A 144,179-nucleotide genomic window follows, 5' to 3' on the forward strand; every position below is an offset into this window, starting at 1 on the left:
AGAGGACAGAGGAAATTAATAAACAACATGACAAAGATATAAGCAGTGAATATAATATGCATTTCTTAAATCCTTTAAGACCACTAAATAGCAGTTTATTCACCAAATAATGACTTGAGGAAAAATAAATAAAATCAGGATGACCTGTTAAAGATTAAAGAGCTTAAGAGGCATAAACCAAATGAAGAGCAAGGGTGTGGCTAAATGGTGATTTGAAGCAACCAATTGTAGAAAACTATTCTTAAATCAATTAAAGGAAATTGAACACAGATTGGGTATTAGATGATACTAACAAAACATCTGTTAAGTTTCTTTAGTCGATAATGACATTGTAGTTCTTAAACAAAAGTCATATCTCTGAAAGAAACAGACTGATTTACTTATGTGTAAAATGTTATGAAGTCTTAGATTTGTTTTAGGAATTCTTCCTCCCTGCAAAAATAAAAGTGTGTGCACACTGGAGTAGGTGCTATTAGAAGGGCAAAATACAGATAGTTGTTAAAATCGGGTAGTGTATACTTTGGAGGATTATCATATTTTTCTCTACATTTGAGTATGTTTAAATTGCTCCATAACAAAAAAATTTTTAAACGCATTTTTTGTATCCAAGATACTTTCTGACAGGATCCACAGTTAAGGCCTTGACCTACAGATGGTTTCTAAAACTCAATAATCTTGCCATTTACTTATAGTCATATTTGGGCTCCCCATGCCTCTAATACTCAAATTAGGGCTGCTTATATGAAACTACTAAAGCAATAATCTCAGGGGGGCAGATCATATCTTTAAGTGAATCTTTTCAGAAGTTTCCCCAGCTTTTACGGTGGGAAAAAAATCTTAATTACTTTTATGGCTGCCATTGCATGGTCACTAGTTATAACTGCTTTAAGTACAGAAGGATTGGCTTTCTCAATTCTACAAGATTCCAAATTATGGGACTCAGAGTCAACCCAGATTGTAAGCCACAGATTGAGAGGAGTTCTCTTAATAATGTTCTGTTTCCTTCCACTCCTTCTTGTGGACTGTTTAACTTTAGTCAGAGTTCATCTCTCACAAGACTTTGTGAAATAACCAATAAGGAGCAAGTAAGCACTAATATTGTAAATATCTCATTCTAATTTTCTTAATGCTGTAACTTCAGTCAGCAGGTTATCTGACTTGTAAGAATCAACAGGTAAGAGTTTAACTAATTTTGACCGCCAAATTGAAAGTGTTACCAGGTTTTCAGCCTGCTAATTCTGGGTTTTCAATACACATGTATCCGTCACCTTCACCGGACCAAACCACCTTTAACATTCTGTTACTTTTGGAACCCAACTTCCTTGTCCCCAGTTTGGTGCCAGTTAGGAATTTCATTCTGCTTTCAGGAAGTGTAAACTTACAAAGGCTTAAGCATAATAGACTTTTACTTCCTTTCTACAAAAATTAATTCTTGATGTACTTTATTCTGGGTTATATAATCTGCAGCTAAAGTAACCAAATTCTTTCTAAAGAAGGAAGGAAAACATATGGGTAGGCAATTAGAAAAGACTACCACACCCAAGTGCCCATCCAGTGAGGAATGGATAAAGAAGATGTGGTATATATATATACAATGGAATACTACTCAGCCATAAAAAATACAAAACCATCTCATTTGCAACAACATGGATGGACCTTGAGAGTATTATGTTAAGCAAAACAAGCCAGATGGAGAAAGACAAACATCATATGACTTCACTCATACACGGAAGATAAACAAACACATGAATAGTGAGAACAATTTAGTGGTTACCAGAGGGGAAGGAGTTGAGGAGTGGGTGAAAGGGGTAAGATGGTACATACATATGGTGATGAATAAAAACTAGACTACCAGTGGTGAGCATGATGCAGTCTACACTGAAATTGATAAATAAAAATGTACGCCTGAAATTACACAACGTTATAAACCAATATGACCTCAATAAAGTCATTTAAAAGAATAAAAAAAGTAAAATTGCATAGTCTGGACATTTCATATAAATCGGGGAAAAAAAGAAATGACTGCCACAATGTGTTACTATGATTTGATGCAGTTTTCCTAAATATTCTTCTTTATTTTTCTATATATAATAGAATAGATAATAGACACTTCCCTCTGCTTTGCTTAACAATTATTAAGGAAACAGCAAACTAAATAATCCTTTACTTTGGGACTTGTATATGTCATAAAAGCAGAGAGAACTCCTTGAAGGTAAGGATGATCTAGGAAATTTTCATTTTAAAATTTCGCTTGTTTCCATTTATTCATTTTCTTTATGAAATGCATATATTTTTGTATTTTCCCCATATAAATGTATAATTACGTATATAGAGTCAATCCTAGAGGAAATATTCTAATATTTAAAGGTTAATCCTGTAGTATGTCTTTAAAACTTTTACATGTTAATTCCAAGCATATTCTCTAGGGTAATTTAAAGAAAGATTCTTTATATTGAATACATACCTTTTTATTTTGAGGAAGATTAGCCCTAAGCTAACATCTGCTGCCAATCCTCCTCTTTTTGCTGAAGAAGACTGGCCCTGAGCTAATATGCATGCCCATCTTCCTTTAGTTTATATGTGGGATGCCACATATTAAAAAAAAGCATGCCACAGCATGGCTTGGCAAGCAGTGTGTAGGTCCACACCAGGGATCCAAACCGGTGAACCCTGGGCTGCTTACGCGGAAACTGCGAACTTAACCACTGTGCCACCAGGCCAGCCCCTGGACACGTATCTTCTTTTCAGGCACCTGTTGAACACAGAAAATGTAATACTTAATATTATCCTTTTACTATTCAAAAATGGGGGGATATTTTGAGACCAAACATATTAGTATGGATTTTGGAGGGGATGTCAAGATTCTTTAGGGGAGAAAAATGCCGACTAGAGGACACAACAGGACATATCAACTTTGCAGCCTCCTGCTCTCTTTTGCTCACAGGATAGACCTGTGGTTTGGATTTTTCTCCCATTTATGATGTATTATTAAAAACCCATTGTTTTCTTCTATAATAAAGATAGAAGGCTATTTAATAAGTGCTTTTAGTTACAAAAGGAGTAGATTTCATATATCGGTTTCAAGAAGGAATTTTATAAGGATATAAATACAGAACCCTTAGAGAATTATGCAGCCCTCTCCAAATTAAATTAAATATATGACAAAGAAAAACATGACTATAAGGCTACAAACTACACCATTTTCATTAATGGTCAAGTTTAACAGAGCTCAAGTAATGTTCATTGTTCTGCTTCTAAATGGAAAATTCCTTTTATCTATACTTCATTCAGGTTACTTTCATGAAAGAGAGAAGAAAACAAGATCAGATTAGATCAGGCAATAAAAATTGCAATTGCTTATACAAAGTTTGGCTGCATTTTAGATTTTGACCACCTTGGTCAAGTTCCAATCTTAAGCCAAAATAAGGACAACCCTGCCCAGTTAGCAGCTCAGTGAAGCTCCTCTTAGGAGGAGATATTGAAAGAAACTGTGTTGTAGCCCACAAAATTAAATGTAAAATGTCATTTTGTTTATAACGATAAATCATAATAGTATAATATTATAATTTTACCAGTTTCTGGGTGTTGTAAAATATAATAGGTGATTATTGAAACATAGAACACATACTTTTTATTTAGAAAGATTTAAAGGACTTTTGAATTTGAAGGTTTTTTGAATTTATTTGAAATCTACAACCAGTTATTTTTCTACTTATATCATGATTTTCTCTGTGGTATAAGAATTCATTGATTACAAATATTAAAGATTTCCCTAAGCTTGTGAATATGAATTGCTCTTCTTTTTAATTAAAATTGGACAATGCAAGTCTTATAAATTTTCTCCCTTAATTAAGTGGGAAGTACACAAGAAAATCCTACTGAAAATATTTTCTTTAATTTTTATTTCACACTTCTTTGAGATTTTATAACTGAAACCAGAGACTTGCAAAATCTATAAGTAACATTTAGATGTAGACCCATTTATTTAGCAAGATACAGTTAAACTTTAACCCTCAGGTCACCCAGATGGATATTATTACATGACTTCTAGCTTTGCTAAGCAGAAAATAAATTTAGTTGACAAAAATTGCTGCCATGTTTCCCTGTCAGCATAATTGACAGTACTGGAGAAAGCCAAGCAAATTGTTCTTACCCTGTGGCTTTAGTTGAGTGACAGTCAGTGTATTCTAATTGTACTTCTTTTGTTAGCAACGTAATGTTGCAGTTTTAGTTAATGGTCATTCTGAAGAATGCTCTCTGAAGACGTTATAAGAGACTTAGTTTAGAAAGAACTTCCAGTAAAACTTCCATAATGCAGACGGCATTATTCAGCATGCCTGGCAAGCATCCTTCCTATATGACTACCCAAGAATTTTTAAGAGGGTAAAGTTCTATGTATTGTGAACATTTAAAAGGACACACACACATATATATATATGAAACATTTATTTATTAACACAGTAGTAAAGCAATAATATTAATAATATCAATTAATAATTACATTGTACCAATTATTGACAACCAGTAAATTATTAATATTCATTGATATCTATAATATAGTAATGTTATTACTTTATAATTATATTGTATATTCCTATATAATTATACTATATACAATATATCATAATAATATATATTTATAATATAACTACCTATAATTATAGTAATTAAAAAATCAATAAATATAGTGAATAATTTATACTTATTATAAACAAATTAATTTTTGTTTAATTAATTTGTTTATAATAAATATGTACAATTATGGGCATAAATTTAAAATCTGAATCATCATTAGCATATTGATTGTGTTACTGTACAAAGGGCACAATCTGCTTGTCATGAGACAAAAGCCAATTGTCGAGAGGCAAGATGGTGGCAGAGAAACAGCATTTTATTACAGCTTTCTAGCAAGGGGGAGATGGCTGACTAATGTCCAAAAGACCCACTTAAAGGGGCAGAGAATCTTGAAGCAGTTATATAGGCCAGTGGGTTATAGGGGAGGGGTTAGGAATGTTGACCCAGGACTCACCACACTAGATCTTTCAGTTTTCATTGATGGTGGCGATCAGCATAGACTCTCTGTTCAGGGGTCATCACATTCCAAAGGAACTCAAAAGAACAAAGTTATCATCTTATCACAGCTGGGAGGTATGTGCACAAGCAGGGGTCATAAAATCTACAGAGCAGGTGGATCTCCTGGAGGGTTTATAGCCAGCTAGGTTAATTAGTCAGAGGTCATTCAAAGTTATAATATGATTTCTTTTCTACAATATGGCTTCCCTTATGTCAACCTTGTGTTGAGCTGGTATCAATTGGCATTTAGATTGTTTCAGGAATTTGTGTTTACAAACAGTGCTGTTATACACTTGTATGTATTAGTAAAACTATGTAATCATAAAGGAGAAGGTTACACACCAGCTCCCAAAGAGTGATCCTCTCGGGGAAAGTGGAAGGAATGGAAGTGGAAGGGGATAAAAAAGGTTGGAGTTTCCTTAGCTTAGTCAACAAAATGTGTCTATTTTATAAAACCACTTATATCAAATGTGACAAAATTTCAACATTAACAATTCTCTGTGGCAGGTACATAGCACTCAAATTATTCTCTCATATTTTAAATATATCTGAATTTAAACAGAAGAGATAAACAAAGAATATAGACTACTGTACAAAATGAGTATTTTAAATTTGACTAGTTTACAGCTAGTTTCCCCAATCATATTAGTTATACATATTTTAATTATAGTTCTTTAACTTATAGCAAAATGTCCTATTATTAAACTGTAACCAGGAATTGGGAATAGCACATGACTGTCTTTAAAGGGGTGTGTTAGCAGAATCCACATGTAGTGGAAGTCATTCTGGATGCTTTCATGTTAGTGAGGAAGTTGGCAAGTAGTGAAGCTGGCATTAATGAAGCATCTGGTTTAAGTGTATCTTGAGATTCAGACCATTTGCCTCCTGAAATAAGAGCTTTAGGAGACTTGGTTGAATATTGAAGGATAATGAAGTGTGGTAGTTGTCACTGTGGTCATCACAAATATCCTTCAATAAACCTTGTTCTACTATGAAGCAGAGGAAGCAAAAAACAGAGCCTAGCAATCAATAAAAATATTATATGTGGTTTATGTGTGTGTGTGTATATTGTCAGAAATCATCAAATGGCTCAACATAAAATATTTTCTGTTTGGACTGCAAAAGCTAATTAATTTTTGTCAAGCTAAAGTTAGTGTTAGCGATGACAGTGAGCCTGGCCAGGGTGGGGAGTAAGTGGGAAATAAGCTTAGCCCTTTTGTTGTGCATTCATTCCCCACACCAAAAACAAACAAATTAAAATAGCTTACAAACTATGTTTTAAAGATCCATCCGTAGCCGGGTAGCCCAACAGCAAAGAGAAGATTACTCTAGACTTGTTTATCCAGACTGCATTTTTTTCAGCTGTAGTGTTTAAGAAGAAATTGTTAATCTGAAGATTGGGACTGAACAGAGCAATGGACATATTACTAAGGATTCAAAACCACTGAACTGATGTCCAGATTCAAGGAATATATCTTGACAGGATTTCATGACCTAGCTACCAGTTCATTGATTTCAGATATTATAAATGTATAAACTGTTGACTTCTTTTTTAAATTAGTTTTGCCCCTTGCAGCCTGGCAAAATGTCCCCTGATCTCACCTTGATCAAGAGTGTTCTAGGATAGTGGTGAGTTTCAGGATGGAATTTATTTTCAACTGTTATTTTATTTGTCGTCAATGTAGACCATAGGCATCTGCTCACAGATTGGAAAACCAAAACTGCCAGATTTATGAATCAAGCAAAAGCATCCACCCATGCCAGGAAGACCTTGTTACTCTTGTCCAATAGTATACGTGATATGATATATGTTTCCCTTGGTTACTTTACTAATGGAAGATTTTGCACTGATTTTCTGGTTATTTTACTGGTTATTTCAAAGCCAAAGATTCATCTGTTGCATGTATAGGGAGAAATAAAGAGAGAGAGGGATTACATATCTACATGACTACACTTTATTCTTTGGCTGTACATCATCCATAGAAAACCTTTTTTACAAAACACACTAAATTTGGTCCTTCTTTTAAGCATGTATGTGATAAAAGGGAAAGATTTCCAGCCATGCCGGCAACGTTAACTTATTAGAAAAAATACACAGAATTTAAATATGAAATTCATAAAACAGCATTTCTTCTTAAACAGTACTCATATAGCAGAAATTCAGCCAACTCTTTTTTATGGATTATCATGTTTAATGCCATGAAGGTCATTTGAAAAAGGAGCTATTATTGTTCACATTTTCCAAATGAAGAAACCTAAGCTTCAAAAGGGTTAGCAAATTGATCAAAGTCACAGACATTTAGGAAGTGTTAGAATCAGCATTTGAGCCCTGGTGGGAGGACTCCTAAAAGGAAGAAGAGTCCCCTAACTGAGCATCACCATATATCTCTAAGGCAGTAGCATTCAAGAACGTGATCTTGGAGTTTGGACACATGGCTTGAAATCCCAAGGAAACCACTTGCCAACTGCTAACCTTGGGCATAGTATCTCTGTAAATTCACATGCCAACATCCCCTTATCAGCAATTCCAAAATTCAAAAGCTCTGACCACTAAAATACTGTGTAGGTTTTGTGCAAACTTAGTTGATGGTAAAATTTAATCTAATTACCATGAAGACACTTAGGATATCTATTAGCTCCATTTAGTGCACATATCCAAATGTTTTACTGCAGATATTTTATTATTATGTTCCGTTAGACATACTGCTGTAGATAATTCTGGAGTTATGACAAAAATACGGCAGATGGATCACATCACCTCTCTAAAATATTTTGGATACCAAAGCTTATCTGGTCCAAGACTTCTGCATGAGAAAGTGTAGATCTCTTATCCCAGCTGTAAAATTGGGGGGAAATAGTATGTATCAAATGAAATTTTCATAGTAATGAAAATAATGTAGAATAGTTACTGAGTTCAATGTCTGCCTCTTAATAATCACTCCATCCATATTAGCTATCATTAATATGTCCCCAAGATAAAAGCCATGACCGACTTGTGAAGAAAGTGGTATGAGATATCCTAGGAAATTTGAAATTTCTAGCTGTCCCAGATCATTGCACCCCTTCTACTTCGTTAGTACATAAGTGGCCTATGTCTATAAAGAAAATCATCTACAATGGAAATGAGGGTAAGCTGAGAACAGCATTTTCTCAGCATCAAACTCATAAAAAAACGCTTTGATATCTTTAGAGTTCTAATGGAAGGAAAGTAGAAGCCAATAATTCTATACCTGGGTAATAGTTGTTTGGGTAAAAGCAATGGATAAACATCTCAAAATAGGCAAAGAGTCCAGAACTGTAAGACCTATGATCCTTTTTTGGAGGAGGAGGGGGCAAAATATCAATCATAAGGCACAATCTCTAAAATATAAAACTTAAATCACAAGCTTCAGAATAGGAGAATCTATTCAATGGTGGAAAATTGGAGCAAATACAAGATGAACCAAAATAAATAATGCAAAGTTGTTGGCTCTGTGGATCCGAAAGATCAAGCTCTGATCACTGAATCCCTTTGTGATACACAACCTGTAAGGGACCCTCCAATGGTCCCTGCCTCCTGTTTTTCCTTCCCTTGTGTATTTCTCTTCCCTTGAGCATGGGCTGGATTTAGTAACTTCCTCCTACGGAATAGGATATGGCAGAAATCAGCTCCAAGATTGGATGGTAAAAAGACAGTGGCTTTCATCTTGGGTCGTCTCTCTCCTTCACTTGCTCTGAAGTAAGCAGCTGCTGTGCCGTGAGCTGCACTAAGGAGATGCCTACGTGGAAAGGAGCTGAGTCCATCAGAACCTGAGGGCCTCAGTCCAACAACCTGTGAGGAACTGAATCCTGCTCAAACATCTCTCAATAAAGCTTTGATGAGATGAGATACACCTACGAACAGCTTGAATGCAACCTCATGAGAGACCATAAACCAGAGGCAGGATGCACTCAGCTAAGCAACACTTGGAATTCTGGCCCACAGAAACTGAGAGATGGCAAATGTTTGCTGTTTTAAGTAACTGAGTTTTGGAATAATTTTTTATACAGTAATATAAATAATAAACCATTTAACTATAGAGAGAATGCTAAATAGCTTCCCTTAGAGAACAGAACACAACTTTTATAAACATATGTAAAGTTAAAATGGATAGTGGAGATGGAGGTAATAACAAGAAATAATACAGAATGAATGAATTGCAGGTCGAGGAAGTAGTTATCCTAATGTTTTTATGGCTGTTAGAGCAGAGTAAAAATGCTAACTAGATTTCAAAAATCATAAAATGCAAATGTAAGAACATAATCTAAGTTAGTAGGGTGCACTAAACAAAATAAAATATGCAATAATGCATAATAAAACATGGATATTATTAAGAATAATAAAGAGGAACATAGGGAGAAATAGCTAACATATGCTGAGCAATTATATTTCTGTCCCTCTTCTTAGCCCTTTATATCCATTAACTCATGTAATCCTTACAGCAATCCTAGAAGATGCATGCTATCATCTTTAATTTATAGGAGAGAAAATAATTTTTAAAAATCTCTATGCAATAAAACTCATGTGACATAGTTTAGTCAGTGCTTACAAAAAGGTAATATCCTCAAATGTTTGTTATTAGCCAGGGGTAAAATAAGTAACATGTCTTCAAATCAATATAAAAAAATAACAAAGAAACCAAAGCATTAGAAACGAAGGAAGATAAAATAACTTATTCATTTCTCCATGCTAAAGAAAAACTCCATCTCATGTGTAACAGAAATCCTTTCCCACTTAGGACCTTTTCCCCAGCTCTTTCTCTGCCCGGAATTCTCTTCCCAGCAACCTGAGTCTTCATGGCATCTGAGTCACATGCCATCATGTGCCCTTAACCTTTTATTGTCTCACTTGTCACCTCTACACAAAACGCTTGAATACCGAAACTAAAATGTCCTGCATGCAGTCTTTCTCTTTTTAGATTTTTGGTAACTCAGGTACTTTCAATTAAGTTAATCATATCTCTCATATATTAGTCATCATGCTTCATAAGTTGATAATTGTCCTCCTTTAGTGGTCTATGCATAGGTGCAGTTAGTTATTTTAGCTTATATCACTTCATTATTTTTCTCCCTCATTCTATCATCAATCACATTTATTTCTCTAAAGTCACCGCATATAATAATCTTGAAAAAAAAAGTAATGAATTATTTTTATCTAGCAATTGTAACTATAGGTAACATAATAATTATATTCTCAGAAAAATATTTGGTTACATTTTAAAATGTAATTCTAAACAAATACAAATGTACACTAAATGTTAAACTCTGGATAAAGTAGCTATAATCAGCTTATTCATTATGAACACCACTGCTTGTAGGAAGAACTGAGTGGATGTGCGTAAAAATAGATATTTAATCTGTCATTTCTTTGATGATGATAAAAATTCTGTTGTCATAAAGTCTGAGTCATAAATACATCAAGTTTAGCACATAATTATTTAAGGAAAAGTTTAGCACATAACCATGAAATCAGGAGAATAGGCAGTTCCCAAATACAAACATTTCAGACAAATATAATGCAAAATGAGACAATTTAGATGTTTCCCTGTAAAAATTATTGTTTATTAAAGGCAATTCTTGTGAAAAAGTGTTTTTTCAGTAGTAAAAGCATTATCCACATGGGAAATATCACGACCATTTGGATTATAAGTGACAGCATTCTGAGTAAAATTTAGGGAATGAGGAGAAAAATTGCTATATTCCATTTTTGAGTTTCTCTATTTTTCTTCTATCCCTCGGATATACCCAGAGTTGACAAAACGCAAGGCTCACTTTGACAAGTTGAGTAAAGAACTGCAGACAGATAAGATCTACAGAGGTAATAACAAAGGAAGTGCTAATAGCAAGTAATAGCAACACTTTGGGAAATTCCATGGTGCCCCTAGAGGAAAGTTGACCTTGAGACTAGAAAATGAACAATATACACATTGAAGTTACAAAAGAAAAGGCACCAAATAATTCTGATAAATAAATAAAATTCATACATTTTTAATATGATATTTCTTTCATTCCTTGCTTATATAGCTGAAACCTCAGGGGTTTGGAGCTATATAAAACACCTATTCTTTTTTGTGTTTAATATTTCAATTAGAGAAAACCATTTAGAGTTAAAACTTTTTGTAACCCAAAGGATTTTCTTAACAGACAAATAAAATGCTTATTTTTTGTTTTACTTTTATCAAATAAAAGACTTTCTCATCCACTAGACTTACCATTAAAGTGTTTTTACCACCTAAAAAATTCAAAACAATGTAATTTCCCATGGTTCTCTGACCATGTACCACTGCTATTTTTATTTGATTTAATATTTGTAGAGATAATATCGTGAATGAAACTGACCATCCGTCCCTTTATTTATTCTTCTCTTCATTTATTCCAAAAGTGAAATTAAGAGGAAAAGAATGATCTTTGGGAGAAAGTAATAATTAAAGAAGAATTTTGCCAAGAAATTTCTTTGACACACCTGAAGTAAAGGAAAACAAAACAGAAAAGGAAGACTACACGTATGCGATCATCATTGAAAATAGAACACGTGCATTGAACTGCAAACTTTGAGGGACAAAACAGCTTGAATCCAAATTGGTAACGGAGTAAATAAATTGACTCATGTGTCCTTTTCGATCATGATAAATTTTGTAAAAGTGGGTAAATGATGAGAATTATGAAAGAAAATCATTAATAAGCTCCAATATGAGGAATAGGTATTCAGTGAACAGGTTGACCAAGAAAAAACTATCAAATACCCTGCAGGAAGCTCTTTTTCCCTCAGCCCATGGGAATAAATATCCCAGGAGCCAAAAAATGAAATGAAGCAGCTTGAAAACCTATGTTTTACAGGGAAGCCTGAGAAGAAAGTAAAAGAACATGAAAAAAATTGCAATTTTACAGAGGGCAAAATCAGGATACATTACTGAAGTCTAAAATCCAAAGCTTTAATTTTGTAGATGAGGAAGCTGAGATCCAGTGAGACTAAAAGACTAGGCCAAAAGAGTGGGCAGCAAATTCAATAAAATCCAAATTCCTGTGTCCCAGTTCATGTGGTTTTCACTAATTCAGACTGGCTTCCTTATTTCAGAGATAATAAAATTAGATAGAGAACTGAAAAAGCTTCTTTAGGGAATAGCCATTAATATGCTTTGTAGTTTATTATACACAGTGTTAGAGTGTTTCTGAGTAAGTCACGTATAAAAGAGAGTTCACAAATAAAGAAGTGAAAATTGATCTTAGAATAAAAATAATTCTTACAAAAATTTAAGAAGTAGTACAATCTTTATGAACATCCTTTTAGACAGTTGAAATAATTATCAAATGGAATAATATGTTTTGCTCTAACAAGGGAAATGTTCTACATATATTAAAATACATAAAATTATAAGTCAGTTATATTCCAATGATGCCGGCCCTGATATCAGTTCCCCTACATTAAACTCGGCCTATATGGGCTTAAAACTAAAGCACTCTTTTCCCTGCTTACTCCCTGGCTCCCTGGCTCCACAATCCACTATATGCCATAGAGACAAATGGCCAAGGTCACCCACCTGGGTTCCTTATCCTCTCCGCCTCCTCCCTGCAGACAGTGTCCTAAGGCCACATCCAGGCTGATGGGAAAGCTCTGACCAGCAAGGCGCCTGGCTCCCCCCACCTCTCTAAAAGCATCCACATTCCTCACAAACCTTTAAAACCCCTCGCCTCCCCTCTTTGTGGAGACGAAATGAAACAAGAGAAATTTAACAGCTCATTCTCATCTTCCATCTGATATCATCTGAAATAAAAACGCTTTCCTTGCCATAAGCCTGGTGTTCTAGTTTTTATTTAGCCCCTCTTGTGTGGCGGGTAAGGAACCTACGTTTGTAGGCAGTAACACCAATATTGCTTAAGAAATTTTGAAAGCAAACAAATGAGATAAATTTCACAAAATATTGATCTTTCCTGGTAAGAAGGAAAGATGTGGAAAGAAAATGTAGGGATAATGAAAGATAAAACACAGAAAAATATTATAAACATAAAGGCTTTCAAGTATGAGTTAAATGATGTACTAAACACAGTTATCTTGAAATCAACCACTCTAAAATCCCAAGTAGATAACAGACAGTTGAAATTGTGTGCACCTGTGAAATAATATAGACATAATTAATGTAATCCAAAAAACAGTGTATCCAGTCATTCTATGAAGTAAATAAATATTTTAATTTTTAAAAATTGTATTTGATGTAGACCATGATGAAATTCCTTTATTTTTTCTACTTAAAATGTTTTCTTCATTCAGTTATTCCACACCAATTTTTTTATTGTGACATGCAGTTTTGGATATTCTTGGCCCTCAGAAGTGAACCAAACAAAGGAAAATAAGCAACCACACAAAAAACTGTTTTCAAGGATCTTGGATCTCAGGATCCAACTTAGGGAGTAGACAGTCACCAAGATAGTTAAGCTAAAAATGTAGTACGGTAGGTAGTGATGAATATTAAGGAAAAACTTCAACAGGGAATGAAGATAGAGATTCTCAGTGGAGGATGTGAATTCAGGCAGGAGATCCAAAACTACTCATTGGAAGAGTGACATTTCAGTAAAGAGAGAGGTGTTGAAATATACGAAACACTAGGAGAAGATATGAGGCAAAGGAAATAGAAAGTACAATGTAAAGAGATGTTAGAGAATCAGGTTTATTCATGGAAATGCCAAGAGACCAGTGCATCTGAAGAGATTAAGAAGCTATGAAAGGAGAAAAAGTCCTTAAGTCCTAGACCTTTGCAAGGAATTTGACTTTAACTCTTAGTAAACCACGGCAAGGTTTTGTGTACAGCAGTGGCTGTCAAAATTTAGGTGCATCAGAAACACCTGGAGGGATGGTAAAAATACAGATTGCTGAATTCTGCCCCCAGAATTTCTGATTCAGTAGGTTTGGAGTATGAACCAAGAATTTGTTCCTGGACCAATGACCATATATTGAAAATCACTGGTGTAGAGGATTGACGTGAAATGTTTTAATTCAATTAATCTAGTTTATTTCTGGACTGAAATTGGGTCAAGGGTGAAAGCAGTAGAGACAGACTTCTCTCTCTGTAGGTTGTGGTTGAATTCAGTTTTACATGGCATAATTGGATTGTATTAGAGTATGAATATGTGTGTGCACATGTGTGTGTTTATGATGATATTCAAAAGACTATAGTTGCCATTTTTGGCAGAATGCCAGTCACCAGAGGGGCCAAGTGTGCCCCTTTGATGCAGGACCCAAGCACCAGGTTTGTGTTGAGGTTTCTGTCCTGTGCTTCACTCAGCTCAAAGGCTTCCTGAGCTTGAGCTTCTTCTGAGTCATCTGATACAAGTCAGCAGTTTGTCATTGGTTGAGGTAGCATTCTCTAGATGTCTACATTGTAAAGGAATGATCATTCGCTTACTTGGACCTGTGGCTAATTTCTGGAAGAAGGAGGTCATTGAACTTAACTCTAGGTAGATGACATGTGATGGATCTGCAAGTTGTGGATCCTTATTGGTGGCAACCTCCAGAGCTGAGGGGAAGGAAACTAAGCAGGACTTTAGTGCCTGCCATCAGCATGTGAGGCTAGTGAAACCTAAAGTTAGACAGTCTTTGAGGTCTGGGTGATGTTAAATTCTTGCTGGGTCTTGAGCTCTAGAGAGGTAGGCCATGGTGAAAGGAGCATCACCTTATGTGCTATCTTTGTTCACGGCTCAGAGGAATTTGTGACAGCCCTGGCAGACCTCCAAGAGGAGTCTAGCAGCTCCATCTGTTTGCATTACTTGAAGACTCAGTGACCATCAACTGTGGGCACAGCTCTGTCACTCCTGCATAAATATGTCCTGGAAGGATCTAAATGACACATTTTTATGCCCTGTCTGTCATTTTAGTCTTCAGACAAGAACTTCAGGAGCAAACCCCAGCTTAGTAATTTGACTGAAATTGCTAAGGTATGCTCCAGATCAGAGGAAGCAAGAGGAAGAGTCAGGAAGAGAATGTTATACATAAGAAGTACAGTCAGCTTTTGATTCTTTTCTGTGAAAAGAACCTAGAGGTTTTATGTACACAGTGCAGTTTTTCCATTAAATACCAGAAGCACCACATATATCCCACTTAGAAAGCTATCCTCATAATAGGAAAATTCTAGAATGCAACATTGAGCCCTTGAAGGACAATGTGGAATGAGTTGAAAATATGATTAACTTTGCAAGCCAGAAAATCAGTGGAGCTGAAAAAAAAAGATAAAATGTAAGAAAGAAGAAATAAATTCTTAATATGAACAAGTTAGTCTGTTTCTACTGAATGAAAAAGAGGATATTCTTAGGCAAATACAAAATGAAATTTGGACATTATAACAAAACTAAATGAAAATCTTATAAAATTTTTCAATCACATCTGCACATTCAAACATCAACTGAGCAAGATAGAGGGCAAGAGTGTGCAATCTGAACTTAAATTGTTAACATCTGTTAAGAGTATCCACTACAGATATAAAAACCTAAAACACCTTGATCTCTTTTCATTCTGTTTAAAAAAAACACATAGATTCGAACTTCCTCCACAGTATTCCAGCTTGGACAAAATTACCAAGCCATTTCCAGGAGGTCTCATTCTAGATCTTGAAACAACACATCCTCAACTTATTATCTTTGAGGATAGAAAAATTATGCAATACGGAAAGACAGAACAAAACCTTTGTTATAACCCAAACAGTTTTTCTTCTACCCTGGTATTCTAGATGCTAATGGATTTAATTATGGTGGACATTACTGGGAGATAGAAGTGGAAGGCAAGCCTAAATGGAACTTAGGGGTTTACATAGACTGTCTTCTTGGGAACTGGCGGAATTAGCCATTAGCTCTGGGTGGATTCTGTGCAGTTAGGGGAGTTAAGGGCAGTTATGTTGCATTTGCTTCTAAAAGAATTAAGCTTATGCCAAAAGTAAGACCCAGTAATATTGACATTTTTCAGGCCTATGAGATGGGTGAAGTTTTCTTTTATATTAAGAATGATAGGTCTTTTTTTTTTTCTCTCTCTCTCTATTTTTTTTAGCAGTTCATTTTTTTTATTTCAGTAAAATTGCTTTATAACATTATATAAATTCCAGGTGTACATCATTTAAATTTCTATTTTTGTGTGGATTATATCATGTTCACCACCCAAAGACTAATTACAACCCATCACCACACATATGTGCCTAATCACCCCTTTTGCCCTCCTTCCTCCCCCCTTCCCTTCTGGTAACCACCAGTCCAATCTCTGTCTTTATGTGATTGTTTGTTGTTGTTTTTAATCTTCTGCTTATGAGTGAGATCATATGGTATTTGACTTTCTCCCTCTGACTTATTTCACTTAGCATAATACACTAAAGATACATCCATGTTATCACAAATGGTCAGATTTAGTCTTTTCTCATCACTGAGTAGTATTCCATTGTGTATATATACCACATCTTCTTTATCCATTCGTCCCTTGGTGGGCACCGAGGTTGCTTCCAACTCTTGGCTATTGTGAATAATGCTGCAGTGATAACCTTGCTGGGTAGCGTATTCTTGGCTGTAGGGTTTTTCCTTTTAGCACTTGAAATATGTTGTGTGACTCTCTTCTAGCCTGTCAGGTTTCTGCTGGGAAGTCATCTGACAGCCTTATGGGATTTCCTTTGTACATAACTTGTTGCCTTTCTCCTGTCACTTTTAGGATTCTCATTTTTATCTTTAATTTTTGACATTTTAATTATAATATGTCTTGATGTGGGCTTCTTTAGATTTATCTTGTTTGGCACTCTCTGTCTTTCCTGTACCTTGGAGTCTGTTTCCTTCCTTGGGTTAGGAAAGTTTTCAGCTATTATTTCTTCAAACAGATTCTCTGCCACTTTTTCTCACTCCTCTCCTTCTGGGATACCTATAATATGAATGTTAGTATCCTTGAAGTTGTCCCAGAGGTCCCTTAGACTGTTCTTGTTCTTTTTAATTCTTTTTTCTTTTCCGTTCAGCTTGGATAATTTCCTCTAGTCTTTCATCCAGCCTGCTGATCTGTTCTTCTGGATTATCTACTCTGCTATTGAGTCCCTCTAGTGAATTTTTCATTCCCAGTATTGTATTCTTCATTTCTGATTTGTTCTTTTTTATATTTTCCAGTTCTTTGTTGACTTTCTCACTGAGTTCATTCATTCTTCTCTCAAGATCAGTGAGCATCCTTATGAGTTTCTGTTTGAACTGTTTGTCAGGTAGATTGTTTATTTCTGTTTCATTTAGTTCTTTTTCTGGGGTTTTGTCCTGTTCCCTTGCTTGGAACATATTCCTTTGCCTCCTCATTTTGCTTCTTTCTCTGTGCTTATATCTATATATTAGGTGGGTCTGCTAAGTCTTCTGATCTTGGAGAGTTGGCCTTATGTAAGAGAAGCTTTATGAGGCCTAGCAGTGTGCTGCCCTCTTGTCATCAGTTCCAAATGTTCCAGGAGTGACCCCTGTGTGGGCTATGTGTATCCCTCTGTTGTGGCAGAATTACTCTTTCTGCAGGTGCCCAGGGAGGCTAGGTTGTCCCATTGACCAGCTGCTTGTAATTCTCAGCTGCATGTGGCTGTTATGGACCCTTCAGTAACTTTATCAGGTATGGGGAGCCCTATCACAGTTGGTTGCAAGGTCTAACAGCACATTGCTATTGCAGTTGTTCTGTTAAGTGCTTAGGCCTCCATCATGGCTGGTTGCTAGGATCAGGGGCTTACAACTGCTGTAGACCTTTGGTCTTCAAGGCTGTTGTCAACTCTCAGGATTGCACCTGAGTGGGGCTGACCTCAGGCCCCAGAGAATCCAATTGTTCCAGGCTTTGAAGGTAGGGTCGATCTATCATGTGGCTGTTTGAGAAGCACGTCTTCTGCAGCTAACAAGTCCCACCATCCACAGAGCCAAACACACCATCAATGCAGTCCTGCCCCATGTGTGCATCCTGACCCACTGAAGTGGACCCAGTCACTCCACTGCAGAGGCCCCACACACTACACCAATGCCCCACATACTCCATCCTCTCCTCATACACACCCTGCCCTGCAAAGGAAGACCCACTCATCTGGCTGCAGAGGATCCAGACACCCAGCCTATGCAAGCCCACAAGTTGCCCAAGGGCTTGCTGTTGTGTAGGGCCAGTCCCTAGAGTGGGCTGCCTACCTTGGCTGAGCTGGATGAAATTGGTGCTGTAGTGGGTGGGACAGACCCTGGGCTAACAAGCCAGGGGAAGAACTCTGATGGCATCTGTCACATCTGTTTCAGTATCAGGTCACCAGAATGCCTGCCACCAATGTTTCAGTCCCTGGAGAGGTCTCACTTCTCACTGAGATGCACCCAGAGCCTATCAGGTGAGTCTCTTTTCACCAAAGGACTATGCACCTTTCTGATTATTTTAGGTTGCTCTCTGAAACTAGTGAATTTGTGCATGGGCCTTTTAAGAACTGGCTTTTTTCCCCCTTATGTTTGATAGCTTTTCTGGAGTTATTCCCCATTGCTGTTAGTAGTCAGCAAAGCCAGATATTATAACACTTGTCTCGGTTGTGCTGAGTCCAAAGGATGCTTATAGCAGTAATGCTCCCCTACTCAGCTCCTCCACTTCTCCAGTGAAGGCTGTGTACTTTAGGATTTTTCCCAGCCAGCCTTGAAGTGCTATGGCTTTAGAAGGTGGCTTTTTTTCTCTCCAGAAAGGAATTTCTGCCTCTTATACCTCAATCGGGACTGCTCCTTGCTGCACGGGTTCTTTTTAGTTAGTTTTCAGTTCTCTCTCATGGGTAATTATTCCCAGAGTAGTTGTAAATTGGTTGTGTCCATGGGAGGAGGTGTGTTCAGAGTCCACCTATGCCACCATCTTGGCACCTTTCCCTTTTCTTTATATTTTAATGATTATTTTACAGAAGACCTTTGACCATATTTCTATACCGGAACAGATTCTGAAACTTTTAAAATCTTTACAGTAACTGTTTGTGAAAGATAAAGTACTTGGGAAACAACTGTTTCATTTTCCTTCTGTTTGTACCTGTTTGTACCTATAACTTAGCCTGTAAATTTGGACTCAGTAATTTGGATCTTTTAAGGTTTATGCTTCAAAAACCAGAATGATTTTTTCTCCAATATGAGAAATACTAGTTTCACAGATGTTAAGGTACAATTGTCAGGTTCTTTAAAATTCTATGATGAAATATTTGAGAATTATATTAAAACATCTGTAATGATTAATTTTATGTGTCAACTTTGCTAAGCTATGATATTCAGATATTTGGTCAAATATCAGCCTAAATGTCAATGTGAAGGTATTTTGTAGAACAGTTTAACATTTAAATCAGTAAACTCTAAGCAAAGCAGATTACCCTCCATGGTATGGGTGGGTCTTATCCAATCTGTTGAAGGCCCTAAGAGAAAAATGAATGAGATTCCCCAAGAAAGAGGAAATTCTGCCTGCAGTTTACCTTCAGACTGGAGCTGTAACATTAACTCTCCCCTGGATCTCCAGCCTGCTGGCCTACCGTGCAGATTTTGGACCTGCCAGCTTCCACAATAGTTTGAGGCATTTCCTTAAAATAAATCTCTGTTTATATACATAAATACACATTCTATTGGTCTTGTTTCTTTAGAGAACCCTAACTAATACATCCCAAGATATATATTTTTATTAAAAAAAAAAAAAGACTGTAGTGGATGTCTATAGTGTTACTTGTTCAGAATCCCTTTTTGGAATTTTTGCCTTCAGGAAAGCTTTATTGAAGAGAGAGACACACCATTCCCCAGTGGCCTGCATTGAAATGCTTTCGGTGTAATAGAACAAATAAATGACTTTGTTAAGTGAGGAAACTTTTAGATATATCAACTGATCTAAAAAAAGAAAAACACAACCATGAAACTTGATGAATCAAGGCCATCCAGTATTTTAAACCTAAAATTAGAAAGCTTGCTGGGAACTTTTGGAATCTTGTGCATTGGAATGAAGAGGAGCTTCAGGAGTGGTGACAGGCATTTCCTTCTCTAAAGTTCTTCCAGTGACTCCAGTGAGTGCTACATTCTACCCTGATAGCCCTATATCTATTTTTTTACTAGGTTCAAACAGCATTGGATTGGAAAGCGTGTAGAAGTTTGTGGCACTATTTCAAAGAATATTAGTCATACCATGTAAAAACATCTTAAAAATTTTTAAATTCATGCCCTTTGGAGCACTATTTCATGGATAGATAAGATGATGAAAATGTAATCAGAATTTCCTGCTAGAAATGAGTAACTTAGCCAGGTTTGACTAATGGTTTGAGCAATTTTGGGGATTTAAGAGAATGTTTAGGAAGATTTATGAAATGTACTTTTAATAAGTCAGTCCATAATATGAAATGGATAAAAAGCCAAGTGATGTTTAGGGGAGTTATGATTCCAACAAAACACCAAGTGTGGTGAACATGGGATTGTTAATGTTACCCTTTATGGAAAATCTTAGGTGCAGGGATCCGCAGAAATTACTCAACTAAGGCAAAATAAGCCACAACTGGGCATTCTTCCACAATATTGTATGCATTTTTTTAAAAAGGAGGAGAATCAATAAATCGGTTGTTTGTTGCTTCTTCCATTCGCATCAGAGCCCTTATCCATATAATATACTTTCTAGTATAAAAGGCCATTGTAAAGCTGCTGTTCATCTTCCAATTTGGTAAATATGAAAATTGTAAGCAATCTATCTTTAACTTACCTATTGCATATGTGGTACTTGGAGTTGGTAAAATATAGTCATTAAGACAATAGTTTGTCGAACCATTAAAATAAAAACCAAAGCAAGTGTGTATGAACTCACGCAACAGTGGCCACATCTCATTCCTCTGGTTATAATACTTGGACTTCCTTTGGACTTTTTTGCATTTTGTGTGGGATGATTGGAATGAGTTAGATAGAAGTATGTTTAAAAATGATTTATAACTACCAGAGTATATGTAATGTTAGGGTTGAGTTTTTATGTTGGTTGTCTGATGACAGATTTGCAAGGAAATATGGTGTTAAATGCCCAAAACAACTTTTTTAGGCACTGGCCTTCCCCCTTCCTTTTATTCTTATTAGTATACTTTCAGTATTTTCCTAACATCTGCCATTGTTGGGAAACTGTCCTAAGATGGAACTGAGTTCTTAATAAGAATTCTGAAACAAAGATTCAAAGCGAATTATGTGTTTTGGCTTGTGACACACAAAGCTTTGTGGAGGTCTTCTTTCTACTTACCTATGTGTGAAGTATACAAATGGAGAGTTCCAGAACCCAGTCAGGAGAAAACGGTATAAAAATAATTATAAGAGTGAAAGTGAAGAGAGAGGCAGAGGCAGGCATGGAGAGAGATACACAGACAGCAATCAAGGTCCTCTCTACATATATTGTTGATGCTTAACCACTTTTTTTAACTTGAGTTCCTTGAAGTATTCCGGCATCCTTTATTTTTATTGTATTCCTTTTCTTAAGTAATATACCAAATTTAATGTCTATCAATTGCAAATGGATGGCACTGCAGGCACTGTTTTTTCCTCTTTTCAAAGTCCAGTCAGTGGGCCATAAATGAGGAACTTTCAACAACATTTTCTCTCACATGAAGAAATGTTGAGGAACTTTTAATAATATATTCACCTACCACTTATGATACTGGGAAAAATTTGAGCCATTCACTTATTTTTTCAATGCTTGTGCAGAGAGTTTATTTATTGTCGAAATTCTAACTTTCATTTATTCGTACTTCTGTAGTGAGCTAGATTTGTATAATATATGCTATTGCTCATTCATGGTCACTTTTATAACTCTTGTTTCCTTTGCATTGGTCCTAAATTTTTAATGGAGATCAGGTACAAGTCTTTGTTTCCTCTGCCATCTTTAAGTTAACTAGGGTAAGGCTTAACCCACTTCCCTCCTTAGCCCCTTCCAACATAGGCACAGAGACGTTCTCCACTTTCTTGGTCTGTCTTTGGATAAATCAATATCTGGTGTGGTCAGAACACCTCAGTGCATTCTGCAGTGGGGCTAGTACTGGACTCCCGAATTAATGTACTAGTGTATTTTGATGACTGTCTGTGTTCTACTAGTTCTGAACAGAGAAGGGAAAAGAAATCATGTTCAACCACCATCATCAGTATCCAACATTGTTTTTGGAATATTAGCAAATACTATCAACAAAGAAATATCAACTGAGTACAAATATAACTTAGGGATTTATTGTATTTGTAGTAAGAGTATGAAGTCATTCATGTGTATGATGAACACAACATTAGAATATGGGTTATGGAGGAGGAGAATGAGATCAGAGATGTCAATCTTTAATAATGTGGTTTTTACAGAATCTAAGGAATTTATAACAGAAGTTTATTATATTGTTCTTCTAACTTTTGAATTGCGTGAAATAATGTTATAAAATATTTCAAATTAATTTTACTAAACAGTATATGCAGCATAATCTCAGGCTTATTACTTTTTACAAAATAAAGTAAAAATAACAGAAATGTAATTTTCTATACACAGAAACATTTTCCCCAAATTTAAACATTGTATATATTATTTCAATTTTACTCTTAAGTATACTTTCTATTTTTAAAGCAAATGGACATTACTTTTCAATTAAAAGGTAAATCAAAGATTATAATGACAGTGTTGATTATGAATGAAACAGATACTATCACACATAAATAGTTTTTGTGTATAATAGTAATAGTAGTCATGTTATGTAAATTATTAAAATATAATACATTTTATTAACTATAAGTTATATTTATATGTAGTATATAATACATAATATTTATTGTGTTATGTAAAATATATTAATATAAATATTAAAGACTATTATAATAGTCTGTAACCGTTTTTATATATCTAAATTTCTAAAATCTTTGGAGGGAAACAGGGATATTTCTACTAGTTAAATTTCAGTAAATTCCTTTCTCAGAATTTAAAATAAGTATAGCCAGAGATCTTGGAAAATATTTTAGTAAGATATTTAAGTATTATTAAGAGCAAATTATAATTAATGAATTTTCAAAAAATGGTATACAATAGTACATTTTAAATACATACATAGAAGAAAAAATTAAAAGAGGCAGAGAGAAAGAGACTGATAAAATAACAGAAAGCTATGTTAATATGTTAATATGTAAAATGTTAATATGCTAATATTGTTAATATGATAAAACACATAAGTATGTATTGAATAATATTGTGGTTGAATGTGTGGTACCACGATCCTGGTACTTGGTTTGACTTCATGTCTTTTATACTTAACAGCTATGTGTCCTTGAGTAAATTGCTAAATTCTCTAAGGCAGCTTCTTTTAACATAGCATAAATATGATTGTACCCGCCAAATGAGTTCTTATGAAAATTGATTGAGGAAATACAATTAAAGGACTTAGTACAAAACAGAGAAAAAAAGAAAAGTTCAATACATAATTATAATGAAAATATTTTTCTACCTCATTATGCATTATTTTTATAATTAGAGAAAAAAATCTGAGTTGGAGCCATTCTGTCATTCATCTACTATCAAGCTTCTATAAAATCAATTTTTCAGTCTGGGATTTGGAAATTATAATTGTTTTGCCTTCCTGGCAACCTGCTATTGTTATTTACTGAATGCTTATCATATGTTTGGCCAATGAGCTCCACTATATGCTCACATATCCAATTGTAATTTTATGTTGAAAAGTTTTATATAAGTGTGAATTCTTCCTACTGCTCTTGCTAAGTGAGAAAGACCATAAATAGATGAGGCATGTTCATGGCTCATGTATGAACTCTGTTCCTTCCCACAAGGAGAAAAACTGGTCAGACATGGAAGCTACTGGGCTAATGAAAATTGGATTTTTTTAAGGAGTATTAGATACCTGAGTAACTGTCCATAAAATACCAAAAAACCTATTTTGATAATCCTTTTTTTCTTTTTTGTTGCTAGAAAAGTAAAACAAAAAAAACATGTTTTGGATCTTTTGCTTAAAAATTTAAAGAGTGTCTCCTATGTCTTGTGATTTCCTCTTGGCTCATAGGCTTGGAAATGTGTTGCAACAAGTTCTGTAATGGAGTTAGTAGAGAGGAAAACAATAGTCAGTTTTAGTGCAATAGTCACAGACCTGCCTTAAGATATGGTCTGTGCAGATAACGTTTTCAATTCTCTTTCTCATCATTTCTTATATTCCCTAATGTTTATGTCCCAGCTGCCTCCTTGCCCATTGTGGAAAGTGTCGGTAGGAAGAGAAGTAGCACTGAGGAAAAGTATTGATACATAAACCATGTGTTCTTCTTTAGCTCATTAAAACCTACATTAACTACTAATTGAAGAAAAAATAATTTCTTGTTCTAAAAGGCAGCTTTTAGAAAATGGGAATCTATTTTACCACATGACAGTGATGAAAGAACTCAGTGTTCAGTTGATTAGGTACCACCCAGGTAGAAAAGATAAAAACCCCAAATACTCATTTGTACATGCCATAGATTAAAAAAACAAAAATGAGTTTAAGGCCAGACAAGCCATACACTTAATTTTCATGTTTGAAAGATAAGTGTTAAAAAACAAGAGACATAGGAAAAAGGAAGAAAATAAGGAAAATAGGGAGAGAGGGAAGAAAATAGTAATGTAACAGAGATAAGTACTTAAAGTGACTTGTGAATTATTTTATTCAATGAGCATATGCCGTGGAATGAAAATGAGATAGGAGAGGTTAACATGGCTTTGCCTGAGTTCAGCTCAGTCCTCTGTGTCTCTCATAGTGTGACACTCTCAATTTTCTGAGTGTGATTCCAGTATTTAAAGAAACAATGGAAACTGTTTTGTGCATGTGCCCTAAACACAAGCTACTTCATAGAGAGCTCAGCCAAGAGGCTGTGATCCATTCTGTTGCTGGCAGAAAAACCAGGTAGGACAGACTTGTTAGTGGATGGCCTTAAATGTACTTTATGGCTTATTTAGGAGCATGCCAATGACAATTTTGCTTATAAGAAATTTCTGCCTTACCAGAAGACATTAGGACTTAATTACCATGAGCATAACATGCAATCTTCCATCTGGTAGCAAACAGCTTCTGAAAAGCCATATGTTTATAAAGTTTGGGTTACAGTTACTTGTTAGTTTCAGCATGCACAACTGATATGTTGAACTGGTACAAATAGATCAAATATTTTAAAGAAATGTTTTTAAATAAAATACTGAACTAAAGTTACCTCTCTATAAAAAAATAAACATGCTTCTTGGAGGGATAGCAATGAAGTGTCAGTAGGCATTCAATGAATCAGAATGTTCCACAAAAAAAAGTTGTTGCTATCTTTTGATATCTTCAAGGAAAAATATTCAGAGTATGATATAAAACCAGTTTAAATCTAATTTAGACATGGTATGAGATTCTTATTGATTGATTCTTCTATTTTTCAGTATAAAAACACAATGCAAAAATTAATTTTCATCCTGTCAGTGTCTTTTCTGGAAAGTAGGTTTACAGTAGTTGACATTTGTCATATATATATAGATATGTATAGTACATATCTATATATTATATATATAGTGTATATATCTCATGTATATAATATATATCTACATTTACATATCTCTATCTATATCTATTTACTGACATCTCTCTCTAATCTTGGGAAAGATATTATCAGAGTCTGAAAATTTAGAAAGTTTTGACTATAATCTGAAACAGTCATTCTCTTAGCAGACTATAAAATATAGGCATTGATTTATAGATTTAAAAGATAATAATAAAATGAAATGTTTTGCTGTATGAATCTCAAAAATTTCTATTCAAACAAATTGAGATAGATAGAAATTATTTATCCTTCCACAAGACAATCTTTTCTCAAAGAGAAAAAATATGCAAATAAATGGAGAGAGGATTTAATTTCTTTTGAGTAACAAAATCTGCCCTTAGTGAAAAATCTGCTTTTTGGGGGGAAAATGACTGTATTTTCCCTTGTTCTATAATTTTATAATCCTATGAATTCTATATATGCTAATCCCATAAACCGTATACAATCCTATATGTCTTACAAATCTTATAATCTACCTGGAGATATCCAAAAAAGGATTAGATGTATAAATAAATTAGGTAAAACTTTATGGGGGCCAGCCTGGTGGCACAACGGTTGGGTTCACATAATCTGCTTCGGCAGCCTAGGATTTGCCGGTTCGGATCCCGGGTGCAGACCTATGCACTGCTTATCAAGCCATGCTGTGGCAGGTGTCCCACATATAAAGTGGAGGAAGATGGGCCAGTCTTCCTCAGCAAAAAGAGGAGGATTGGGGTTGGATGTTAGCTCAGGGCTTATCATCCTCAAAAAAACACAACTTTATGTACTAACATTTAGAAAGTTTACTTTACTTAATTTTATTTGTAAGATGATCTAAGATGTGTAAATAGGTCTAACATGATCTAAGATATGTATCTGTCTCTGAATATCATACTTAAGTGTTTTGAATATTTTAAAATTCCCTCAAACTCGGTTTGAATGAGACCTGAAATAAACCTACCTTATACAGAACTTTGCATTTTATTTTGCCAAACACATGTGATTTTCTAACCTTCCAACTTCTGCATACTTACCAAATGGACTCTGGTGTGAATTCAGAAGTTATTTTCTTTGTTTTTGCTAAGAGAAAGTTTAGTTTTGTATTATTTCCTTCTTATTCTTAATCTTGAGTTGCAAATTTAAAAAAATAAAAGGTAGTTCTTAGTTTGTGAGATTATGGTTTCAGAGTCTTCGGAAAATTCCTTAACTTTAATAAGTGTAGACTCTAAACCGTCCAGCGTCTCCTTCACTCTCCCATGGCTCAACAGACGAGAAACAACGGTGCAGGAAGAGAAAGGCCTAGGTGAATTAGACATTTATGTCATATATATTCAAGGATTTAACTCAATATTACAAAGACTACAAACGTGCCATAGCACCCCTTCAGTAGTCATGTGCTTTTTAAAATATAATTTCTTTATACAAATTATATTTTAGATCACAAGAATGAATGATGCAACATAATGTAGGAGCATTATGTTTTAATAGAAGCTACTAGGAAACCAAAAACCTGGTAAATTATCATGTCTGTTATAGAAGGAATTGAAAGCTAATATTCAATCTGAAGTCAGCACAGTCATTCAGATACAAATCAAATACAGTGATATTGTAAAAGTGCGAGTAAAATTTGTTGGGTTTATAATAATCTGTTACGTCATGTGAATGCATAGGTTTTTTTGTTTTGTTTTGTTTTTTGAGGAAGATTAGCCCTGAGCTAATATCTGCCGCTAATCCTCCTCTTTTTTGCTGAGGAAGACTGGCCCTGAGCTAATATCTTTGCCCATCTTCCCCAACTTTGTATGCGGGATGCCTGCCACAGCATGGCTTGATGAGCAGTGCGTAGGTCCACACCCAGGATCTGAACCAGCAAACCCTGGCCCACTGAAGCAGAATGTGTAAACTTAACGTCTGCACCACCAGGCGAGCCCCAAATGTATAGTTTTTAATGCAAGGTTTTCTAACACAGAATGTTTATTATTTTGTTATAAACTCTTTACAATTTTCTATCACCATGTTGAACCTCATCATGGATACTGGTTGCAATCTTTTCTAAATAATTGAGTTCAATATAAGCAGACACAGAAAATAATCAGTCCATAATTCATGGATATGAATATCTTACATATGGAGGTGTTACAGAACCTCAATCACCACAGTATATGGCTACTTGTATAAATTAAAATTGGGTAAAAAGTTTGCAGTCAAGTCCATACCAAAAATACATTTGATTCATGTTATATAGCCCATTTCTATCATGATGATAGCATGTAAAATCATTTATTTGGCTCATAGGACACATTTTATATAATAAACATGGAGTCAAATTTCTCTAAAGATGTAGTTTGTTATATTATAATGGAAATATTTGAGCTTGGAGCAGATGTTTTGAAAATTTTGACATGTTGTTTTCTTTACAGTAGTATAACCAGGGAACACAATATCTGTTTTTCAATCATAAATGTTTATGATTTTCCTGTTGAGAAGATAAACTTCTAGATCATACACATATTTTATCAAATTACTATTTGTCTACCTAAAAATATAGATTTCATAGACTTTGTTTCTTTTTTGTGCTTCAAGAATATTGCATGAACTCTAGTCTACAACATTAAATCTTTGCCTTAAAATAATTTACTATTAATTTAAAAATATTAAAACATAAAGATCATCTCTGATTTCCTTCCCTTCTCTTTTTAATCTCTCTGTATCGTTAACAGAGTTGGTTACCCTCTTCGCATTAACTTATCTTACTTTAATGACACTGCAATTTCTAGATCCCCTTCTCGATTCTGGTCTACCTTTATCAGGTCAATTTAGGGACTGCTATTTCTCTTTCCCCTTTATTCCTGCTACTACAATTTTTTTTTTCCTATGCCATATTTTCTTTTTTCTATATATAGAGTTTGATAATTCTTATTCACTTCAAATATTCAGTTACTATTGATACACTTGAACATCATCCAAATTCTCTTTGCTATATGATTCAGAGTGGTATCTAATTTCATATTAGAAATATTTATTTTATTTACCCACAATCACCTCCAACTAGCTATGCACTGAACATAACTAATTTCTCCATCCTCTGTATTGCTTTCTTTCGTTTGCTTGTCTTTTTGTGAAGGACATCATTGCTGACCATTTATGTAAGCCATAAATGCACAGTGACTCTGAATTTTCTCCCTTTCTTATTCCTCTCATCTAGACAACCATCAATTACCATCAATTCTACCTACATTACGTATTTAATATCCATTCACTTCTTACCACCCCCATGCCCATTTGCCCATTTTATAAAGGCAGGCTGACTTCTATCCAAGCATGAGTACTGCCTGAGTTTCTGGGCTGGTCCCCTGTTTTATTTCTTGCTACAATTCTCAACACTGAAACCAGTATAACAAGTTAAAGGCAGTACATGACTCTGCCACTCCTCTCCTTGGAGATCTTTATTTACTCCACCTTGTTCTTAGGATGATGTTTGGACTATTGACTATGACTTGTAGGTCATTATTGAAGTCATTGAAGCATGGTAAATGCCATGAAAGTGTTTTGTTAAAATAAATATAGATGGTACTGTCACTGGACTGTGTTCCTCAAATCCATAATCTATTTTATACCTAGAATATTGTTCCAAAAATGAAAATATAATGATCCCACTAATCTAGCATAACAAGTGAGCATCTTTCTGCTTACTTCCTACCCAGCTAAGCGCATTTCAGACCTTCTCCACTATCTACATTTCAACCATTTCTAAATATTTTGAAGGAGAATCTACTTTTTCACACCTCTAAGAAAATAAAAATACCCTTTACCATTTGTCTCCTTGCCTAACTCTTAATACTTCTTTAAGCTATAGATCTGGATTATTCCCTCTTCCATATAGTTAGAATAACAATTAGTGACTAAATAGCATTCCACACCTCTCTTTGGAGATATTTTTTAAATAAAATTTCTATTTGCCTCTATTGGAAGATAGTTTTATTTCAAAATTTTTATTTCACAATTTCCTCATTATGAATATATATGAATATGATATATATATGTATATATTTACACTCATATGTTCTCATTTGCTATATGGGGTTGGTATATAAATTCTTTTCCTGGTGTTTGACATATAACAGGAGATTAATCAATATTTTTGACTAATCAGAAAAGTAAGTGAATGAATGAATGAACCAAAGAAGCTTGCAAGCGCTTTCATTTTTCAAATTCAGCTTCCTAAAGTGGCAAAATTATTTCTACTGTATTTGGCAAGTGAGATTATTTGACTAATTGACTATGCTTTATGTTTTTCAAAACTTAGTTTAAAAAGATATCCTCCATTGTTTTCTGAGCTCCCGTCTCCAAAATCACATGCTCCTTTTCTACTCACTTAATTTTGCGCTTATGCTTCTACAATAGTGACTCTTGAGAAATAGTCATGTATATGCTGAAAGGAGGCATGCGCAAGGATGATATATAAATATTAATATGAGGAAAATCACCTAGACATACACTTGAAAGTATATAAAAAACTAGTTTCTGAATAATACCTAGCATAAAATACTATTTAGATAACATAAGCAATCATATATGTCTACAATTACTACAGGTACTTACCCCTTTTCTATGCTTAGCAAGTGCTTTAATACAGCAATAAACCCTGGGGATTTGAATCTAGGCAAAATGAAGCCATGGTCCATGATTTCTTTTTACAATGCTCCCTCTATATGTACAGAAGAGATACTGAACTTTTGCTTGGAAATTATAAAAATAGATAGTAGCAGGACAAAAAGAGAGCCATTGTTTTTTATTTTTTTTTGGAGGAAGATTAGCCCTGAGCTAACATCCGCCACCAATCTTCTTTTTTGCTGAGGAAGATTGGCCCTGAGCTAACAACTGTGCCCATCTTCCTCTATTTTATATGTGGTTTGACTGCCACAGCATGGCTTGATAAGTGGTGTTTAGATCTGCACCCGGGATCCGAGCCGGCAAACCTCTGGTGGTGAAGTGGAGCATATGAACTTAACCACTATGCCACTAGGCAGCCCAAAGGGCCATATATTTTTGAGATATGTATTTTAGGAAGTAGAATCAATTGAATTTAATGTCTGACTTTCTAGAAGATTCTTCTTTTTTCTAATTGGGAAGTTATTCCAGCAATTTACTAAACCTAAATTAGGGTGATTCCATTTTTACCCATTGATGACCATGACATCAATCTAGTTGTTAAAAGTGAGTGGATGACACTTTTAATGTCAATGAGGGTTGTGGATTTCTAAGATCTAATAATTGTAATAAATATACAGGCCTAATGTATCAGAAAGAAAAACAAGCCAGCACTATTGATTGTGTTAACATGGTTGAATTGTGTCTCCAGGAAACTATTGGCAAATCATTTTTGTTTGTGTGTTGTTTTAAACGCCAAAAAAGTCATGGATCTATAATTTAGAGACACTTCAAAGTACATATTAGAACAATCAACCATATTTTGTAACCATTGTAGAACACAAAATGTTGTCAAAAATTGTGATTTTAATAACAAGAGACATTTTGGAAATAAAGATAAGTGCCTATTATATTCTTATTCTTAAAAACGAGTACAGAATCAAGTGCTTTGTTTCTTTTTCTAAAAATAGTGGGGCAAATGTCCTGAAATAAGGTATAAAGTTCAAGAATTTAAGGGAATCATCAGCTGATTTTTATTATTTTTTTAAGACAAGGTTCATGGCAGTGCACCAGAACTTATAAATACACAAAGAAGTCTGGGTGCATCGAGAATATTTCTTTATGAGTTATGCAAGGCAATTTAAAGCAGGTTTGACCAGAAAGAAAAAAACAAATGTTCTCATTGTTCGCATCTCACTCAGCAGAGTTGAGTCATGTGGAAAGAGACTGTCTTCATATCCATCTCAATCAAGCATGGTGGCCAAGGCTGATGTTAAAAGAACTGTGTAAAGGAATTTTTAAACTCAAAAATAGTTATTAATCACACAAAGTCCACAGAAAAAACACAATAAATCATATTTCAAAGTGTGCTTTCAAACTTTTTTCAGTTCTTCAATTTAACCCTCGAATATAAAGCTTGGGACAATTAATTATATTCGTTTGATCTACTTATGAGTAAAGGCAAAATACAAAGAAACTTCAAGCATTCACTAGAAAAATAAAGGAGAAGGATATAATATACGTTTTACCCTAATTTTGCATGTTATTTTAGGGAATGATATTCCTAAATTCATAAAGTAATCATTCTATTTCAATAATGGATCAGTGTCATAGATTCATTTGTTATAGTCATTTGCAATATTGGTAAATACTGGGCCAAATCACTTTAATAGACGAGTTAACCTTAGCTGGTTTTACAGTTTTCACTAATGAAATTAAATTTGACTGTTTGTTCTGTCCATATGAAGGAAGGAAGGAAGGAAGGATGGAAGGAAGGAAGAAAACAGTTTAGTAGTTACCAGAGGGGTTGGGGGTTGGGCAAAAGTAGTGAAGAGGCCCGTTTATATGGTGACTGACAAGTAAGGAGGCACAACTGAAATTTCACAATGTTATAAACTATTATGACCTCAATTAAAGAAAAAAAAGAAGTCCTTGAAATAAGAACAACATAAAAGATAGTGTGTCTATCAGGGTAATATTTAATATCTTTCTTAATGAAGAGTTTTAGGGCCATACTTTTTAAATTAATATGTTTCTGTTATTTTGTTTCCTAAAACTTTTCCACATACTAATCAGGTGCGAACTTTTTAAATAATTGAAATTTAATAATTAAGCTAGAAAAGGTGGCTTTTCACATTAAAAATTACGTTTGTGGGCACATACACAATGTATATGATTATCTTTAAATTAAAGCATACTGAGTTTTTCTTCACTTTATTGTGTAGATTTGTGTATCTGCATATGTAAGTAGCTAGATGTATTGATAGATAGATAGATAGGTAGGTAGGTAGATAGATAGATCATAGACAGCTAAATGTTTTGGAGCTGATAGAAGCAGTGTGTATGGGTGAAGTGGACTTTTGGACTTCACTCTTGGCTGTACCACTAAATCAATGAGGATAAGCAAAAACTATATGCTCAGTATTTAGTGCATCTGACAATAAACATTTAATATATGATAGTTATTATCACCATAATCATTACGATTGTTAGTAATCATTTTGTATCATGATTAGAATTTCAGTTTAAGAAAAAGAATTTCATAGCTTTTATGGTTACTTAATTTACTAGGTACTTTGATGTATATCATCTCATTTTATACTCATTCTCTATATCAAGAGGTTAAATGATTTACCCAGTACACAACGCTAAGATGAGAACTGACCTTGGAAGAATACTATGCCTTTGTATCTTAATTCAGTTTCTTTTCACAATACAGTATTTCTTTCTAATTTATCCAGGAAAAAAATGGGTGGGAGACACATGAAGAATGGGTTCCAGACTTGGTTCTAAAATTAACTACTCTTTAATTTATGATATCTTATGAAAAACAATTTCAATTTCATTTTGGTTCAATTGGGATAAGTAATACTTTTGCTTAGAACGTGTCTAGATTATAAAATGATGTGATATTGGTAATTTAGGCTCTATTACCTTGTTAGTGCTTAATTTACAATTCATATTTATATATATTGTTTGAAAGTACATTTCTCCAAGAGTCATGCTTAGGAGATGAGAAGTTGTAATCGGCAAGACATAAAGATAAGCTACTGACCCAAGTGTTATACCTGGGTGCTGCCTTTATAATTATTAGATAAATTGTAGTTGATGCACTTTCCCATTTACTTTATTTCACAATAAAACATTTAAAGAGTTCAAGTAAAAAATATATCAGTATAAGACTTACTTCTGCATAGTAATCATGTGGCATGGTATAATACTGATTTCTTAAAGTTTATTTTGTGTTACTTATTTTTTATTTTAAATTGGTTCATTATAAGAAATGAAGGAATGAGAATAAGTAGCAAATGCTCAAGCAAACAAAAGTAATAAAACTGCTACCTCAGAAGAAAGGCCAATATTCTCTGCTTCTGATGTGCTAAATTCAGTAGTAAATGAAACCGTGTGGAATAAGTACTGTCTCTACTGAGGCAACCTTCGGAGAAACAGATCAGTGGCCAGTAAGTTCTCACTCCTGTAGAACAGGGATTTGGAAAAACACTTTAAGAGCAACAAACTCCAGTTAGAGAAAGCTGCTATTAGTCCCTGGCTCTTAACCAGATGAAGCTTTCTCTGGATGGGGTAACTAATTGGAGGATAGAGAAATAGACAAGCAATGGTCTTGGGTTAGTCCACCACTCTCACATTTGTGACATAAATTCATCTTGACACACTTTTTTGAGCCGTGAGACTGCCTATTCTGGGAGTTCACAGAAAGCAAAATGGGACACCAAGCAGCAAGCAAGTTTCATTACCCCTTTCTTGGTCCTTTCCACTTCCCAATAAGCCATACTTTGACTGCTGGTTATTGTATGTACCCAAGTGATCTATCAACCTAAATTTCCAAAAGACTGTGATAAGCTATTAGCCCCACAGGAGGAATGGTAATGGAAGCTCCCATGAGCTTCCATCCAATTCTAGATCTCAGATATGTTACTACACATGGAGGAAGCTAACATGCTTTCAGCATAGCCAAGGTAAATATAAGGTTGAAAGTTTTTACTATGTATGCATCTGCATTAGTATAAGAGAATAGCCTAGAAACGGGGAAAGCAAAATTATCATTTCGATTATCTGTGACGTATCTTTAGTCTTCTTTAAGAGTGTCTCTAACACCTGCCTGTGGTTGAATCTAGAGTCTTCCAACCTGAAAACTTGTTGGTATGATGAGTTACCTCAGGGCCATAATTAGTCTAGAATTTAGGATAATACCATTTTAACCTGTAGATTCAAACTTTAGAAAAGATGCTTGTTTTGGTATTATTCCCCCACTTATAACGTTATTAAAGCAGCAGAGTTATTAATGAAGCATCACGTATACAGACCAAATTTACCTGGCATAGATTGAAAAAAATACCACCTTCCTACCTTATGCTGTCTATTCAAAGGTTGGCAATAATTGCTCAAATGCATGACGAAACTTGTCAACTTGCCTCTTTGCATACTCATCAGAACAATACACTCATGCTTATATTTTCTTATTTCATGGACTGTATGTGAATATAATGTATCTGAATAATTTAATTTGGACACTAAATAGTCAGTTTCTGTCAAGAGGTATAGGGGCTACACACGTGCAGTTCACCATGAAAGAAAGATAAGGATCTGTGGGGAAAAGAGTGTAGAATAATGTAAAATAAAGTCTTTTATTATTTAAAAAAAAAATCTATCTTTCTTGACCTGAAATTGGTTACCTAAATTCTGATATCAGTTTCTATTGACTAGTCTCATCTTTTAGTGAGAATTAATTTTAAAAATTCACAGAAAAATTAGAGTAATTAGTTAACTTACTCATTCTGCCTTAAACTATATATATTCTTCGGTATTTTTTCAGAATTCGTTTAATGGCAGGCCATCATGTTTAGGTAGATTAACGAATAGGGTCAGTCTTGTCTCTGGTACATTACTCTTAGCCCAATGACTGGCACACAGGAGTCCTGCACTTTAACTTGGGACCCCTTTGTCTTCCTACCATAACTGGGGCCCTAGCTGTTTTCTAAAGGGCCCGTCTTTATCTAACATATGCTAATTCTCTCACATTTGCATTGTAATGACAGGATTTATCTAGCTGGAAAAGCACCCAGTTCGATAAAGAGAAAAATTCCCCATGAAATAGATGTGAGACTAAAATTGGCTGAAGGGGAAGCTATTCTGGCAAAGTGAGCAGGTTTCTGAAGTTTCTTAAGCACATAAGCTACCTACATTATTGTTTATGTAGGCCCACTGATTTAAGCTAACTTCCAATTGCATAATCATGTTTTGCCTCGTATTCATTTACAAAATTTCTTCATTTATCTTAAAATCGATATATGCACTGGAAATTCTGTAAGTTTTGAGGACCACGGTATAAATATGTGAGCGAAAGAAAAATGCATTTTCATTATAACTATAGATTTTCATTCGTGGGAGAAATGTTTTACCTGGCCTTTAGGAAAACCTATGATTTATTTTATATTATTTACTAGCTCTAGATGTTAAATACAAGTTTAAGATGATTGCAGAGCTCATCAGAAATAAAACCCTGTTCAAACTTGGTACACGAGATTTTATTCAAAAGGCACCTTGATTTCCACACACATACACTCAATGATAACACAGAAACATACATACCAACTTCTGATTCACAATAAAAGAGTAACGCAATATAAATGATGGAATATCTTTAAAACAAAGAATTAACAAAGATGGTGAATGACTTTTGATGTAATCTACAATCATGTAGAATTCAGCATCTTTTTTAAAATTTATTTTTTCAAACCTCACTTCTTTATTCCATTTGAATATGCATAACTGTCCACTACCTTGGTAAAACTGATCCCAAATGAAACTGGCAAATAATATACATAATTTGGACATATGAGGTTGCTCTTACATTTGAAACTAGGCTTGTCACTTGTACTCGATGCACATTAATGACCTCTTGCTGTGAATCACCCATTCATGAAATAATGCAAAGCTATTGACGTTTTCCTGTCTTTGGCCCAGTATTAGAATCACCAACCAGCCACCTAAAATGACACAACATAATAGCATAAATAACACTGTCAAGTTTTTAAGATTTGCAATTACTTAATTCACATTTTCCAAGGATATAACTGACACAAACTTTATGGATCTTTTGTGATGGCCGAACTTCAGTATAAGGCCTGATTACTTCACAGGGCATCTCATCTAAGCTTGGCTTGATATCAGATTTTTTTTTTAGAATGAGAGTAAGTAAAACTTAAGGTCTGGTCAACAGGAAGACAAAATTGATTTTCAATGAAAGACAAAAATGATGTCGTTCACCTCACATAATTATGATAATTTTACTATACACACCATTCATAAGACATTTTAGAAAAGAAAGAAAAGTTAGCACCAAATAGAACAATGTTCATTTTTAAGAGAACCAAAATGCTGCAGATATCTGAAATATCATGGCCAAATATTAAATGAACTGAAATCGTTGGTGTGGAGGCAGGATTATGGACACTGACAGGTAACATCCAAAGGGGATTATTTGCACAAGGTCATCCTGAAGCAATTAAAAGCTTTTAACAGACTTATTTTGTAATTATTGGAATAAAAATGAATGTGTAACATTAAAGGTTAGAAAGAAAAATCATTAAAAAGTAATCGCTGATCAAAGAGTCAGTTCCACTCTGGAATAAAAGCAAAATCTTTGAAATCCATCCTTTCAATAACTTTTTGTAACAAAAGTTTTTGTTTGGTTTAAATGTTTCAGATACTCCTTTTTGCAAGTCACACATCAGTTTGCATCGGTTGCTAAATTTTGTGTGAGCTCATGATGAAGGAATGACATAATGTACATAACAAAATGTGAAAAGTTCTCAAGAGCATGTTTTCTTAATAAATGTAGATAAAAATGGTTTTCCTAGGGTTTAAAAAAACATGTCACATCAAACGTTAAAAATTACATTTCAGTAATATATTGTACTTGTGAAGGCATTAGTATGGATTCATTTATGTATTTACTCTAGGGTCTTTTTGAGATAATTATGGATTCAAACTATTTTTCTCCAAGAAATTGTGGAAAATTGGCCTTAATTTTACTTTACATGTTTGGCAGAATTCTCCAGTGAAGCAATCTGAGCCTGGAGATTTTTTTTTCAAGAATTTCTAATTGTAAATTTAATATCTTCAAACTATTCACATTGTCTATTACATAATGGTTGAGTTGTGTTAATTTGTAGGTTTTTTTGAGTTGTCAAAATTATGAGTGTAAAGTTTTCCCTAGTATCTCTTCATTGTTCTTTCAATGACTACAGTGTCTATAGTGATATCTCTATTTCATACCTTTTATTTTTCAGTTGTATTTTCTCTGTATTTTTGTTTTGTTAGTCTTGCTAGAGTTTTATAAAAAAATTTTTCAAAGAAGTGGGTTTTTTTCTCTGTTGTGTTTCCTTTTCAATTTCATTTATTTCTTCCCAATCTTTATTATTTCATTCTTTCTTCTTCTTTTGGGCTTATTATGTTCTTTTTTCCTAGTTTCTTGAGGTAAACACTTAGGTTATTGATTTTATACCTTTCCTCTTTTATAATGTATGCGTTTTAGTGCTATAAATTTCCATCTCAGTATGCCTTTAGCTGTATCCCACTTATTTTGATGTGTTGTATTTTCATTTACATTTAGTTCTCTATATATTTTTTTAAAATTTCCTTTGAGAAATTTTGAGACCACTTTGATCTATGTATTTTTTAGTAGAGTATTGTTTAATTTCTAATTGCCTAGGAAATTCCCTGTGGTCTTTTTGTTATTGATTTCTAGTTAGATTCTATTGTGGTCTAGTGTATAATTTCAATTCCTTGAAGTTTATTTATTGCTTATGGAATGCTCTTTATATATCAATTAGATCCTGTTGTTTCATTATGTTGTTCAATTTTTTTTGCTATAGGGTAGGAGCAGAAATTCATCTCCTTACAGAGTTCCACTGGTGCCAGAGAAGGTGGGTAGAATTAAAGTACCATTTAGCCTCATCTCCCATCTCCTCATTTTACATTTTTTGATGCTGGGTAGGGGTAGAGACTCAGCTCCCCATTGCAATCAGCTGACAACAGGGGTGGGGACAAGTGGTGTTCTGATTAGCCTTGAATCATGGAGCCCTGAATTCAGTCTTGTCAATGCCAAGTGGATGAGAAGGTTCAGCTTACTGTTGGAGCCTGCTGACCATGTGTAGGGGGGTGGGGAAGTGCAGTGGTAACTAGCCCCTTATAATACTTCATGACTCTCATTGCTATAGAGTAGGGGTGGAGGCTCAGCTCATCACTATACTCTACTGACACTACCCTGGAATGGTTTGAGCACCATTTACTTCCACAGGAAGATCAACCCCCAGTTAGTCAGCCTGCACCACCCAGTGGGGGAAACTGACTACTGCCTGCTTCTATCAAAAAAGCAGATGAGGCTGAAGGTCTGCTCCTCACTTGGCTTTACCAAAACCATAAATAGGATATGATTGTTTTGGTGGTACTTGAATAAAGTAGGGCTAGGATTGCCAAAAGGTTTTCTGTTGTTGGGCCACCATTTTCACATACTTCAACTCAGAAGAAAAGGCTTTTCTTGGAGCTTTTCTGTGTATGTGTGTGTGTGTGTGTGTGTGTGTCTGTTGGTTCTAGGCTGCCTTGTCTAGGAGATATGGAAAAGAAAAACGAAACCCAGAGACTTCACTGCTAGGATATTCCTCAAGTCTCTAGGTGCCTAGGACCTCTACCTTTTTCTTTTCAAATTTCAAAGTCTTCCTATGCTTGTTTATTATGTTATATCCAGGACACTTCAGTCGTAAGAGTGAGAACCTGGGAGAAATGAAGCTAGCTTATGTAGGTCAGAACCGGATGTGTATGGGCTGAATTTTAACGATCCGTTATATTGAATGAAATTTTCAAACTAAATGCAAATGAGAAAATATTTATTTTGAATAAGGAGATTTGTTTTACTTTTTTAAAGTGCTGTAATGTTCCACATATTTGCAAAACTAAAATAAAATCTTTCAAAATTTGAAGGTTGTAATTTTGGCATCTTTTCCAGCCTCACCCAAATAGAAATACCACATGTGGGACTTTGAGAATATTAATTATGGCATTTTCTTCATTAATATTCTTGAGATCAACTCCTGCTGTGTTCTATGATTACTTTTCTGGAATTAATATCATCTACATGGACTGATAAGACATTCATTTAAAATTTTTGTGTTGCCTTAAAGGTTTTGATATTTTGCAGTGTGGATATATTAACACTACAATGAAAATGAGTGGGCTTTATTTAAATGTTTCAAAGCTTTTCAAAGAATCATAAAAAATGATTAATAAATTCATACTGTGTTCATATTAATTTTTCTAATATTCCTTAGGATTTTAGAAAACACAGTTTTAAAGGTAGCTCAATTTTGTTTGAGTTTACATGCTATAATTACATAAAATTCACTCAACTCATGTATTTGCAATTTAGAGGTGTGCTACTTTACTTCTAACCAGGGGATTCCTAGTATTTCTATGTTCTGAAAACTTATCTAATTATAATAATGGAAAACAAAATGTGATCAATACACATAACTATATTGTGTGTTTGCTTATCTTTATGATGAAATCAGATTATTTTTTAAAGAAAAAAAACAAAACAGAAAAGATGTAACGAGTGTGGATGTCAAAGCTAGTTATTAGCCTTTCCTTTAATATAATAAACAGAACAGCACATAGACATTCATCTGTTTATGTTTAAAAAAAGTATCTCAAGCCCTGTATCATACCATCCTGGATACTTCCCCCGTCTCTCTTTGAAGTATGTGTGTATGTGAGTGTGTGTGTGATCATCTCTATTTTATGGGGATATAAATTGATACAATGGAAACCTGAATAAATTAATTAACAAATTTTCTCCTATTAATTCTTTCAAGTGAGGGGATTTAAGAATTGTTGCAAGAGGCATTTAAATTGTGATTTCTAGAGGAATTAGAAGAGCCTATGTGGGCCCACTGAATTGAGCCATTTTAACATGAAGGACTTTAAAGGAAAATAAAAGAAGGAAAGCAACAAAGAGATGGGAAACTCCAATTATTTGGTGTAGGAAATAAAGAAGGAAATAGCTTTTTATACTGGCCCATAATTGGACCCAAGAAAGAATGTTTTCAGGATCCAGGTCTTCTTCCTATCAAAGAATGTACTAGCGATGGATGGAATAGTAGGGACTTTTCTTGAATATACCTGATCTTCTATAGCATTCCCCTCTTTTCAGCCACTTAATCAGATAAAAAAGAATTTGTCTAGATTATCAGAACGTAACTCAACTATTGTGTGTGTGTGATGTATGTGTGTGTGTGCTTTAGTAGTTCAACAATACTCTAATAGATCAACAATACTTCACAAATTTCCCCATGAAAGCAAGGCCTAAATTCCAGAACTCTCTCCCCAGTGATAATTACACTTGCAGTAAGGCCACTCCTGTCCTCCTATCCTGCATATGGAGTCATGGTTCTTATTATTATTGACGTATCGGCCTTATCTTATTTGGGATAACAAGTTTTTCTAATGCTAGGTAACAAATTATTCTCATGGACAAATCTTGTGGTCCTGTACAAATCTCATTAATTTTCTTAAAACACTTATTTAAAATGAAAATTTAAAAATATGTATTTGACTTTTTAATTTTTATCTTTTCAAAGATTAAATAATCACTAAGTAATATTTAGTGGAGAATTCCCCATATGTTTATTAAACCTGTTCCCTTTTGTTATTCTCTTAAAATATTATCTTAAAAAACATTAATAAACATAATATAAGTAGTTATATTCAGTTACATATCATTTAAGCAATGAAACTAGGATTAAAATCTAGTGATCTTTAAACTTATATTTCACGTCATATTATATCTTTCAAATAAATTTCCAAATCATAAAAAGCTTAAATATATTTCACAACTTTCAAAATCAGAGAATAAACACACCTTTAAAAAATTGTATATAAGGATCTCTTTCCCTCTAAATCTCTCTCTTTACACACACATCACATATTTACTATAATTGTGATTGCCCACTTAAACTTAATGTAATCTCTCCCTTGTCATTAATAATATTCAATGTATTCATATATACCATTTGTTCTAAGTACTTAAGTACTAACCTAGATTAAGTACATTTTTTATAAGATCTACTCTAAATTAATGAGTTCTCTACCACAATCATGTGAACTAAAGTAGTTGCTGGAATTAATTTTATTATATTGCACATTTTTATGGGACTGGATAGTTTTTCTTTTCTTCTCACATAAATAAAGAAACCTGATTTTCTCAATAACATACGGCCGTAGCTAATGTGGAAGAGAAGGACTTCAGGTTAACGGTGAGCTTTATCCTTGACTGATAGATGCCCCATAATAACAGTAGACATGGCGAAGAAAGAAATTTTTATATCTTTATTGTGAAAGCCTATGATTTAGAGACTAATTCAGTGGAGCTTATTGTGCAACTTATTGTGAAATTTCATGATTTATTATGCAGTTCTTAGGAGCTTATTGAGTGTCCCTATTGTCACACTTCATGATTTACTGAGTAATACAGAAGAGCTTATCACATAACTTGATAGTGAAATTATGATTTACTGTGAAATAGTTGTTCCACTCTGTTTCTACAATGAGAAGAGTTTATCTGACATTTCCTAATTTTAGACAAGCCTCACAGACACTTCATTCTCAAAGCGAGTAATATCTCTAAGAAAACTTTGAATACATCTTTTGAAAGAGGAAAATTTCTCCCCTAGAAATGATCATTTATCTTAATTTCTGGAAGCTTTCAAGTCTGTAGGTCCAGCCCTAAGAAAATGAAAGGCTGTTTCTACTTTATTTAATAATGTACCATGATAACACATCAATTGACGATACAGTTATTTTTCAAAAGACTACGGCTCAGTTTTTCTAAAAACAATGATGTTACAATCTTTGAAAAAATTGTTTCAAATTATTTTTATAAGACTTGACTTACCTCTTTCTCTTATCATTAATCAAAACCTTAAGGGATAATTCTGCCTTAAGCAGAATTGTAAATTTACAAATTGTTACTAAAATCGTGCTAGGCTTTGGTATTACGTGTGTTTGTGTGTGTCTTTTTTTTTGCCTCAAATATGTGAGGAAATCATATAAGATGGAATGCTTTTCTGATATGTAAATTATATTTCTTTTTGTTGAAGTCACTTTTGTTTTTCAATTTTATATAAGCTTAATAGCTGTTAACTATTCAGAGTACACAGTTTTAATGTTCAATTTCACTTTTCTGAAAACTGAACTATGCAAATATGGTTTATCTCGTTTAATCTATGTGTATGCATTGATGCAAAAGTCATTATAAATGTAGATGGTATCAAATTATGGAATTAAGTTTATGCCCAAATATAATGCCATTCACAGTTTGTGGAGCGCCCTCCAGGCACCATGCAAGATACAGAGGCATATTCTTAATCATTAATATGCCTACAAGGAGAATGCATTGGATCTTTCAGCATTAAGGAGTAAAGAGAAAAGGAGAGACCTTTGGGGAAGTTTTATAGCCAGGAATAAAAGAAGTAAAAGTAGGAACTAAACAAAACAGAAAAATAATAGTTGCAGACCCAAAGGCACAATCTAGAGGGTATGATGTATTGCTGCCTTAAACCTAGGATGAATTTAGCTATTTTTGTACCCTCTGGCAGGTCTGTTCTTTGCCTGGTAGCCAATAGGTAATTGATGCAAAACTCAAAAAAATTGTTATATAATACAGCTGATTATCTGGCAGGTAAATTTGAACAAAAAAATTAAAAAGCAAGCCAAAAACAATCAGATCCAAAGAATAACATGATTAACACTTAATGAAATATTCTCCCCAAAATGCAGTCAGTAGACCAATTACGTAAGATATAGACTCTATTAATTAACAATGGCACAGAAACTGTAAAATAGGATATGTATAGGAAAGAGTTAGTATATAAAATGAAAATGGGTATGTTAAAAGAAGAGTGAGAAAATTCGGTTTAATTTTAAGACACAGACAAAAATTCTTTGAAATCCATTGTGGGATAGGGCAATGATCAAGAAACAAGATGGCAGGAACAGGAATGAAATACAGACAAACAAGACATATGTGATCTTTTATGAATCTCTAATGAGAATGGGTTTGTAATTATGACCAAATCATGACTGCGTTTTATATGTAGGAGGTATTTCTATTAGAATGCTTATCAAATCCACTTAGAATTCATATGTGATTTTATTATTTTGAAACTTTACTTTTTTACTTGATGTACCAATTAAGAAAAATTCCATTTTCTGAAAACACACACACATAAACACATGTATTAACACACACTTTCACACACACATTCACCCACAGTTCCTCAAATAGAAACATTTAAAATTTGAACTTTGATGGTTGAAATTCACAACCTTAGTCAAGTATTCAAACAAGGTTCAATGGACACTAATTTATTCTACTTTATTTCTCTCTTTACTACCTGAGATGAAAAGCTGAAAGGAGACACATAGAGAACTCCCTCTATACTTTTTGTTGCATTTGATTTCAGTCTAATTTTGCTCTCCTATCCTTTATTGATTATTGCAGTTACCTAAATCAAAGACTAATACAGAATCAAGGAATTATTTTTAGGATCATTTTGAGAAAAAGTTATATATCGTATGAAGACTAAATATTTTAAACCATTCTAAAATATACTTTACCTTAAATTTGGAGCTACCCAGGTCCCACTGAATAGCTCATTTTACAGAATCACATTGAATATGAATTTTGTCACAGAATACTCAATCTCAGAATATGATTCATTCATTGTATACTGTGCACCAATGATATCACTCATCCAGGGCCAATTATAGAAAAATAGGTGTTAATATAGGTTAGCTGGTACTGTGTTTCTTTAATAAAGCTTTCAAAAATTGTTTGTTTTATAATTTCAAATTATTGTGAATATAAAAATAGACTCAGTAGTAGTCTGTTTATAATGGAAATGAAAGCTTCAAGGGAATCATAAACTCAATAGCACTCAAGTGGGTTATTGAAAAAATAATGCCATTATTGTAATAGCAAATATAGTCAACTACACAAATACCTTTTTATCTCATTTGAAATATGCACAGTGCTCTATAACATGGATTTTACAAGTGCATTATTTTCTCTCACAGCAGAGAAACCATGTAAAGAGCTAAAACTTTAAAAGCTTTGTTATGCTTGTATTGATAGATTATGCATTATTAGATGTGTATTAGAGAACCGTGTTTTCATGAAAAGAAATATTCTATTCAGCAGAAATGTTCTTTGCTTCTCAGACTATATAAGATGTTTGGCTTCCTGCGGTAGGCTTTTTAGCCAATTTGTTGGAGTCTTTCCAAGGACAGTCAAAATGAAATTGGAGGTTGCAGCATTTTAATATCTCTGAACCTAAGCACTGCTGAAGTACTCAGAAATCTCCAAATTCACCAGCTCTTTCATGGGCCTTTGTAGAGTGTTGGCAGTTAATTAGTTATTCCCTAGTAATCAATTTTGCAGTGTAATGGCAACTGTTTATTTTATTAACTTTATCAAATATTGAATGAAATATTCACCTGCACTATGTATTCACTTCAATTTTAAATTTTTATCCAATTTTAGCAGAAATATGTAGAAGAAAACCATTAAAAAATGTCATCTGAATGTAGACCTGAGAAGAAGGATATTTAACCAATAGAATAGTCATAAGAACATTTAAAGCTTTAAAAAAATTCTCTATACTTTATGTATTACCTGAAAATCAGATCTAGAACATAACTTAATCTCTGATTTTGCTATTGAGAGCCATGGCTGTACGATATACCAGAATAACACTTTTGAAGAAATAAACGTGTGTACAATTGTGTAAAGGAATATATTCATGAATAAAACTATATTTTCTCTTCTAGAACTTACCACCTCATTTTCAAAGACATGTATTGTCACATGGTTTCTTCTCATATAGAACAATCATACACATTGTCCATAATTAACTGGAGAGATGCATGGCAGTGGCCTCCAACATAGAAGCTGAGTCAGGGAAAATAGACATATTCTTAAACATTTATTGTATGTCATGTTCTGAGCTAGACTTTTTTCATATGATGTCTTCTACTCCAGTGAAAATAGAGCTCCTAATGGAGAGGTCTTGCTCTAGTTTTTTCATAACTCTATCTTTATGATCTAGAAAGTTTCAAAGAATATGCAAAATAGTACATAGATGATATATGATAGATCAATAGATAATTAAACTAAAAATTTTGGTGAATGAATGGTTTATATTGCTTAGTCTTCACAACAACCCTGAAAGTCAAATATTTCTGTGCAAAGATTACATATAAACAAACCAAAACTGAATGTTTTGTTATGTTTCCATAATAAATGTCAATTCAAGTTATAGATTATCAAGCCCAGGTTTAGTAATGTATGTTTTTATTAAAACACACTGTTTTATTGTATTATTTTACTCACATATTGCATGAAGATATTGTACTTTAAAAAATATTTACAAATACTACTGTAGTTCGTTTGACAACCATGTTTAGTCCTAGACACTCTCATGTTTATAATCCATATAATAACTCTATGCTGTAAGTACCTTTTTGACTGTCATTTTATATGGGTGAGGGAGAGAAAGAGAGAGACTGATCCATGGAAAAGAAACTGTTCTGTAAACTGTCAGGGTTGCAAAGCTAGGAAGTAGTGAATCTGGGATTTGAACTTATGAAATCTGTTCCAGAGCCTATGCTTTCAGTCATTATGCTCTACTGCTTGTCTGTGAAACAGATTTTCAAAAAGTTTTGGTAGCCAATAATGCAATGTTATTGTACCAATGAGTAAACTGGAGACAGGGCCATGATTAGAAAACACACTCAGAAAAAGGATCTGTGAAAAACTAAAAATAATTAGAATATTTTTCAAAAAATATTTAATAACATTTGTACTAGTTTTCTTTTCCTTCTCCTCAGCGTTAATTCACACAAAATATTCTTCAGTCTATCCAAAAATGTGAGGGAAAAAAACATAACTTGATATCAAAAGAGATTGATTGCCTTCTTTCTCTTTCCAATTAAGAGGGTAAACATTGATAGTTGTTTCTGAAAGTAGAATATTAAAATTATCTATGACACAAAAAGTTGAGACGATCACAGAAATGTTGGTTAACATTTCTCTGTATATAAACAGAAAATCATTAATTCAAGCAGAAAAGAAGTCATGACAGCTGATGTCAGCATCATGGTAGAGTGACTTTTCCCAGTAATCTCTCCCCTCCAACATGAAATGAAAAGAATATTTATACTCCAACAGAGGACAGCTAAACACAGCCCAAAAATCATTGGAGACACCCACACAGCCATATGATGGAGGGAAGAGAGGCTGAAGCCCCCCTCAGAGGAGTGGAACAGTGTAAGAGAAAACTTCGCTCCCTCCCCTAAAGACTGTGATCCAGGACTGCAGGCAGCCTCCAAGAGGGAAGGAATGGAGGAAGGGATGTTCATTCCCAGGAACATCAAGGATCCCTGAAGGTCCTTGTGGCCTAGAGGGAAGCCCTCTACTTGGGTGAAAGCTTTTGCAGGGGGTAACCTTATCAAGCCAACACCCCAGGAGAGCAGGTAGCAAGAGCAGGAGGAGAAAACCCTGAGAGTACCCAGGAGAAAACACCCCTCCCCTCACCCACCCAGCAGTGGCTCCAGCACTGGGATCTTGGCTGAAGACAAAAGGTTCTTCTTCAGAATACATGGCTCTTGACCCCCATCCAGTGGTGATAGGTGGTAACTGAAACCAAATTACACCAGGGTGTGCAAAACAGAGCCACTCCCTCTAGCAATATCAAACATTACATTATATCTCAGACCAGAGGGAAAATGACAGGTACCCAGAAGTCAGTCCTGAAGACACAGAAATATGTAATCTAAATGACAAAGAATTCAAAATAGCTATCATCAAAAAACTCAACGAGTTGAAAGAGAATGTAGAGAAACAATTCAACAAGTTCAGGAGCTACCTCACAAAAGAGATTGGAACTATAGACAAGAATCAATCAGAAATATTAGAGATGAAAGACATAATGGGAGAAATAAAACAAAGTATGGATTCCCTGAATGCTCAAACAGACATCATAGAGGAGCGTATCAGCATAATTGAAGATAGCCATGTTGAAATGCTCCAGATACAGAAGGAGAGAGAACTAACACTAAAAGGAAATGAAGTAAGTCTCCAAGACAGATCTGACTCATTTAGGAAATACAACATAAGAATTATAGGTATTCAAGAACGAGAAGAGGAGGAGAATGGATCAGAGAGCTTGTTCAAAGAAATAATAGCAGAGAACTTCCCAAACCTAGAGAAAGAGAGGGAAATCTGTGTGTAAGAAGCTAGAAGATTTCCAAAATATGTCAATGTTAAAAGGTATATACACCTCCTGCAAGGTATATAGTAGTGAAACTGGCAAAAGTGAATGACAAAGAAAGAATACTGAGGGTAGCAAGGCAGAAGAAAATAACCTACAAAGGAACCCCTATCAGACTTTCAACAGATTTCTCTGCAGAAACCTTACAGGCTAGGAGAGACTGGAATGACATATTCAAATCTTTGAAGGACAAAATCTTTCAGCCAAGAATACTCTATCCAGTGAAAATATCCTCCAGATATGATGGAGAAATAAAAACCTTCCCAGACAAACATAAGCTAAGGGAGTTCATAGCCATGAGACCCCCCCCCCACAAGAAATCCTCAAGAAGGCCCTCATACCTGAAAAAAAGAAAAGGGATAAAGGGGTTACAAAGCATGGAGTAAGGAGATAAATAGGTAGACAGAATCAGAGTAGGATAGAAAATACTCAAGTATAGCATTAAAGACAAAGAGAAGGAAAACACCAAAAACAAAGATAATCTTGTCATTGTAACCACAAACTCATAACACAAGATGGAATAAGATGTGAGAAAAACAACATAGGAGGGTGAGAGAAAAGGGACTGAATTTGTTTAGTTCAAAGAAATTAGAGGCCATCAGAAAAGGGACTATCTTATCTATGAGATCTTGAATACAAACCTAGGGGTAACCACTAAACAAAAAAGCAGAACAGAGATACAAATAATAAATAAGAAGAAAATAAAGAATCACAACATAAAAAACTACATAACTTGATTGGTAGACCAAAATACAGAGGACAAAAAACAAAGGAAATGCAGGAGAACCAGAAAAGGAGTGATAAAATGGCAGCATTAACCCCTCATATATCGATAATCACCCTAAATGTTATGGATTGAATCCTCCAATAAAAAGACACAGAGTGGTGAGATAGATTAAAGCACAAGACCCAACAATATACTGCCTCCAGGAAACACATCTCAGCTCCAACAACAAACACAGGCTCAGAGGCAAAGGATGGAAGATGATACTCCAAGCTAATGGCAAACAAAAGAAAGTAGGTGTCACAATACTTGTATCAGACAAAGTAGACTTCAAGATAAGACAGGTAGAAAGAGGGGCAGTATACAATGATCAAAGGGACACTTCACCAAGAAGACATAACACATAAATATCTATGCCTCCAACACAGGAGCACCACAGTACATAAAGAAGCTATTAACAAACCTAAAAGAATATATTAATAATAACACAATAATAGTAGGGGATCTCAACACTCTACTCACATCAATGGATAGCTCATCCAGACAAAAAATCAACAAGGAAACAGTAGAATTAAGTGAAAAGCTAAACAAGTTGAAATTAACAGACATATATAGAACACTCCATCCAAAAACAGCAGAATACACATTCTTTTCAAATGTGCACAGAACATTCTCAAGGATAGACCATATACTGGGAAACAAGGCCAGCCTCAATAAATTTAAGAAGATTGAAATAATAACAAGCATCTTCTCTGATCACAATGCTATAAAGCTAGAAATTAATTACAAGAAAAAAGCTGAGAAAGGGACAAAGATGTGGAGACTAAACAACATTCTATTGAAGAAGCAATGGATCATTGAAGAAATTAAAGGAGAAAACAAAAAATATCTGGAGACAAATGAAAATGAAAACATACCATACCAACTCATACGGGATGCAAAAAAAGCTGTATTAAGAGGGAAAGTCATTGCAATATAGGTACATCTTAACAAACAAGAAAAATCCCAAATAAGCAATCTCAGACTACACCTGACTGAATTAGAAAAAGAAGAACAAAGAAAGCCCAAGTCAGCAGAAGGAGAGAAATAAGAAAAATCAGAAAAGAAATAAATGCTATTGAAACAAAAAAGGCAGTAGAAAGGATCAATGAAACAAAGAGCTTGTTCTTTGGGAAGATAAACAAAATTCACAAACCCATAGCCAGACTTACAAAGAAAAACAGAGAGAAAGCATAGATAAATAAAATTAAGAGAGAGAGCTTAGATAAATAAATTTAGAAATGAAAGAGGAGAAATAACGGAAATCACAGAAATATAATGGATTATATGCCAACAAAACGGACAATTTAGAGGAAACAGATAAATTCTTAGACTCTTACAACCTCTCAAAACTGAATCAAGAAGAAATAAAGAATCTGAATAGACCAATCACAAGCAAAGAGATTTAAACAGTAATCAAAAGCATCCCAAAGAATAAAAGCCCAGGACCAGACGGCTTCCCTCGGGAATTCCAGCAAACTTTTAGAGAGGATTAATACCTATCATCCTCAATCTATCAAAAAAATTAGGGAATACAGAAAGCTTCCTAACACATTCTATGAGGCCAGCATCACTCTGATACCAAAACCTGACAAGGACAATCCAAGAAAAGGAAAACTACAGGCCAATATCACTGATGAACATAGATGCAAAAATCCTCAACAAAATATTGGCAACCAGAATACAGCAATACATCAAAAATATCGTACATCATGATCAAGTGGGATTTATTCCAGGGACACAGGGATGTTTCAACATCTGCAAATCAATTAGTGTGATACACCACATTAACAAAATGAGGAATAAAAAGCACATGATCATCTCAATAGATGCAGAGAATTTGCAAGATCCAACAGCCATTTATGATAAAAACTCTTAACAAAATGGGGATAGAACGAAATTACTTCAACATAATAAAGGCCATATATGACAAACCCACAGCCAACATCATACTCAATGGGCAAAAACTGAACGCCATCCCTCTGAGAACAGGAACAAGACAAGGATGCCCACTATCACCAGTCTTATTCAACATAGTACTGGAGGTTTTGGCCAGAGCAATTAGGCAAGAGAAAGGAATCCAAACAGGAAGTGAAGAAGTAAAACTCTTGCTGTTTGCAGATAACATGATCTTATATTTAGGAAACCCTAAAGAATCCATCGGAAAACTATTAGAAATAATTAACAACTACAGTAAAGTTGCAGTAAGTACAAAATCAACTTACAAAAATCAGTTGCATTTCTGTACTCTAATGATGAACTTACAGAAAGAGCATACAATTCCATTTACAATCGCAACAAAAAGAATAAAGTACCTAGGAATAAATTTAACTAAGGAGGTGAAAGACTTATATAATGAAAACTATAAGACATTAGTGAAAGAAATAAATAATGACAAAAAGAGGTGGAAAGAGATTCCATGCACATGAATTGGAAGAATAAACATAGTTAAAATGTCCATACTACCCAAAGCAATCTACAGATTCAATGCAATTCCAATGAGAATCCCAATGATATTCTTGATGGAAATAGAACAAAGAATCCTAAAATTCATATGGGGCAGTTGAAGACTCCAGATTGCTAAAGCAATACTGAGAAAAAAGAACAAAGCTGGAGGCATCACAATCCCTGATTTCACAATGTACTACAATACCATAGTGACCAAAACAGCATGGTACTGGTACCAAAACAGGCACACAAATCAATGGAACAGAACTGAATGCTCAGAAATAAAACCTCAGATCTACGGACCGCTAATCTTCGACAAATGTGCCAAGAACATACAATGGAGAAAGGACAAGCTCTTCAATAAATGGTGTTGGGAAAATTGGACAACCACATGCAAAAGAATGAAATTAGACTCTTATGTCATGCCATACACAAAAACAAAATCAAAATGGATCAAAGACTTGAAGATAAGTCCTGAAACCGTAAAACTCCTAGAAGATGATACAGGTAGTACACTCTTTGACATCAAGCTTAAAATGCTCATTTAGAATACCATGTCTTCTCAGACAAGGGAAATAGAAGAAAAAATAAACAAGTGGGACTTCATCAGTCTAAAGAGCTTCTGCAAGGCAAAAGCAATTAGGATCAAAACAAAAAAGACAACCCACCAATTGGGAGAAAATATTTGCAAATCATATATCCCATAAGGGGTTAACCTCCATAATATATAAGGAACTCACATAACTGAACAACAAAAAACAAACAGCCCTATCAAAAAGTGGCCAGAGGATATGAAGAGATATTTTCCCAAAGAAGATATACAGATGGCCAATAAACACATGAAAAGATGTTCAACATCACTAATCATCAGGAAAATGCAAATCAAAACTATACTAAGATGTCACCTTACACCTGTTAAAATGGTTATAATCACTAAGACTAAAAATAACAAATTTTGGAGAGGGTATGGAAAAAAGGGAACCCTCATACACTGCTGGTGGGAATGCAAACTGACGCAGCTGCTATGGAAAACAGTATGGCGATTCTTCACAAAACTAAAAATAGAACTGCCATATGACTCAGCTATCCCATTACCTGGTATCTACCCAAACAACTTGAAATCAACAATCCAAAGCAACATATGCACCCCCATGTTCATTGCAGCACTATTGACAATAGCCAAGACGGAAACAATCCAAGTGTCCATCCACTGAGGACTGAATAAAGATGTGGAATATACATACAATGGAATACTACTCAGCCATAACAAAGACAAAATCTTCACATTTGCAACACCATGGATGGACCTGGAGGGAATTATGCTAAGCAAAATAAACCAGACTGAGAAAGACAAACATGAGACGATTTCACTCACATGTGGAATATAAACAAGCACATGGACAAAGAAAACAGTTCAGTAGCTACCAGGGGAGGGAGTTGGGGGGTGGGAACAGGGTCTGAAGGGGAGCGCTTATGTAGTGACAGTCAAGAAATAACATACAAGTGAAATTTCACAATGATGTAAACTATTATGAACTCAAATTTTAAAAAATGTATGTATACACATAAAAAAAGATGAAAAGAAAAAAGTTATCAGAAATCATCTCTATTAACAATATAACATAGAAACATCTTTTCACTGAGGAAAATGTACTTTTCTCATTTTTGTAAAACAAAAGAGAAACGTTGTTTGAAATATTCAACAACGGTTAATATTTTCTGATGGAGTAATATAGATAAAGCTTCAAAAAATATCCCAACTGTATGTAAGTAATATGGAAGAATAGTGGCATATAAATGGCATTTCACTATCTTGACATTGCACCTTACCATTGGCAATTAAAGTATTTTATATGTCATTGGATTCTCAGGACTTAGAACAGGGATCACTTACCGAAGACACAAAGTGTTGGGTAAATGAATCTCTGCATGAAGTAATGACTATATCCCGGCCATGTACACTGACTTACCCTTCAGCTATTTCGGTCCATATTTGTAATTTTCAAAAATTTACCTTATATTCTCTACGAATTTCTTGATATTGCATAATGTAAATCCCAAAATATCTTCTTTTTTTCTCTGTGATTTCTGGTTTTGTCCTCTTTCTGAAAGCTTGTGAATTCCCTAAGGTAGTATTTTCAAGTAGCTTTTGATTTGAATTTTATAAATTTCACAAAACATTAATGAGGGTGCTTTAGATTGTACTTGCAGGAACTTTTGAAATGTCTTCACTATAAATGAAGGCACACAAAATAATTGAATTTGAAAATGAGTACTTTACAAATATTGTTAGTCTTCAATATATTGTAAAACCATTCTACGTGAGAATTTTTATGTTCATGTGTGGTCAGGTCTTTCTGAGGAAAAAATACAGGTAATGTGGGTTAAAGGATAAACGAATGGCAAACAAGTCTTGGAACTTAATGACAGAAATTTCCAAAGACGTATAGGTTTATGGCTCCTCAGACCCTTTGTTTACATTACAGAAGGTAATCGCCTCCTTTTCTCAAAGAAGATTTGTTTACATTAGAAAGGTAAATTCTTGATGACTTGCCTGGTGGCAGCATAGTGGTTAAGTTCATGCGCTCTGCTTCAGGAGTCGGAGGTTCGCAGATCCTGGGCACAGACCTAGCACTGCTTGTCAAGCCATGCTGTGTCAGCGTCCCATGTAAAATAGAGGAAGATTTGCGCAGATGTCAGCTCAGTGACAATCTTCCTCAAGCAAAAAGGGGAAGATCAACAACAGATGTTAGCTCAGGGTGAATCTTTCTCACAGAAGAGAAAACAAAAAAAAAAAGAAGGGTAAATTCTCTCCTCCTTTTCCAGAGAGGAGGAAGAGCAGCAGTTCAAGCTTCTTTATATAAGAGCTGAGATCAATAATTTGGGATTCTGTTTACTCAGCACATTGTCTGGAGTAAGAGGTGGGGTATGAGGAATCAGCACTAAGGTATTCTGTTAGTAGTTAACCAGTCTGATCAGTCTGCCTCTGATCCAGATATCTGTGATATATATCACAAATATATATACACATTTGTCTCATATATATCATCACAACGTAGATCTTCTAAATATGTGTGCTTTACTTACAGATGAGTAGCTCAATTTGAATGGAAAGTTGGAGAATTCATATTTCTGCTCTTCCCAAATTGGACTTTTTATCCACGTAATCAGCATAACAGGTCTGTTTCAATGTATTCTCATGTTTTTCTTTTTTTTCCCTGACAATCTCTAGATACTGGACATTCAAGGATATTGCCTCTTCAATAAAATTACACATTTGTTCTTTACAACTAATTTTCTATATTCCATATATTCTCAAATATACTTTCTATTGGGGGATGACAAATTTTATTTGGTATGTGTAGAGAGCAAATGTCATTCCAGGAGAGAGAAGAATGTAAATACAGAGAGAGAATAAGCTAAGCTGACAAACGGAGGAAACATTGGCATGTATATAACACGCACATACATGTATTTATACATACATACATATACACACAAGCACACATGCATATGCATATATGCACAGTATATCTATTGTTTATGCATACCTACTTACACATTGGCCTATACATTAATGTGTATATCAACATATATGTACACATACATGTATATATGCATACACACTACATACACGCATGGGACATTTAACTAGAACAAAGACTCCATAACAGAATGGACCTCCTTTTTCTTATTAGAACAATGCCTGGTATTTTATAAAGTACTCATTAAACATTTGCTGCAAAGGGAATAAATGAAAACAAATATGACTGCAGTATGCAGGAACCTAAATTCATATAATTTGCTACCATAGATATATTTTTATTTATTCCATAAAACTATGAAGAAGCTACTGAAATATTCTCATTAGGAAAATGCTAAATCAGATTTATTTTTTTTATGCAAACTTTATTATAAACAAAGTGATTCTGTTAGAAGACAGCAAATTAGAAGCATAATAATTAGGAAATTGGTCAGTAATATTTTTAGTGTGAAGAAAAGCTAGCTTTGAAATATCTTAGAAAATAACGAGGAAATTTAATAAAGTGTGATGATCAATCGTAGAATGCTTTGAACCAATCAGGGATACGGCTCAGTTTTGTGAAAAATTTGGACTAAAGAAATAAATATGGCTCAGGCATGTTCATCTAATCATCTATCCTCCTTCTCTTTATCTCTCCTTCTTGATTACATATTTTTTTAATCCTAAATAGTAACATACGGTCTTCCTCATTATATCATGAAAGAAGACTGCTCAAGAAGTTCATTTTATCTTTTGTGCTATTTAGCTAAAGAGGGTTTAATTAAGCTACTTTCTGGTCTCATGTTAAAAATTCCAGAGAAGTGATACTATTTGCCTGCCTTTGTTAAATGCTGTCTGCTAGGCTAATCATCTGTAATCTATGACTGGTATGTGTAAATCTCCGGGCAATAGTTCTAACTTCATGGTTGGAATATTTAAAAAAAAAAAGAAAAAAGAGTGGAGCCTTGTTAGTAGAAGAATGGAAATGAATGCTGCATAACCAAAACCAAAACAATATATTGACCACTAGTCTGGGTGTTTTAGTAATCACACCAATAAATGAAGACATCAGTAGTTTCCTAATGTAGACACGTAAAAGTAATAAATGTAAGATAAAATATTTCAGCAATAAAATTGATGCAGTAGTGAGCAACTAATCTAAGGTGGTGAATGAGAAATCCCCAATATTCTGTCCTGGTTGACTTGACTTGGAGGTGACATGGTTAATGACAATGCGGACATACTATTATTATGAGAAAACTAACTGGAGATGCCTTGAAGCTATTTGGGTACATAATTGGACTTCACAAGTATCATCTTGCCTCGAGGTCCTGTTTAGTTTTCTGCTATACTTGTCTAGGCAGAGACTCTGAAGAGGAAAAGGGCTAGGCTGAAACTCTAGATGACAATTTAGATGGGAGCAGAGAGAGGTTAATCTTCTAAAGTGATTATAACAACACAATAGAGAGATAAAAGTAGGAAATAATGGTAACTTAAAAATCAAAGATAAACAAGGAATTTGAGCATTTTCAAATTCTAGAAAAAGTCCAGATTACACTAGAATAGAAGGAGTCTAGTAAGGTGAAAACCAAAGATTGCTCTTTTTGTCTACCATTTAGGAGTTCATTGTGGAAATTGATGTCAGCAGTACACAGTCAGGCGTCACTTGATGATGGGGATGGGTTCTGAGAAGTGCGTCCTTAAGTGATTTCCTCATCGTACAAACATTGTAGAGTGTGCTTACACAAACCTACATGGTATAGCCTACTACACACCTAGGCTATATGGTACTAATTTTATGTGACCATTGTCATATATACAGTCATCAACTGAAATGTCAATATGCAGTGCTTGACTGTACCGAGGAGTTGGAAGAAGAAACAAGATGTGTAGTGTGAAGCAGTGGATGAACTTAAGAGAGCATAGACTACACCGTCTGAATCTTGGAAACAAAAGAAAGGAGTCATGGCTGAACAGGAACGCAATTTCCAGAAAGTGCTTTCCTACTGCACCCTATTTATGAGAGCTAAAATGCTCATGCTTTAAATGCTAGAAAATGTAAAATGTCTAACATTTTTAATATTTCCTCCCATCATTGTTTGGTTTTCATTTTAAATTTCTGTATTATTAAATATAGTGCATACACATCCAGTTCATATAATTAAAATGCATTTATGCTCAATGATTTGTCACAAATCAAACACCCATGAAACAAAGCAAAGGTCAAGAATGTCTCTGCAATCACTATCCCTCCATCCTTATCAAAATAACTATGACCTTAGATTTGTGTGTGTGTGTGCGCGCATGTGCTTGTGGGTGTGTGCTCACACACTACCAAAGTATGCATCACTGAACACTGAAGTATAATTTCACCTGTTTCAAATCCATATGTAAGTATAATTGCAATGAGAGATCTCTGACAATAGTATGAGTTCAATCACTTGGAATTTGTTAAGGCTTGCTTTATAGCCGTGCATGGGTAAATTTTTAAAAATATTTGATGTGTTTCAAAAATGTATTTAGTGGGTGCTGGCCCCGTGGCCGAGTGGTTAAGTTCGCATACTCTGCTGCAGGTGGCTCAGTGTTTCATTGGTTCGAATCCTGGGGGCAGACATGGCACTGCTCGTCAAGCCGCACTGGGGCAGGGTCCCACATGCCACAACTAGAAGGACCCACAATGAAGAATATACAACTATGTACTGGGGGGCTTTGGGGAGAAAAAGGAAAAAAATAAAATCTTTAAAAAAATGTATTTAGTGAAGATTAGTTGTGTGCACTATTTGAATATGTATATTAGGTTTGCTGATCATATTTTTCAAGTCTTCTGTACTTATTAATTATTTTGTCTGACAGTTTTCTCAGTCCTAAGAGGTTTATGCTATCTCTCATTCTGACTATAAATTTGTTTAGTCCTTATTTTAGTGTGACGGTTTTTGTTCCTTTATCTTAAGTAATGTTTTTAAATGCACATAGATTTTGTATTGTAATTTCTTCCTGGTAAATGGACACATTATTATGAAATTTCTGTCTTTATCTTTAGTGAAGCTTTTTGTTTAATGTCTACATTCTCTGATATTAATATAGCTTTCAGTTTCCTTTTGATTAATGTTGACATAATAAATTGTTTTTCTCCTTTGAATTACTTTCTGTATCCTGATATATCAGATATTTTTGTAGTAATGAGCATATAGCTAAATAGACAAACTCTCATGCTTGTAGCTCTGACCAATATGGTCCACACATTTTTACGTTTTGAGAGCATATTCTATCTTTTTCATTTTTATCTAATCAGTCCACTCAAAACCTGTGTCCAAACAGCACAGTCCAATACTTCATTTGGCCATCAATTGTTCTTGAATGCCACATTTTTCTTTAAAATGACCTTGGTTTTGTTCACATTAAACCACTCTTTTAAAGATAGATAACTTGGTGTCAATGATGATAAGTGACATTGAGTATCTTTTAATATATGTTCCTGCTGGCCATCTGTATGTGTTCTTTGAAGAAATGTCTGTTGAAGTCCTTTTCTTAATCGAGTCATTTGGGATTTTTTTCCTATTGAGTTGTAGGAGTTCCTTATATATTTTGGATATTAACTTCTTATTAGATATATGGTTTGCAAATATTGTCTCCCATTCTGTAGGTTGTCTTTTCAATCTGTTGATCTTTTCCTATTCTGTGCAGAGCTTTTTGTTTGAAGCAGTCCCACTTGTCTATTTTTGCTCTTGTTGCTTGTATCTGCTTTTGGTATCATATACAAGAAGTCATTGCCTAAATCAATGACATTAAGCTCTTTCCCTATGTTTTCTTCTGGGAATTTTACAATTTCAGGTCTTACGTTTAAATTTTTAATCCATTTGAGTTTATTTTTGCGTATGGTGTAAGATAATGGTCCAATTTCATTATTTTGCATGTGCGCAGAGTGGTACATTTGAAGACTACAAAACAAAGATGAAATTAAAGAAGATACAAATAAATGGAAAGCTATCTCATGTTCATGGATTGGAAGACAATATTTTAAAATGTCTATACTACTCAAAGTGATCCACAGATTTAAAATCCAAGTGGCATTTTTTTACAGAAAAAAAAATCCTAAAATTCATATGGAATCCCAAAAGACGTTAAATAGCCAAAGCAATCTTGAGAAAGAAAAACAAAGCTGCAATCATCACATTTCCTTATTTCAAAATATATTACACAGTCATGGTCATTAAAACAGTATGGTACTGGCATAAAAACCAACATAGACAAATGGAACATTATAGAGAGCCCAGAAATAAACCCATGCATATACAGACAACTGATCTTCATCAAAGATGCCAAGGATACACGATGGGGAAAGGGTAGTCTCTTCTTGTATATAGTTTTATAAATCAATGGCTATTCATATTTTAAAATTTCTTTAAATATGTAATTTAGTTTAAGGTTTTGCATAAAATTAAAATAAAGCTTCTGAAGAAATATGTGCCTTGAATCTTTGTATTATGTTAAATAATAATTATAATTTTTCAACTTATTAAAATTACTCTGTAAAAAGCATCGTGTACTATTTGGAAGCTGTTAAGTGTCTGTTATTAGCAAAGATGCACCTCAGATTTTACATATCCAGAATGAGTATACTGTATCTTAATTTTCATTGAAAATAATTTTCTCTCCAGGAAAAAAAGAATGTATGAAGATTATATGACATATTTGCTTAACTAATCAAAACATGAATAGTAATGATTATATCTAGCAATATATAAAGAATATTAATTTTAAATGTTTGTTTACTTAATTGAAAGAGAGGAATAGAGATAACATATTGTTCTTTATAAGTTATAGACATCATGTAATTTATGACGTTGACTGGTGGGTGATCTGGGTTATAGCATTAGAACACTTTGTTCATAGGTATGAAATATACAGAAATGCTAGAGATGGAGGCCAGTTCTGGTATGGCAGAATCCCAGTACACACCATCCCTCCCATTGACTACAACTAAAAACTCTCAACCAAATAATAATAAAAACATAATGTTAATTTTTCGAGGACTCTATGCAGGGCAATCAAATTTGAAGAAGTGACTCACATGGGGAAATAAAGGTCAAATTAAAACATTATCTGAGTAAAGAAATATAAAAGGTTTTGTTTGTTACCAGACACGCTCTACAAGAAGTGCAATAAAGAAAATTCTTTAGGCTGAAGGGAAATTACACCAGATAGATTCAGATCCTCAGAACGAAATGAAGTGGTAACAACAATAATAGTAAATATTTGGATAAATATAACATACTACTTTTTCTCAATTAAGTAGTTTAAAATATATTTAACTATTTAAAGCACAAATTATAAAAGTGTCTTGTGAAGTTTTTAACAAATATAATATGTGTGATAACTAAGACAAATGTCAATTGGAGAAGGGATTAAAGAACCTATATGATTACATGGTTTCTACATTGTATGTGAAGAACCTATTATTATTATATTAATATATATTATGTTATATAATTATATATTATATTCTTATTATTTTCTTATTATCTATAAATGCCAATCATGGAACATTAAATAGTTACAATGTCTAGAACAACCACTAAAAAAGTAACAGAAAAAGATATGTCCAAAAAGATAATATTTAAATTAAAATGGAATACTGAAAATACTGAAATAATCCAAAAAAAGGCAGGAAAAGGGGGAAAGTGGACAGAAGAACAAACATGAAATGGAGAACACAGAAAACAAGTATTAAATAATACACCTAAATTTAGCCTCATAAATAGTTGCATTAGTTAGGGGCTGCATAGCACCCTTTGGTCAAGAATGGCCCACATACACAACAGTGATCCCATAAGATAGTACCATGTAACCTAGATGTGAAGTAGGTTATATCATCTAGGTTTGTGTTTGTATACTCTATGAAGTTCACACAACAACAAAATTGCCTAACCAAGCATTTCTCAGAACAGTATCCCTGTTGTTAAGTGATGCACAACTGTATATTGTCTATACAACAAACAAAAAGGCAGAGATTGGCAGAGTGCATAAAGAGCACGACCATGCTGGGGCTAGCCCCAGTGGCATAATGGTTAAGTTTGTGCAGTCTGTTTCAGCAGCCTGGGGTTCTCAGGTTTAGATCCCAGGTATGGACCTAGCATCACACCTGAAACCATGCTGTGGTGGCATCCCAGATAAAATAGAGGAATGTTGACACAAATGTTAGCTCAGCAACAATCTTCCTCAAGCAAAAAGAGGAAGATTGGCAACAGATATTAGTTCAGGGCCATTCTTACTCACCAAAATAAAAAGTATGACAAGGTTATAAACTATATATACAAGGGTAATTGTTAGTGCCACTGGGTGGATTCTGACTCCTAGCGACCCTGTGAGCAGCAGAGCAGAACCCTGCTCAGTATTTTGCACCATCCTCTCATCTTTCAGCGCTATTTCAGACAATGCTCTGCTGCTATTCATGTGGTTTTCATAGCCAATTTTTTTGCAGGTGAGTGGCTAAGTCCTTCTTCCTAGTCTGTCTTAGTCTGGAAGCTCTGCTGAAACCTGTCCACCATGAGTGACCCTGCTGGTATTTGAAATCCCAGTGGCACAGCTTTCAGCATCACAGTAAAACACAGCCACCATATGATGACAACTGATAGGTGGCGTGGTTCCCTGGTAGTGAAACTAACCTAGGCCCTAGCGCTGAGAGGGCAAAATCCTAACCACCAGACTGATAGGGCTGGCATATACAAGGGATACACTTTTTATTTAAATATACAGATCAATTGAAATAAATGGATGCAAAATACCACAAACACAATAAGTCTAAGAAAACTGGAAGGGCTTTTCAAATAGTAAACAAAATAGACTTCAAGACAAAGAGTGTTACTAGAGATAAAGAGGGACACTTCATAATGATAAAGGGGAACATTCATTCATAAATGCACATGAGGCTAATAACAGAGCCTTAAAATACATGAAGCAAAAGGTTACAAACTTAAATGGAAGAAGAATAGGAAATCTTAATGTACATGTTTCAACAATTAATATAACAAGTAGGAAAAATTTAGTAAAATCATTAATGATTTAAATGAAATTACCAAAAACCTTAATCTGATTGACATGTACAGAACATAATGGTCCATCTAACAACCATAGAATGCAGATTTTTTTCAAATACATGTGGTATATTTGCAAAGACAAAACATTTTCTGGGATAAAAATAATTCCTAAATACATTTGAAACTATTGAAATCGCACAAAATGTGCTCTATGAATACAATGAAATTAAATTTAAAAGGAATGGTAGTAAGTTATTTTTGAAACCATAAATATATAAAAATAAACAATGTGTATCTAAACAAGTAATGGATCACAGATTAAACCACAAGAGGAATAAAATATATTTGAATGATCATGAAAACGTAATATATGAAAATTTCTGCAATGCAGCTAAAGTAGGGCTTAGCTGGACCAGCTTTTAAAGTTAAATTAGCAATGAAGAAACATCTAAAAGCAGTGGTGTAACATTCAGTCTTAAAAAGATAGAAAAAAGGGGCCAGCCCAGTGGCCGATGGTTGAGTTCACATGCTTCGCTTTTGCAGCTGAAGGTCTCACTGGTTCAGATCCTGGGCGCAGACCTAGCATTGCTCTTCAAGTTATGCTGAGGCGGGGTCCCACTTGGTAGAAGTGGAGAGGCCTATAAATAGAATATACAATGATGTACTGGGGGGCTTTGGGGAGAAGAAGAAGAAGGGAAAAAAAAGATTGGCAACAGGTGTTAGCTCAGGGCAAATCTTTAAGAAGAAAAAAAAAAAGAGAGAAAAAGATGATCAACAACCCCAAAGTAGGTAGAGAGAATACTAGAGATAAGCACAGATAACAGGAAAATTTAGCAAAATCAAAAGTTAATTCTTTCAAAATATTTTTTTATTAGACAAACCAATGGCTAGAGAAATCAAGGAAAAAACAGAATACAAAATCACCACTATCAGGAATGAAAATAGGGTTATCAACAGAGACTCTACAGACATTAAATGGATAATAAGAGAATATTATAATTTTGTGACAACAAAGCTTAAAATGATAGGAGAAATTTGTGAATCTCTTGATAAATATAACTTACCAAAATTCGCACAAAAATAAACACAAAAACTAAATAGCCGAACACATACTCAGGAATTTGAATTCATTATTCAAAACCTTCTGAGAAAGAAAACTTCTGGCCGAGGTTATTTCACTATGACTTCTATCAAATATTCAAGGAAGAAACATAACCAATCTTACCACAACCTTTTCAGAAAATAGATTTGAAATTATCAGTATCCAATTCATATTATAACCCTAATACCAAAATTCTACAAACGCATTTTCTTGGATTTTTTTTATTACCAGAAATCAGGAGTTCATCTCTTTGTATCTGTGTATGTAATGTGTCTTTTCACTGGAACTAAAATTACATATATATTCAACAATTTGATATTGTCCCACTGTTTTCTGAAGCTCTGTTTACATTTTTCAGCCCTCTGTTTTCCTCTCTCCTTTAGTCTGGATAGGTAAGCTTTCAAGTTTCCAGATTCTTCTTCTGCAATGTCCAGTCTTTCATTTAGCACACCCAGTGAATTTTCAATTTCATTACTGAAGTCTCTTTTTTTGTTCGTTTGTATAGTGTCCATTTATTTTTATGGTCAGTTTTTCCTTTAAATACTTGAGTATATCAACAATTGTTCTAAAGTCTTTTTCTGTTTATTTCATCATCTCTGTGATTTCTGGAACTATTCCTATTGATCTATTTATTTCCTAGTTTAGTTCCTATTTTCCTGCTTCTTGACATTATTGGGTGAATTTTATATTTGTTGAGTGATGGATTTGGCTGCCTTCTTTTAAATACTATTGTTTTGCTCATAGGTCATTATTTATTTGCAGATCAGCTTAACTTCTTTGAGAGACCTGTTTTTAATTTTTGCTAGGGTGGGTCTAGAGTAAACTTTATGACTACTTTAGCCTGACTACCAAAGTGTGGTACCATGGGATCACTCCTGAATGCTCTGGGTGTTCAATGAGATTTTTCACTTTGGTCAGAATTTAAATCTCTCTCAGCTCGCAGGCCCCTGGTGATACTCCCTTGCCTGGCCTTGTGGAGTCTATCCCAGGTATGCTCAGGTTAGAAAGCAACCAAAGATTTACGGAGATTACTATGTAGATTTCTGGAAACTTTTCTCCTTATAACTCCCTTTTGGCAGGACTTTGGGCTACTAATTCCAAATGCCTCAGTCTCCCCCAATTTTGACCCCTGTTCCTTTTACTCCACGAGACCAGTGTGGGATGTTTTTCTTTCCTAAACTCCCATCAGGAAAGTGACCCCAAGTAGAAATGCTTGACAATGGCAATGTTCAACTGATTTGTTTCCACTCTGTCAAGGAAGGCAGTCATGTCATGTGTGTTGTCTAATGTGTAGGCAGTATTTTTTTATGTCAGAATTCAGTTTCTAATTGATTTTAGTGGAAGAGAAATTCAAGTGCTAAGGAATCCATCACAGCTAGAAAGAGAACTCCATTGTTTTTCTTTTGATTTTTTTTTTCAGGACAACCATTTATCCATGGTGCTTATGTCAGTAGTTGCCATTTACATTTTTTTTTTTTTTGAGGAAGATTAGCCCTGAGCTAACACCTGCTGCCAATCCTCCTCTTTTTGCTGAGGAAGACTGGCCCTGAGCTACCATCTGTGCCCATCTTCCTCAACTTTATATATGGGATGCCTACCACAGCATGGCTTGCCAAGTGGTACCATACCCGCCCCTGGGATCCAAACCGGTGAACCCCGGGGCCAAGTGGAATGTGCGCACTTAACCTCTGTGCCAGCAGGCCAGCCCCCATCTAGACATTTTTAACTGTTGATCCACCATCCTAATTGGCTAATAGTATCAGTTATTCCCGTCTCCACTTGAAGTTATCTTTCTGTTGCTCAATTATGCTTCTCTTTGAGGCTCAGAAGTCTTGAGTGTTCTTTTCTCACATTTAAAATTAAATTCCAATTCAGCCCTCTGTCTTTAAATTTCTACACTTATTTCACCCCAGTATCCCTCCCGACCATATTCACTAGATGTTTCACTCTTTGATCACTATGCTCCAGTCATACTGGCCTCTATTCTTCTCCAAGAAGATGTTAAGCTGATCTCTTTCTCAGGACTTTTCCACAAGCTGTTGTCATACCTGCACCATTCTTTCCCCAAGTCCTCACATGTCAGATTGCTTTTTTAATTTTTGGTGAGGAAGATTGGTCCTGTGCTAACATCTGTTGCCAGCCTTCCTCTTTTTGCTTAAGAAATGTTGTCACTCAGCTAACATTTGTGCCAGTCTTCCTCTATTTTGTATGTGGGATGCTGCCGCAGCATGATTTGATAAGCAGCGTGTAGGTCTGTGCCTGGGATCTGAGCCTGGAAACCCCGGGCCACTGAAGCAGAGTGTGTGAACTCAACCACTATGCCTCCAGGCCAGCCCTCAGATTACTTTTTTTTTTTGAAGTAAATTCTTTGTTTTTATAAAGATTTTATTTTTTTCCTTTTTCTCCCCAAAGTCCCCCAGTACATAGTTGTATATTCTTCGTTGTGGGTCCTTCTAGTTGTGGCATGTGGGAGGCTGCCTCAGCGTGGTTTGATGAGCAGTGCCATGTCCGCACCCAGGATTCGAACCAATGAAACACTGGGCCGCCTGCAGCGGAGCGCGCGAACTTAACCACTCGGCCACGGGGCCAGCCCCCCTCAGATTACTTTTTGATGTGTGAATTTTGTATGGGAACGTAAAATATAGGAAAACATGCATAGCCTTAAGTATTAGTCAATTAACTTTTATAAACAGCACACATCTGTGCAACCACAAATTAAACAATGTTACTAATACCTCAGAATCCTCTTCATGTCCCCTTTCAGTCATAGCTCCACAAAAAAGTCACTGTTCTGACTTCCACCACAGTAGATTATTTTCCCCGTTTTTCAACTTTATATAAATAAAATCATATGATATGCAAGTTATTCTCTCTAACTTCTTATACTTTCAGGTTATTTTAGTAGAGTATATTTCAGCTTGTTTGGGGTATTCTTAAAAATTCTTCCTTGTGTATTTGATTTAGACTAACTCCTGTTATAGTGATTTAATCACCTATTTCTTCTAGCTGTTTTCAATATCTATCTGTCATTCTATCTACCTATTTACAACTATCTAACCCCCTGGGACAGTTATTTACTTAAAACATAGTATTTAGAAAAGTGCTCGAAACTAGTAACTACTCAGTAAAGATTTGTGGAATAAACGAATAAATGAATATGATTACAAAATAATTTTGATTTCTCAGGAAATCAGTATGTGAAATCAGTTGTATGTAATCTCCTTCATCCATCACTTCAGCATTAAATTCCTCATAGTTTGTGGCATTTGATGATGCCTAAATTTGTTTTCAGTTCTAATACTAAGTAGCCACCCTTATTTTTATATCTTTTCTTACTTAGATAGGTTTGGGAAAACAGGGGTGTTAGGTGCAAGAGTTCAAAATCAGAGCTTATCTAGAGGTCCTCACATTTCTCTTGACTATTTTCTTACTTCTCTTTTTCTCTCTCGTCAAAAATGAATACAAGATAAGTGTGTAGCAACTCTGCCCTGCTAGGAAAAAGACCGGAAAGAGTTGTAAAGCTTACAGGCACACACTGGTCTCTGCCTGCCTATGTATACTATGAATTTCCATGAAAAAATGGAGGAAGCATGCTTGTTTGTGAATTTCTGTAAGCATTCATTCCAGCAAGGATAATAGTACCTGGGTTCTAAGTTCTCCAGAATTTAATTTTAATTTATATTAGAATAATTTAAAAATTCATACATCTTTATCATGATACATATGTTAAACGGATGTTCAGGCAAAAGTAGAGTGTGTATAAAACGACTCGTAAGAACAGAATAACGTATGTCGTTTTAAATTATTCCATTAGTATATGTGTACCAAATTTAATGATGCACAAATAGCTAGGAGAATGAAGAAAAGTGTATGTGTTCTTAGAAAATTATTAAGCTGACTTATACTGAAGCAGAAAACCATAAACGGTCATTAGCGATATCCTTCATATTGTGACTAGAAGATACTGACATTCCATGTAAGAATATCGAATGGTATAAGAACGTAATAAAACACAGCACTCAGAAATAAAAAAGAAGAAAGAAAAACTTCCAGTGCATAGTTGAAAGAAAAATCTCATTCAATTTGTAAAGAAACCTTAATTAGAACCTAACTTTCTATAATGACCTCTGTAAAAGATGTTACCTCTATACATATTAGTTTTTAAAATTCTGCAATGATTCCACATGAAGAAATATGTTCACAAGGTGAAAAATAATGTACAGTGTTTGAACATTAAAAACAAAAAAAAGCTAGAAATTAAGAAAACAAACCCAAGCTCTTGAGTCTAATTTCATGTTGCCCTTCACTATATTTGGTACAGTATATTTAAATAAAAAATCTTGCAGAATAATGAAACTTTACTTTAAAAATGTGTTCCAGCTATTGATGAGATAATATAATTATTACTTTCTCTAGAGTTTCTTAAATCTCAGATTTTAATCCCCCTGGTGCTGAAACTTGGGTCTTCATTCAAGAATATAGACTAGCAGCTGCTGTTTATCCTGGACTATTCACTTTTAGTTCTAACGGTCCATGCACAGCTGTGCAGTTGAAGGGATTAAAAAGTTAAAATATTGTTTTGGAGGAAGTTATGCACCGTCTTCAGAAAGAATAACAATTTTAAACTCTTCAGAGTTTACAAATGTTAACTTCTATCTCCCGAGGTAATCCTGGTTCTGTTATATATTCCTGGACTCCTAATATGAGCAACATCTTACTTATTTTTGATGTTGGAAATAAAGTATCCCTTGCCTTTAGCAATAATAAAATCTTTACAGAGAATGTTACATCCCACAGACTCAAAGCAGCATTACAAAATATAATTTTTTTAACCATGATCTAGTGCCTGTAGCACTTGAGATGGCTTTAGAACTAAGATATAAATTGTGCTAAAGAAGAGACAGGAAGGAACAGAAGGAAAGGTTTGAGTTCTTGTTTTGGTTTTTGGATAACGTTTCTGCATTTAGAAGGACATAAGTTTCAACAATCAAGACTTTCACAAGGTTGTTATTAAACAATTTGGTGTACCCAACACTCTACTAGAAACCAAGCAAAATTACTTAGGAATGGCAACATCCATGACTCCAAAAGACTACGTCAAAACCAGATAACAGAAGTGGAATTTCATTTAGAAAAGAGAGCCATTTCTAGCCAGATTGGAACTGCCCTCTAGTTTAAAACACCCGCAATGCTAGACAGTAAAAATTTTTAAACAGCTTCTCAAATAAAGTGGTGTATGATATGATATGTCTGTGCCATGAAAAGGCTACAAATGGGGGAAAATACTGATCATTTAGCTTTGAGAGTGGTGACAGTTTTGTGGGCAGCCAGGAACACAACCCACTCCTACCCAGACTGTTTACTGCTCGGAGGCACAATCTCATTCTTTAGCCCAGTGTACTTTACTAATTCTATTGGGGTCTACGTGTGCATAAGGTGAAAACATACGGGAAGTGTTGTGTTATCCTTTCTATGACCTATCGAGTGAACAAGAATCCACACAGCACCTAAATGAAGAGAAACCAAGATACGTCTGAAAAAACGAAAGATTGTGAAGGAAGATGGAACGCATGTTGCCATCACTTATCTACCACAAATCAAAATGTAAAGGTACAGTAATTAAGACAATATGTTTTTGGCACAGATACAGAGAATTAGGTCAATGGAACAAAATGAAGAGTTCAGAAACAGACCCATGAATATATGTAACCTTACATCTGATAATTGTGGCATTGCATATCAGTGGGGGAAATAATGATTAGGCAAAACTTCTTCTACAACAATTGATTATTCAAAGGAACATGAAAGAAACTTGATAGCTTACTTTATGGCCTTATTAGAATCAATTCTATGTGGATTAAACACTTAAATGTGAAAGGCAAAACTGTAAGAAGTACAGAAAATAATATAGGAAAATAAATTTACAATTTTTGGATAGGAAAGGATTTCCTAAATAACATGAAAATTGGAAAGGAACAGTGATAATTTTTATTACATTAAAATTAATAATATGTTTTTAAAAGACATCCTAAAGAGAATGAAGGTAAACTGAATCAGATAGAGGTTAGCATTCAGAATATATATACATGCATGTATATATATATGTGTGTGTGTGTGTGTGTATGTATGCGTTTGTATATATGTATACACATTACATACACACACACATTTATATATAAATCTGGCAAAAATATTGGAAAAATGGTCAAAAACTTGAGCAGCCATTTTCAAAAAGTGGAATAAAGAGTCAATAACAATGTTAACAGATTATGATTATTAATTCCATATATTAATCAAATACCATTCAAACCCAGGAAATTTATTAAAAAATCAGAAAATACCAAGTGTTAGCAAGGATATGGAGCAAGATGAGCAACTCATTCATTGCCGGTAGGAGTATAAATTGGTACAAACACTTTGGGAATAGATTGGCATTCACACTAACGTTGAGGATGTGCTCGTCCCGTGACCCATCAATTCTACTCCTTTTATGCGCTCCAGAAAAATGCTTAGCAATGTGCATAAAAATGTTCATATAAACTCCCTACAGAATAGCAAACAACTCATATGTCCATCAAGATTAGAACATGTAAATAGATTTATATATTTGTTTACTTCATACAATGAATAAACATGGCTTCATTTCAAAAATAATGCTGAGTGAAATGAAAAAATTATAGAAAAATACATTGTTCCATTTACAGAATGCTTTTAAAAAGACAAAAATATATTGTTTACAGGTGCATACATAGGTGGTAAAACTATGGAGAAAGGCAGAGCAATAATTTAAGCATAATGCTAGATATTCCTTTTCTCAGATTGGATTACTGGTGATAGCGAAAGAGAGAAATGACTGGAAAGACAAATAACATTCTCGGGAGAAACAAGCAATGTTTGTGGCCTGTTCTTTGCAATAAATCAAGGTCTCTCATGAGATATAGTTATTAGCCAGTTTGTCCAAGAGATTCTGAATTCTAATCCTTTTGCTACCGGGACTAAAATATACAAATAAACACATTAATCCTTTTAGGTGTAGATTTTTCGAAAATCTGCTACAATTTTCTACTTGGTATTTTCTTTTGAAAACTGCTCTAGTAAGGATATTTAAGTTAATATTCGTTTGTAGAAAACAAGTGTGTCTGTTTACTTGAAAATTGAAAAGTGTAGCTATGATGAAACAAGCACCTGTATTCTATCAAGAAAGGACATTTTTCAAAATATACGTGGACAATTTGAACCATTACTTCTCTTGGAATTATTTCTCTATTCACTTGGAGTATAAGGGAGAGATGCACCTTCCTAAGCAAATAAAAGTACCATTCCCACTATCGTATCAGGAATCTCAAGGTAAAAGATCTCTCTGTCAGAAGATGCTAAAAATGATAATTTAGCCAGGCACTTCCCAGCGGCAAGTAGGTGGCTCTCAAAATTTTGAGTTGCACATATTCATTAGATAAATAAGCGGTTCCTAAGCTGTAAGCCATTGGAAGAGATTTCATATCTAAGATGATGTCTTGAAATCTGTCTTTACAACCTGCATATCAGTCGACAGCAAAGCAGCAGCACTGGTCTACACACACAGGAAGAACATACACTGGATACATTAGACACAAGAAGCCGGGGAGCAACTTCAATGCTAAGAGCAAGAGCTTCCTCGGGAACTATATGCCTTGGCTTTTTGTTTTGATATCATTGCTTTTTGTTCTTTTAATACGTTTGAGTTGCCTGTTTCTGTAGTACTAATTATGTCTGTCAAGTAGTCTTACTCCCAATCTTTTTTGCTATAACCATCTAACTTTCTGACGCTGACAGTTCTGACCTATACCTTAGGTCAGGATATAAGATACTTTAGGTAGGAAATAAGCAGAAGAAAGGAAGTGTGGAATTGGTTGAGGCTTTGAGATTTGAGTTTTAGCTACAACAGTAGGAAAATTTGGAACTCTATGACCTTGCCAGTGCTAGATTCATTATCACTGTTCAGTGATTAAGTGCAATGGTTAGGCTAAGCTCTCGGTGTTATGAAAAGTGCCTCTGGGGCAACCCTAACTTGCCGACCTGCCAGACTTCTCTCTTTGTGACATTCTCAGTTCCTATATATGATTGTCTTTGAACAAAGCTTCTGTACACAGAATAGAAGTTAAGCCCCATGTTTTGATGAAAAGTACACTGACAAAGGTATACTTTTTTATTTTTACTTTTTGCTGAGGAAGATTAGCCCTGAGCTAACATCTGTGCCAATCTTTCTCTACTTGTTTTATACATTGGTTGCAACCATAGAATAGCTGACAAGTGGTGTAGGTCCACACCCGGGATACGAACCCATGAACCCCGCACCGCCAAAGCAGAGCACACTGAACCTTTAAACCCTATGCCATGGGGCCGACCCCAAGGGTGTATTTTATAAAGGTATCATTTTGTGCTAGAAATTTTATGTAAACCATTTAATCAACACCAAAATCCTGACAAAACAAACTGAAAATGGTAAAGAAGTATACAGAATATAATGTGTCTAATAATTGATAATGGTGATGTTCACATCAAGGTATTTGACTACCATTTTTATGCTGTAACTGCAAACTGTTGTGTTTTGCTGCCACACAAGTCATTGTGGAGTACTTTTTCTTTCAGAGCGGAATCCAAATATAATATAGATTTTACTAAAATGCCATATTATTAGAGAATATACAACAATACACCTGAGATACCCAGGAAAATGATCTATTTTCCTACAGAAAGTGACCTATAGCGAGGTAAAGTGTAGTCCTGATCACAAGAACAAAGTTAAAGTTCCATACTCTCCTTAAAATATCTATGTCGTTGGAGTTACTCTTGACTTAATAGTATAATGTATCAGGTCAAGTCACAATGTAAGTTTAATATTTTGTATAGGTTGAGTTACACTATTCTAGATATATTCCTTTGTATATATGTCTAAGAAAATCATTCCCAAACATTAGTCTGCTTAGAAGTAAGAGGAAAGCTTATAAAAATGCACATTCTTGTGCCCACTAGTCATCTTTCTTCCCTTTCTTATTCACGTGGCCTGAGGTGAGTTCAGATATCTGCCTTCTTAAGAAGAACCCCAGGTGATTTTGAAGGAAGTGGAGTGGAAACAACTTTAAGAAACACTGTTTTATGGCAAGAAAAAAGTGTGTCAGTAGTTGACTTTATAAGTTCTTAGAGTAGCCTTTGAAAACAAAGCATAAATACAGTTTAAATTGTATTATGTTGTTTATATTTAGGTGAAAGTTGTCAGCTCTTCTTCAAGATGTAGATTTATTTTAAAGCTTTCAAACTTTTAAGTTCCTCTTAAGATTTTGAAAGAAAAGGTGCTGGCAGAAAATATATATAGAAATTGAAATTTGAAAGAATGCATATCAGTGCTATAGAATCTTCAGTAACTAACTGAAAGAAAAAATTTCAGTTTTTCGAAGAAAAAATTCAAAGTTTTAAATTATCTCAGTGTCACAAAATTAGGCTTATAGTATTTACCACATATTTTTCTTGCTGGACACATAATTAGAACTTACAATGCACTTTTTAATCATTTAAGATTCATGGCTAGGGAATATTATTAGCATAATTAATAAACTAATGTTAATTTTAAGCATCCTAATGAATAATAACCACAACTAGGCACATCTGAGTCAAACTGCTAAATAACCAAAGATATAGAGAACAGCTTAAAGTTTTCTGCCAGAGGGGAGAAAAATGACACAATATAAACAGAGGAAGAAAGAAAAGAATGAAAGCTGTCTTTTCAAAATAAAGTTGAAATGGAAATATAAACATGCCTTCTAAGTGCTAAAAGAAAAAATAAAGCAATCAATCTAGTATTTTCTTTCCTAGTTTTTTTTTTTTTTTTTTTTTGAGGAAGGTTGGCCCTGAGCTAACATCTGTTGCCAATCTTCCTCTTTTTCCTTGAGGAAGACTGACACTGAACTAACATCCCTGTCAATCTTCCTCCACTTTATGTGGGATGCTGCTCAGCATGGCTTGCTGAGCGGTGCTAGGTCTGCACCTGGGATCCAAATCTGCAAAACCCTGGCTGCCAAAGCAGAGCGTGTGAACTTAACCACTAGACCACTGGGCCAGCCCCTCAATCTAGTATTTCATATGCAATGAAAATATCCTTCAGAAATGAAAGCTAAAAAAGACAATATTAAGTGGATGGAAGCTGAGAGAGTTCATTCCCAACAGATTTGCACTACAAGAAATGCCAGCAGAAATGATTCTGGCTGAAAGAATTTGGTATGAGATGGAACTTCAGATCCACAACAAGAAATAAGGAGCATCACAGAGGGTAAATAATTGGGTAAATGTAAAAGACTGTTATATTAAAATACATATCAATGTAAAACTTTACTGATATTTTAAAGCAAGAATTACAATATACTATGAGTTTTATAAGATATTTGGAGACAAAATGTATGACACAGTAACCACAGAGTTTTGGGGAAGAGATAATCATACTACTGGAAGAGTTATATGATTTTCATGAACTAGTATTACTTAAAGCTAAGTTGTGATGTGTGAATAATGTATATTTTAATCTCTATGAGAACCACAAAAAAATCACAAAGATAGCTAACAAATAAATAGAAGACGCAAAACAGACTACCAAAAATGCTCAATTTACCCAAAAATAAGCCAGAAAGAAAGAACAAAGGGAAAAATAAGAGAATAAACAGAAATAAAATATTCCAATGAATTTCAAATATCAATAATTACACTAAATGTAAATATATTAAGTACACTGATCAAAAAAGTAGAGTTTCTCAGAATGGATAAAAAACAAATACTAAGTATTGGTTAGTTATATGAAATACATTTTAAATATTAAAAATACATAAATTGAAAGTAAAAGGGTGAAAAGAAATACACAGTGCAAATATTAGACATAAGAAACAGTGTGGTTGCATTTATATCACTAACAAATATACTTCAATAAAGATAATTAGCAGAGACAAAGAGGGATACTTCATAAACATAAAAATGGAGTAATCATGAGAAAGACAACAGTAATAAATTTATATGCACTTGATAAGAGTTTAAAAATATATGAAACAACAAAAAAGGAAGAATGGAGAAAGGTAGACAAATCTAGAATCAAATTTGTAGATTTTAACACTGCCCTTTCAGTTATTTCAAAGTACTTGTAGAGAACAATTGGTAGGCAAACAGAAGTGACGTCTGACACTGATTTGACCTAATTGGTATTTTTAGAATACTACATCTAATGATAACATTTAAAGATTTTTATCCCAGAAAAATGAAAATACGATTCTCCGGAAAGACTTGTGAAACCATAGCAATTTTTTCACAATAATAAAAATTGGAAAAATGGGAAATATCCACCAGAAAAATTGTGGTGAATTCATTTAATGGAATACTACTAAGCAATCAAAGAAATGAAGCATAAATATATTTGCAACAAAATGCACAAGTTTTTCTCTTTCCTCTGTCTTCTATCTCTCTCTCTCCGGATAGATAGAAAGATAGATAGATAGATAGATAGATAGATAGATAGCTGGCTGGCTGGAGGGATGGATACAGAGATAGATAGATAAGCAGGAAGCAGCACCTTTTTCTGCCTTCTGTGTTCTCTTGGGGTTTACATTTCTCAGAATCTTTGCCAACAGGGTTCAATTTTCTATTCCATCAGTAGAAGCCAATCACACATGATCGATAAGACAGAAGAGAAATAAATGTAACCTGACCTCCATAAGCAAATCGGCAAAGCATCCAGTTTAGTTTCAGCGGCGCTTGAGTGCATCACAGATTTTTTCCTCTTCTCTGTGCAACTTCTTGGCCCCAGGAAAGAGCTGAACCTGGGAGCTGGAGATAGCCTTCTTGACTTTTGCTCCTTCAGACCTCTCAGTAGTTTTGTAAATATTGAATAACTTTAACTACATCCTTTATCCTTTTATGATTGAAGTAGAGTGGTCCTTGTTTTTTTGACTGGAGTCTAACAAAAACAAATCTAAAAAAATATATATTGAGACAATTTCTGTTGAGATATAATTTTCATACAACAAAATTAAACTTATTTAGTTTGATGAGTTTTATCATTTATGTACATGGAGTAGCCACGATCCAAATAAAAAGAAATAGAATATTTCTCTTACCTGAGAAAGTTTCTTTATGTCTCTCTCTAGTCAATCATACTCCCCAATTTTGAATTATATACTGTAGAATAACTTCTCCTTTTCTTGGGCTTCATATAAATAAAATCAGTGAACGTCAATTGAAGAGAAAGTCTAATTATTCCGGAAATATTTGCAAAGTAAGATAATTACTTGTTTCTTGAAATTTGAGGGAATATACCAAAGGTTTTCCTTATTTCTGAAAAAGGTAACATTTTATAGTGCTGTAAAAATGTCACACTAAATGAAGAGTAGCTCTATAGCTGGCCATGCTGTGGTGTGTTGTCCTTATGTGCAATGAGATTTGGCAGGCTTAAATATGGGCTGATGACTGTGTCATGGGCAGCCATATTACAAAGCTGCATAAGATGTAGACGTGTGTACTTAGCTTCACTTCACCTGTATCGACTCTCTTGTATCTCAAAAAAAAACAAAAACAAAAAAACCACTTTACAGATTCCAAATAGTTTATATTTCCTGTCTGAAGCAGAAGAAAATGGGGTCATAGTATGTATTCCCTTTTGCCACAAAGCAGGTTATAGCCTCTGATTGTAAGTAAGAAAGTGCTATATATTCAGAATTAGTGTTTTTATTTTCCCTTACTTACTATGTAGGATTTATAACAAGTAGATATCTGGAAATATCTTGATGAATTATGGATAGTTAAATTTCAATGTTGAAATGACGAAAAATTATGTTTATTGAAGACCTAATATATTTCAGGTACTACAGTGGGTTAACATATAACGTATCATATATAATATTAAGTATCTATAGTTTTCTTTTCCAAGACGATGGTTGTGTCATTGAAATAATGACTTTGAATTTTCAAACTACATTTAAAACTCTGGCACTGGTCTTGTTCTAATTGTATAGGTACATTATTCCAATGTTGCTGTCAGCCTTTAATTTACAAATTATTTGATTAAATGTCATAATAATTTCATAGAAATATTTTATTAATATTCGAATAATTAAGCTCTCCTTCAATCTAGAAGGTATGCATTTAATATGTAATTTATACTTTTAAGCTTTTATTTTTATACACTGGTTTTTGCTTTATTAGAAATGGAGTGAAAACACTAGTCTTTTCCCTAACGTCTCAGTGAAAAAGCTGTTCTAAATCCTGCCATAACTGAGAAACAGAAGTTCCCAGAGGGGCACACAGAGGATTCTGTCTTTTCTAAAACCATTTTCAAGCAATAAGCCTAGAATAATACAAATTCTATTTCTTCCTGAGGATGTTCTGATGGCTTTATTTTTTTTCCTATTCATGAAATTATTATATTAAGAAATAAACTGAAAAGAAGTATTAAAGTGATTACAAAGTTATCTCAATATTCACTTCCCACAGTCCCATTTTCCCATTATTACTTAGAACAACTAATTCTTAAGCAGCTCTTGCAATTGTAAAAGCCTGAGAAATAAATGGAAAGAGGGAGAAAGACTCAAGTCTGGTACAATTCTTATTTTATCAGGGCAGGCTGAGGGAGATGATCTTCTGTAATATTTTAACCCTACCCTTTAGTTAGTACAACAGAGAGAATGGAATAATACGTCCATCCTATATTATCGTGCTGCAGATATAAAGTCCAAAAGAATATTTCCAAAATGTAACTTATGGTTCTCAAGCTTCTCTTCACCCTCAAATTAGTGTGGGATAGAACTGAGCTGACAGTTATTAGCAAATCTAAAAAGATAACTCCATTGAAAAACAATTCAATACAATCTCTAAACTATTTCCCAGTGAAAACAATTTTCATGTTAGTTTATGCAGTTATACTTTTTCTGATACTTTTTTTCTTTCCCAAAATAAGCAACTTCCTTTGCCATTTCTTCCTGGGTGTCAGTTTTTTGCCTTCCCCCTCCATTTACCATTACCTCAGGGCACTTTTATTCAGGGATCGCCCATCAGAGGCCCCATCTTGAGTTGATTCCCAGGAGTTTTCTCCTGTCTTCTAAACCTCTTGTGTCCTTCAAACCTAAATTACTATCACCAGCTTTTAGTGCTGAAAAAGTAGGAATTCCACATCTTTTATAAACACGCCAGTTTGTACTTCATATTGTGTGGTTCTATGTCACTTCATCTCCCAGGCACTCTTATTGTACCATCTTCTGAGAGAGGAAGTACCACTTGCAGCTTTTGCTCACAATCTTTGTCGTCACTCAGATCCAAAGCTTTAGCTTGGTCCCTGCCATCTCTGTGGGCTTCAGCAAATAACTTGACCGCAAAACAAGATATTTTGTGGTGACTTCTTCTATGGCCTGAATGTAGAGAAAAGTTTTCAGAAGAGGAAATAGAGGAAAAGATGTGTAAGTTTGACTAAATCTTAAAAAAAGAAACTTTTACGTGAGAAAAAAATGCCATAAACAAAGTTAAAAAAATGAACAAATTATGAGAAACTACTGCTAATATATATTATAATGGCCTAATATTCCAAGGTTATAAATAATTTTTAAAAGTTGAGCAAAAACAAATAAAAATTCTACAGAAAAATGGACAAAAGACATGAAAAAATTACAAAAGAGATGTAAAAATGCCTTTATATTTATGAAAAGATATTCAACCTCAGTCATAAAAGAAATGAAAATTAAAGCTAAGATATGAAATGAAAAGTGAGATACAGTTTCTCACCCATTAAATTGGCAAAAAAATCAAAGGCCAAAATGTCCCTGTTGGAAGAGGATGATATTAAGTAAAAATGAAATGTGAAACGTCATAAATAATATGTTAATCTTTAAGTAAAAAAGAAAGGAAAGTGAGAAAATAGACTTACTTTTGCTTATATTCATAAAAAGAAAAAATAGAAAAGATAAAAAATACTAAAATTGATTACATACAAAGAATGGAGAGTAATGACATAAAAAAATACAAGAGGGAGTGACACTGTTCTGTATACAGATTTCTGACTTTAGAAGCATGTTAACATATTACATATTCAGAACATAAAATTGAATCAATAAGAGTTATTACAAAATGAGTAATCACGCTGACATTGAGAGCCAGCGTTCTTACTGTGGTAGATTGGACGTACCAGTACAGAATGAGAAAAGGTAAGAAAAAACTATGTGGGTCGGATTCAATTTGGAATTTTTGTTGTGAATCCATGATTTCTAAAATATGTATGTTATTACACATGTATATCTGCTCATGGGCATGAATATGTAAGTATTCTCATATTTGTTTAAATATGCATGTGTATGTTCATATTCCTGCGTATATTTCCCAGCTTTGTTCAATAGAAAGGCCAAAACAGAAAAAAACAAATAAAATACCTCCAAATAAATGAGCATACGTAGCTACCAGACACTGATCCCCAATCTCTTCACCACTGATACAGCCCAGGTGCCCTCAGAAATTGGCTAATTTGGGGGTTGGACAAGTTAGATTCGAGATGAGCCTGAAGGATGTAGTTATAATTGAAGGTAAGAAATACTCAAAAAATGAAAACTATTATGGGAATGTGTCACACAGAAATCAGTTTGGAGGGGCCAAATCATGGACAATTCGAGCACTAATATAATTATAGGAATTATTTATGATCATTTTGATAAAATATGAGTCCATGGTTTCATACCAACAATTCACTAATTAGGGGGAAAAGAAGGTATTTTGGTTATAGTGGAACATCCAGGACCATAAACGAATGTGGAAGGGATGCTACAAAGTCATCATCATTTTGTAATCATTGCTAGTAAATATTGGATCAGGAAAAAATCATCCATGTATGCTAAATTAGGGAGAGATTTTGTTGAGGAGAAGGAAATTTCCATGGTCTTAAAGTGTCTCTTCACCAAGTACTTATGATAAATGAGAATAATTAAACACACACACACACTGGTAATACAGTCATCAGGCAGCACCTTGACTGGGTGGTCAACATTAACATCACCAACGAAGGACAAGTGGATGTTGTGTCTGAAAATGGAATGCCCTGAGAAGGAAACATCATCCATGTGGTACACTGACCAAGAATGCATTTCCTGAGTTTATCATGAAAAAACAACAAAAAAATCCAAAATGAGGAATATTCAGTTGCAAAAAGAGGATATTGTATTGTTTAAAAAGGTCAGTGAGATAAATGACAAAGAAAGGCTATGAGAATGTTACAGATAAAAGGATGCTAAGCAAATTCATTAAATGCAACAATTGACTGGATCTAGTACTGTACAGGGGAAATAATGCTATAAAAGACACGGCAAATTGGTAAAATTGGAATATGAACAGTGGTTTAGATAAAAATATTGTATCCATTTTAAACATTGATAACTCCACTGTGGTTATGTAAGAAAAAGCACTGAAGAATTGAGATGTAAAGGTCTATGGTGCATGTAACTTACAGACATTTCAGGAAAAAATGTGTGTGTGTGTGTGTTTAGAGAGAGAGACAGAGACAAAAAACAATTGATAAACCAAAAAATAAAATTTCACCAATAGATACATCTGGTTAAATGGTATACAGGTGTTTTCTGAGACTTTTCTCTATATAGTCATGAGTGGCATCATGATGTTTCATTCAATGACGGACCACATATAGACAGTGGTCCCATAGATTATAAAGGAACTGAAAAATTTCTTTGGCTTATTGACATTCTAGCCATCCTAATGTCTTTGCAACAATAAATTACTCGCTTGTTTGTTGTGTTATTGCCCCGCAAAGACCTTCTAGCGGGACAAGATGTCAAGATGGAAGACGGTGATACTGATGACCTTCTAGCGGGACAAGATGTCAAGATGGAAGACGGTGATACTGATGACCTTGACCCTGTGTACACGTAGGTTAATGTGTGCATTTGTGGCTTAGTTTTTAACAAAAAAAGTTTAAAAAGTTAAAAAAAAATTTTAATAGAAAAAAGCTTATAGACTAACGATACAAAGAAAGAAAATATTTTTGTACAGGTATACAATGTGTGTGTTTTAAGCTGTCATTACAAAACAGTCAGAAAGTTTTAAAAAATTTTAAAGTTTGTAAAGCAAAAGAGTAAGTTAAGGTTAATTTATTTAACCTTATTATTATAAGATTATTATATAACAATAAATTATATAATTTACTTCATTATTGAAGAAATTTTTTTTCATAAATTTAGTGTAGCCTAAGTGTACAACATTTGTAAAGTCTACAGCGGTGTCCAGTAATGTCCTGGGCCTTCACATTCACTCACTACTCACTCATTGACTCACCCAGAGCAACTTCCAGTCCTGCAAGCTCCATTCATGGTAAGTGCCCTTATAGAGGTGTACTACTTTTTATCATTTATGCTCTATTTTTACTGTACTTTTCTATGTTTAGATACATAAATACTTACCATTGTGTTATAATTGCCTACAGTATATGGTGCAGTAAGATGCTATAGAAGTCTGTAGCCTAAGAATAATAGACTATACCACAGAGCCTAGGTGTGTAGAAGGCTATGCCATCTAGGTTTGTGTAAGTACATAAACCTATGATGTTCTATGATATTTGCACAACGATGAAATCACCTAATGATACATTTCTCAGAATGTATTCCCATCATTAAGCAATACATGACTGTATTTGAAATTATTTTCAGATAAGAAATCAAAACACAAAGTTAATAATCACACCTGCTTCATACAATTGCTATATGTAAATTGTGCTGTAAAATTCATAAAGGCTTCATTGACCATTGACACAAACTCCGTGTCATTGAGGCAGAATAAAACCCCAGGTTCAGCACTGTCATCAGAGAGAGAGCCTGTACAAATTGTCAGCTTGAATCTCCATTTGGACGGTCTTCCTCGGAATAAAATACCTCCATCCACTCACATGGGGAAGGCTGAATGGAAAAAAAAAACTCATCAAGGAAGACAAATAAATTTGCTTGGTGTTTTGGTCTTTGCACTTGACTCTGGGAATATGTTTTTTTAATTTTCTTTTAATTGCAGTAACATTGAATTATAACATTATATAGCTTTCAGATGTACATCATAATATATTTTGAATTCTGTGTAGATTCATCATGTTCACCAACCAAAAACTAATTATAGTCCATCGCCTCACATGTGAGCCAATCACCCCTTTTGCCCTCCCCCCCCGTGGTAACCACCAATCCAATCTCCAATGCTTTGTGTTTATCGTTGTTTTTATCTTCTGCTTATGAGTGAGATCATACGGTAATTGACTTTCTCCCTCTGATTAATTTCACTTAACATAATACCTCAAGGACCATCCACCTTGTCTCAAATGGCCGGATTTTATCATTTCTTATGGCTGAGTAGTAGTCCATCGTGTATAAATACCACATCTTCTTCATCCATTCGTCCCTTGATGGGCACCTGGGTTGCTTCCAAGTCTTGGCTATTGTGAATAATGCTGCAGTGAACATAGGGGTGCATATATCTTTATGTCTTTGTGTTTTCAAGATCTTTGGATAAATACCCAGCAGTGGGATGGCTGGATCATATGGGAGATCTGTTCTTAATTTTCCGAGGATACTCCAAACTGTTTTCCATAGTGGCTGCACCAGTTTGCACTCCCACAAGCAGTGTATAAGTGTTCCCTTCTGTCCACATCGTCTCCAACATTTGTTGTTTCCTGTCTTGTTAATTATAGCCATTCTGACCAGAGTGAGGTGATACCTCATTGTGGTTTTGATTTGCATTTCCCTGATAGCTAATGATGTTGAGCATCTTTTCATATGCCTGTTGGCCATCTGTATTTCTTCTTTGGAGAAATCTCTGTTCAGATCCTTTGCCCATTTTTTAATTGGATTGTTGGTTTTTTGTTGTTGAGCTGTATGAGTTCTTTGTATATTTTGGATATTAATCCCTTATCTGATATACGGTTTGCAAATATCTTCTCCCAATTGTTAGATTGTCTTTTTGTTTTGTTGATGGTTTCCTTTGCTGTGCAGAAGCTTTTTAGTTTGATGTAGTCCCCTTTGTTCATTTTTTCTTTTGTTTCCCTTACCTGGTCAGACATGGTACTTGAAAATATGCTGCTAAGACCAATGTCAAAGAGAGTACTGCCTGTGTTTTCTTCTAGAAGTTTCATGGTTTCGGGTCTTACATTCAAGTCTTTAATACATTTTGAGTTGATTTTCATGCATGGTGTAAGGGAATGGGCTACTTTCATTCTTTTGCATGTGGCTGTCCAGTTTTGGGAATATTTTTTTAAATGCATCCTCAACAATGGGAGTATACATTAATATCAGAATAGTCCATGATGCAGCAAGCAAAGCTAAAACGTTTCAAAATTTTTAAAATACTCTTGATTCCAGGACCATTGACAAGCAGATCTCTAGAAGATAATAATAAGAATGGTATTTTAGTTAAAACAGTTAAAAATAAAGGAACAAAACGTAATCATTAAACAACCTTCTAGCCTTTGAAGCAGTACTACTTTAAATTTTAGTTAATGAGAGAGAGTATTTACCTGAATTTTCATTCTTCTTTCTATACTTCTAAACAGTGTAAAGTAATGAAATCCAGCAGGTGGTAAAAAGAACGAACAAAAACATAGAGAACTTTCACCATTGCAGCAAATCATTAATAGAAATACGGCATAGTTATATCTTTTGACTTTATTTTACATCAGGCCTCTGAAATATTATTAATATTAACAACATAAAATTTTTAATTAATATGATATTAATAACTTTATTACTATCAAAATGTTCATTTCGGGAACTCCACACATCAAAAGCTTACCTAAAGACTGGGGTGTTTGCCAAGTTGTGTCTTTGTCTGCTAGCAGTTGCTGTGGGTGGGAGCTTCAGAGCTGTATCCCCACGAAGCCTTGTAGATATCGGTTCTATGATGACATCTGTACATAATCTGAAAATTTGAACCATTTTTCTTCTGATAATCTAACTCCTCTTCCAATTTTATAATTTCTCTTCAGTCTCACTTTAAGAAAGTTCTCCCAAAATGTGTCTTTTTCATGGGACTTAATCAACGCTTCTTGCTAAGGCAGTCAAAGGGCCCAGCAAATGGATGGAGAAATGATGTTGGCTAAGCCAATAATACCTCAGTACTCTGGAACTTAAGTGACTGAAACAAAAACGTGGGCCAGGGAATTCTTTTGCTATAGTGACAGCTGCAACATGTGGACCAGTTTGTTCATCTGTGTGACTTTTGCTGTAGTTTCTGCTGCCTAATCCTCTGGAGTTCCTGTGGGAACCACCACTTCTTCAAATGCAACCTTCCATCATCCTAATGAGTCTATGAGGCCCCAGTATTTTCTCACAAAATCTTTTTGCTTATAACTACATAGAAGCGTTCTGTTATTTGCAGCCAATTATTTAAGGGGGTTCTTAGCTCTTTTTGTCTGGGGATATCACAAAGTAAATCCATTCTTAAGGCCCCCACACGTGAAACACAGGCTGGAAGATGGCATTATGTCATATTTCTACTAATGGTTTGCTGCAACATGTTAATAATTCTCTGTTTTTATCCGTCTTTTGTACTACCTGTTGGATTTTATTATTTTACACTTTTAGCTGAGTTTTTTGGGTGATTTTATTTGGCTTCAGCTATCAATTTTTTAAATGCAAGTTAATTTATTTATGTACTTGTTTTGAATATTTTATGATTTTAATTTACAATCTCACATATTCAGTCAGGAAAAAGACGTAAGAAGGACAGATGGAACAACACCTTAAGTTTTAAGCAACTTTAATTCTCTTCTACTCTTACATATTTGGGTTTGCAATTTTCCTAATACCTTCCTAAGTTAGATTCTCTTATTTCTTCATTAGTGAATGCCCTTAAACTTTATATATTATATATTATATTTATTATATCACTTATATATTAAACAACACATTATTATAAATATTATAATACATGTATTTTTGTATTATTAGTAAAAGCAATTATCTATATTACATAATTTATATTTTATACATATAATAGTAAAAACCATATATTATATTTATATATATAATAGTAAAAGCCATTGTTATGCTTGTAAGTATAACACAAAGGAGAAATAAGTCACTTTGTCGTGAATAAATTTAGTTAGCAGAGTAAAGTTGATTCTACCTTTACACATCAATTATGTACTACTGTTTGTGTTTATTAAACAAATTTTATTTTGGTTTTGAGATGTTTGAGACTATAGTCTCATTCTACTTAAAATGGATTAATAGCCCAAAGATGAGAGTGACATATTCTATAGTGATACTACAGGGTAACATTGTATTCAAAATGCTGTACAGGAGTTTTTGATCTGCATAAGGACAAATAAATCAGCAAGTATGACTCTTTCACACAGAGATCTGGGAAAATTCTTGAGATGGATTTTATTAGCTCAGGAATCCATTTGTCCCTAATTTCCACTGTGGCCTTTATTATCAGATTTTGTCAAATTAATGTAATGAGGCCATCAAAGCTCATTTCATTTTTACATAAACACATACATTTCATAATATATATAAATTTTTAAAATATTTCTCCTGAATGTATTAGGATTTTTCAGTAAAAAACGAAATGAGCTAAGGACAGTAAAATTAAACAAAACCAAAGAAGCTGTCTTCAAAGTTGATGCCCTGATATAGAAAAGATAAGTCTGTGTAAGGTTGTTGCCAAGACATTTATAATGTCAAATACAGCGTTAATGCCAAACTGTGTGCTATGAGAGAAAGAACAATATAGATTTACCAACATTTTTTTCTCAAATGATAGTATTAGACATTTTATAGTACAAATGACACAGCATGAAGAGAAATTGCCATCATTTGGACATGGTGGTAGGTATTTCACTTTAGAGTTTAATAAATCCACTGATGTGCAGAATATGAATCAGCTCTTGGCATGTGTATATGTCATCTATAAGGGAAACTACTCTATAAAGTTTTTATTTATCATTGAAACCCAATCTAGAGGAAGAGATACTGTTTACTATGTTAGGCATTATTTTGAGCTGTAGGTCAGCTAGAAGAAATGCCTCGGGTCCAGTGCTGACCGAGCATCAGTTGTGTGTGAAGCAAGGTGAGACTCTTTTAGAAATAGAGGTTAGAATGGAATGCCAGTTTATACACTGATTATTCCAAGACAACAACTGGTGATCAACTGCATGCCTCATCTGGATTCAGAGTTGAAGGCAATATTTAACTTTTGTTTTTGCTAAGGAAAATTCACCCTGAGCTAACATCTGCACCAATCTTCCTCTACTTTTTAGTATGTGGGCCACCAGCACAGCATGGCTGCTAACAGAGTGGTGTAGGTCCACGCCTGGGAACTGAACCCAGGCTGCCAACATGGAGTATGCCGAACTTAACTACTAGGCCATCAGGGCTGACCCTAACATTATTGATATGATCAAATCATGGCTTCAGGGTATATACGCATAGCACATTGTGTCAGAAAAACAAATACAACCCAGGATTAAAGGTTCCATGTTGAAGCACAATGTCAAAGGAAAAAGTGACCCCACAGTTTTTACAATGAGGGAGGAGATTACGTATATTATTTGTTAAGAGCAGTTAATGCCATTTCTTTGACATTAAGTGGCTTCTTCCAAGAATCTGTCTCACTAATCATCATCCAAGTAGGTTAAATATCTGTTAGAAAATTCAAACATGCAATTGTGTTCCTTTCAAGTATAATATATCTGAGTTTGTATACAAAGAAATATTGAAAGTAGTCTTCTTTGAGAAATCTCTCCATACTCTCTAGGTCCATTTTCTTTCGAAACATTTAAGCTGTATGAAAAAAACACTTGATCTCATACTTGAAAATGTAAAATTGTAAATTAGGTAAATGTAGTATAGCGGTAACAACAAGTAAGAAAAGTAGACAAGAAGGCCGACTACAGTTCAAGTCGTAATAAAGCTCATATAATTTGAAAATATTATTAAAATTTCAAGTATTATCTGATAGAAATCCATTACCACAATAAATTCTAATATGCTGTATTTCATAATTTAAACACTACTTAAAATATTTTTTCTAAAATTGTTGACCTCATATATTATGATGAATGCCCATTAAACAGTTGCTTAAAATTTTAGTGACTAAATGATTAAGTTAACATAAATTATCTAGCTAGTGTTTTATGGTGTGCAAAGCTAGTCCTTTCCAGAATAAGCAAACTGAAAATGAAATGACATTAGTGAAGAAGCTAAAAATTACAGAACACTGGTGTCAATTCTGACTTGAGACAGTATAAGTAGCAATGATGCTCATCTGTTCTAACCAACTTCAGTGTTTTATTTTGTCAGTTATTTGACTAAACCCCTTACTAAATCTTCGTCATCTCTAGAAACTTAAACATCAAATACGCCAGATCACACAACGGTTTATCACAATGACTAAGGTAGTGACACCTAGTCTAACGTGTTGTTTTGCAAATGTAAAGCAGCGGACATGCTGGCGTTTTTATTGAGTAGACAATTTAAAACAATATGAACTGCCGAAAGTGGAGTGTTATTCTAAGATTTTAACATATTTTGACATTCTGCATATAAAATGAAGATTAGTACAGCATAGGAGTGAAGGGTACAGAGTCTGGAAGAAAACTGTTTGGTTTAAATTCTGAATGCATCATTTATTAGCGGTGTATTTTGTGAAAATTACTTGGCTAATCCATATGTTAATTGTGTTTTTATACAATTAGAATCATATAGCAACAGTGTGATTATATCAAGGAAGTTGAAAAATTTTGCAAAGATAAGAAGTTGGTGTAAACATATCTTAATTTGGTATACATAAAATAATACTTGAATAAATAAAAAGATATTCTATGCTTTTGGATGAAATATTGTCTCTTTGTAAAGACATTAGCTATTCTCAAATTAATCCTCAAATCAATTTTTCAGCTAGATAAAAGAAAACCTCAATATTTTTCTTTCTAAAATATATATGGAAGAATAACGGTCCTGAGGTCAACCGACAGCAAAAATGGAAACGAGCTTAACAGATCTATTTACGCATACTATAAAGCCATAATGTACAAGAAAATCTTGCAAAACAACCAGAAGAAAAATAGGAACTTCTACAGGAAAAAAAGGGAAACATTATATAAACAAGCACGTGAAAAGATGCTCAGATTCACTGGTAGTTAGGGAAATGCAAATTAAAACAATAATGGGTTCAGTTTATCTCTAACAGAATGGCAAAATGACTAAAACTAGACAATGCCTCATGGTGATGGGAAATATAGGACTATGAACACTTATGCACTGAGGGTGGAATTATGAACTACTTCAAGTCGGGCAAATATACTCCATTACCCAGAAATCTTTTTTCTATTTATATCTTCCTCAGAAATTCTCATCTAAGAACCTATATGAGGATGTTCATCACAACGTAAGTCTGTTAGCCGAGGATTGGAGGCAATCTTGGATTTTTATCACTGAAAGAATGGATTATTAAAGCATTATAAGTGTATGCTATGATTATTATAATCTCAGAAATATGAACACATTGAAAAATTGTCAGAGTAAAAAGCTAAGAGTCAGAGAGAATGCTATGACTTTCCATTTCTATATGAGCAAATATTATTAAGAAATTTGACAAATGTGGTGATGTATACATATATGGAGTTTATAATAACTAAAAGTTGGATGGTATTAAATATCCCCAAATATGAAACTGAGAATAAAATGTATATCTTATGTAAAAGTATAATGAAAAATATTGACATAGAAGAAGAGAAAACAAAAACAGGTTACATCACATTTTTTTAAATACAACCTGAACTTTTCTGCATATGAGTTTGGATATACATATATACATACACACATAAATATATGTATATATTGAAGAAAATATCTGTAACAGTATACATCAAATTATAATTTCAAGTGTTTTTGATTTAATTTTTCTTTTATTGGGTCTATATACATTTTCTATATTTGCTTTGATTTTCATTTTTACCCTATATAATAATAAAACATAAACCTTACTAATTATGATTTTCAAATTAGGAGCAGCTTGGTTTCACAATACTAAAATGTTGTTTGATAGTATGCATCCATGTTTATTGAGATTTCAAACAAATTATCAAGGCAGAATTTCTTCTTTTTTAAGTACATATATTTAACTTCTTTTTTTGTCCCTTGAAACTCTTGCAGAGTTCAACAAAATTTAAACATGCATTCAGCAGGTATGCCCAGAAACTCACGATACTCTATCAAGGCTACCAGTTTTATCACAGAATTTGCTGTTCATTGATCTTGAACCAAAACGAAAAAATACCTCCTGCAATAAGAACCAAAAGGGGATTTTCAAAAACAACTAGACTGCTGCCTCTAGTTAAAACCTCACCTGTTATTTGAGAGGCAAGTAGCAAACCAGTGCCTAATTTCCAATATCACGTTAAAGTCAAACAGAAAGATTATTTTATTATCATTCTAAAACCAACTAAGTATTTCCCCGGTAGTAAATTGGAGAAAGAACACTGTACCATTGTTAAATGCTTTGGATTGAAGCCAGCTTGCTAGGTGTCGTCTGGAAAATCTAGACATAGTGCATCTCAGCAATACCGTGCTGTCCCCAGTCTTGGAGGTACTAACTCATGCACTTGGTGAAGAGCCTTGGGAAAAAATAGGCAGCTGGACACACACTTAATCTGTAGCTCAAAGATCTCAGAATTTTTGCTTGTAATCTCAGCCCAAATGCGGCAATTAAATATTCCTTAAAATTTCGCTATTTTCTCCTTATCCCCATCTTCTCTGGAAGATTTTTCCTCTTCTCACAGTGGCACCAAGGTTGAAAACAGCCATGAGTCTCTTCTTTCAAATGAATATTGCCATTTTCCAGAATTTAATTGATTTTAGATTTCATTGAGTCCTCACATAGCCAATGTTACTCTTCCCCGTACATACACACAAATTAGTTTATTCAGCTTTTTTCCATTATTAGAGTGGAATTCACAGTCTATTGTAACTTCCACTTCGTGAACATTATATACAACATTATATATAACATTATATATAAGATTGTATACAAGATAAAACATTAATCTCCACTAAAAAAGGGCAAAACCTAAATAAATTTGACAATGAACTCATGTAGATGTAGAAAAACTAATAAGCATTAAATATTAGAATTATAAGTCCACATTATACTTAAAGAAAAGAAATTACTGAACCAGAAAGTTCCTTTGTGTGTGTGAGGAAGATTGTCCCTGAGCTAACACCTGTGCCAATCTTCCTCTATTTTGTATGTGGGATGCCACCACAGCATGGCTTGATGAGGGGTGTGTAGCTGTGTGCCTGGGAAACTGCAAACCCCAAGTGGCTGAAGCAGAGTGCGTGAACTTAACCACTATATCACCATGCCAGCCCCCCAAATGTCCTTTTTTATATACAATCACATGTCTTCACAAAAGGCAGAAATAAAAGTCTTGAAATAAATACATAAATTGATAACAGTAGATATAGTTAGTGGAATGTGAATGATTCTATTTTTCTTTTTCATGTGTTTCTGCACATTATATTATATTTAAAATAGTTGAAGTAAATATAAGATATATGGATTACTAGTTTATTTTCATCTCAAGTAAAATATCAAATTAATTTCTTAATATCATGCTAATTAGAAATTGGCATCTCTACAAACTAAATATTTTTATTCATTGACATGACAATGGCACTTTCTACTTTATTTATATGGAAAAGTATTTTTTATTTCATTAATGATAAGGCAAGATTCTGTGGGAAATATTTACCTTTGTTTCAACATGATATCAATATTATTTTGATTTCTATCAACTTCAATTTAATATACACCATTTCTTAAATTGTCCTAGTTCAAATCTCATTGAATCACTTATGCTCACATTGAGATTATATAAATAAATATGGAAGTGAAAGCAATGATACCTAACATATTGTGCTTACTAGATTTCAGGTACTTTTGTATGGTTTTTATATATTAAGTTATGTTATTTTCACAGGAAACTTTAAAGAAAGAAGTGTTATGCTAACCACCTTAGAGATTAAGGAAACTGAGAGGAAACTGTAGCTGGACGGTGGTAGAGCCGTGATTCGAGCTGTGAATATCTGGCTCCATATTCACTCCCTTACCACTTAGCTCTACTGTCAAACAGAAGTGAGGTTTCTGTAAGCGCTTTTTTCTAAATAATTTTTGTGAATTTCTAATTCAGTAATTGATTTAAATTTAATCTTCATATCAAGAAATTTATTTTAGACTATCTGCTAGGAACTATTGATATAATCTCTTCAAAGAGTCCAGAGCCTAGAAAAATATCTTGATGTACATGTCAAATTTAAGTACTTCTAACACCAAAATCACAAGCAACAATACCAAAAAGTTGATAAATTAGACTTTATCAAAATTGAAATTGTGTTTCAAAGGATACTATCACAAAAATGAAAATAAAACAATCCTCATAATAGGAAAATAATATTGGAAATGGTTTATCTAACAGAACTTTTATCTAGAATATATAACACAAATTCTGTAACTCAATTAAAAAAAGACAAATACTTCAATTATAAAATGGCAAAGGAACTGAATAAACATTCAAAGGAAGACAAGCAAATAACCAAACAGCACTTGAAAATATACCCAACATTACTAGCCATCTGAGGAACGCAAATCAAAACGAAAATGAAATACCACTTCGTACCCAATAGGACAGTCATAAACAAAAATATAGATAACTGCAAGTGTTGGTGAAGACGTGAAGAAATTTGAACCCTCATACACAGCATGTGTAAATGTAAAAGGATACTGCCGCTTTGAAAAACAGTCTGGCAGTTCCTCAAAAGGTTAAACATAGAGCTACTCCATGACCCAGCCATTGCACTTCTAGAGATATACTGTAGAAAAATGACAGCATATGTCCACACACAAACCTGTACATTTGTTTATAACAGCATATTCATACAAGTCCCAAAGTGGGAAAAAAAAATGTCCATCAGCAGAGGACTGTATAAATAAATGTGGTATATGCATATAATAGAATACCCTCCAATGGTAAGTTAGAAATGATGTACTTATACATTGACAACATGGAGAAATTGGGAAAATATTATGCTAAGTGAAAAAGAACAGTCACAAAAGACCGCACATTGTATGATTCAATTTACATGAAATGTGCAGAATAGGCAAATGCATAGAGACAGTAAGGAAATTGGCTCTTTCCCAGGACTGGGAGGGGCAGAGGGGGGATAAGGGGATGACTGTTCTTGGGGACGGGGTTTCTTTTAGGGGCGATGAAAATGCTCTAAAATTGATTGTGATGATGGTTGCACAACTCTCTGAATATTTTTTCTTAAATCTTCGTAACTTAAATCTCAATGAAACATTATGCTTACATCTAGATAATAGAAATAAATATAGAAGTGATAATAATGATTGCTAACATATTGTACTTACCAAATTTCATGCACACATTTGTGCCTGTAAATTGTACAGTTTAAATCAATAATATCCACTTATTAGCTCACATTTCTGTAGATCAAAGTACAAGCAGGCTTAACGGGGTTTTCTGCTTAGGGTTTCAAAAGACTAAAAATAAGTTGTCAGACGGGTTGGGCTCCTATTTGGAAATGCTAGAGAAGAATCTGTTTCAGATTCTTTCTTGGTAGGATTCAGTTTGGTGTGGCTGTAGGATTGCGGTTACTGTTTGCTTACTGGCTATCAATTAAGCATTGCTCTCAACTTGTAAAAATGATGCTCTCTGTTCCCTGCATATGGTCCTCTCCATCTTTGAAGCCTGTAATGGCCCATGGGATCCTTCTCATACTTCAAATCTCAGAGTCTTACCACTCTGCCACCAGTCAGAGAAATCCCTCTGCTTTTAAAGGCTCATATGTTTAGATTAGGTAACATAGTCATGAATGATATCTCATCATACTCACAGTTTCCACCCACACTCAAAGTAGGGAGGGAATTACACAGTGACAAAGGTCATTGGATGTCATTCTTAAAGTTCTACCTTTTGTGCACACTGAGAGAGAGAGAGACAAGACAGATAGAGTTGGGGGATGGAGTGGAAAGAGAGGGAAGAGGTGGAAATAATCTAGAATATATTATATTCCTGGATAACCAGGGATCCAAAGATTCTTAAGGCATTAGGATATTTTCTTCCTAATTTGAATATATTCATTTTTTTATATTGATTAAATTGTTTTTAAAAAATTCAAATTGTCCATTTATCCTCTAAAAATAGCCCTAATTATGTCAGATATTAATATCTGGAATTTTATAAATAAACGTTTTAAATTAAATGAAATTAAATTTAAATAAATTTTAAAGTAAATGAAATTTAAAGATGAAATTTTATAATTCTATAATTAGATTTGCTTTTTTCTTCAATCAAGGAAACAAATGGTCTATATTCTTTCTCAGTATAAATTGAATTTTTTAAATTTATCTTATTAAATACATTTTTTCAATTAGTTTTGTAAATTTCATCTGATCTTTCATTTTTTAAAACTACTATCTGTAATAGTTAGCTTTTGCCATAACAATGCTTCATAATATACTACCTCAAATCTCAGTTTCTTTTTTTTTTTTTTGAGGAAGGTTAGCCCTGAGCTAACATCTGCTGCCAATCCTCCTCTTTTTTACTGAGGAAGACTGGCCCTGAGCTAACATCTGTGCCCATCTTCCTCTACTCTATATGTGGGACACCTGCCACAGCATGGCTTGCCAAGCAGTGCCATGTCCGCACCCGGGATCCGAACCAGCGCACCCCGGGCCGCCAAAGCAGAATGTGTGCACTTAACTGCTGTGCTGTCGAGCTGGCCCCTCAAAGCTCAGTTTCTTAAAGCAATTATCCAGCAATCTCACATCTGTTACTCAACATTGGTCTGTTGACTGATCGTGTCTGACCAGACTTGTAGTCTAAGCTCCAGGCTCTACGCATTGGGTTTGGATCTGCTCTGCATGTATCACCTTGACCAGGGACTACCCAGACCATAAGCACTGCCTTTTGTGTGTCATTCAGTAGCCTAGGCTGATGAACAGTGGCTACCCAGGGCATATTCTTCCAAAGACAGGGCACTGGAGCACAATAAGGTGAGCCTCTACACGTTACATCTATTGCCTACACATTGGATAATTTAATTCACTTTGTTCAGCCCAAGGCAAGGATGTGAGTGTATAAAGCTACTGCAAGTGAGGGGAGAATTGAGAACAATAACTGAAACTATCAAACTATCGTGAACTCTTTCAACCAATTCTACTACACTTGAGGTTTAGAATTAGCATCTTCCCTGCCCTTGTCTCCTCAGCATTGGCATATTTTCACTCTTGGTGGTATCATCTCCACTTTCATCAAGTTTCTATGTGCTGTTAGATTCTCAGGCTATTTTGCTACTAAACATTTTTAAACATACTGTATTTACCCCTGTGTTAATTTATAATGCCAAAAATAGTTTACTGTGCTTTCTTAGGACACTCACATTTTAATAGCAGATCAAATTTGATTCCAAAAGAATAACACTTCCTGGTCAGACATTTTAACTAATTTTAAGGCAGATCTATAAACTTGTCATAATATAGTGTTATTCAAATTCTTCAGCTTATTTTAGTTGTATATAGAGTTCTGAGCATTGCTTAATCGAGTATATTGGTATTCTTATAATAGATTCTTTTATTTCATGGAATGCAAAATTCTATTGAGTTATTTGGACACTAAAATTTATCAAAGTCCTTTGCTCTCAGACATCACTTTGACCAGGAAATTTATAAAATATATTATTGCCTTAATCTTAGTAAAACATGTTCCTTTTTGAGGCTGCTTTATTGGCTTTACTCTGTCCCTTGCTTTCAATCCTGTATGTTGCCATTTCATAATAGCTTCTTTCCCTAGGTGTCCTCAAATTAGACGTCATAACTGGCATTCTCTAGTCCTCATAAATAGGTTTATGTTGAGCCCTATGTTTTACACAGATTTATCTCTAAAGGACTCTAAGATCTTCTCCCACTGTCAGTAGTCTGCTACAGGGCTTTTCCACAGTAAACTGTGTAAATCTTCCATAAGCACAAGATCTTTGCTTAAACATTGTTCTTATTTTTTTTAATAATTAGCTATGTAATCGTAAATTTAAAATCGTCATTTCATTAAGATTTTAAAAATTCAACTCACTTTCATAAAATAGGTATTGTGCATGTCAGGGTAAAAGACTAAATAACAGGTTTACAGAGATGAAAAACTCTCTCCTTGAGAAGTTTAGCTGGAACATCTCCTAAGCCTCTCATTCCTCTACAATGCTATGTCTACAAGGTAATTCTACCACAAGAGGATTAAGTCTTACTTGTTTTCATTTTATTGCGCCTGCTGTGTGACCTTAGGAAAATGATTTAACCAATTTGAATATTAGTTTCATTATCTGTAACTCAAAGTTATGGTGAGGATTATTCTGAAAATATATGCAAACTACTGAGCACATTATATATATTCATGACAGCATTTTGATATTGTCATTTAAATTGGATACTTTAAATTTTATTTTGCATCTTTATATAGTGCATATAAAATTTTAAAAATAATGCATTATGAAAGCAATGCATAAAGTCAAATATCTTTATCTGGTGAGGCCAGGACAATAACATGATGACACAAAAGTACTTTTAGTTTCTTAACTTATGATAGACAACAGATTAAGCCAACTTTTATCATTCCTGATAAAACTAAAAAGGAATAAAGTTTAGGAAATATGACAAGCAAACAAATCAGGAAATAACAACAAAAGCCATAGCAAATGTCCAATTCATGTCTACTAGCCTCTTGTATTATTCTGTACTGGCTTTGTTTTTACTCTCCATGTGAATAAATGTGTACTCTAATAAATATCCTCATTAACGTTTATATGTGGTGACCTTCACAAAGAAAAAATAAACTTGAAATGTTTTCAATAAATTAATGGAGTCATAAGAGTTAGCCATGGTGAAAATATTTTACTATAAAAGCAAGTGAGTCATATTTATTAAAGTGTGGCATTAAATTATTATAATGTTTTATAATGGAAAAGGTAATATGAAAATATAATCACGCTTTCAAGCTATTAACAAACTTTCATTATTTTTCTTTATTCAATTTCCTACTCTAATTTAGTTTTCCAACTATAGAAATGATTCCTGGGCTTATAAAGCTTTCATTCCAAATCCAAATACAAGGGAGAAAAGAATCAGAATAGCAAACCAAAAGCAGTTTCTTTTTTCCTTACTTCTGCCATTCTTCAGGGTGAATGGGTGGGATAATGCGAAATGACTATTTTTATTATGAAGACCAGATAATGACTTAGATGACAAAAAAAGACTGTTCTCTTAGTCATAAAAGCACATCACAGATCTAATAGTTTTGTCCTTAGCTCTCATATACAGTATGGATATGCATTCATATTACTATTTTTATTGTATGACAAAGGCCAGTAAAATGAGAGGGTTTTTTTTCATCGTCCATGCATGTTTCCTCCTTATGCTTTCTCATAAGATTCTCACTCATTAAAGTAGAAGTTTTATGCTTTTTCTTTGTATCTGTTGAAATCCATGTGAAAAAGAAAGCTAATATTATATAATATTTTCATTTAAAGTTATTAGAATCATTGTAGACAGGAAATGCCATATTTTGAAAGATAACAAATGAATGTCTGAGTAACATTATATTACTTGCTCAAAGTCACAGAGCAAAGCTCTATCTACAACTCAGGACATCAGTTCTTGATTCCCAAATGAGTGCTATTTTCACAGACTCATGTCACAAAAGTAAAATGAACAAATCAAATTAAAACTGTGCATTCTGTTTATCTTGAGGAATGTATTGATAGATGAAAGGTATTTTGAGAGCTTTATTCATTTCCTCAGCAACCTACTATCTGACAGATTGTCACTGATGCTAAGATAAAGAAATGAATAATGTACACAAGTTCTTCCTTTCACGAAACTTATACTTTAGTGAGAAAAAAAACAGAGTATAGAATAAACAGATAATTAAACACAATATATTTAGATATGGATAATTCCAAGGGGGGAAATGTAATTTAGTACAATAAAGAGGTATGGAAGAAGGTATTTTGGGGAGGATAGTCAGTAGAGAACCCACTAATGTAGTGACATTTGAAATTGGTAGTCAATTGTAATATTAAGAGGAATGATGTATGGTTACAGGAAAAGGAGAGTCACAGGCAAAAATGCATAGCTATCTCATACGTTTGGCTATAGTGCCTAAAGAACCTGCTGATAATCTTGGTATTGTGGATGAACTGAAGTGAAGTAAAGTAAAATCAAGAATGATTCCATATTTTTGGTTGGAGCAACCAGACTGGAGCTGTGGATATGTCGAACACAACGAAAGGAATACTTTGGAGGGGCAAAGTGTTGTGGAGATTCGGTAGCTCTGGTTTGAATTCAAGTTTACAATATCTATGCAAATGAGTATATTAAGTAGGCAGTTGGGTGAGGGGTGTTGGCACAGAGATACATTTTAAAGACAAGGAGATGGATGGAGATCACTTGGAGAGAAGGTTTAAATTGAGAAAAATTTCGAGTTCATGATTAAACTTGACTCACTTTACCATTTAGTGGAAAAAACCCAGAAAAAGAGATTGAAAAGGAGTGGCTAGTGAGGAAAGAGAGAAGGGCATAATAGTATTATGTCTTAGAAGAGAAGATACTTCCCAGGAAAACAAATATGTCAACTGTGTCAAATTGTGCTATAAAATCGCACAAGATTGACTATTAGCTCTTTCACTGGAAACAAGGGGGTCTTTGGAACCTTGGTAAACCTGATAAATGTACAGTTATTGGTGGAATTATGGGAATGAGAAGTTCAACTGGAGACTGAAATACAGCAGTCTTGCTGTGAACACTAGCAAAATTAGTTGTATGGCACCTTAACTTCACCATGTGGGACAGGAAAAGATTTTTTTTCTTTTGTAAGTGAAAAATGCTAGACTGTGATTTATACTGACAAAATTGATTAGAGAGAGAGAGAGAGATGAAGAAGAAAAGAGGATGGCTGCAGAAGTGAAATGCTCTGGAAAGAGAGGAAAGAATCCAGATTATAAGAAAAATGAGCCTACCAAAGAACAGGGGTGCGGCATAAACTGTAAGACTCAACAAATCAGAGAATGTGATTAAATATAGGTAAGCGATGTATTAGTACCAAAAACATGTGGAAGATCCTATATAATTGATTCCATTTTTTTCAGCTTGTTCATTTATGCAGTCATTCAATAAATATATTTTGGATTAAGCTATGAGGAGAAAGAAATGAAAAAACAGACACAAGTTATGTGGCCTACATTATAATAGAAGGGGATATACGATAAAAAATCTTATTTAATACTATATGAACTCGTGATAAATGTTGTGGAAAAAAAAATAAAGCTCAGTTAAGAGGACAGTGACAGAGCTGCTATTTCACATCTGATGGTCAAAGAAAGTCTCTTGGTGGAGACAGCATTCAAACAGCAATGAATGAAGTGAGGAAACAGGCTATATGGGTATCTGGGGGACAGCATTTAAGGAGAGAGGGCAGCAAGTAGGAAGGCAATGAGGTACCCTTCATGAGTTTCAAAAAGAACAAAGAGGCTGTTGTGTCTGCAGTAGATACAGAGTGGAAAAGATTGATAGGAAATGAGATCACACAGGTGGCAAGGAGGAAATTCATTCAGTTTTGTAGGTCATGAAACTAAATGTAGAATTTAGTGAAACTGAAATGGGAAGCCAATGAAATTTTTGAGCCAAGTAGGGAAACAATCTGATGCACATTTGAAAAGAATGTATATGACCCATGAATGCGAATATTCTTTAAGAGGGGAATGTCCAATCCAGGTGAATGGTTAAAGAATCTCCAGCAGGTAATTAATCAGATAAAATAACTGTAAGTGGAGAAAGTTGTGAAACTTAATGTCTATGTTAAGCGATTTGTGCTTGACAGGAGGAAGGACACCCAGCTGAGTCACCCAGAAACAGGGGAGGAAGGGTGGATTTAGGCATATATAAGTTTGTAGGATTTGAAGGGTGAATATATGTTCCATTTCACTCTGTTTTTCTAATGTAATTATTAATATTTCCTCTTTTCACTTTCAAAAGTATCCAGGTTTAGAAAATTAATCGTACGGTAATCCAAAGCTAAGAGTGGAAGCAGAGGTCCACTCCTAATATCCATAAATGATTTTTATGAATTAGGAGACAAAAGCAACCATAGGAACATAGTAACGTTCGTTGTTCTGTACATGTGTGTGTATGTGTGTGTCGTGTGAATGTATATTGGGCATATTTTCAAAGGAGAGAAAGAAATCTACGGTAAAATTTTAGAATAACTCAGGAGCAATGGACAGGGATATATGTGTATGTGTGTTTGTATCTAATTTTAAAATCCTTTAACTCAACATATCATAATGAAATACAATCAAGTACATAGGTCTTATATTTGAGAGTTACCCTTATTAGTGAAATCTTAATTTCAAATTATGATTGGTAAGTTTCTTCCAAGGTGATTACTTTTGTGCAATTCTAACAATATATGTAAATTTGATGGCATGAATGAGGAGTTCACTTTTTATCACAGATGTATATATATTTCTGAAGTTGTGTGTTTGTGTGTATTCTGAAATTATACCTGCAGTCCTTGTACATGAATACATAAAGTGCAAAAACTTACAGTTCTTCGGCTATTAATTTGGGAAGCTTCTTGATTGTTTGATCTGTTTATCTGCTATAGTCATCACAGTTAATATTAGCTCCAACGTTAAAATAAAAGTCAACAAAGAGATTAAATGCTCCCTATCATTTAAATTAGTAAGTTTACATATTAACATTGTGTGTATGTTATTATGCTTATAACTGCTGTAGAAAGGAAGAGTAAATATGAGGTGATATTCAATAGGATTCTATTTTGGGAGACAAGTTTAAATGTATTACTAAATTCTTCAGTTGCATATTATTGGCATCTGTTGGTACATATATAATTAATTTTGTGATCGCAGTGAATTAGCTGGAGGGAAGCAATCTGCACACTCCACTATGCAGTAAAGTCTACCTTATAAATATCAAAGACAGAAGTTAAACTCCAATGAAGAATAAATAAGCCCTTTCCATAATTGACTACATAATAAGCCTATATTTTTGAGGCAACGTTTCTTAAAAATAGTTACTTTTTTTATGTTTGCCTAAAGCTACAGTACATCAAAATGCTCAGAATCACAAGAGAGATTCTTATTCAAATGAGGAAAGGCAAGTCATGTACAGAAGCAAAATGCTTCTGGAAGAAGATCTCTTTCGAAAGCAAATTAAATTTGGTATGAAAATAATAAAGGGAAGGATTGGAAAATATATTCTAACAATTCATCATGATTTTTTACAGGGTTTGCTATAAATGCACCTCTATGTTAATATTAAATAAAATGGCATGTCCTGTTTGAATATTGGAAGATAATTTTAAAAATAGATAAAACCTCAGTAGTATATCCTCCTAAAATTTCTGTTTAAGGAATTTATTAGTTTCATAAATAAATCACCAAAATGGAAGATATATGTTCATAAGAGACAACTAATATAACTAATATGCTGGAATTTATAGCACGTTTCCATAATGGAAAGCACAAAAGAGACTTTCTAAATTATAGGGCCAGAAAAGGGCATAACCTGGCTGTGATGCATGTAATAACATTGATAATCAAATAAAAGGATTTCATTTGTAATAACTATATTTGAACAAGGCAGAAACAAAATCTCTGGGTCATCCAACCAGATTCAATTCCTGATTCTGAATTTTCTGTGAAATATATGAAAAGCTATTTGACCTCAGATCTTATCGTTGAAATAAAATAATACCATCCACTTGAGAACATGCTTTTAGGGATTTGTAGTTGAGTCTTGTCTTAGGAGATATGTGGAACTTGCTCAGCCTCATTTGATAGTAGGTGTCTATATCAAATGTAAATAAAATTCATAAGCGAGAAAATTATTATGTAGGGAGGCAAATATTTCTGGAATGGTGGAATAAAAACCTGAAATCTACTCCTGTATAAAAGCAATGAGAACATAGGCAAATTGTCTAAATCAACTTTTTCATAATTCTGGAAATTAACCAAATGCTTGCAACAATTTGAGGAGTATTTATTCAAGAAAAACACTGTTGAATTTTTTAACGAACAATGACCTTTGTACATTTTTAATTTATCTATTCCCATCCTCCTCTTTCCAGCTTCATAGTACTCTTGTCAATCAACACAACAACAGTAGCTGTGAAAACCTAGAAGCTATTGGGGGAGGTGGTATGGAGAGCAGGTCTGGAGTGCTCTCAAAAGCCACATTACCAGACTAATGTCTATATTTGGTCTGTATGGCCTTCTCTGAAAAAGTCTCTTTTACAGAGCTTGTTATTGACCTGAAACAGAGCTTGCTCAATGAGAAAAACCCTATGTCCCAGTCATTTGTCAAAAAAAAAAGGTGGCTATTATTTAATATCACAGTTGCCTAAGGCTGTGATACCAGTTGGAACAAACAAGAGGCTAGCCAAAAACTTTAAAAAGAAAATCTGGGAAATGATACAACCACAGGCAGCATTGAAAAGCTCTGATATATTCCTTGGGATCTAGAAGGCCCTGTCTATGCAAAAGTGTGAAAATACACAAGGAAGATGTAGAATGTCCAATTTTATATCTTTGGCTGACCTTGTTGCTCTGTGTAAGCAGGAAATGAAAACTAAGGCAGAGATATGTAGTGCCAGAGCATTGAAAGCATATCCCAAGACACACACAAAGCTGCTTGGCAAAGGGTGGAAGACTTATTGGTTAAAGATTTTGAGAGAAATTTCTATCCAGTCATTAGATGACCACTATCCCAAGGGAGCAGAGGCTTTATTGGCTTCACAGAACAAATAATGCATAGTTTAAAGATCTAGTCTAGGAAAGTCTCTAAGCAAACAGTGACAACAACAAATTTAGTGTGATGAGGACAGGTTTCCAGACTTGTCATATTTTATTATTTAAAATATCTAGCTTCCAACTAAAATTTATACAACGTGCAAAGAAAATTTGGCCCATACACAGAGGGGTAAAAAATAGTCAGTAGAAGCTCTCTCTGTGAGGGAGCCTAAAAGTTGAAGTTATGAGATAAACTTTAAATGTTATAAATATTTTCAAAGAACTAAAGGAAACCACGTCTAAAGAAATAAAGGAATGTAAGAGAATGATATCTCACTAAATAGAGAGTAACAGTAAAGAGACTGAAAGTGGTAAAAAGAACCAGATAAAAATTCTGGAGTTGAAAAATATAATAACTGAAGTAAGAATTCACTAGATGGGTGTAACAGAAATTTGAGTAACCAGAAGACGGAATCAGAATACTTAAAGATAGGTATATTGAGATTAACCAGTCTAAGTGTTAGGAAAAAGAAAAGAACCAGGGAAATAGCAACATATTAACAGCATATCAACTTATGCATGATGGATCTCCAGAAGGACAAGAGAATGACAAAGGGACAGAGTATTTGAAATAATATTGGCCAAGAAATCCCCAAATTTTATGAAAAGCATTATCTACTCATTCATGAATCTCAATGGACTCCCAGTAGGATAAACTTAAAGATATCCATATCTAAATCCATTCTTGTTCAAACTATAAAAAGCTGAAAACAAAGAAAAGTCTTGAAAACAACAAGAAAAAATAATTTATTACTTACGATTAATGCTCAGTAAGATTAACAGGCAACTTCTCATTAGAAACCATGGAGGCCAGGTGGCAGCAAGGTGACATATTCAAAGTACTGCAAGAAAAGAGACTATCAAATAAGAATTTTACACCCGGCAAAATTATTCTTCAACAATGAGAGGAAAATGAAGACATTACCAGATAAACAAAAACTGAGAAAAATTGTTCCTGGCAGACTGACCTTACAAGAAATATTTTCAGGACGATTTCAAGCCCAATAATTTTGTAGAACAACTCACAGAACTCATGAAACTGCTGTACTTACAGATTTAGCTTTATCATAGCAAAAGGATAAAAACAGAACGAGCCAAAGTGAAAGACTCAGAGGGTGAGGTCTAGGAGGATCCCAAACACTAAGCTTCTGGTGTCCGCTCTGCATGGAGCCAGGACGTTGCCCTCTCCCAGCACAATGATATATAACAATATGCACAGAGTATTGCCAAACAGGGAAACTCTTCCAAGGGTGATATCTAGAGTTTTTATTGGGGTTTCATTACATAAGCATGAATAATAGAATTCATTGACCACAGGATTGAACTCCATCTCCAGCCCCACACCCTTCCTCAAGGTTGACCTGATGTCACATGACTCTAAGCCTCAGTCTTCTAATCACCAGGTTGGTCTTTCTGGTGTGACCAGCCTCCATTCTGAGTCATCTCATAAGCATAAAGTATCAAGGCTCACCATGAATAACAAAGAAACCCCTGTAACTTGAGAAGTTCCAAGGATTTAAAAACTGTCTCCCAGAATCTAGGAACAAAGCCCAGCTAAATTCTTTATGATGGAGGAGGCGACATGACAATTCAATGGGAAAAGAGCTTTTTAAAAAATTTTTTTAACAAATGTTATTGGGACAAATGGATATCTACATGCAGAAGAATGAAAATGGACACCTTCCTTCCAACATACAAAAAAATTAACTCAAAATGGATCATAGAACTATATGTAAGAACTAATATTATAGAAACCTTAGAAGAAAACAGAGAAAGAGATCTTCATGACTTTGGATTAGATAAGAGTTTCTTAGATATGACACCAAAATCATAAGTGACAAAAGAAAAAATATTAGGTAAGTTAGATTTCACTAAATTTCACAACTTTTGTCTCAAAGGATACCATCAAGAAAATGAACCATCAAACCACAGAATGGGAGAAATATTTACAAATAATACATCTGATAAGGGATTTGTATCTGGAATCTGTAAAGAGCTCACAGTTCAATAGCAACAACAAAGGCAAATATTCCAATTAAATAAAAGGCAATGGATCTGAATAGACATTTCTCCAAAGAAAATATGCAAATGGAAAATAAGCACATGCAAATATGCTTAATATCATTCATCAGCAGGGAAATGCAAATCAAAACCACAATGAGTTCATTCCAACTAGGATGGCTACAATGAAAACAGACAGAAAATTGCAAGTGTTAGTGAGAAGAGGAATGGGGAGTAAGTGCTCATGGGTGTAGGGCTTTTCTGGGGGAATAATGAAAGTTTTCTAAAATTAGGTCATGCCAACAGTTGGACAACTCTGTTAGTATACTAAAACAATTTAATTGTATGCTTTAATAGGGTAATTTTAATACGTGAGTCATTTCACAAAGCTGTTAAAGTTTTTGCTAAATATATATTTATTTACATATTTAGTATGCATTAATATATATTATAACTCATATATGTTAATATATAATAAGTAACATATTATATATTTATATATACACACATACATATAAAAATACATGTGTGTATATATGTCTACATGAATGAAATTGGTGTTGAGTCCAGTGTATTAGAGAGCTTAAATTCCAATTCACATCAACAAGCTTACAGATAACACTCTTGCAGATAGGAAGTCATTTAAATGCACAGTCCTATTTTAAAGTGGTAAATATAGTCATCCTTCATGAAGACGTTTTGGCCTCTTGACAAAGTATAAGAATTAAAGGGAGGTTTTGTTTATTTTTAAACATATTGCTTTTAAACATACTGGCATACTGTTTTTGAGTCATTTCTTTTGCCCACTTCTTGGATCTTATTCTCTTCCCTTTCTTTTCCCATTGCCTTAAATGTAGCCTTTTATCATTGCTTCTTACTTAATATTAAAATCTCTTCTTCAACAAACACAGGCTTCTTTGTACTGAGTCAAGACTGGTTTTCTGCTCTGTGTTAACTTTCTAACAGATCTGACCCAGAAGTTCCCAAAGCTTTTAGAAGAAAAAACATAATTTTTTTTTTTTTTTGCGTTAACTTCATTGTTTTGTTAAATCTCCATACAATGAATTTTCTCACTCCAATCTGGATTACAGGGTGGATGCATTGTGTGAGCAGGGAACAAGTTCATTCTTCAGGTCTTTGTAATATTAATAGTCAAGTGTTCTATGGTTGAATTAGAAGTGCTGGCTACTTACAATCCACTCAGAAATTTGTGTAGTGAAATGAGTTCATATAAAAATGACATGTCCACAAAAAAAAAATCAGAATCACAAAAGTGCAGTGAATGAAGAACATTGAATCCAGTGGCCACATTAAAAATAAAATAATAACATTTGGCGTTCTCATTAGGACTCTATTATTAGACTACATTTTAACTTTTAAATCTAGACTGTTGAGGACCAGCAGAAAAATTTAAAGCAAAGTCATGCAAATGGAGAGAATTCTATGGTTTATGCACACTGAAGGTATCTGATAAATTGAAGACAGTAATGGAATGTATTAGAATGAGACCAATGGCATTAAGTAGTGAAAGACTGATTTACGTATGACAATTAATTATTTGGTAGAAAGTCTTCTAAAGCAGGGCAGGTTATCTTGCAGACAGAAGTAGGGTACTTAAAGTATACGCCTGTCAGCAAGTTGAGGGAGAGGATAATGTAGAACATTTACATTCATAAAGGCAAAGAGTAGAACAACTCGTCATTGCTCTTAGAGACAGGCCAAGTGAGGAGGAAGTTTTGGCAGTGAATAAACTGTATGTGCTTTTCATAGTAGTCCATGGCTACTGTGTTTCTCCAAGCTTCCCCTTGTTAGTGAGAGTATAGTGAGAGAAACAAACAAACAAATAATCAAATTAGAGGGCAAACAGAGGAGTGCCAGTGCTGGGTTCAGTTATGCCACTCCTTGAGGGTTGGAGTAAAATCTTACCAACTTACAATTCAACGAACAAAATGTGTATGTTTATTTCCCCAAATATTGTCCAATGATGGATACACTCGACTTTTTTGTTGATTCTTTTGGACAGAAAATTATGGCATTTCTGGATTTGTTTTTATGTGTTTATGTACCAATGACTCTGAAGATCTTTTCATTGTAGGATTTACCCAATTTCATGTTGCTTATGAGTACATTTGTCTCATCTCTTTTGTGTCCCCTTATTGCTGCAGAAGATAGCTTTGTATGTGAACTACAGCCATATTTTGCAGTGTGACTTTATGTTTGTTTTAGAGGCATGGAACTTAGTCTTTTGATGATACTCAAATATTACAATCTGTTCTTTAAGCTTTGGTGTCAGAAATACTGTCTCATACGTGACATGAGTGTGAAATGTATTTACTTTCTACTCTAAAACAATCACAGAGTGAGCACACATTTAGCCCAAAATAAGTTCTAAGCAGTTTTGATTAATCTGTATTTCAGTGAGGGACAAAAGTAATGTAACATGAGTATAAAAAGAGATGAATAACCTACATATCGATTACTTGCTATCAATTTATATGCACATGCATAAATATAATACGCAATTTGTTTCACCTTCAGAAACTCTGTTTTAACTTTAATTCTATATTTTAGGGAACCAATTACCTTTAAGATGGACACTGGTGTCTATTTATCTTGTCTATTGGATTAAATATATTAAAATATTCCTATTAGCATAGATTGTATAAACAATCGAGTAAAGAATATATGAGAAACAGAAGATATAAAACTACTTTAATATCACTTCAGACATTTAATAGGTACTTGATCTCTAACAACGAATGATTTTCAAGAATTCTTTTTATCAAAGAATTCAATTTTATCAAAGGTCTTTATCAAAACACCTATTATTTTAAAAGGTCTTCAATATAGTACAGACAAATATGCATGAAATAACAAATTATAATAATTTTGTGTAAAAAAGGCAGACAATTGACTGTGCAACCTCACTTAGTTTTGTTTTATATATATTATTGTTCTCAAACATAGAGCATAGTGGTTAGATGATATGTTCTGGAATATGAACTGCTCATGTTCAAATAAAGTCTCCATCATTTACTAGCCTTTGGCATGTATCAATTAATATCTGATAACATTAATTTCCTTATCTAAAATTTGCGTATAATAATAATTGATAACTATAGGCTTCTAAAGGGAGTAAGATATCGTTTTTAACATAGTGCCTGATATATAGCAGTTTGTGAATATTAACTATTATTGTTGTCATGATGATTATGATAAATTTTATTTCTATTCCATCATACAATTCTTGAGAGTGTATCATGCTCCATTACTTTCTATTTCCTTAAAATTTAATAGTGAATATTTTTTGCTTGTTCAATAAATATTTACCAACTGAATGTTTTACTGGATATGACAAAGCATCTGTTGGTATATTTTTTAAAAATCCCCTCCAACAACGTAAGTGCCCGCTTCCCGTTGGCAAAGAAAATCTGCTATAAGTGCCTGGAGGATTTAAAGAAGGGGTTGGAGAGGCAGGAGTTAAAACTGTATCAAGAACCGCAAGGGTCTGAATCTTCTCCTCTACTTAGCAGTTAACGAGTTAGCTTGCCACAGGTTTATGGTTGTTGGCAAAAGATGTGTGACTCCTGAGCCAGAGACAAAGGACAACTTATTAGATCAATAGCAGTGGCCAGATTTTCAGCATTTGTGCCTATTTCCTGACCCCAATTCCCACAGAATGATCCAAAGAAGTCCATGTGACATGTACACACACAGCAGATTGTGTTACAAAAGAAGAACCCTAAGTTTATGTAAGTTGAATCATTTTTAATATAGAGTAAGCATGGCTGATATTTGCTTCTGAGGGAGATATTATCTTTATTATGCTGCAAAGTAAACAAACCGTTCATTTGTTCCAGGCACTACCTCTATCTTTCAGGGCTGCTACTTTACAAACATTCCTGAAAAGACAGTTTGGGACAAAGGCAGTCACTAGTGCCCTTTCTCACAGGAAGTCCTCCTTATTGTTTGAAAATCAGAAGTAATATTTCCTGCAGATGGTAAACCTTGGAGGAAAGCAGGCAACTGGCAAGCAGATTTTATTGTTTACTTACCTGCAGTCTTGGAGGTCTCCAATTGGATGGTCACTGGAATTAACACTCTTCTACTCCAAGCTTTGTTTATTTCATTTCCAAGGCTACCTCAGAGAAAATAGTTAAAGATTTAGAACAGTGAATTCTCAGTTGATGTTTCTTCTGATCAAGGGAAGCATGTCACTGCTACTGAAATATAGAAATGAAAAATAAAATATAAAATTTCATGGATATTCCATAATTCTTATGAACACCAGAGCAGACATCTCAATGGGAATCAGAATTGGCAATCGAAATATATGTTACTTAAAATAGATAGAGAAGTAAGTCGTAAGTTTTAACTTAATTAGTCAAATGAACATATCCTAAAATTGAATATGAGAGAAAAACAGTTAGAGACTCCGCTGGACCAGGAGATGGGAATGAGAATTTTCAGAAGACCGAATATTTTCCTGCCTCACAGAAATTTTGTTTGGCCTGTTCCAGTAGTATTCATCTCAGTTTTAAATTTGCGTATACCCAAGGAAGGTGATACCTGTCTAAAACTGTTAAAGGCCCTAGATTTTACTCTACTTACCAACTAACAACTTAGCCTGCTACAGTTTTATGGGTCTAAGATGAAGTACAATTTATTTGTCATGATACAAGCAGTAGCCAGAATATCAGCATTATCTTGGGCCAGTTGTGTAAGCTCTAATGAGTACAGTGGGTCATAAATAGAACCAGGTGACAATTGCATACATAATGAGTTGTTAGAAGATGAACCCCAAGTTTAGCAAACCTCAATCTTTTTTAATGGGTGGCCAGCAAACCTGACTTTTTGCTGGAGGAGAAAATTTCTTTATTATACAGTAGAACAAACCAATCTGCCCATTGCTCCCTAGGAAGATACTATCTCCAATTTTAAAGTCTATTTACTATTGAAACACCCTTCAGAATTTGGTCCAGAATAAATGGCTGCTGATGCCTCTGCTCTCAAGAGATGCAGAAACATGAGAGACCCGGAAAGAATTATCTCCAAACAGCATCAAGGGCCAAGACAAAATGTTACTATCATCAAATTTAACAGTGCATATTCCTAAGGGTTCTTTGAGGTAGTACAGAATTTCATCACATATTAACTGAATTAGGACTAACTGTGAATGTGGATCCATTACAGAGTGGCAGGGACTGTCCTGTGATATTTTTTTACCTGTCAAATCCTGTAAGCAAACATTAACTCTATAGAGTTGGGAGTGCTGATTATGGAGAGAAAGGTGTGTGGGGTCAAAACCAGTAATAAGTGCACACAAGATCATAGCAGAAAGACAGCAAAGGAGATTTTAAGTGAATGTGAGTTTCAAAGTGGGACCTCATTATTTTTGCAGAAGTGATTTAGAGCAAGAGAATGAAATTCTAAGCTCTCTCTCTCAGGCCTAGTGCTGACTAACAGCCAGTACTGAGAGACATCTTGACTTGTGCGTCTGAGGAAACAGGATTTTATCCCCACCAATTGGCAAGCTCTTTCTATCTAAAGATTCCTTGCGGATAATCTAATGAAAAAAGGTGACAAACATCCTCAGATGACTCAGTTTATAGATAGTCAATTACAGCTATCATTGAGTATGCAGCTTATAAGCTGTTTTCCATTCTGTTTATTTTTCACATGCCCAGAAAGCGTTATTACCAATTAATTGGATAAGGCATAAAAAGGCTAAATGATGAGATTCTGCACTGTTTTTGGACATAAATTAAGGTGACATATTGCTAAGACAGCATCCTGTATGTGATATAGAACAGATTATGGCTATCTGCTCAGTTATATCTCAACTTTATACACTCCTTTGTGAAATGTGAATATAAATGGAATTCCTATAAGGAAATGAGATATGGGGCCCAGTCATCCTTGAGTGGATTTGAGTGCAACTTAGTGGCCTGAATATTGCAGATTACTCACTTGTGGAAGGACACAAAGGACATTAACGTAAAGTCTATGGCGCATGAAGATAGAGGTGCATTTAAGAGTAGAATATATTAAACTGACAGTCTTATGGAACGCGTATTTCTGGGTACAGAACAATTCCCCAATGGCATGGTTTTCATTAACATTTAATGTCAATGACATATATGTTGGCTTAATCAGCACTAATCCAAATTGCCAAATGTTTTTTGGGAAGTTAAAAAGTGGTCTTGGAGTACTGAGTCAGGCAAAATAATGGTCCTAGAGACTTGACACCATGATAAAACAAGACTTACTGAGAACAACAACAACAAAGAAACTCTCTTATAGGATAGGGACTATGCCAGCAAATAGGCATGGAGAGAAAACATAGCTCTAATTGGCTAAATAACTAACTGTTGATTTTAAAATCCACCACACCTTGAACAACGTTGGTAACAGACTTATATCCTCATCCAAGAATGCCTATTGAATGCTGAAATCAATTTAGAATCTCATGTTATTAAAGTTCAAGAACCACATGTGGTAGAGAAAAAAGCCACAGAAATGACTTTGTGGAAAAATTAAGGTAAATAATTAGGATTTTGCTAAAAATCTATAATTTATTGTTGTTCTTTATTGGCCTAGTTACTATAGATAAAAGTAAGAATTTATTTTCCTTGCTGTTCAACCAATTAAGATTGGACAAATAAAAGAACATTATTGTGTTATCCATAATTGGGAGGGGTTAGATAGGCAGTGTCAAATAATGACAGCTAGCAGCCTGTGGATGTAAAAACTTATAGTATGTATTTGAAACATGGTTACTTTCACACACCAGACAGAATGTGGAAATGCTTAAGTAACGGCCTTTAGTCACAGCCATGGTCATTTGGAATTTGCAGTACACGGGGAAAGGGGAAAGTTTATTTCTGTTGGAAAAGAATGGAAAGTGAAACTATAATTGTAGCTGATTTATAATGTATCCGACATAAATGTAATTTCTCTGACACTAGCTATACGATGTAGCAAAAGTTAGCAAGTTGATTGATACAACAAAATGAAAATGAATATTATGTAATGATTCCCTAGGATTGGAAAGTACTTTGGAAGCTGAGATGAAGCCAGATTTGAGGTAATACCTACGGAAACCAATTTTGAGAGAAAAAGAAGAGTGTTTAGCCTTAGAAAAATTACACACTCAATTATATCTTCATCAACCATATAAAATAGTTAAAATAGCAGTGGATGATGGAGCAAAAGAGTATGATCATCAACATATTTCAAAAGACCTATAAAGGGGTATGGTTGTAATTAACCTGCTTTGAAGAGGGACTTCCATCTCCCCGTTGGATAGCTCACCCTTTGGATAGGTCAACCGTTGGTGACCAATGGGGTCTTTGTTGAATTTTTTTTTTTGTATAAATTATTCCATAAAATATTGTGAGAAAAATAAAGAAAAGATACCTGAGAAATATGTGTGGTCTGGAGAAGAAAATGTTAAACTCTTGACATGGCACTATGGCTAAATCTTGCCAGGATTCAACATTTTCCTATCAGCTTCATTGTGTTGCTGGCTATTCTGGGGGTAAACAAATCAAGCTGAAGTTGGTTGTCACTGATTAATGAAACATGTTAAAAACCTGGATTTGTCTACTTGTTACCATTGCTGTAGACGAATCCATACGGTTTTTTCCTAGGAATGTGGAAATATTTTATTCTCAGAATCAGTTTCAGCCCCTGTCTCTAGTAGGTACCCATGCTCACATTTGCTCTTTACTAAAATCCGATTTTATTCCCCCAGTCCAAATCTCCTTACCAGTACTCTGCACAGTCAAGGGTATTCTCTACTAGATTTGGACCAGTGTTTCTAAAAAAGCTCATTAGTTTTATCATACCCTTATCTAAGGCACCAGTGTTTATCCAAAGTAAGAGGGTCTGGGAAGACGTTGGGGTGTTTTCTGCTAAGGCTGCAGGGTTATAACTTCCCTACAATATCCAATCCTAGTTCCTAAGCTTCAAGATACAAGTATCATTTCAGTTTCAAAGCCATTCCCAAACTCTGTTGTGACTGAGTAACCAGCAAATCTTTCAGGGGAATAATAATACACCGTTACATTATTAAATGGCAAGGCATCTGTGCTGCTGAGGTTTGTAGCTTTCAAAAGTTAGGCAAAATGTACTGGGATTCGGTGATATAACAGTATTCTGTAAGAATAGGACAGGTATATGCAGTGAATCTCTAGGATATGTAGTCATAGACTTTGGATGACAGGTGACCAGGGAGTCATGAAATATACGCTGGTCTTAACCACAGGGGCTCCAAGTAGTTATAGATCAGGTAAGACAATCATGATCTTCCATATATATTTATATAAATTCACTGCCTAGAGAAGCATGTATTATCCAGATGAGAAGAAAAACTTCTTATTCTAACACCTTACCTCCTTATGTACTTTAAGTTTCTGAATGAAAAACAGAAGATTGAATAATGGATGAGAAACCTTAATGATTTGCTTTTGAGAGAATTTCTAAGAGCTGTTTTGCTGATATTTTATGTGCAGTGGATTTTAATAACTCAACGTCATGTGAGATTGAATGAATAATGCTCAAGACCGGAGTTTTCAGATTATAAACTATTACTGACAAAAGGAGACGTAATGATTGTGCTACTATTTTGTGAAAATGTCTCTCCAAAACACAGTAGCAGAACACATACTAGGATGTGAGAAACACCATATCAAATCAACTAATCTTGATACTGATAGCTAATATAATAAACCTTCAATAAAAATCACATGAAAGCACCTTATAACACAGTTTAGAAATTCTTGGGGATTAATTTCAAGTGAAACTTTACATCCTCATGAGAACCATAAATAAGCCCCAGAGTTCATATACAAATGATCTAAAGCAAATACAGAAAGTCTTCAGCATGAACTTGGACTAAAAGTTTAATTCCATTCACCTGAGCACCATAAATAAGTTTTCCAGTTAACTTGGAAGAGATCATACCTCAGTGAATAAACAGAAGCCATGTTATAAATATGCCAAACAGCATTTATATATGAAAGTGTGAAATATTCATATGTATATTATTATATCAATGTATACATTAATTTTAAGATGGCATTTTTTAAAAATGCAAAATAATGCTTCAGAATCCTTTCGGAGAGAGAGAAATATCATACCGTACGCTCAGTAGAGTCAGATTTAGAGTTAAGTTGTAGCCTGATTTGTTGCTGCATAAGAATAGCTTCATAAACTATTTCATAGGATATTAGTTTTGAAAGAGAATTAACTTAGAGAATATCAATCAAGGACACTTTCGCAAATTAATATTTATTACTGTGTGGTGGAGAAAAAATTTTTAGTTGACAGTATGTCAAATATTTGAAAACACGTAACCTAGAATAATGATTTACCGAAAGTTATTGAATAATATTAGAATATTTTCATGTATACATGTATTATGCTAGCCTTTCTAACATACTAGTAATATATGTAAAAATACACATCAAAGTAAGGATATGTAAGCATAACAAATGCAATTCATTTATGTAAAATCATTCTTAGAGTTCACAGAAGCATCTCAGTCTCTGAACTATGAAAATGCAGGACAGAGCTGCTCTCTCTCAGCTACTCCCACAAACCACAAACAGAGAAAACTGGTCATCATGCAGTCAGAAATCTTCAATATGTCTTCTAACATCAGTAGTAAGTAACAATTGTTCTTAGAAGATATCTAACTCATTTCCATCTTTAATCCCTTAGATTCAATATAACTTGAAAACTACAGCATATTTATATTTACCCATACTATTGGAAGTAATGACTGTGATTGACTCAAAAATGTCAACAGACGCAAGTAAAGGATAAAAGCATTTACCTACATAAGTTGTGACGCAATAAAACAAAATGTCCTCACACATGGAAGGACAGGGTTTGTTTCCCCAGATCTCTTCTCGCTTTAGACAGCAGTTGCTGACACACAAGGAGGTTTGCCAGACCATGAGAAGCATGCTTTTGCCAGTTCAGCGCTCACTGTGTTTATCATATAGAAACCTCCTGGCAGCTATCAACTCTTTCTGGAAATTTGGTGATATGCATAAAACAACCCTGAGAGATTGAGAGCTCAATTCCCAGGCTTTTACTAGATTCCCAATTTTGAGGAATGCTCAATTTTTCCTAGAATCATCCCAGGGGACTGAATTCCAGCTCCTCCAGTCTAGTTCATTCCATGATCAAGTTTGGTCCACAGTTCACAAGCATAAATCCTTCTCCCTTCAGTCTTAGAACAATGGATTCAAGATTTTATGATGATAGCACAAAATTATCCCTGTTATTTTCCGTTATAAAGCACTTCTTCAAAATTTACATGAGAAGAAAGTAAGATATCCTCTGAACCTTCGCTATGATTTAACACCTAGCTTTCAGATTCCGTATCTGGAAAAACTCCACTAATACTGTATGGTATAAATTTAATATCTTCTTCAGTGGTAGAAATTTAATATCTTCCTCTGTGATGTCCTACCTAACTTTTCAGACTCACTTTTTCCCTCTTTCTGACCTCTTAACTATTGACATCAGTATCATATGATATGATAATTATTGTTTCTGAAACATTGAATTGTCATCTCTTTGAATGCATTTGCAAATCTTACATATCTTTGCATTCAGAATGTCTACCACCTTGCCTCAATTTTTTTGTCTGTATGAATGCATGAAAAAGCAAATGAATGAAATTGAATTAAATTTTATTTTTCCACTTTTAAAGTATCAATTTGTTCACTAAATGTCCTCTCAGCATCCTTGTTACATTTTAAACTTATTTTTATGAAATAGATCCTTTCTGATGTTATTTATGCTGGTATAGTCTGCCTCAAATGTGTAATGTTTCAATAATATTTCCATAAGGTGTAACAAAGTTTAAAATTTTAATCCAAAGAGCCCTTTTATATTGACAACATCCTATATTTTCAAACTTTCTAATTTGTCATCTCTTACAAACCTACACATTGTCACATTCCTAATTCTTTATACTCATCATTTCCCAGGCAAGTGGCATCCACCTCTTACCTGTTTGCTGTCTTGATTTCTTACCTCTCCTGTAAGAATTCTTTGCTGTTTCCCATGTAATCTCCTAGCTCATTTTTATATTGATCACATGATTTTTCTCTTGCAATACTCTTGCTGTTCTGATGGAGTCATCTTAGTGCTCTGTGATGTTTAGGAGATGTGTGTAAGGAGTGAGACAAACATTTAAGTCTTGTCAATTACTAGTCATGTAAGCATAAGAAATCTATTACCTCATTCTGCTTCAATTTTCACATCTGGAAAATACACACAATAGCAATTATTTACTTTATAATTCACATGGATATAATGATTTAAAATGTATAAAATGAGGTTCCTGGAAGCCAGAAATTATGTGGCCTGTTTTCCCCTTGTCTAGTGCCTAGAACAGAGCCTGACAGCTACTCAGCACTCAATAAATAGCTGTTGAATAAATGATTGATCTGACAAAAATGTCTGGCATACACTCAATGAATGTTAAGAAACATTATCTCTATAACTACAAGCTACTTAAAAGAAGATTCAATGTTTTTTTTTGTGAATCATATTCAAGAGGGATGATATACAAAAAGGTAACATGGTCTCTAATTAAATACACACACACACAAACACACACATGGGTAAATGGGTAGGGCTTTACAGGCTGCATGAGTGTGCTGCATGACAAGCCTCACAACTACACAACATCCTTGATTCTAAACAGGTTTGTCTGCTAATCCTTTCTTATAAAGTTCTCTGGGGTCATCTCTGTTAATCATCTCTGTTATTAAACCAGTGTTTCTTGAATGACAAGGTAAAATGATAAAATAAAATAAATTAAAAGAAAAGAGAATATAAAAGTATCTTATACAGGATAGATAGACAAATAAAAAAAGTCTTAGGGAAGGGAAAAGTTAACTCAAGTCATGATGTTACTGCCTAAAACAACTTCCTGGATCTAATTTAAGCTTATTTACAACTTTACTTGATTCAAGTATGGACTAAATGCCACGAAATGTCACTTATATAAAAACATTTAATGATGAATAAGGGAAAATCATCTAACATATTGTATACTAAAATTAAATTTTATGACAATTTTTAAAGAGAATTAAAAACTTCTATGAGCTATTAAAGGAGTGTGGTTCATGCTATATCTCAGAAAATTGTTTTCCAGAGATATTTATAGAATTTATTTATTCAGTCAAGTTTAAAGAATCTGACAGTAATATTATGGCACATTTTTATCTTGATTTCACCATATATCTTTTAAATTCCTTTACACAAAAATAAATTGAAAAAAGTAATATAAAAATATTTTGCAAGAGAAATTTGAATTTAAGCTTGCTAAAGGAATCCAAAACAATAATAATAAGATATTTATTTTAATCAATTTTAGTATCTCATTTTTGGATGAAATTCCTATCTTCAATATATAATTTTGTGCTAATTAAATACTAAGAATTGGTTTAATAATCCTCCAAATGCATAAGACATATATTTGTATCCTTCCAAATTTAATGCAATTGTTCTTATGCTACATATATATGATTATGATTCTCAATTTGGTTACCACTTAACACATTCATAAACCATAGTTATTATTTTATGGATTCATAATTTTCTATAATATAAAGAATCACCTATATTGTTAAAAACTTGGCTTCCAATACTAGCATTCTATGAAATTAGCCATATTTTAAGTGAAATTCTTGGTACACAGATCTATATATTGTTTTCATGTATATTTTTTAGAATGCTTTCTAAATGAACATCATTGTAGGAGAGAAAGAAATACTCCTCTACCGTCCTAGGTTCTGCTGGTAGGTCTAAGAATTAAATTGACAGGATACAGAATAACAGGACAAAATCAAACAAGTTTACTAAAATGTATATGTGGGAGAAACCCAGGAAAACTGAGTAACTTGCCAAAATGACCAAAGCCACCGCCTTAAATACCATCTTCAGCTAAAGACAAAAGAAGATGTTGGGGGTAGTGGTTTGTGGTGGAAGGCAATTCACATGGAGATGGAAAAGCAAATGTTTGGTAAATAAATGTTTGCAATGCCTTGCAGACACAATGGGACATGGAGAGGACATTGATCAAATGGGGCTTGCTAGGTTCCTCCCTGTCTACCACACTTAGCTCATATTATACTATAGTTACCTATGGTGACAGAACCTTCCTGAGCAGGCCTTCTATTTTAAATTCTATTGGACAGTTAGGGAGAATGTCTTCCTCAGTCTTTTGTTCTTAAAAATAATGAAGTCAAAGAGACACATTCTGGGGTAGTGGATTCTGCTCCCCTACATGATTTTCACTGAAAAACTAAACTAAATGTTTGATACAGATATTTGAGAAGGTTTTTGTTTTATTTTTTCAGAAAACATTCTAAGAATATACACTCAATTCTAGTGTACAGGTGACAATCTTATTGCTTTGTCTTTTTTTGTGGTGAATTGCACCACATATTTTGACTAATTGATGTTCATTTTCCTTTTATGACCTATGACTTTGTACATTTATCTTTTTGATTGTTAGTACTTAGCCCTTGATGTATATGAGATGATTTTTGTTAGTGATGTTATTTTGTCTTTCATCCTAATTATAAAAATTTTTACAAATTATTTTGTGTATTATTTTAAAAATTGCTCCCTAAGTATAAGGATGTTTTTAAAAGTTAAAATACATCTCCACACATAAAAAGTAGCTGTATATTAACCTATATTTGTTTATAATACATAAGTTCTTATTTTTGACAAATTAAATTAAATATAAATTTGTGTCAAATTAAATATAAGATTATATTTTAATTCTATAGATTACATTAAATGTGTATTAATTATAAAAATAATATCATTTTTGATATTTGATACTTTTATTTATGTTTTTTTCCAAATAACTATTTGTGTATTATGTAATTAAAATTACATATTTTAAATGTTTGTTTATTTTATTCCTAGTATGAATAGAGTAGTGTTCTAAAAATATTAGATTATAACTGCTATTGACATTCAAGTATTTGGTTTTCTCTTGTATTTAGCTACTTCACTGAACACTTATTTACTTCACAATTGCCACTTAATATTTCATGGATCATATTCTTATAAAATTTATATGCTACAAACTACTTATTCTACGTAGCTATAACATTATTTTTTTATATTTATATTTCACTGTCCAGAGAATCCAATACTTTTCCAGATAATCTTGGCTTCTAAGCTTGGGACTTCTAATTCTTACTTTCCTTTATATCTCATAACTTTGGTCACCTAGCTTTGTTTCACCGACTGCCTTTCATCTTCAACAATTATTAAGTCTTTTAATCATGATATTTCATCTGGACCAGTAGAATAAGTCTCCTAAGTGACTTGGTTTCATCCCTGCGCAGAAAAGAGTTTTTTCTACATAGGACAATTTTCTGAAATGCTGAATTTGAAGGATCTAGCCTCTCCTACTTCTACCTTCTCTCCCTCCGCTCAGTTTCCCTCTTGCCACTTCAGTACTTACCAAACTTCTTGTCTCCTATGCACAGTAAGTTTTCTAGTACATCCACTACTTGGCTTGTTTCCTCTTTACGCCACCTTTTCAACAGTAAACTTTCACTTCATCCTTATTGCTGAAGACAGAGATTAGTGAGTCACGATACCTTTCCTTAGAAAGTTTACAAATAATGTTAATACACATGGAAAATCCAGGATTAAATGTATGCAGAGTTTCATTGGGAAAAGCACAGGACTTCCAATTGGGACACATCTTGTGAGGTTAGGGTAGTTATCTAGAAGGGCTAAAAAACAAGTTAAATAAAATGAAATATCAAGGAGCATTGATATTAACTTATACATATGTACCTTTAGAGGACAATGGCATTGAAAAGGCAGTCTCCAAAAACATGCGCTTAATAGCAACTTTAAAATGCGTCTACTTAATATAAAATGGCAAACCACACCCAAACTGACACTTTTATTTTCCATTTTCTCTTCTTTAAGCACTTGATCTTTTACATATAGTTAAATCATGCATTATCTTTAGTGTCTATCTATCCCCCTCCCCCATCAAAGGATCTTTGCTGTTTCCCACCCCCCAGCAATGTTTCCAAATGCCTAGAAGAATGCTTGATGTATAGTAAGCTTCAATTACTTTCTGATGAATAAGTTTTGGGGGACTTGATAGTCCATCTAGATAAGACGCATACAGATCCTGGTCCCCAAGAAGTAAGAAACTGGTAGGAATAAAGCAGAAAATATGGACTGGGGCAGGAGAATTCCTGAGGTGAATGAAGAACTTCTGGTAACGACATGATCTGGTTAGAAACAGCAAGTAGACTGGTTATCCTACCCAGGAATTGAGGAAAGCTGCTCATTTATATTTTCTTGAAGCGTTCGTGGACTTGATGGTTGCTTAAAGAGGAACATGTTTTCTTAAGAACACTATAGTCATAAGTCCCTTAATGACAGAGATACATTCTGAGAAATGCATTGCTAGGCGATTTCATCGTTGTGAAAACATCATAGAGTGTGCTTACACAAACCTGAATGGTATAGCCTACCACATGCATGGACCACTGCTGTATGTGTGATCTGTCATTGACCAAAGTGTCCTCATGTGGCACATGGCTGTACTGATACCCAGTGTGTGTCCTGTGGATGAAAACACACCTTCCATACTCCCGGGAGAGGGGTAGCCTGGAGACTGCTGAGTCATGAAAAATGAAACACAGGAGAAAAAAAACAATATTCCAAACACAAAGAAGAAATAAGGATTTTACAGTAGGATTCTACCTTCAGTTACAGCTACTTTGCTATGAGGTCAGTAGCACTATTTTACAAATATCCATTGTGTTGCAAATTTAAAACGTTCTACTAAAACAAATGCATATCTAGAAAAGTACACTGGTGCCATTTTAATAGAAGATTAGTATATATTTATGAATAGTATTTTTATTAGATGCCAAATAAGAATAAAATTAACAGTAATAAAGAAGAAAAATTGTGAATTATTTTTTCCAGATAAAATTCTCTGTTTTTCAGCATCTATGTCCCTGAGAAATGATACTTTGACAGATCCATTGAGCAGATAGCTTAAAAGATAAATACATAAATAGATGTTTAATAGATAAATATTTCAGGGGTTTTTGTTTGGTTTGGTTTGGTTAATTACAGTATATCCATTATAATTTCTCCTTTCTCTCTTTTTAACTAGCCAGATATCACTGTGACATTTTTCCCTAAGATAACTGTCTTTCTTATCGTCTCTACCCAGAAATCCATTTATAAGATAAAAAATAAATACTCAAGCTCTTTGCTGAATACTCACAATTCTTTCCGACTTACATAATTTAAAGATTCAGTAGTGTTAAATGTCCTTTCTTTACTCTCCAATGCAAATTGGCTGTGCCTTTTGTAAAATTCTAACCGTTTATTATTAACAGGGACATCAGTTCTTTTCTTTTTTTAATGCCCAAAGACCCCCATCAAATTCTGCATTCACCTTCCAATTCAGATCACCTATGGCCATGAGCACATAAGGCCCAAGCACCCTGGTCATCCCCCATAGTTTTATACAAAATTTCTTTTGTTGAGATAAAATAAGAATGAGGATGTAAGCTCTGTCATTTTGGTAAGCTAAACACTGAAAGATAAGATTACAGTGCTTCAGGAGATTTTTGTCTTGTAACTAGTCACTGTCAAAATAAACCTGCACAGTGTGTTGCCTCAAGAAAATAAAAATTCTATCTTAGAAAAGAGATACTTCTATACATGCAATGATAGGGAGGCCTGCCTTGGGAAAGTTGCCAACCATGCAGACATTCAGGGTATGCAAGTTAATGGAATATGCCTCATTCCCACCCTGGGTCCTGGAAGATTTCCAGGGACAGATGAATTGAAGTTCTAGACAAAGTTCTGAAGTCAGCTCATCTGTGTGGGGAATTGGCCTTGTCCTACTCCAGGGATCACAGGGGTCGAAATGTGTGCAGGAGCTAGAGATATGCCTGATTGTGAGGGTTATGTGTGCCTTGGAGCAGGTTATTGGCATACATGTTTGTATCCTGCAAATGCTAAACTTCTATCTATATAAAAGGAACAGTATTTTAAAACTTTCAAAATATAGCTTTTGGTGCTTTTGAATACCATGTAGAGGAGGAACATATGCCAAAGATCTGTTGGTGAAATTAAGTGTGATATGTGTTACACATATAAAAATAGAATTGCAAAACTGCAGAGGAGAAAGTCACTACCTAAGCACAAGGAAACCTGGGAAGGCTTCGTGAAAGTTTTGCAAAGAATAAAGCTCCACTAAGGTCCTCCACTAAGGACCCAAAGGGTTTTTGAAGGGATAGGAAGTTTTATTTCATTAAAAATAAACTAAATTTTATATTCTTTATGGTCTATAATTAGCATTTTACAGCTATGGAAGGAACAAACATTTCTCTCATCTTTTGTAAGAATATTGTATTGCTGCCATAAGAAATTCCCACAAACTTAGTTGCTTAAAACAATAGAAATTTATTATCTTATAGTTCTATAGGTCAGAAGTTCAACTTGGGCTAAAATCAAAGTGTTGGCAAGGTGTTGGTTGTATTCCCTTCTGGAGGTCCTAGGGGAATATCTGTTTCCTAGTCTTTTCTTGGCTTCTAGAAATCATCTGTATCCCTTTGCTTATGACCTCATCCTCCATCTTCAAAGCTAGCAACGTTGCATGTGAATAACCTTTATTCCATAGTGCATCTTTCTGTCACTGACCTTAGCAGGGAATGGCCCTCTGCTTTTATGGACTCTTACCATAGGGCCCATCCAGTCATCCCAAAGAATTTCTCCATCTCAAAATCCATAACCTCAATCATATGCAAAGTCCTTTTTGCCACACAAGCTAAGATATTAACAGGTTCCAGAGATTAGGAAATGGACATCTTGGAGGAGGGAGGATTTTCTGCTACCACAGCTCTCAGTAATATTATCCACAGGAAACTTGGTTCTTATTTGTCCTAGTTCAATATTAAAAATTAGTGATGTGTCTTAAGTTGCTTCAAACACATCTAGAATTACATGTAACATTTCTATTAATGTCTTTCTCCATGATTGCTACCAATGATTTTAATTAAAATATGTAAAATTTGGAATATAACTTAGAAAGATACTCTCATGAATTTCCTAAAATAAACATATCTAAGTTACAATTCTAGTTAGAATATAGAATATCACTAGAAATCATTGCTCCCACAATAATAATGATGATAAATTAAATAAATTACAAAGATCAGTATTTTTAAATCTATGAGAGACCTAAAGTTTCAAATAAACTTAAATTAACTAAATTCTAAAAAGGAATGAGCCTCAGGAATGAAAGGATCTTCCACTAATATCATCTCTATTCCTACAGAGGGTGGAGTTGTGAATTTTCCATGGAAAGGGATAAGTAGGAAGGGGTCAAAGTTTAATTGCTTTGGTAGGCTAGCTTGAGGGATTAGAATTTCAAAGAACTCCAGGCACAAAGCAAGTTCACCCTCCCGTAATATGAGACCTAAAATTATGGTTCAATGCTGTGTGCTGCCTTGACATCTTGTACAATCAGAAGGGGCTTGAATGGCCTAACTGTAAGATCCCCTCCCCACTCTGCTCTCACATATAAGGTCTCCTGGACAAACAATCCTCCACATCAATAGACCAGGTACGGTTCCTGCTTATCCCTGAGCAGGGGTCTTCAGTTCCCTGCCAGCCTGTGGAATTACTCAAACAAATCAATCACATGTTCCAATGCGAACCAGGGAGCACCTGGCCCTCTTGATACTACAATGCCTGCCTCTCACAGCGCCTAGCCATTCATTCTGCTTCTGTGTGCAACTCCTGTGTGACCTTGAATGATATCTAGTATTGTCCTTTCCTGAATGAGTCTATGTGACTAATCAACTTCTGTCAATTTCATGTCATAAGTCTGACCATCTCTATAATCCTAAGTGGGAATCCCTTTGACACCAACAGCATGAAGAGGAGGAGATCAAGACACCTACCCACCAAATTTGTCCCGTAAGGTATTCACCTAGTGCATGCATTCTCAATAAGGGAATGTCACCTCTAAGAAGGCAAAAACTGGTTCTTGAGGAGTGAAAAAAAAAACTTGCTCTTTTTATGTATAAAACACAGGTATACACATAGCATATAAACAGATATACAGTTTATCTGTGGCATTAAAATTTTATGGAGGACTGCTATGAAAAAAATTATAAAAAATTTGAGAAACATTGATATAGTGTCTGGTGGTGACCTAGAGTGTGCCAATGGCTCGACGCAGGACAGAATTACTGGGAGAAACAGCCCTTATGGGATTCCGGAATCTCTCTTAGAGCGAGGTAACAACCAGTTAAAGTCTTGGGACAGGGCAGGAGAGCTGTGACAAATCTCTTAAGTTGAATGAGGTCTTTCAAAAATGCATCACAGTGGCCCTTAAAAGTCTAGAGGCAGAGCAGGAAAGCGGGCAGGGGTCACCTGCAAAGCACACACGGCCGTCCGTGAATGCACAGCTGCTGCAGTCCAACGAAAGCTGCGGTCAGGATAGAAGAGTTAGGAGACAGGCCCCTGGGATATACAAGGCTCGCAGGATTACAAGGCAGTGGCAAAATTACTGTGAGAACTCCCCCAAAGGATGCAGAGTCTTAGACAAGGCAAAGCAATGAGAGGGTAAGAAGAATTTTCAGAAGGTCAGAACTGAGGCACAAAGTGACCTCTGCAGCAAACTAAAAGCTGGCCTTGGATGGCAAAGCAGAGGCAAGTCTCTTGCAGCTAAGAAACCTGGAGTTTGGATTGAAAAAGTCCTCATCCCACTCTCAAAATATGTAAGCCATGATGAACGAAATCTAAAGTTGCCACAAATGCTGTGTATTATTTTTCTATAACTGCATAGCACATGATAACAATTTAGCAACTTCAAGGGACACAGCTTTATTATCTCTAAGTATTTGTGGGTCAGGAGTCTGGGGGGGGGGTGGGTTAGTTAAGTCTCCATTCAGGGTCTGCCAAGGTTTCAATCAAGCCATTAGCCAAGGCTATGTTCTCATCAAAGGCTTGGGGTCCTCTTTCAAGTAAACATGACTTTTGGCAGAATTCAGTTCCTTGTGGATGCAGGACAGAGGTACCTGTTTTCCTGCTAGCTGTCATCCTGGACTGTTGTCAGCAACCAGAGGCCTTCCACAGGGCCACCGCCTTGCAGGTTACTTCATCAAACGGAGGGGGAGAGTCTCTCTCCCTTTGAATCTTTGACCCTTTTACAGGTCTCCTGTCTGAATAAATGAGACTCACGCAGGATAATCTCTCTTTTGATTATTTCACAGTTAACTGTTTTGTCACCTTGATTATACCTACAAAAATCTTTTCCTTTTGTCATATAAGGTAAGTTAATCACAGGAGTGATTTCCCCATCCTATTTGCAGTCCCACCCATATTCAAGGGAGGAGAAATGCAGGGTGTGTGCACCAGGCAAAGGGAATCAGGGTGACCACCTTAGAATTCTGCCTACTAGAGGCCAGATGATTGATTATTTCTCTCACTATCAGCAGCAGTTTTTTTTCTGGGGATAAAATTTATTTACATTGGTCTCTACTTATATTTTATACAAAGTATATAGAATACAAAAACAAAGCAAAGCAAAACAAACAAATAAAGAAACAAAAACAACACTGCAAACCACAATCAATGGACCAACAAAAACAAGGTCAATAAAGAAGACAGATAACGTAGAAGCTGAGATTAGCAGATAGTGGCTTAAAAATGACATCCTTGGGGCCGGCTCCATGGCCGAGTGGTTAAGTTCGCACGCTGCACTGCGGCGGCCCAGGGTTCGGATCCTGGGCACCGACATGGCACCGCTTGTCAGGCCACGTTGAGGCAGCGTCCCACATCCCACAACTAGAAGGACATGCAACTAAGATATACAACCGTGTACAGGGAGGGTTTGGGGAGATAAAGCAGGAAAAAAAAAAGTTTAAAAAAAAAAACAATGACATCCTTAAATACATTAAAGAGCTACTGGGGAAAAGCAAATGATGTACAAGAAAAATGGAGGGTTTCAGAAGACAAATGGAAATTATAGAAAAAGCAAAAAAAGACAATATCAGCATAAGGTGTCTTCTGCTTGGCAGTTTAGAATCTAATCCTTATCCAAATGCCTAGAGTTGGCCTAGGAAGATACTCATCTTTCTTCTCCACCTTTATACTTCCTGTCTGCTCTTCTTTTCAAAGAGTTAGTTAATGCATTTAAAAATAAGACTTGAGTTACACATTTTCAGTACCAAGGAGTGCTGTCAATAAACTCTACGAGTCTGTGGAACACATTCTTAAAACTACCCCCCATTGTCAAGAAGTCATTATTCTATTTTCCATCTCAAATTATGCTCCATTTATCTCCTTTTCTTCTTCATCCAAACTCACTAGATGCGGCTACAAAATGAATTCCATTTAATAGCAAATATTTCATTGACAATAATTTAATATGCCACAACATTAAGGATGAAATCCATTTCTTATGTTTAGAAAGATTTCCTGAATATTCTGCTACCAGAGAAAAATAAATCTTAATAAAACAAGTGCTCTCACTTTGATTTTGTAAATAAAATTTAATTGTTGTGTTATTTCTGCTTTTATATGTCTTACTCAACCCAGACTTGTGTGTATTCAGGTTCCTTATATAATTGATACAAGCCTGTTATATTCTACTACAAGATCTACTATCTCCCCAAAAACTTTCAAAGTGGAAATTTTCAACTCAAAGGCTTCCAAGTATCTTAGTTTCAAAAGTTGCAATGAGTCACAGAATACATTAAACCATTACATCATAAGACCCACATCTATAAAATTTACAAAGCATGAATAACAGTCAGAACCAAATATAACCATTTCTACAGTTTACACTCTAAATATAAATTCCTTACACATTACTATTCCCAAGTGAAATTGACAATTCAAAAACCCAGTGCTAACCACATGGTCTGTCAATACTTCTGTTGCCAAGTGACTTTTAATATTCTCTGGGGATAGAATGTAGACAGAAAAAAAAAACTAAAGAGGAAGAAGAAAAAGAAAAAACATCTTTGTTTTAGTTCACTGAGCTGCGAGTTAATTCATACCAGTTTTCGAAGTCTAATACCCATGATGTCAGTTAAAGGAAAAATACTTCTACTAAGAGTTTGATTTTGCTGCCATGTGACTGTCACCAAATCAAAAATAATCATAATTGTAAAAAAAAATGTAGGACACCACAGTCTTATAGTGCTATTGGTTCCTACGCTGTGCTCTCTGCTCCCAGAGCAGTAAGATACCTGTAATAACAGTAAGAACCTATGGGTAAGGTGTTTACCTAAACAGTTTACTTACCCACAGCATGCCTTGATAACCAAGTTAAAGTGTGAGATAAGATGTCAGATGAAGAAAATGCAGGATGGAGATGTTAAGCGCCTTTCCCAGGATGATATAATTAGTAAATGGAGTCAAGATGGTGTGGTTTAGAGGCTGCACGTCCAACCCCCATCCGTTGCCTCTCATCTTCGCCCTCCTCTCTTGTGGTTAACATTGACATGAAAGGGCCTGACTCTGTCCCGTCTTTAGAGAGAAATGAAAGGAGACATCGTCTTTTTTCAGGCCAAAGGTAGTTCTATGTTTACAAAACGGTTTATTTTATTTGACAAATACTTATTAAGTGCATACTATATGCCAAGCACTGTTCTAGGTGTTGGGAATACATCAGTGAACAAAATAAATAAAAAACTTGCCCTTCCTTAGGTGACAATTTAGAAGAGAGATTGACAAATAATAGAACAAATTACTTTGTATGATAGCATACGAAAACTCCTATGGAAAAAAAAATAAATGATAGCAAGGTGATCCAGAGTTCTGAAGAAACCGTTTGAATTGAAGGGTGTATGTGTGTGGTGGTGGGGGTGACAGGGTCAGGCCAGGTCTCATCGAGATGGTGATATGTGACCAAAAACTTCTACTATGTCTCCACTTAATATCTTGACCCCTTACTGGCTTAGTGCAGGGAAATATAGTTCCTATTTTTGTCAGCAACCACAATAAAACTTGCCATCATTGAAAAATATCTAGAGGGGAGGAAAAGAGAACAAAATTTTATTTCGTTATATTATTCCCGCCTATTCTACTAGCATTCTTACTGTGAAAAAAATAATATTTGAAATCAGTCAGAGAGCTATTCTGTAGGCCATCTGGGAGTCAAAGGGTTAGTCCTCACAGCTTGAGCCTGGTAACAAGTCAAAGGAATGTGAGAGTCTCTGTCTTCTGTGTTAGAGGGCTCCTAGTACAGAGAACTAATAATTTATAGAAATAACATCAGGAAGCAAGAGGTGAATGCTTTCCATAACACTCTCCAAAGTAAAAACGTTTTCTCCTTATCACCACCTCAAGCTGAGTCATTGATGGTACCACCCCATGCATTATTTTTTTCAATATCCTGCAGGCTATGTCCTCACTTCTTGAATTGAGCATTATTATCAAAGTAAAAGGAGAAAATATGCAATTATTTTTCATATACATTTAAAAAACTTTATTTACACCTGTATCCAGAGGCCTAGTTGCATAAATCTCTGTAAACAAAAGTTACTGGACGTAATATATTATATATTCTTGTATAGATAACAGCTACAGACATATTTAGTTTATATATTAGAAGATGAGCAGGAAAAGGATGCAATATACCTTATTTGTCATACAGAAACCTAAAGCTTTGTATAATACCGACTGTTAATAAAAGTAGTATCCACATACATATTTCCACTTCTTTTAATATATGAGTGTGATTGTTTTGCCCAACCATAAATAAGGGGGTCTACACTAGTTTTTAAACTGGGATTAGATGATTGGGCCAATCTGTTGAACAGTGGGGTAAATTCACCTCAGTTCAACTTGAGTGAGGGACCGGGAAACTTTTTTGTTAGTTGAAACAACACTAACGCAGAACAAAGATAGACAAGATGATCTTGATCCCACAAGAGCAAAATTCAGCATGCCAGTGGAGGAGCAACGCTGCAGGTAGTGTGGTGTTCCAGGTCATCTGAAGTAGCAAGGAGCCTCAGGAATTCAAAGCAAATCTTGGCTCTTGTGATGGCAAAGGAACTTAGCAAACACCCACCAACCCCCTTATGGACTTTAATTGAACACATATGTTTGAAAAACAACTGAGTATAAGAACTTGATTTTTGAACCATGGTAGATTCAAAAATATGTTTGTTTGTTTTGAGGAAGATTAGCCCTGAGCTAACTTCTGCTGCCAATCCTCCTCCTTTTGCTGAGGAAGACTGGCCCTGAGCTAACATCTGTGCTCATCTTCCTGTACTTTATATGTGGAACAGCTGCCACAGCATGGCTTGCCAAGCAGTACCATGTCTACACCCTGGGTCCGAACCGGTGAACCCCGGTCCGTTGAAGCAGAACGCGTGAACTTAACTGCTGTGCTACCGAGCAGGCCCCAAGAATATGTTATTTTTGTTCTAAAGAATATAAATTCTAATAGGGGAAGCATGACCAGTCTTGTCTGGTCAATACAATAATAAAAAGTAAACTAAGGTGATTCTTTGTCTCTCTCTCTACCTTGTGTGTGTGTGTGTGTGTGTGTCTGTGTCTGTGTGTATGAGGGGTTGGGGAGAGAAACCATTACAAATCAATTTGTTCATATTTATTACTGAGGTTGTGAATATCAGACTGTCTTAGAAACATAAGAAGAAATGTCAATGTTTTTATTTAATCATATGAAAGGAAAATCATGTACTAGGAACCCAATATGCACACAGTCCATGTATCACATCTCCTTACCCATCTAGAAGTCTATATGCCTTCTGCTCTACAATAAATAACATCAAGCAGAACACTATACATTTCACTGACCTGAACACACCGTATGCTCTGACATGAGACTTAGACTGCACTCTCCAGAAAAGGGAGAGCCATCCTAACTTTCAAGCATAGACGGAATATTTAATACATTAGACTGTTTTCTTCAAGGAACTAAATTGAAGAAATTTGCCACTGAAGTATGGATTTATAGTATCTTTTTTGAATAAAAGCAAAAGCGGAAATTAGTAACATTTTCAAATTGCTAACTTGTTATAGTGTTGTCAATGCAAATAACCCATAATCAATCAATAAATCAAAACTTGGGTGAGTTTATTGTGAGTCAGATCTGAGGACTAGACCGGGGCCTTCCTTCCCAAGGAAGGAAGGGCACCAAAGAAGTGGGGTGTACAGACTGGCTGTATACTGTCTTGGAACAAAAAGCATACATCACATATGATAAGAGTGTCCCTTTTAAAATAGTCACAAGATGCTTTCCTGGCACAGCAGATTGATGAACATGGCAGGTCAGTGGTCACAAGGTGAGTGATCACAAGGTGAGCATAGCAGGTCAGGAATCAATCCTCAGTTTAGGGAGAGATGCTGATCCTTAAAGAAATGTCAATATAGGGGAGGTTACATCTCTATCTTTAGGAACACCATTTTTGTCTTTGGGGCATAGTAAATGTTTAAAGAAGATGGACAATGCATGTTCAACAGGCCATGTCAGGCCCTTTTGGAAAAATAACTTTGGCCAAATTAATTTCAACCCAAATCTCTTCCTCATATACTCCAATATATCCCATTGCTTGTCATTTACTTATCAGTGTTATTCACTGCACTTTACTTCAAAAGCGGTTGCATAGTGTTCCAATGATTTTATTGGAATAAAGTGCTCTTAAATATCATAATTTTTTTATACTTTTTGATGTTAGCAAGTAGATAAAACAAAATATTTGGTAAATGTCTTATATTAATTTCAGTCCACACATTTCAAATTTAATTTCAAGCTTCCAAATCATTAAAAAATATGAGATGCTATTTCAACATTTTTGAAAGTTATGCCAATCCTTCTTGAATTCTTAAAAAATAAAATAAAATTATAAGGGACATTGATATTTCTATATAACCATTAATGAGATGAGAAACTGGAACAATTTTTTGGTAGATTTCACAAGTGTGATAATCTGTAGGTGCCTAATTCAATGAGCAATTTGAGTTTTAGGAATTTCTCCTGTAAATAAACTTTCCCAGAATGTATATCCATGTCATAGGAAGTTTATGGCATTTGTTTTTATGAATATGGCAAAAACCTATCTATCCACCTGGTATTAATTATGTTATTTTATATCCAGAAAAAGAACAATTATGCTGACATTACAAATACTGATTATATACATATGTACATATATAAATACATATGGAGTTAAGAAGACATCCAAAATTTAATACTTTCCAGAGTTCACTTTTTCACTTACTTCTCGCACTCCTGAAAGCTGGCTTCTAACCCCACTTCTCTAATGAAATGGTTCTGTCACAGCTTGGAAATGTTGAAAGCACTACTTCACATTGTCTTTGGTCTGAATTGGCCAGAGAAGATTTATTTTATTATATTGTATTTAACTGCATGGTAGGAATGGACAAAACTAAGCCAGGAGTTCTAGGGGTTTTGTTTTAATAACATATTTTTAGAGCGTTGGTCTGATTAACAGGTGATTGACAGCTTTTGTGAGTAAACCTCACACACATTCTGTAAAGTTAATGAAAGAAGGCTATGAGGGAACAATCTAGATCAGCTTTACCTTCCTCCCCTAAACGACCAAAAAATTGTAAAACATATTAAAACAACGCTTTTCAGACAATGCACAATAGGTAACCCATGACTATGATCCCTGTTAAAATTTTGTTCATTCAACAAAATCACCTACCTTCACTTAACATACTTAAATTACTTTGAAATTAATTACATTTTACAAAATATATTATCTGATAGCAGTCAAGTGACTTTATTAATGAATACTTAAGTATGTCTCATAATTTTTATTATTATAAACTCTAAGTAATGTCATGTTCAAAGGTGACATTCTTTTCTAAATTCAGCATAATATTGAATACTCTTAAACATTACTGAAAATCATAATTTATATAGTATATTAACAAATAGACTGATCTGGCTTTTTCTGGTAGAGATAACCACTATTATACTCCTGGAAGAAATGAAAATTAACTCTGTCTTGTTTTTGTGTCTTTACACTGATAATAACCTGCTAACTGCTAACATTCTATTTTGGGAAATTTCTGCTGTATACTGCCTTCAGTTTCAAAGAAATTACCTGGACATGGCTAAGCTAATAATGAGCCTGGTATAACTCAAATGCAGCAGGAATTTCCATTTTCCCTTCAATAACCTTAAAATGCCAATATCTGTTATTCAATATATTATAGGAGTGTCCAGAGGCAACTCGTAAAATTTGATGAATCTCAAATTTTTAATGACTCTCAACTGTGGTTAATATATAGATGCATAGTGAGTATTATTTATAGCTTAATAATAACTTTGAAATAAAAATAAATTGTTCCGGACTTTGCCTATTGCTAAGATTTTTTCAATGTAAGTGGTATATATTATGTGCCATAATTATATGTCATATTTCCTCATTCCCAAGCTCAGCATCAGCATGTACCTATGTAACATTGTATGTGCTGTAATATCAAATAGCTATACAAGACCATCTTGAATTGCTGTGTTCTAGACTGTAGAAGATAGCTACTTTTTAATTTTCCCCTAGATGAGATAAATGACAAATGTATGGCTCATGTATATAAAATCTAATCATGTTAATTTTCTGTATAGACATTACTTTATATAGTAAAATTCAATGTCAGTGCTACGTTTGCTGGCTAAATGGAGAAATGCATGCACTGTAATTAACAATAAGTTTATTTTCTAGCATACTAGGCAGAAATGTAGCCCCCAATAGGATGATAAAAATGGAAAAGTAAATTAAAATGGATTTGAGCCAGGACATTGCTAGATCAATATCTGGCACACATAGACCTGCATAGCAAAGGTTCTATAGCTATTCAGCAATCTTATTATTTCTACCAAATGACCAAATGCTACCTGTGCATCTTTAGGGAGAAGGTAAAGAATAAAATCAGAAAGGACAAAGACTCACTCTCAAAAATTGTTAGGATTAGCATAACAAGAAATAACCTTGCTATTAATCAGAATTATAATTAACATTCCCCTAAATTATATTTTTTAAATTAGAAGGAATTTCCAGAAGTTTTTGGACATCTTCAATGTATATTTTTACTCTCTGAAAATTCATCCCTCTACTGCCCAATTATCTGCAAACACGGGTGGGAATGACAACATCCTCAGCATTAAAGGTAGACGTTGATGGACCTATAAAAATTATGTTATCTCATTCCATTTTCACAGTGGCGGGTTCAGCTCTGGACTACACAGCCAACTAACATCTTCAGTCCACAGAATTTTCTTATCCACAGTGAACAGTTCAGGATTATGTGTGTGAAGAGTAATCAGTCTGTCTATTGCATGTTTAGTGAAAGTGTCTCTCCCTGTCTTCGGAAATTGGTGATTATTACTAACTGGCTGGATCAAGTCTTGTTTGTAACCTTCTTGACTTCTGAATTTTTCAATTGTGTGAGCAAATATCTTCCCTTTATTCTTTTAGCTGGTTGGTTGGAGTGGTGTCTTCTAACAAATGCTGTTGAAAATTATGTGTTCCTTGTACTTACTGAGTAACACACATTATAAGAAAATCATTTGGATTTCTAATGACTACTTTGGGGCTCCACCATCTTTTTAAGAACTTGTTAAATATTAAAAAGGATTACAGAAAAATTTTATAAACTGTAATGTTTCAGACTGATTGTCTCACCGATAGCAGTAATTTATTGTATCTCTTCCAACTTTTAAGCATCTGGATGTTGCTTTTGGACCTCAGAGCTACCTACTTCTAAAGTGAACTTCCATGGGCCACAGACGGACATTCTCTTTTTTTATCATTTGCCTTGGGGAGGTGCAATCTGCAACACTCCACTCAATCAAATATAACTAGTTGCTCTACTCTGATTGGTCTTTGCATTTATTTGCATATTCGTCTGTTGTTCATGAGTTGTCACAGCTTTAAACTATTGTAAGATCTTAAATTCTTTAACATTTTAGCCAGACTTACCCTCTATTACTCTATATTTATGCTAATTAAATAGGTGGGATTTGAACCTAAACTTTGATAAAACAACACCATGGCACAGTTTTCTCAAACAGAATGAGAATATGGCATATGACGTGAGAAGTATTAATTGCAGTGTAGATTTTTCAGAACTTTACATAAATCTACTGATTTCCCTCATTTGAGCTCCAAGCCATGAGTTCTGGCATTATCTATAGAGAAGTGTCACAGTGGAAGCCAAGAAAAATGATTGCCAATTATTAGATTTTAATTTTTATATTGTTGAGCTAGTGTTAAGAAATGAACATTGTGAGAAGAATAATAATTAAATTTCTTTCTGAATTTCACAGACTAGATTGATGTTTTCAAAGTTAGGGAAAGTTGGCTGGAGAAAAGGGAATTGTAGAGCAGACAAGTTATTTAAGCATTGGGAGGTCCCCATCCAGGACAACCTCTGGAGGGGGTGCGTGTGCGTGGAGTGTGTATGAGCAACTGAAAGAAAGACAGAGACAGAGGCAGAGAGAGAGAGGGTTTCAGAAACAGAGACAGAGAGAAACAGACAAAGCAAAAAAGAGAAACAGAGATAGAGGAAGAGACAGAGAATCTAGAATGGTGCACTCCTTAAGCCAAGGTCAAAGTAGGAATAACACAAAACATTATCTAGACATAATAAGGCAGAAGGAGTCCATAGGTTTTTTTCCTCTGGTACCAAATGCACAGAAGAGCGTCTGAGAGGAGTACAGAAGATCTAGTTGATGGCCTACAAATTTAAACAACACCTTTCAGCAGTGAAGAGTATATGGCAGTCACCATATAAAACAACAGATTTCAAAAATTGTCTGAGTCTCTGGGTCTTGCTACCCTTCTGTGATAATATTCTTAAGATGTCTTCCTGTGGTATACAAAAAACCTAAATAAGAAAAGGCTGCAAAATATCCAGCCCTTACATTGAATCAGGTTATGCAAAGGATGGAAATAAAAAGAAAAGACAAAAAATAGTGTTCAAAAATTCTGTCCAAAATGTTAATAATTGTAATACTACCACTGAAGTGCACAGAGCTATCTGCCCATTAAACCATCTTGAAATGGGGTAAGTGAGACACATTTGGCTCTCTTTAGTGCCAATGATTTCTGACCCCAAAGCAGTAATAAAATGATCACCTTGTTGTTACTAAAAGTGTCTGTGTTCACACCTTCCTCTAAGAAGTATACAGATGGGGAGAGGTGGAATAAGATAGAATAAATGAATTGTTTAATACTGGTTTCGTTATGGAGTAAAAGAGCTGGAGAAAATCTTTCAGCTGGTGCAAATTTAGTGTCTTAGGATGTCTTACTTTAACAATGTTCCAAGACTAGGACTAGCCTAAAGAAAAGAGGTCACTGTTTCACCAAGCATGGATTCTGATGGAGTTTCCAGAAAATTGCAAGGTTCACAGAGCTTTTTGGAAGACATTAGAGAAATAAGGAAGTAAGCAACTGACATACACTAAAGGCCTGGAAAGACAGTGGAAAGGCGGTAAGCATAGGTCCATAGGCCGGAAGAGAAGAACAGCATAGTAATTGAGGTTTCCTAGGTTTCGTAGGTTTCCTGAGTTCAAGTCCTTCCTGGGTATGCGACCTTGAGCCACTTACTTTTGTCCTCTATTTTCACCTGAAATGGATTAACAATAACTACCTCTTATGTTGTTTTGTAACGAACAGTGAGATACACATGGGAAGTGCTTAGAACTGTGCTTGGCACTAAAAATGGGTAAAGATATTTATTGTTAGGAGAATAGACAGCAAAATCAGACAAACACTTATTTTTGGCTTTGCAATTTACTGGTAGTTTATACCTGAACAACTAATATAAACTTTCTAATCTTTATTTTCCAAGTTTGTAACATCTAGGTAATAATTTCTTCAATGCCTGATGCTAAACTTGCAAATTTACTGCATGACTTGAAAATTGCATATAATCAGAATACCCTGAAAGACATAAATTTTTCTTGAAGTTCTCTATATGTGTATCAACACACCCAAAATGCATTTTTTTCCTTCAGTGTTAAGCTGAGTGCTTTAAAAAGATATTGTAAAATATTGATTGTTGGCTGAGTAGATTGTCACACGCAGTCATGCTACACAATAGCAAAAACACTTTCTAACACTACAATCACACAATGATCGGAGAATCTGTAGTTGAATTTCTGATAGGATACTGTTTTCTCAGAATACTTGTTGCATATAATTTTGGAGAAGATTGAGCAAGAAAAATCAAAAAGGTCTTAGTTCATTGAGTCTTCAAGGAAGTGCCTGATTTGCAATAAGAACTCAAGGGTATGTTAGGGAAAAATAATGGAAGGAGAAACTACAAAGACACAGTAAAAAATTCTCCTTATTCTGCATTTATTGAAAATATTCCAAAAATAGATGAGTCATAGGTAGATTACTTTTTAAGCAATAAAAATCTCATCAAAAAAGAATTAGTTAGCATAAAAACAAGAAGAGTTCATTTCCTATCAAGTTTGAACTATGATTTTTGGATTAAACATACTTCAGGCAAAGTAAGAAACTAGATTTAGAAATAAACCATTTTATCATATTCTCAAAAACAGAATGTCAATGATGAATTTTCTTTTAGCATATTAGTAGTTAACCATATAGAGATATAACTGATAAAAAATATTAGCTATATCCACAGTAGATTGCAGATTGGCTTTCATATTTTTATGATGAATATTCTCTACCAAATTACGTAGAATGTGAAAATTATAAGCTATTATTTAATAAAGATGCTATTAACTTGGCAAATTTGCCACTGTATACAATATAGGTTAAGATATCCAATACTAATTTCTAATTCAATTTCAATGTACATTGAGTATGTATATGAGTGCATACTCACCAGTGTGAACAAGTATTACACGATAAAAAATTGCCAGTTATTGACTCATGTCATTTCATTATACCACCCTTTTTCTTCATATGGTTTCCATCATCCAGCAAAACGCAGTTTGCTCCAGCTCATTTGTTAACAAATTTGACACTTAGTAACAGTCTTCCTTTCCATTTCATGTCCTGTCAGTATCTTGAGTAATTTTAATGTTCATTACATGATCATCTCAATTTTCTACACTCTCAATTCCTTGTTCTCATTTCTAATAAGTTGTTCTTCCATTTACATAAGTCAGCCCTTCCCATAATTTCTTGGGTCTTATTACCATATATTTGCTCTATGTCCAAAATAATTAATTCACACTTCGTCTGCTTCCAGATTGTATGAAAAAACCTACTTTGCCTTTAATTTCAGTGGAAAGGAGTGCATTGGGTCTTTTACTTTTTCTCAATGCAATCAACAGTCCGTTTCTCTCTCATATAATCATCTTTACTCTGTCTACTGGATTATTTTAAACATGATCAAAATATAGTGTCCTCTCTGCTTTTTTTTTTAAAAAGAAAAACTTCATAAAATCATGTTATGTACTTTTCCACATCCCATTTACAAAGTGTAAATTCTAATATAGTCTCTATTCCCAACATTCCACTAAAAAACTTCTAAGTTCACCAATGCACTCCTTTATGCGATGTTCAATGAACATTTTAAAGAACTCATCAAACACTTCAACAGAACTGAATACTCTCTCCTTGGTTTTTATAACACGGCACCACCTAGGCTTACTTATAGCTCTGGCAAGTTTTCTGTCTCTTGTAGAGTAAAACGATCGTTAAATATTGGAGTTGGTCAATGCTCAAACTATAAGATCTCCTTAGGGGCTTTATCACACAGCCTTCAGCTGGGCCAATCTACATCACTGCCATGTCCTCTCCTTAGAGGACAAGGAAAACCAATGAGAACAGGAAGCTCCTGCTGGCTGCTGGCCACAAATAATCCAGTCCCCTGTCTCTGACCCATGAGTCTCCTGTCATCTGCAAGCATCTATGAAACTGTGACTGTGATTTTGTGATTTATAATAAGAAACATATAGTTGGGTTTCAACTCCATGCCTGGCATTGATCTCTTAAAACCCTTGGAATTTTCTAAGTGATAAGCACAATAAAGGTGTCTTTTGTTATTTATAACAAGCCCCTTTCAACCACACATGAGTCTCTGTTAATAAGGTGACTTTTGGAAAGCCCCTAAAGAAAGAGGCTGGTTGCAGGGGGAGGTAACCAGGTGATAGAGGGTTGAAACTTCTAGTCCTGCCCCTTCACCTTCAGGGAGGAGAGAGGGGCTGAATTTTCAATCATCAATGGTCAATTGTGTAATCAATCATACCTATGCAATGAAGCTTCTATAATAACCCAAAAGGACAGATTTGGAGAGTTTCTGGGTTGGTGAACATGTGCAGATTTGGGGAGAGTGGTACACCCAGATAGAGCATGGAAGCTCTGTGCCCCTTCTCACATACTTTGCCCTGTGTATCTCTTTCATCTGGCTGTTCCTGAGTTATCTCTCTCTATAATAATCAGTAATCTAGTAAGTGAACTCTATGAACCACTCTAGCAAATTAATCAAATACAAGGAGGGGGTCATGGGAACTTCTGATTTATAGCTGATCGATCAGAAGCACAGGTGACAACCTGGACTAGTGATTGACTTCTGAAGGGGAGCAGTCTTGTGTGACTGAGCCCTTAACCAGTGGGATTTGATGTGATCTCCAGGGAGATAGTGTCAGAATTGAGTTCAATTGCAGGACACCCAGCTGATGTCTCAGAAGTGCTTGGCGTGGGGAAACTCCCACACATCTGGAGACCAGAAGTAAATGAAGGAGCATTGTAGTAGAGTATTGCAAGTTGAGAAGACACACAAGGAGTGCTTTTTCCTTACAGAGTCTAACATATTATTTTGCAAGTAGAGTAAAATCTCAGGTACCTCAGAGTTGTTGACAAGAATATATTGAGGAGGAAGAAATTTTCCTCTTCTGGGTGCTTCTGACTGGCCTAAGAATTAAATTGACATGAGACAGATTTAACAGGAAAAAATTAAATTTAATTTTGTATGTACAGGAACCCCACACACATGAGAGAGTCAGAGACTCCATGGATATAGGAGGTTCCAAGACAAAAAGGTAAATGAGGTACATATGCCATCTTGAACTAACGAATGAGATAGATGCCTGAGGCTTCCGAGGGGAAGAGAGCAATTCACAATATGATAAGAAAAGCAGGTATTCAGTAATTATATAATAAAATAAAAATAACAGGGCAGGTTTGCCCTGCCATGCAGGTAGGTCATAAAAATTTATTTCTGGTAATAAGTCTTCTTATGGGCAAGTCTCCCAATTTAAATTCTTTAAGGGAGAAGTAAAAGTTTCTCTTGAGCCCACAGTGTCTCCATTGCCTTCAGCTCAGAATACTTCACATGACAAAGTGGCACATCTTGGGGAGGCCCGTTCTGGACCCCTTCACATGCAACAACCTAATAAGTGACATGACCTCTTGGAACATAGGGCTGTACTTGTCTTAACTATTCCTCATATCTGTATGAAGAAAAACACCATATATATGCATATAATAAATACAGATACAGGGGCCGGCCCAGTGGTGCAGCAGTTAAGTTTGCACGTTCCGCTTCTCGCAGGCACAGGGTTCGCCGGTTCGGATCCCGGGTGCGGACATGACACCGCTTGGCATGCCATGCTGTGGTAGGCGTCCCACATAGAAAGCAGAGGAAGATGGGCATGATGTTAGCTCAGGGCCAGGCTTCCTCAGCAAAAAGAGGAGGACTGGCAGTAGTTAGCTCAGGGCTAATCCTCCTCAAATAAATAAATAAATAAATAAATAAATACAGATATACACACACGTTAGAATAACAAAATATTACTGGAGTTTGAAGGGAGGTAGAAGTAGCTACAGTAAGGAAGACTGTTTTTTTTCTTTAGAAATATTTCTGGGGCCTTAACAACTTTATAAATAGGAAGTAATTTATACGGCGTATATATTCATATATATATATTTAATTTGCAAAGAATGTTTGCTTTAAATGTTGTCTTGGAACCAAGAGTAATTGATCAAAGAGCACAGTAAACAAACAATGCTACTTCCAAAAAATCCACATAATTTTATACAATAATCAGGGAACTCTGTCCTTTTTCCAACTTACCAGCATTCACTGAGCTGAGGATGTAGATCATAAACAATAGTGAAACTGATAATTTTGTACAATGAATGGCCAGGTGTATTACATTTATAGAGTAGGAAACATTTTAAATTAATATTTCCTGACATGAAAATAGATTTAGAAAAATCTGTCTTAGCCAGGCACGTTTAAATCACGTGATTGGCGGTCGGGCTGAGCTGTGTTTATGTGAACCCCTCTTCATCTATTTGTAGGTGTTTTGGGGAGTGGCACATATAGCCATTGGGAAGGTCTGTTTTTCTCCAGCATTTCTCCTGTATGTTATACTGATAAAACATAACATGTTTGTTTAAACTTACATTGATTTTTAAATCAACACTGATTTTGAACAGAGCTACCCTCTCAAGCTCCAACTTAATTTATATTGATTTTTTTGACTTTGTGATACACAGCAACTTGTATCTTTCCTATTACAGACCAAAAACATAAAATGTCTTCAGTATAATAATATAATTTGCAACTTAATTATAAACAATTTTTGATTTCCCAAATTAATTCTTACCATTTATGTAAAATTATATTTTAGACAATGTCAAAACATTTATAAGTATTTTTATTCTATTATGGACGCTGAATTTCTTGAGGAAGGGAGCCTGGTAGTCTGGCATTTAAGAGGAATATTGGACTAAACACAAACCCTATGAAGTTGCAGGTTTAAATGAAACCTTACTCAAGGATTACGTTTTTGGAAGGTTTTCTTCCTTAGAGGTCAAATTCATAACTGATAATAAAAAAAATAACATCAAAAATTCATCGCATCACCCTACACACATTTGAAAAACCTAAATCCAATGACATACAGGATTTCTACTTTATAGCTTAGCATGCCTGAGATTATGAGTATAAATAGTTGGGACTAAAGGTCTATTGCTAGTAAAAACACTTATTTAATTATTTTTATAACATTCTATTTTATCTGTTTAATTGTATGTTATTGAAAATACTTTCTATACATGAGAAAATCTGTTTTCTATAGAATAGCTAAATTAAAATGGTGTTAGTTGGGGCCGGCCCAGTGGCGCAGGGGTTAAGTGCTCACATTCTGCTTTGGTGGCCCGGGGTTCCCTGGTTCGGATCCAGGTGCAGACTCGGCACTGCTTGGCGAGCCACGCTGTGGCAGGCGTCCCACATGTAAAGTAGAGGAAGATGGGGATGGATGTTAGCTCAGGGCCAGTCTTCCTCAGCAAAAAGAGGAGGATTGGCAGCAGTTAGGTCAGGGCTAATCTTCCTCAAAAAACAAAAATAATGGTGTTTGTCTTCTTGGAGTTTGCAGTTCAGTGGTAGAGATTAATGCAAAACTATTTTATTCTTTTAAATGAAACAAAAATATAAAATTGTGATAAGTTCTGAGGGAAACAAACAAACAAATATCACATAACTAGTTTGGTTTAGATCATAGATTTAAGTCAGATAGTCAAACTCCAGAACAACCTTATAGCACCTTGTAACTGTACTGTCTCCTACCTTCAGTAGATCTTAATGAGGGAGGAAGGGGTATTGATTCCAGAAAGAGGAGATAGCATGGGACGTCATTGTAGTGCAGGCAGTGTTTTTGCATGCACATGATCACTATGACATTAAAGGTGAGCAATCACTTGGAAGAGATCAAAAATGGATAATGGGAGACCAATTTAAGGGTTATTTTTGTATATCAATTAGGCAATGATAGTAGCTTGAATATGGAAAGCGGTGGTGAGGATGGGGTGAAACTGATAGAAATAGATGCTGCATGCGTATGTGCATACATAAGCGTGCATCCCATGTCTGCATGTATAAGTGTATGTATTAAAATAACACTGGGAAACTGACCAATTAGACATAAAAGGTGACAGGAGAAAATTTTCAATTTAATTTCTAGATACATGGTTTGCTTAAGAGAATGTTTGGTAGTGCGGGTAACTGAAGTGGGAAAGGAAGATGCACTAGGAGAGGGATGATTATGAGCTTGTCTTTGGGAATTCTTGATTTGGATTTCTTTTTTTTAAATATCCAAGGAGAGTTATGGACCACAATCCCTTATTTCACTGTTTGAATTTTAAAGTTCGTTGAAAATCAGATTTGTTCTCATAAATTTGTAGCAACTCATTTGGCATTAAAGTGATCTAAACGAACAGGAGCCTATATATAATGTTTTTAAATTAAACTCACTTAATGTAAATATTTCCAAATTTGGGGGTGCTCCATGTACTGGTTGTAATTTCGATAATACACAGTGTTTATGCCTATCTAAAATCTGAAGGCTACTTAATTTTTATGCTCACAGAGCCCCAGTGGCTTTATACAAGGAGTTGAAAGCTATATTGTGTAACAGTTATGTTTACAGATAGGGAGCACAGAGATGAAAACAGGGCTGCAGAAACGAACTTGTGATTTATTTGCAACTGTCAGGGGCGAGTACCTGGAGTAGGAAGGGAGCAAGATCTACTGCCAAATAGCAGACTCACAACATCTGAAGCCTTATTCGAGAAGAATAAGACTATAAATAGGAAATCGGGGGATGTAGCCAGAATGGTAAGAGAAAAATCAGGAAGTGTAGTGTTACAGAATACCAGGAAGAGAATATGCAAGGAGAAAGGAATAGCTCATTTTAAAATTGAGATATTAGGCATTTTTGCTGTTGAGTTGTAGGAGTATCTTACATATTTTGGATGTTAACACCTTATCAGATATCTGGTTTGCAAATATTTTCTCCCACCCTGTTAGATATGTTTTTATTCTGTTGTTGCCTTTGCTGTCCACAATCTTTTTAGTTTGATATAGTCCTACCTATCTATTTTCGCTTTTGTGGCCTGTGAGTAAATGTCACATCTGAGAAATCATTGCCAAGATCAACATCATGAAGCTTTTCCCCTTTGTGCCAACAGGTATATGAAAAGATGCTCAATGTCGCTTATCACCAGGGAAACGCAAAACAAAACCACAATGAGATGTCATCCCACACCTGTTAGGAAGGCTATTATAAAAAAACCCCAAAAGACAAGTGTTGGTAAGGATGTGAAGAAGTTGGAACTATTGTACACTTTTGGAGAATTCAAAATGGTACAGCTGCTATGGAAAACAGTATGGAGGTTCCTCAAAAAATTAAAAATGGAACTACCACATCGTCCACCCAAATCAAAGCTGGGTATATATCCCAAGGAACTGAAATCAAGATCTTGAAGAGATATCAGCACTCCCATGGTTATTGCAGCATTATCTGAACAGCCAAAATACAGATACAATCTAAATGCCCATAGGCAGATGAACAGATGAAGAAAATGTGGTATGTACATACAATAGAGTATTGTTCAGCCTTAAAAAAAGAACAAAATTGTGCAATATGTGACAATACGGATGAACTTTGAGAACATTATGTAAAGTGAAAAAAGCCAGTCAGAGAAAGACAAATTCTGGGAGCTAGCCCAGTGGCATAGTGGTTAAGTTGCGTGTTCTGCTTTGGTGGTCTGGCGTTCATAGGTTTGGATCCTGGGCACCAACCTAGGCACGGCTCATCAAACCATGCTGTGGCAGTGTCCCACATAGAAAATAGAGGAAGATTGGCAACAGATGTTAGCTCAGGGTTAATCTTCCTCACACACACAAAAAGACAAATTCTGCATTATTCCACTTTTATGAGGTATCTAAAATAGTTGTAGAAGCAGAAAATATGATTATGGTTGCCAGGGGCTAAAGGGAAGGAGCAATGATGAACGGCTACTCAATAGGTCTAAAATTTCAGTTATGCAAGATGAGTACGTTCTAGAGGTCTGCTGTACAACATTGTGCCTATGGTTAACAATACAGTGTCATATACTTAAAAACCTGTTAAGTGAGTAAATCCAATGTTAATTGTCTCACCACAATAAAATAAAAGAAGAAAGAAATAGTCAGCACTGTTTAACACTGCTGAGAAGTCAAGGAGTTGAGAAGTTTGAAATGTCCTTTTGGAGTGTATGTTGAAGAAATAATTGTTATCTTGGTGAGAGACAGTTCAGGGCAGAGATGAGAGACAAGCCAGATTGCAGGGGTGAATGGCAAGACCATAGTTTGGTATTTTAATGTGAACTATATACAAAGATCTCTCAATATATTTCTTGTAATTACATAAATGCTGCTGTGGAAATTATTTACACCACGATGAATATAACTAAACCAAGATAGGAAGCAAGCTAGGGAAGAGTCATAAAATTTAATTGTGGAAGTAAAGGGATTAAAATGACTCTTTTTATTATCATTAAGATTGTGATGGTAGCAAATATTTTTAATGAGAATCTGTATTAACTGAAACATCTTCAACTATAATATTTTATTGAATGCATACCACAACACTTTGTGATAAAGTTTTCTCTATTTTGAGGATAAGGAAACTAAATCTCAAAAATAATCATTAGCTTTCCCGCAGTTGTAGGGCATGCATTTTTGAATTAAAATGTCTAAATCTAAAATAGACATTCTCACCCTAAATACACCTTCTTTGAGATCTCAGATATTTGTAGATATATATTAAGTAATTCCAAGTTATTGTGTTACTGTTTTGCATGCATATCCTCGCTGCGATTTCCAACTAATGTCATGATTTAGATAATACTCTAGGGATCTATAACACTGCTGAGATGCAGGAGGTACATTCTGAGTAACTTAGGAAATTAGAAGGATATAGGTGATAATCTCAGTATATCTAAGTTTTTAATATCTGTTATCATAAGGAGTAACCCAGTGACGTTTTAATAACAGTTATGTCAAGAATACAAAGCCAAGACACTAAAGAATTACACATTTAAAAACATTATCTTTGTGTTTTTATTATTATTTTTGCTAAGGAAGATTTGCCCTGAAGTAACATCTGTTGCAATTTTCCTCTCTTTTTCTTTCTTAATGTGGGCCACTGCCACAGCATGGCTGCCAACAGATGAGTGGTGTAGGTCCATGCCTGGGATCCAAGCCTGGGCCACCAAAGTGGAGTGCACTGAACTTAACCAGCAGGCCACTGAGACTAGTCCTAAAAAGATTATTTTTGATTACCAGTAAAGGCAACTTGTATTTTTAATAGTTAGGGTAAGGTAATTGAGAAAAGTAAAGGTATAACACTTTGTTTTTATTCTTATATGTTTTACAGTTGTAAATATTAAAATTTAGATGCAAGTTATACTTGTGTAACTATGTTAGGCATTTCAAATCCCATGGTAACTTTGCCAATGATTTTTTGGTATCTTCCTGGAAGTCATTATCAACTCATAGCTTTTCTATGCTTAACCAAGCTAAGGCATTGTCTCCAATCTTCTTTTAAAAGAAGGAAATTCTGCTCTGTGAAGGTAGGTGTTACGAATCATTCAGACATCGAAGGGTTTTTCCTCTGTTTTAGTCTTTTTAATCCTTGATTTCAGCATGACAATTCTAAGCACATTCACATGCAAGTGGCCAAAATGCCTCACAAATGATGTACCTGACAGCGACAGTGAGGATTTTACTGCTGTCATATATTTATCTAAAAATTTAGGTAAAGTGAAGATGACTAAGCATTTTGATAGCTTTATTAGGACAAGGACCGCAAAGTAGATAGATCATCAACAATGAGCTCAGCATCCCTGAAAAACAGGGTGCATGAGGCGTCCTAGGGAATGGTGAAACCTGAAATTACATAGCAAAAGGATGGAGTCAGAAATGGTGTTTTTGATATGTGAATTAGAATATTAGCCTCTTCAGATTATAAAGTACTACTAAAGCACTTTCTGCACAGGAGCTATTACTTTCTGTTTTGGATAGATCCTCAGTACCAATCCTAAATGATAGCTATTTTTACAACCGTGGATACATGTTTTCTATGGTATTGCCTTGCATTCTTCATTTATTAGAAATAATAGTAGATAGGCAATAAAAATAATCACAATTGTAATAAGTAATATTTTTCATGATATTAATGGCTGAAATAAATATGAAACCTTCAGTGTAAAACAATATTTATTTGAGATTTGTCACACTATAAATGAAGTATTTTTGCATTAAGTAATTATGTATACTACTATCTATAAATTATTCTTAAATATTTAATGAAAGTATTTTCAAAAAGAAATCCTTAAAACATTACAACATTCTCTGAGATGGCTGTTTGATTGGGAATATATAATATATGTAAGTATATGTATTATTACATATATGTATATGTATACATACATATATACATATACGTACATATACATGTGTGTAATACAATAATACATACAATAATATATATAATATATAGCATGTAATATTTGTGTTATAAGATTTTTTAAATCTGAGCATTTGAAGAGTCGATATATTGACATCCCAGTGGTTTCAATGGAATTCGAGGACATTCCTCATCCATAAATTTACAAAAATTATTATCATGCTGTATTATTTTGACTTCATAAAAATATTCAAATTTTCACAATGACAGCAAATGGATAAAATGTCATAGATCACCATTATTAATACAAATTCATAAATAATATTTATAATTCGTATTAATTTTGTAAATACGGCCAGAAATATTTGTGATATTTGGAGTAGATGATGAA

At 34.5% G+C, this 144,179-nt stretch overlaps 1 pseudogene; it reads left to right on the plus strand.

Moving 5' to 3' along the window:
- The first annotated feature begins 14,694 nt into the window (after positions 1-14,694).
- LOC124241186 (tripartite motif-containing protein 60-like) lies at positions 14,695-19,045 on the plus strand (annotated as a pseudogene).
- Positions 19,046-144,179: the final 125,134 nt, after the last annotated feature.

The sequence above is a fragment of the Equus quagga genome, chromosome 6 (genome assembly GCF_021613505.1).
Source record: "Equus quagga isolate Etosha38 chromosome 6, UCLA_HA_Equagga_1.0, whole genome shotgun sequence".
NCBI classification, from domain to species: domain Eukaryota; kingdom Metazoa; phylum Chordata; class Mammalia; order Perissodactyla; family Equidae; genus Equus; species Equus quagga.